At 40.5% G+C, this 144,179-nt stretch overlaps 2 protein-coding genes across 2 annotated transcripts; one reads left to right on the forward strand and one right to left on the reverse strand.

The window, feature by feature from the left end:
- Nucleotides 1-1,389: 1,389 nt before the first annotated feature.
- On the reverse strand, nt 1,390-32,250 carry SELENOF (selenoprotein F). Its single transcript, XM_075424858.1, has 5 exons — nt 32,142-32,250; nt 29,117-29,284; nt 16,473-16,536; nt 4,543-4,592; nt 1,390-2,362 (listed from the first exon to the last, which is right to left on the reverse strand). The coding sequence occupies exons 1-5, from the start codon at nt 32,208-32,210 to the stop codon at nt 2,231-2,233; spliced, it is 483 nt and encodes a 160-aa protein (XP_075280973.1). The 5' UTR covers nt 32,211-32,250; the 3' UTR covers nt 1,390-2,230.
- Nucleotides 32,251-32,940: 690 nt separating this feature from the next.
- Nucleotides 32,941-120,183, forward strand: HS2ST1 (heparan sulfate 2-O-sulfotransferase 1). Its single transcript, XM_075424859.1, has 7 exons — nt 32,941-33,235; nt 103,820-104,058; nt 110,482-110,567; nt 113,283-113,421; nt 116,908-117,005; nt 118,217-118,374; nt 119,337-120,183. Exons 1-7 carry the CDS (start codon nt 33,112-33,114, stop codon nt 119,561-119,563), a joined length of 1,071 nt encoding a protein of 356 aa, XP_075280974.1. The 5' UTR covers nt 32,941-33,111; the 3' UTR covers nt 119,564-120,183.
- The last annotated feature ends 23,996 nt before the right edge of the window (nt 120,184-144,179 follow it).

Raw genomic sequence — 144,179 nt, forward strand, 5'->3', positions numbered from 1 at the left:
AACCAGTCACGACCGACCCTGCTGTATGGATGGGAGCCAGAAGAGAACTGAGTTTGCACAGAAACAAAGGTCAATCAGTGGACACCGTGATAAAGAGGATGGGCCTTCATCGTGGGACCCCCAACGACCACCACTAGGAGGCACTGCGCAAGCGCAGCTGGGAGGAGTCTATGGAAATTACTTCTTGGAACTAATTATAATATGGAAATTATTTCTTGGAACTGATTTTGATATGCAATGAGGATAGATGCATATGTATAGGTGTATTGGGAAATCTAATGTATATGTAATACTTGATTGTATAAATTGAAGAGACATGTTGCTGCTCGGCGTGCACGACTTTGGTGGGACTACCCCCTGTGCTGCCCGGCACCAAATAAACTTACCTACTTTACAATCTTACAGACTGTGGAGTCTGCTTTCCACACGTCAGTGTGCTGGCTGCAGGAAGACATGAAAAGAAAAGGGAGTATGAAGGTCAAAAACCCACTGGCCATCATGTTAAGGAGGAGGAGGAAGGAAATACTGAGAGAGAAGCAGAGAGAAATATTTAGTAAACCCCAAATGAAGCAAACAATCTCTCTCAAGTGGTAAAGAGGACCTAAGGCTGGAGAGAAGGATGAGGTTAAAATATTCTGCTAAACCAGCACGATAAATCATCAACATCGAAACTGAAATCCCTTGCTGGCAAACACAGGAATGAGAAGTATGGGATACAGTCAGTATATTAAGAGACCAGTGGATAGCAGCATATTTTTTACTACCAAAATATTGGGTTGTCATGCCGTATGTTTTGGTTGTAGCTCATCTGCTGACGAATACATTGCTTGACCCAAGAACAAATCCATGTTCGGCTCTGGTAAGTCAGCACAAGCTGCAAAGATTTGTGCTTTTTGTGTAGAGTTCGTATTTCTCTAAGACGATGACCACTATTGTAGCTGTCCCACACCAAGACCATCTGGGAGATGACCAGCATGTTTTATAAGGATAGGAGTGAAAGGCATAGAATAAGAGTGAGAAAGAGAACAAAGAGGACAACATCATATAAGCTAGCTATATGCACCTTCTACAAATTTGTAAGAATATTTCAAGAATAAAAACTCAGAAAGCTCTGCCTAAAGAATCACGTTAGTGTATTCCTTCTGATAGTTTAGTGTGGTCTCAGTCTCAATTTTACTATTCTGCTATGAAGCTGATGATTTCTTCTCAGAAGTTAGGAATAAAAGCTGCAAATTGTAGAGAAATTTCTTCAGATATAAAGTTATACATGAAGAGAAAAACTGAATACCAATTCAGGCCACGGCATAACACCTATCCAACCAAAAACTGGTGTGCATGTAGTATGTAAGGGGAAGGCTTATTTGCTAATTAGACCAGAAAAAACCCACATTATTCTTGCTTACCATATTTATTGACTCTAAGTGGAAAAAACCTGACAAGTCATAACAGATGACTCATTACCATACATACTGTCTGTATCCCCTGTTCATGTAAATTTCCACTGAGAAAGAAAAATACACATTTTGAAAGAAGTTTATAAATTCATTTGATAAACAGACTTCCAATAAACTTGTGAAAGTTTTTTCAAGACTTGCATCTCATGTTTTCTGAAGCAAAACACTTAAAGCACACCTGACATCTGACTTCCATATACCTCAGGGGTTTTCTATGTAGTCTTCACTAAAGTGTACTTACAAAATGTTTCACAGTACCAGAGCATGAGTTCCTCCGTCAGCGTCAACACCTGTGAACTAGATACTCACTGTGAACAAAGCTCCTATAAAAACAACCGTTCAAAAACGAAGAGGGCATTAGCAGTCAAGTTTCTTTGGGAGATAGTACGTTGCATTTGGTTCTGACTTTCTTATAAACAGCAGCAGACAAAAAGCATGGTAATCATTTAAATTATTTAAAGCTCTTCAGTTTTAAGAGCATTTGTAAAAACAGACCCAATTATAGCAAACTGATATTTGCATAATTAACTTTGAAACAAAGCATTTTGTTAGTGATAAATGCATTAAGAGCTGAAATGCATTAAGACAAGCTATTCTGTTTGTTAGCTTGTCAGATATGTGTGCTGAAGCTGCTGCTTCTACTTAGAAGATGTTTAGTACAGCACAACAGATATTTTAAAATACAGAAGCTGGAATGTTTTTTCAATTGTGGCATACTACATCTGAGAAGATTACCATGACAAACACAAAAAGGAAGGAGGACTGAAAGCCATGATTTATAGACGTTCTAATTTTTCACTTAGAAATTCTTCCACGCTATCTGTATTCCACTTGAGGATGCTCAGTTCTTCTGCAATGTTCCCACTGTCATCCAGCAGCTTTAGTACAGGGTCAGAACCACGCACATACTGCAGGGGGAAAGAGAGAGAAAAAAAAAAACCACCAACAAAAAACAAACAAAAAGTCAGTTACCTGATCTGGGAAATGCATTCTCTATATTAACACTCCTCCCTCCCTAATTGTTTTAAATCAGTTAAAAAGATGTCAATACAAGAAGAGTAAAAAGTCCAAAGAGTGACACACCATGGAGTGTGAATAGTTAAGAAGAGACCACTAAATTAAATCAGAGTGTTCTGGGCAAACTCTGGCAATACAATTTGTGCTAAGAAATCAACCTAAGCTTTGGCTTTTTAAAGCTTACAATTCTTAAAAAACAAATGAGCTTCGTTGTTTCTGACAATGCTCAATGCTGTAAATATTCCAGTGCCATGTATTTTATTCTGATTTTATGAATTTCATTACTAGAGTGTTTAACAACAATGTATTCTACTTTTCTTGAAGAAAACATCTATAAAAATCATATTAAGCTTATGAGATCAGTCTTTCAGCTTGTTCTCTCCTATGCTGCTACCCCCTCTCCAGTACCTGCTGTCCAGATTCAAAGAAGTAGGTTTTCAAAGCTACAGTTTTGTGCATGTGTGTATGCGAGGGAAGAACCAGTAAGAGGGGAGACACCACACTGAAACTTTAAAGACAGAGAGATGCCGCAGGTTGCACACTCCACCGCCAGCAGTTGGCCAGTGTCTGCAGCTCTGGATTAGATGCTTTCTCAGAGCTACTTGTCTTAAGTCAAGCAAGTAGGGAACAGCTTCAGTTCCGCCTTCTGACTTGCATTTAATGTCAAAGAGAGGAAAGTAAATCAAGCAGCTGAATGATTTTTCTCATATCATCAATAGCATTTTCACCATTTTAGAAACTTCCAGTCACTTTAACAGCTCGAAGTTCTACTATCAATTTCTAATGTAATCACATTCTTTCCCATTGTGTTGCATCTGTGCCTACGAAGCTTTGCTGGTAACATAATACTTTAATGCTTCTGAAGACTCACTAAGTCGCAAAATACGTAATGCAAATAAAAGCTTTTAACAGTATTAGAAGGCTCTAACCATTTAAGTTTATGGAAAGATTTACCCAGGAGTATTTTACTTTACCCTACTGAGCTAAGCTAGTTGGTTTTACTTAATGAAGCTAGTGGCATCTCTAATCTATTTTCTGAAAGTCTTGTAAAATAAATACAGATCCATTTACACTATTTTTTTTTTCTGATAGTGCTCTGTACCAATTGTATTCCAGACTGCTTTGATGTTCAATACAGCCACAGAGTTTAAAACAAAAATGAAACAGTCAGACATGTAGAAGGAGAGAAAGCTTTTGAAAGAAACTGGAGGACTGGGAGACATGAATGCACGAGACAGAGGAAATCTGTTTTAGATGGAATCTGCTGCTGAGAAGACAAATCACTTACTGCAGCCATGCATAGCTACGAAGTGATTCCAGATGGTGCCATTTGGTGAATGGAGATGGGAGCACAAGATATGAGAATCAAGATATATATCTGTGAAGTACGCTGGAAGCTCACACAGGATTTTAAGAGGAAGGTGAAGTCTTACACTGGATCTTGAAACCAAAGAATTGTTTGAGCTTAAGGCAGTGCAGCTTATGCAGCTTTGCATATATGCAAGTCACAAGAAACATCATTCAGCATGTGCATTTCTATAAAGCTGGATGTTTGACTATAAAGAAAAACAGAATTCTAGAACACAGCAAGGAAATTCTGAGAGGGAAGAGAAAAAAAAAAATCTGAGAATTACTTGATGTCTGGAAATGGCAGCTCCATCAGAAAATGAGAGGAGAAGAGAATAGGAGAAAAGGAAACCATGGCAGAATAAGCTTAAGTAAATCCAAGATATCCACAGAGCAAGGACAGAATGCAAGCATTCCTCACATTGTTGTTTTGCCATCTGCTATTACTTTTGGGTTCCAGTGTATTTTTTCATGGATTAAAAACAAACAACAACAAAACCCCAACCAACAACAACAAAGAATTGGTACCAAACAGTTACTGAGCAATAACCCAATTAATATTAGCAGCATGAACTTGTAAATGTTTATACTGGGACTGCAAATATATGTCCTCTGCTAAAGGATTACTTGATTAGCAAATAAGGAACAATCCACAGAAAGACTACCTCCACCAAACTTAATTCTTCCTAACATTCCAAATAAAAAAAGTTAGGTTACTACTCACCTTGATCTGCAGTCCCCTGAAGAGTTTTGGCTTATCGCTCCTGACAAAAGCTATGGTTTGGAGAAAAGAAAGACAATCAAACTCTTCTTCACTTGCATAAAGTAGATTACATTCAAGCTAGTATTCCCTGAATTATTTCTTTGGGAATGATGCTTTAGAAGGTATTTTAGTGTTAAAACTCTCAATATCCTCACAAAATTAGTAATACTAAACCTACTGTCCCTAAGGAACACCCTGTTTTTGCTAGTATTCCAAACAAGCTTCATATCTGCTTGGATTTTCCTCAAATACTAGTGCAACTGTCTAAATCAGTTTATGTGTGTGTACAACTGAGTCTTCAGCAGACTGGCCCATATGCTGCTGTGATACCCAAATGCGAGGAAAAGCGTTAGAGCGATCAAAATCTGGCTGAAGATAAGCTTTGTGAGGGAGGCTGAGCACGAGACGCCTCCCATCAGCACAGTCCACGCAAGCTGCGGCAGTGCGGCTGAAGGGGCACAGAGGAAACTGTGGGTAGAGGTGTTACGCTTGCAGACAAGCCGGACAATCTTGTCTTGCAGAGATCTCTGAGGTTACAAGTTGAAAACAAGAACAGAAAACAAGAAGAGAAGCTCGCATCTCCTTTTCTCTTGACACTCCTAAAGGCAATCAGCTTTAAGAGGGACTCTATGCCCTGTCATGTAGCTACGCAGAGAGGAGTTCAGGTCGGAGGTGGGCTGCTGCTGAACAATTCTTGGCTTGAAGCATCAGTCAGCAAACAGCAGGCATTAACAGCAGCAGAGTCCCTGTCTACCTACAGCACAACCCAGGTCTTGTGTTAACATTACCTTTAAAACAAAAAGATAGTATGAATTATTTCAGGACAAAGTGTGAGCATAATCCTCAACTTCCAAACACTTTAGCCTAATGAATGTCTGAGTTCTACAAGTATTTAAAATTTATTTAGAAAACAGCAGTCTTCATTCCTCCTTCGTACACTCAGGTTATGCTGAAGGCTGCATTTAATAGCTGTATGGCCATTACATGGATCCAGGACACTCCTGTAGTATGTCAGCAGAGTCTCCCCACGGATGGACCCTGTCAGTGCGGACTGACTGTCACGAAGGCACCAGCTGCATGTTAAAGCTGCTTCTTCAGGGTTAGACAACAATGAATCTCTCACAAATTGCAGTGCATCCCTGGTGCATGGAGATGAGCGCAGTCTCGGGACTAGGGTTTCACACTGCCTCACGAAGTGTAATGCTTTCCTCAGTAATTGTAGAGATGTCCCCTGGCATCTTTGTACCTATCTTAGTATTCCGGTAGACTTAACCTTAACTCTCTCAGCATGCATATACAGAGTGGCACTTATTTTCTTCCCTCTTCCACTGAGCTCCTGGAACAGATCAAAATCCCACACTCTGCCTGCTTCATCAACTCCTGCACAGGATACACAAGTTAAAAAAACACCAATGGCCCAATGAGCTGCCATGAAGAAAGCTACCCATGACCCCTGAAGAAGAAAATACAGCTTGTTTTCATTCTTTCTATAGAACTATACACTAATGTCATACTGTAAGCTATACTTGTGTAACAATTTAAAATAGCACTAAATAACCAGTACTTGCTCACATACTGCAGTTCAATTCTGATTTAAACTCAAAGACATAATTTTCAGCTGCAGTGTCTCCCACGTCCTTGTGACCTCTTAGTTATCTTGGCTGTCATCAACAGTAGCATGCAAAAAAAGTGCCAAAGATATTTCTTATTCTTTGTTAGGTCCACAGCACAATAAACTATTTCATGGGAAGTTTTTCCACATTTTTTTTCCATTTAAATCTAAACCTGAAATCAGTCTCTAGGGCTTTATATGAAAAGGAGGTTGTAAGAAGCAGTCAGTACAGTGAGTAACTTTTAATTGCAAAACTTAAAAACGGTAAGAGCACAGTAAAATGGATAAAGTTTCAGAAGCAAATCTGAGCTGTGGAACTCCATGGTGTTAAAGACTAGCCTTTGGGCATTAACTCAGGTTACAGCACTTCAAGCGTGTAACAGGTGTGAGGATTTGTTACTTGAGTGACAGATGAAAGCTCATTTGGACAGGAATGGCTGTTCTCTGGCTGCAGTGCCAGACTGAACAAGTTCACATAAAATGGGAACAGAATTAGGTGGAAGAAGAAAGTATTCTATAGGCAGTATTACATTTTGTCACTTTAAAAGTAGCTATTACAGACTTGTATCAATGTCAAATGTCTAAATCTTCTGAAAGCTGAAGCACTATAGAGTGTTTTTCCTGAAATTTTAGACAGCTGGAACAAAATCGATTTCTGTTAACGGCATATTTCTTTCTAATACTGATCATAGTGACTTTCTGCATTGGTCACTTGAATTTGCAATGCAAAGAAAAACACTCCCTGTACAAAAAACTCACTTTGTATATTCTCACTTTAGGAAGCTAAAGTGAGAAACTAATATACTGACAGGCACTAAAAACACAGATTATCCCATCAAAACTTTTTATTTTTTCTTTCCACAAAATCATGCCCTAAGTTGACAGCCTTGGAATGGAACTGAAGGGTTAAGAAGTCAGATGTAGCTACAGTGCACATTTCAGGACACGTGGCTGCTCGCTTGCTTACATGCGATGTGGTGCGCAGGCCCCCACCTTCAGCACTGCCCTAATAGTTTCCACCCTGTACCCTGACATCAACAGTGTTGCTTCCTATGATCCTATGTCCGAAGGCTACTTGCACATTGTAGAATCATAGAATAGGCTGGGTTGGAAGGACCTTTAAAGGCCATCTAGTCCAACCACCCTGCAATAAGCAGGGACATCTACCACTAGATCAGGTTGCTCAGAGCCCCGTCCAACCTGGCCTTCAATGTTTCCAGGAATGGAGCACAGACCACCTCTCTAGGCAACCTGTGCCAGTGTTCCAACACCCTCAATGTAAAAAACTTCTTCCTTATAGCCAGTCCAAACCTACCCTCTTTCAGTTTAAAGCCATTACCTCTTGCCCTATCCCTACATGCCCTTGTCAAAAGTCCCTCTCCAGCTTTCTTGTAGGCCCCCTTTAAGTACTAGAAGGCTGCACTAAGGTCTCTCCAGAGCCCTCTCTTCTCCAGGCTGAACAGCCCCAAATCTCTCAGCCTTCCCTCACGGAAGAGGTGTTCCATCTGCCGGATCATTTTTGGGGCCCTCCTCTGGCCCCACTCCAACAGCTCCATGTCATTCTTGTGCTGAGGGCTTCAGAGCTGGATGCAGGACTCCAGGTGGGGTCTCATTAGAGCCGAGAAGAGGGACAGAATCCCCTCCCTCGACCTGCTGGCCAAGCTGCTTTTGATGCAGCCCAGGATATGGTTGGCCTTCTGGACTGTGAGCGCACATTGTCGCCTCATGTCCAGCTTTTCATCCACCAGTACCCCCAAGTGCTTCTGGGCAGGGCTGCTCTCAATCCCTTCATTCTCCAGCCTGTATTGATATTGGAGGTTGCCCCAACCCAGGTGCAGGACCTTCCACTTTGCATTGTTGAACCTCATGAAGTTCACAAGGGCCCACTTCTTGAGCTTGTTCAGGTCCTTCTGGATGGCAGCCCGTCCCTCAGGCATGTCGACCACAGCACTCAGATTGATGTTGTCTGCAAACTTGCTGAGGGTGCACTCGATCCCACTGTCTAGGTCATAGATGAAGATATTAAACAGTACTGGTCCCAGTACAGATCCCTGAGGGACACCACTTATCACCGATCTCCATCTGGACACTGACCCATTGACCACTACCCTCTGGATGCAACCTTCCAACCAATTCCACATCCACCAAACAGTCCACTCATCAAATCCATCTCTCTCCGATTTAGAGAGAAGAATGTTGTGGGGGACCATGTCAAAGGCCTTACAGAAGTCCAGGAGATCACATCCATAGCTCTTCCCTTGTCCACTGATGTAGTCACGCCATCATAGAAGGCCACGAGGTTGGTCAGGTGGGACTTGCCCTTGGTGAAACCATGCTGGCTGTCTCAATTCATCTCCCTGTTCTCCACGTGTCTTAGCATAGCTTCTAGGAGGAAGTGTTTCATGATCTTCCCAGGCACAGAGGTGAGGCTGACAGGTCAGTAGTTCCCAAGGTCCTCCTTTCTATCCTTTTTAAAAATGGGTGCAATGTTTCCCTTCCTCCAGTCTTCAGGGACTTCACCTGACTGCCATGACTTTTCAAATATCATGGAAAGTGGCTTGACAACTACATCAGCCAATTCCCTCAGGACTCTTGGATGCATCTCATCGGGTCCCATAGACTTCTGTGTATTCAGGTTCCTCAGGTGGTCACAAACCTGATCTTCTCCTGCAGTGGGAGGGACTTTGCTCCCCCAATCCCTGTCTTGCAGTCCACCCACTCAAGAGGTGTGAGAAGAGAGGTTGCCAGTGAAGACGGAGGCAAAAGCCTTGTTGAGTACCCCAGCCTTCTCCTCGTCTGTTGTTATCAGTTTGCCAGTCTTGCTCATCGCAGGCGTTACGCTTTCTTTGACCTTCCTTTTCTGGATGGCATACCTGGAGAAGCCCTTGTTATTCTTAGCATCCCTTGCCAAGTTCAGCTCCATCCATGCCTTGGCTTTCCTGACCCCATCCTTGCACAACCAGGCAGCATCCGTGCACTCTTCCCAGGATACCTGTCCCTGCTTCCACTGCCTGTGCAGTTCCCTCTTGCCTCTTAGTTTGTCCAGCAGGTCTCAACTTAGCCATGCCAGTCTCTTGCCCTCCTTGCCTGACTTCTTACGCCTGGGGATCAACAGCTTTTGCACTCTATGGAAAGTGTCCCTAAAGACTGGCCAGCTCTGTCCTGCTCTCTTGTCCCCAAAGGCAGTTTCCCAGGAGGTTCTATTGACTAACTTCTTAAAGAGCTGGAATTTTTTTTTCCTAAAGTTGAGGGTCCTGACCTTACTCTTAGTCTGACCCACATCCCTCAGGACTGCAACCTCCACCAGTGCGTGCTCACTGCAGCCCAGGATGCCTCCAATCTTGACGTCACTTCTGAGCTCATTTGCGTTGGTGACCAAGGGGTTCAATATTGCATCCCCTGTGGTGGGGCTGTCCATTACCTGGCTTAAGAAGTTATCGTCAATGCACTCCTGGAGTCTCCTGGATTGCCTACAGCTCGCCGTGCTACTTTTCCAGCAGCTGTCAGGGTGGTTGAAGTCCCCCAGCAGGATGAGAGACTGTGAGCGTGATGCATCCTGTAGCTGGAGTAATAAGGCTTTGTCAGTAGGCTCCCCTTCATCAGGCAGCCTGTAGCAGACACCAACCACAAGGTTCCCTTTGTTGCCTCGGCCTCTAATTCTTATCCATAAGCTTTCAACCTGCTCATGGCTGTTCTTCAGAGACAGCTCTTCACACTCTTTCCACTTCTTGATGTAGACAGCAACACCTCCGCCCTGCTTCCTTGCCTGTCCCTTCTGCACAGCCTGTAGCCATTGATAGCTGCACTCCAATTATGGGATTCATCCCACCAAGTTTCAGTAAGGGCAACTAGGTCATAATTTTCTAGCAGTGTGGTGGCTTCCAACTCCTCCTGTTTGTTGCCCATGCTGCATGCATTGGACGCAACATCTTTATACCACTATTTAACAGCTGGATGTTGAATACTAAAATCTTAGCTACGTCCCCATTTTCCTCTTCCTGTGGCAGCTTTAGAAATTACACACTGCAGAGAAACAAGCATTTATATAATCCAACCATGGGTGAGCAGGGAAGGCATTTTCCACTTTGACTTCCACAAGATGAACTCTGAGCTTGGTGCCATGACACTATGTTCCGGTGAATTAAACACCAGACTAGAAGTCAGAGCTGTTCTACTGCCAGCTTTGCAACTGTCCTTTCACGTAATGTTACAAAAATCACCTCACCTTACGCTCTTATAAAACATGTGCAGTATGAAAGCATATGCCTTCCATTTGCAGGCAAGCCTGAGGTGAGTGTACAGAGCAGGCGTGATTGCCATGCAATCAACTACAACTGAAAGGTCAGAGAAAAGCCTCAGATGCGTACTGGCATTTTGAAGCCTGCCCAGCTCCAAACTGTTTTGCAAAGAGAAGTAATACTGAACAGTACTGTTACAGACCTAAGCGCAGTCTCTGCCTACAAACACAGCAGAATGAGGAAACTCACTGTTACTGTTACAATGTCACTTTGTTTTGATATATAATACCTCTGTTTTGAGGAAGCCTGTGAAAACTAGTCTGTTGGAACTAAAGCCTAGAGTCCTCAGTGGAGATTACTAAGCAATCTAAGAATCACTCAGGCCCAAACGGCAAGTCTATGTATATGCATGCACATACCTGTGCTATTCTCTGAGGTACAGCAGGATATACCATAAGAAATCTTCCTGATCCAAAATGGATGTGACACCACATCTCTCCATGTAGAGTTGCAGATCTATATGCTAAGCATAACTTCTTTTTAAATACAGTTGGCTACCTACTGTTATATATTAAAGGCATGATCCAGACTACCAAGGATATCTACATTCAGGAATATTCACATTATTTAGATTCCTGCTTTAGGAGCGAAGATCTCCCACTTGATCTGTAACTGAAAAAATACAAAATGATGTTGATAAAAAATTAAACTTACCTCTTAATACTTGAATGGGAGCCAATATACAATGGCAGTAAAATCTCACACTGGTTTTCAAACAACTATGCACACAGACAAACATTTTTAACCTTGTCTTTCTCTACACGCATTAAGATAATAATGGCCTCAAATCAGAAAGGCCTGGAGGAGATTGAAAACCTTACTGTCTCTATCAATTTCAGATTTTAATGGCAGAAAAGCACAAGTCAGAGCTAGTCAAATCTTCAGCACAAGGTCAGCAATAAATTTTTACTGCACAATTTTTCCTCCTAGTAAGCTTCAGCATGTCCTCTAGCAAGAATCTAATGTGATTAAGTATCTGCCAGTAATGGAAAAGTCCACTTGTTCAAACTTCTGATCCTTTTGTTATTTAAAAAGCTGTGCTTTTAGTTTAGATTTATGCCATTGCTTACTGCTGTAACACTTACGAGGACTATGTATGCCCACGGGGATTCATCCAACTTCTTAAACTGGACATACCCTTCTCAGTTTATGCTGTTTTTCTAGGACACATAACCCTGTAGCTTTTCCTAAACTCTTGATGCTGTGTACAGATACACAACTTCATGTTACAGGTAAGTCTCATCGGAAATGCTGATTGCACACTGAAAAGCAGCAGTATACTTTTTTGATGACTGTGACTATTCCTCCTGTCTCTCAGTCCTGCACCAAGAGAACCCATTATGTGATCAGGGCAAAGAATTGCTAGTGCTCCGAGAGCAACATCAGAAATTAACACTTCCATCATCATTCATGAGTAAGGAGGAATGTGTCAAAATTAGTATAAAGCATGATCTATTTTCAGAGAAATGTTTAAAGTCTTTTTGTGATACATTCAAATGTTTCACACTGAATTAGCAATAGGAAGCACATGAGTTATTACTATCTTTCAAAAGACTTAGATTTTATCGAACAGTAGCATGGTACCTCATGCAACTCAATGCAGCACATACAACTGATTTTTAACACTCAAAATAAGAAAGACTAAACGTATACAAAATGAGTTTTAGGAAAAAATGAAGTGATCTAACACTAATAGACAAGAGGATGAGTAAAGTACATCTAAGTTGTTCCAAGTTAATTTCCATAAACAGAAAGCAAATGTGGAATTACTTGGCATAAACCAACACAGTAAGGGTAGTTTGCTTACCTTGGCCCTGGATTATAAGACACAAACAGTTTGGAAGCAAAAAAATTTACTAGCAACACAAATTTGTGCAGAATGTCACAACTTGTACATAAAAAAGGCAAAAAGGACTTGACTATAGCACAGACTTGACATTCTGTACCTGAAACGAACTCAAATAAAACAATGGTTTTATTGAGGCATTGCTAATTATCAAGTGTTAAACCCATGGAAAAGAAAAGCAGCCAAAACAAACAAACAAAAGAGTAGCAGAGTGATATTTTATGAAGAGTGGAAAACCCAGCATTTAATTATGTCACAAATACCTAAGCATTGCTAAGACAACTGGCAATATTTGCTAAAAATGTGAATGTCTGAATCGCTGGGAATACAGGCAAACCAAAAGTATTAATTTCTTTCCTCAGACTCTTTAATAATTTGTTTTGGGGACAAATACATGCTCTGCAGTTCTGAAGATCACATGAGCCTGCTTCAAAAGATACCATGAGAGCCCAGCAAAAAGAAGGAATTACAGCAAATACGAAGCACTCATTTACATTTTAATGGCTATAGCTCTTTACCTTTTGGAGACCTCAGTTTGAGATAAGAATTTAAATTTAAGTATCCATATGGCACTCAGTAACTACTATTTGTAGTCTATTAATCAAGTTACAATGCAGCTGTTCATGATAATATACAAAGCACCCCATGCTTTCTAAAGGAAATCCAAGACAGAGCTACCATCAAGCCTGAATAAGGAACTTCAGCAAAAAGCAAAGACAGGGTACTTTGTAGAAGCAGTAGGGCAAGAGACATTTCTAAATCTGAAGTACTGTTTTAGTTTGCAAATCATCTGTTTACAAAAGATCATGACAAAACAATGCATGTCTCCCACTACAATATCCCACATTTCGTAGCAAGAGTTTTACTAATATTTCTACTAATGCAACATTTAAGGTTAATAGAACTTTCTAACACTTTTTCACCAGTACTTAAGAATTACAGATTAAAATAACTAGGAAATAAGTGATCTTACCTAAAAATAGAATCCCATAACAAATTACATTTTAGTAGCTACAAGAATCCCCCTCATACTTGCAGAACTTGGGCACTATAATAGAGTGCTTACTGACTCTGAAGTCAGAGGCTCTAACGTAGTTGCATACTGCACGAGTTCAAGGATTCAGGACCTTGTTTCTGCAACAGATTTACCGGGAGCACATCCATTTCTTAACTAAGAGAGTCACACTGGGAGAGGTGAGTTATTTTATAGAACAAAAAGAATGCAGAGAAATATGAAACAAATGCTCAATGAAAAAAACAGCCTAATTCAGTTTTTGTTAAACTGGAAAGAACGTATGAGTCTAGACACTGTGATGTCCTATCTCATCATGAACAGGACACGGCTGCCACTGAAAAGTCAACTTAAACCAAATATGATAGATTAATCACTGACCCAGCTAATTTATTTAGTTCTATGGATGTCAGCCAAAAACTGTCACATTTTCTGTATTAGCTGGTATAATAAGATACCGCTTCATCTACGAATCTTGTCACTTATGTTTTCAATGTTCTACTTTGATGGAGTGCTTTCAAATGATAAATATTTAAGAACAGTTTTATACAGAACAATTTCAAAATATATATAATACAGGAATTAATTTTACAGTACAGCACTTATAATGGAGCAATTTATTTTTAAGGGAAAGTTAGCAGGAAAAATATTTAAGTGCTGAACTTATTAAAGAGGCTTACAGAAATGTGGTCTGTTACCTGCCTTATCACAAGAAGCTGTATTTGAAAAACACAGTAAACATCCTTGGCTGAATTCACAAAAGCATTTAGTAGTTTGTTACGCTATTACAAAGAATAACATTCAGTTTAAGGTTGAGATAAATCTTGTTGAGGAATAGGTTTTTTTCATCCTCTTGCTGAGGACTAGATTTTTTCCATCACTTGTCACTTCCTTGCTTTCCCAGTATCTACAAATAGATTCCATACATAATGATTCGCCCATTTCAGGCACATAGGTGTACTGAGCAACTATTTGTAGCTAAAAATTATATAACTGGTAATTTTGATAGAAATTTTGATAGAGAAGGACCACACAACATTGCATTTAGTAACTATGAGCAACGCAGGTTTTTCCAACTGTGTAACTTTTACAAACCTTTATTAATTCAACAAATTTTAATCCTTAACTATTTTAAGATGTGAATCTCATTATGGAAAACCCCACTGTTCATCCTTTGGCCAAATAAAATATAACCCACAAGCAGTCCACGACAATCAAGTCTGTGGGAGTAAGCCAAGTAACAAAACAATTTACACAGTTAAGTGAAGACTTCATGGTCAGATACAGAAGTTACATATACTAATCCATGTAATTCTAATACATACACAGTTCTGCAATTAGTGGTGCTATTTTGTGTATATTTTGGAAAAAAACCCACAAAACAAAAAACCCCCCAAATCCCACACCACTAAAAAAGCACCCCAGTATCCTAGCAGAAGCTATGGGAAAGGAATCAGAGTTATCTGCAATGAGACACTGGCACTGACAGGCTACACAGTTCAATGATGCCCACAAACACAACACTTCAAAAGCAGCAGCATGACCTTCAGGCAACCTAACTTCCGCAGCATCCAATTGCAAAGTTGAAATAAAACCACTCCTTGAATGTTAATGTCTTAAGATGGAGACATTAAATACTGTTTCTAGTAGACATCAAAAATCAAGAGGAAAATCTAAGTATTCTGAGATTAATACTAATGTGAGTACAAACACCAGCTGGAAGAATATACTCTTCTGCTTTTTAAAGTTTCTAAATATGCTTTTAAAATTTATCCCATCTTCCAACGTGTTATAATACCCCTAGAAGTAAATTTGGTCAAGATAAATTTAGGTTGGGTAATTACAGAAATTGATGATGAAAAGTCAAAAGAGGTCTTTAAGTGCATTAGTCAGTCCTTTTTTTCTTCTTACTGTACCAAAGAAGAACTGGTAGTCAAAACAGAGAGCCTACTGAAAAAACACTGAAATTTATTCAGTCATTTTAAAAAGCAAGCTACATTATTAACAGAATGTAAATCTTTGAGCAGGTTTAGATAACCAAGGATTGAAAGGAAAAAATATTTAAGATTTTCAACATTTTCCTTTTGTACTGTAAGCTTTTGGAACATGTTTTGTACTGTGCGCAGCAAAAACTGATGGCCATTCCCTTTCAGGACCTACACATGATGACTACAGAGGACATAATGCAGGCTGGAGCGAGGCTAACAGGTTGACCTTTTCCTTCAAACCTATAGCTCAGAAGAGCACTTAACGGTTACAAATCCACAGCCATAAAGAAGTTGACTGAATAGCCAACAACAGTTGGGAATGTTTTCATGTTTGGTAAATTTGAATGGTCACGGAGATACTATGGACTCCTGTACTAAGAAAGTTAATCTCCTCATGCCCCTGAAGTAGGACAAGTCATTTAAAAAATTCTTGCTTTGGCATTTTAAACAGTGGAAAAGACAAAACAGCTTTGCTCTGGTCTTGCAGTCAATTAACTGAACTGTGTGTGGCTAGAGGTTGCAGGAGAGGGTCTAAAGCAGCATAACCTATGTTAATTGTAACCCGTTTTAAAATCCCTTTTTTTACTTGTTAGTCAGCCTTCAAACAGAGAAGTATTAATACTGGCATGGTAGATGGAGACATGATGTTTATGCAATTTTAAGTCTAAAGCTAGATTAGTCTTTCTTCTCTATGTCCAAAGTACAGTATTAGAATCTTCATTACAGCAGGAAAAAAAAAAAAGTACTGCTATCATCTAAACTCTTCCTCCATTTAAAAGAAAATTCCAGTTTGAAATTTCTCACGGATGTTTTTCCTGCACCTTCCTCCCACCACACACTGATGGTACTTATTTTCTTTTTACATTAGTGTATTCCATTCACTTTAGCTGACTCATTCTCCACTGACAAAACAATTGTACTGCAGGATCTGTGAAAAGAAAGTAGTTCCACAAGTGCACAATATAATTTCATCTATCAATTATTGGAGACCAGTTCCGTAAGTCTCAGGTGAACGCAACTTTCCTGATACAATATATGAAATTTATGACTACTTGTAGTAGTACTTAAAAGCACATTTTGTCATTCAGCTGTGACAGTATTTCCTATTTGAAAGAATGGTTGCAGCTTTACTTACCCTGGACTTGAGGGAACCTTCCCAATTTTCATCCACATACCTCTAGGACAGCTCCTGCATAAAGCTGTAATAATAAACAGAAGCTGTTAATGACAGTAAAAAAAAAAAAAAATCTAAATTACTAGTTTACTTATAGTGAACTGTTGAACTACTTGTCTTTGAGAAGACAATATGCTATTGTGTTGACGGTAACCACAGGCAAGTAAGATCCTAAATAGAATCACAATTCCAGACCTGTCTCTGACTTATACTACAACTGACTGTTCACTCAAGATACACAATAATTTCCATTCATTATATTAAAAATGTAAAAACAGGAAAGAGAAGATCATTTGAGATACACTGTTGCTGGAAGCAAAGCTTCACGTAAAAAAAAAAAAAAAAGGCAATCAGACCTGTTACAATGGGAATTATGGGCTAGTAATGGGAAAACTTTATTTCTTCCTCTCCAAAGATGCTAAGAAAACCTCATTAAGTGAAATTTTAGTTTCCATTTCAAACCTAATTTGGACAGTGAAATACTGTTTATTATAAAGATCAGGCAGTGATTTTAGACTTCTGATTCAGGCTAACTATTAGAAGTTTACTGTAGTTAACTGTGATTGCAGAACGAGGACATCACATAAATAGACCTTAGCTGAAGTAATATATACAGGCTGGGCTAACTTTGATCCTTGCACTTAGATGTCAATGATTTCTGTCAGCTATGCAAGGTACTCAATGTTCTTAAAGCAAAGTATAAGTTCATTTCAATTTTATGTAGTATCTAAATAAAAAAAATATTGATCTTGTATACTGTCGTGTTTTTAAACTTCTTGGGGTTTTTCTGGCAACACGCAATTGATTCTATAGTTTGCTGAATCTTAAATACAAATTAACAACAGATTTTTTTTGGTGACCAAAATAGAACTTCAAACCGTAAAGTTAGGCATTTTAATCTTACACATAGTTGTCAATACTTTATACCAAACTGCACCCTTCTAACCCTGAAACCCCAATGTTTATAGAGAATCTGACAGAATATGCTTCATTTAAAATTTTTTAATTCAATTCATTACCTTCTACAAGCTATTAAGACCTCTGGTTTCATTTTCTTTTAGACAGTGTTTTCATATCAAATGTGCAAGTCAGGACATGGAAAAACATCATTTATTGAAATGAAGTAAATTCACATTTCACTTAAAATATGAACTGTGAATACATGTAATTAAAAATAAGCTTTTAATATGAAATTTAATTAGTACTAATCTCTCTGAAAAAGGAGTGAGAGTCATAATAGCAAACCACATATGATACGACAGAAGTCTCAAAGACAATTTTATTAACACTTTGTCATCGATCTATGTAGGCATTATGGACAGCAAGCAATACATCTTCATTTCAGAATATCAATCATCTGAATTCACGTCCAACTCAATATTTGCCTATATATTCTGAATTAGAACATAAGAAATCTTCTAATCATTTGCCAAGAAATTACAACTTCTTTCCTGACCTGAACTAATCGGCAATCACTACTTCGACATGAATCAGAACTAAAAGCATTACATTGCATTATGTGTTCCGAACCGCACCTCAGATACTTGCTTAACTACATCTACATTCAGATTTTCAACTACACATTAGAATTACGATAAAAACTAAGATTTTACTATTAAAATCCAGAACTGCTATGAAATAATACTCTAGAGATTAAATATACCAAATTTTTAAAGCTTCTTTTTTTCAGCACCAAAATAAAAATTTTAATTAAAAAGACAATGATAAACAGCTCAGATAGTAGCTTGCATAATGAAAGTTCCTCTGGACTTAAAACATTAAATCATTACAAAGATGGAGGAAACCTGGAATAGTGAGATTATAAACTTCACTTACCTTGTCTTTATTCATTATTCTTTAAAAAATATTCAACAACAATTGTATGTAAGTCTAGGATTGCTGATATTAGTTTTCACGCTCACTAACACACTGAACTGGTTCTCTGACATGGACAGTTATCTGCATTTTTCTATCAACAAGTTAGTATAAAGAAGTAGACAGCCAAATAAATAGCCTTTTTCTATCCAGTTAACTAATTATTTTATATATGTGTATAAAGAACTAAGTATATCCAAATTTAGGACAAGGGTAAAGTGAGAATTTTTCAGTTCTCATTACTGCAAATAATTCCTACAGCTTATTTCTTCCTTTCAAACAAGTATTTCTATGGAAAGAGATTGTTGCAGGAATCTGAAATACATAAGACATGCTGTAATTACAAACTACTCTCAGTTTGTAACTCCTAGCCAGTATCTGACAGAAGTAAAGCTTAACAAAGAAAACAGCTCAATTGTGATGTCTACATTTTGAGCTTATAACTCTGCAGTAATTGAAGCCTAACTGTGCTGGTACAAAAAAGTTCAGATTCATGCTGGGACACACAGCTGCTCTCTAGATGGCTAGACAAGAAAAAAATTAAACTCAATTGGCTTCATTTATAACTCTAAACAAAGGTGTTTTTTGCAAGAAACACAGGTTTATTTGCATCACTTAGCCCACAACAAAAGCATACTTGATAATATCTACTGCTGCTACCATCTCATCATGTCCAGAGCAGATGTCCTCCAAACTTCCTTGTGAAGGCACTGACTGTTTTCCAGGCTAAGAACGACGTGTATGGCTTAGTGTGGAGGCATACAAACATGACGAGGCAGTTCACTGCACAATGCTTAACTCATAAGTTAGTCCATTTTAAAATAATGCTTCACTTGTTTTAGTGCTCATGAAAGTCAGTTTAGTACCACAAGCAACAAAAAAAAAGTCTAAACTATTACTAGTGTCCATTTTAACAGCCAAAATGAGTGCTGTTATGATTTCCAGGCTGATTCATGTCTGCATCTATAAAAATAACTTCGCTTTTTTAAAAACATTCGAATATTACGCTTTCCAAGGCTACTGTGACAAAACCTGAACTTTCCCCTCACCTTTTACAAAGCGCCAACCTGAGTTAAATTTCATTCAAAAGCTTTTTGTAAGCACCTGAATGTCTTGTAATAGTTCACACTGATGCCAGAACTGAGAGGAGGAAAACCACACTATCAGTCATGCCTGCTTTAATGATGAAGGAAAGTGGTAATTATAACAGAATAAACCACCATTTACATAACAACTGTGTTAGATAAAAATATGTATTGTAACCGTCATTGTTCCAGGAACCTTCACCTAAGCGAAAGAAAACATTTCACCTGTTATTAAGAAGGGAATTCAAGTAATTTCTGCATGACAAAATTCCAGTACTATTAATGTATAAATAGATATGGTATTGTTATCATAATGACTCATGGTGAAAACTCCAGAAGAAAAATTACATTCCTGCTATGAAGCTGCTATGTAACTGTTAATGTTTACAACCAAATAGGTGTTCAGATCAAAACAAACCGAAAGAATGATCTCTGAACAGAGATTTCTTCTTGATCATAATACAATGGTGTTAGACCAAAGGTAACAAAACATGTTTTGTAAAATGCAGTAAGTTATCCCTAATTTTACTTCTATAGCACCTATAAGAAACCAGTGTGGAAAGTATAACTACTGACTAAGCCTGACCCTGCACAGGTTATAAGTGTCACTCAAAACTGGATTTGTACAGCTGTTCGCAACCAGCTGGAAAAAAATTATAGCACCGTCATGCCTTAAAACATGCAACAAAATAGGCTGTTAAGATAAAGCCAACAATAGAAAACAGCTATCTTATGGTATCTGGATTCTCTCAGATACCTGCATATTTTCCTCTCCTAATATCAAACAGTTGAAAAATATAAAGTTAAGCTCTGAGAACAAGCAGTAAAACATGACTTATGACTACTGCTAAAACTCTGGAATTTTCACTTGCTTCAGGTACAACATGATCTTCCATTAAATATTTACCAACAACTAGTATCTTTCCAATGGAAACACTTTTTCTTTTTATGAAATTCACTGTAATTTTGATTTCATATTACCATATAAACAGGTCTGCCAAAGACACCGCCTCATCCCCTATCAATTCATACTATTGTTTTACTTCAAAGAAGTCAGGAAAAATACAGATACTATTCTGGTTATTGGCCAGAGTTGCTTGGTATGTGCAAACTTGGTATTGTTTTAAAATAGGATGCAGGATCTCTTTTTTTGAAAGGCTTGCAAATTAATTTAGTTGTTCCACCCACCCAGGAAGCAAAACAAGTTAATAATTGATACTTGCTCTTCTGAGAAACAAAGTCAAAGGAAAGAGATGTCGGTGCATGTTTCTTCTGCTCTTTCCTGAACTCTTGTAGCTACCAATTCATTTGTTACTTTTATCAGAAAACTAGGTTAGTTAAAATAAAGCAATATACACTGAGATATAAACGATAAAAATACTTCCTCTTCTATGGGGAACAGAATGCAGGGTATTTGTGTGGACAGTTAGAAGTTTCAAAAAATCACTCTAGTGTTCCTATTCCCTGGAGACAGAAAACAAGCAAGAATCTGTGGGTTAACAGAGAGCAGTCAGAAAGCCTCAGAATGCCAGAAACATTATGAATTACTGTTCTGTAATGCAGAAAGCCAATAAAGTCATTATTACACACAAATCATTCTGAACTGATGTCATCAGTAAATTTAGTAACAAAGAAACTGCTCCCATTCACAACTCATTATCCTGTGAAGGGAGATGCCTAACTCTTAAGAGTCTGGAAACAAAGAGTCAGTCAAAAAACACTTCATCTGAATCAGTGCTATTCCTGTGTTAAGTGCTATGTATTACAGGCAAATTCCTCCGAACAAAGCTGAAGCAGAACCCAAGCTCTCATTTATTTGCAGTGAAGAAATTCCAACCGAATATAAGAGTGAAAAAAAAGTCACAATGGGGGTGTTTAAGCAGTGAAATAATTTACTAAGAAAGGTTGTAGATCTTCAGAACGTTGAGTTCTGCTTTGAGTAGAAGATGCAACTTTTTTATTTTGTACGTACATAACATAGCTGTGTACATAGCATAGCTATTACAATCTTCAGTATACAGAAGAGGTGTCATCCATCCAAGTGGTTTATTTCTGGCGTTAAACAATCTCCTCCTTGCAGTATTATGTGAACATTCTTGCTCTTTAAATACAACAACCAGCAAAAAGCTCCAAAACAACTTCCCCTCCTAGTAGACTATTTTTTGTTAGCTTTGCTCTCTGAACTGGTTTGGCATAAGGTCATGTGAGCAAGCCATCTGCCACAAGGGTGAGAGAAAAATGCAGAATATGAGCAACCATCAATTTTAAACCTCTGGAGCTGTAGCATGGATTAGGTGGTATGAATGCCGAATTTATTCGAGCGGGAGGCAGAGTGGAATAGAGAAGAAGGGTGGCGGAAAATGGGCTCCTATGTACAGGCTCTCACTTGGACCTAGTGAACAGAATTACCCAAGTTAAAAAGCAGAGACAGAAGGTTAACAGTTTAAGTTCCAATTTTGGACTATACAGTCCAATTAAGTTGGCTACCTAACCGTCTACTTACCTCTAAAAGTAGAGCCCCTGAACATCTCTTACTCTACAGACTCTGTGCTTTTATTAAAAAAAAGCATCTTAGAAGAGTTGCAAAGAAAACATTGAGAATGGAACTCATTAACTATCTATTTGACTTTGCACACTGAAGTAATTTGGAGACTTTGTATTTTTTGAAGTTGTTTCAACAAATGTAGAGTTGAATGCTAGTATTTTATCCAGATTTGTATCCAGTGAAGGAGCTCAGACTTCATTAGCTAAACCTATTTAATTCACTCAGCAGAGACGCACATCAACAACTTGCACTCACATTTAGCAAATTCAAATTTATGATTTCCCTAACCTTTCATTTTTCACTGATAAGACTAGAAAGCTGTCTTCCATAGGTAAGGCCTACCCTACTGCAGACAGACAATGTATTTTATCTCAGTTTATCTGACAGAGACAAACCTTTGGCGAATCTGCCAAAAAGATGGTAAATTTCTGTCTTAGGCATTGACTAGCTAGCTGCACCTTCCTTATCTAGGACTACTGTTTGTCAACATCAATTTTTATTGCTGATAACATCGTGTACAGAAGGAAGGGAAAGAGTGCACAAGGTAAAGTTCTTGAGGACATCCACTTCAGCACATTTTTAGTACAAGGAATGGCTGTGCCTAATACTCTGAAGTGTCAGTGCTCTGATAAGAGACTTTCTCAATTAGAGAGAAAACAATCATCTCAATTCCACAACTTCCCTATCAATATTCCCCATAAAATTAATCCTCTGTGAACTGTATGGGATGCTTTTTAGTTAACGCAAACTTTGAAGGGAGATCATTTCACATGTTAGCCTTAATTAGAGGTGTAATTATTTATTCGAGTGTTAAGTAAAATGGGCTGCCATTGAATTATGCTATTTTTAAAAGCCACACTTGGTAAAAACAATGAACATGAACCATTTTGATGTGGCATGTCAGAAATAAGGAGTACAGCTATGTAAAAACACAATTTGATTTTTAAAAAGCAGACAAAGGATTTTACAAAACACATCAAAAGACAGAAAATGCTGGGGCTTTTGAGAAACAGCTACAAGTAAACTAGAATTCTAATTCATTTATACAAGTATTGATATGACTTACACTTATGTTACATCACTGAGATGTCAATGAAATCTATGTAGTTCTCTATTTGTAACTATCAAGTTAAAAACCAAGAGATGAGACTACATCATTGGAACAATTCATATTAAAAGCCTTTGGCAGAACAAGCAGGCAGCCAACAGTAATTTCTGAGTGTAGCACTTTAATTAGTGAAATGAATAGAAAAAAAACTCTGAAAAATTAAAATAAACTGGGTCACACAAGAGTAGCCTAAAGCATTAAAAGCATTTAAAGTTATTCTAGTTTAAGTAATTATTGTGAGTTTGGTAAACTATTTTGAGTTTTAAAAAGTAAGTCTGAACAAGAATGTCTCCTTATTCCTCCTTGTAATTCATTATAGGTCTGTACATGTAAAAAGCTGGAGTTTTAATAGAGCCTTAAATTTGATTTTTTTTTAATAAAAGTAGCACACAGACATAATTACAGTGGTGTGGTCATTAGTAACTTACACTAAATATTTATTTCATTTCCAGAAGGGGTCTAACACTAACTCTACCCAGAGAACTGCTTAAGTTATTGTCAAACTACATCATAAGGAGAATATGAGTACTATCCATTAGGATTACAATAGCCTGTTCTGAGGAACAGTTTCTGCATACATGCTCATCTCCTAGCCTATCATGTTTAAAGGCCTGAGTGACAATTTTGTTGTGAGTGACAAATAAGGTAGACTACAGAAAACTGAATTTCTATAGGTGTATTTTTTACCTTTCAGTGAAATTAAGAGTCATCTTTTTTTCAGAATAGATCAAGCTGAATGTTAGCAGCTACTCATTACATGGGCTTAACAGGTATAATTCAGTCTGCTTTTGTATACCATCCCTCGCTTCTGTATTTTTCACCCACAAAAACCTCTCATAAATTGTGTGATATTGTTCAGAAACAGGTGGCTGACGTGGAAGTAGGGCAGGCTTCGTTTTCAACAGACTAGAAGTTCATTTATGTCTTAAAAATGACTTTCCACAATTTCAAGTACTGAGGACTTTCAAGGAAAAGAATCTCAGCCTGATGCAGTGAAAACATGATATGATCTTCCTGCAGAAACGTCAAAGTACCTGGTCAAGTACAACACCAGTTACAATGCAACGACTAGGGGACAGGTCTGCAACATGCCTAGCTGTCACGTTTTGATCAATCTAACTGCAGTAAAGACATGCTTACCTGACTGATCAGTGGAAATCCATAATACAACTCTAGCAAAGGTTCTTCTGCTGTGCTTTGACCTTCTTCCCATTTCCCACAGTGTTTTAGTATGCATTCTTAGGATTTGCTCCCCAGTCGGTTCTCAGTTTTCAGCATTTTTCAATATGTTGAGAAAACACAATACTTACTAAAGGTCGCTAAATACCACTGTTTTCTAAATCTCATCCATTCTGTTTGTCTAGAGCTAATAGGGTTATGTCCATAGACCTGCATTAACTTTAGAACTGCAGTCATAAATACTGAAAATCATTTTAGGTTCAGATAGGATGTAGAATGGGGATCTCAATGTAAAGCAACCTTAAGATGGGATTAAAGACTTTTTTTTAAAAGTAATAGCCACAGTTTAAGCTTCCCACATTTGTTTCAGGTTGCTGTTTCACAACAGTGTCATGTCAAAATGAAAGGAAACTTATATTTACTGTTGCGGGAAGAATGCCAAGCTGGAAACCTCCTCTCTCACAGCACAATAATCCATTTCAAATTTCTGAAATATTTTAGTTATTTATGTTGTTACACTTAGTACAAGTTCAGTGAAAAATAATCCTAAACTTCTCATTATCTTAGCAATGCAGAGGCCAGATATTCCAATAAATTATTAAACCATGCTTTGACAGCTTATCATATTTTGACAATGCTGAACACAGGCACAAGAAAGTTGCTAAAAACCTCAGGATCTTAGATGTTTTTGCTTAAATTTGTAGAGCCGAGCAGTTACTACCCATCCACGTGCAACTTTAAAAGTATGCATATAGACTTCTGTATCATTTTGTTTGCCTTGTTTTACAGTAGAATCATAAACTATTTAGAAATAATGTATAATAGACATGTGTGATGTTACCCATGACAAGTTGCCATTTAAACCATCCATTTTCATGTCTCACGTTACCTGGCCAACTTTTGCTTACACCTGATGTTACGTTACATAATTCACCAAACACCATAACATTACAACATGACAAATACTTAACAATAGAAATCTAAAATGCTGAAGTTCAACACATCTTAGTGAGCTACATGTATTTCAAAGCTCTGTTTAGAAATGTTGATGACTCTTAAGTGTTGTAGCAATCCTTCACAGTGCAACTGTGAAATTTAATGTATTGCAAATTTCATCACAGAGTTGATTCTTAAAATCAATTTGGATTTTGACATGCATATATTGTTGCGATAAATCTAAGATTATAACATACAATTAATGGAATATGCTTATAGCTGTGTCTGAAAGGATCACACAGCATAAGTGAAGCTGCAGATGGAGTGCAGCTATTTTCAGCTACTGCAAAATATGGACAATCTCTCCTGCTACTACAATTTCATGCACAGTTAGCTTCACCTCCATTTCATCCTTTACGTTTTACACACCAGCACTACTCTGCATCTGACAGACTGAGGCTTAAAACTTGCAGCTGTCTAAAGCAATACTGTTTAAGCTAGCTTCTGAATTAGTCTGAAAGTGAATACAAAAATCTCTAGAACAGGAGAAAATAACCCAAATATTTTTGCATTTTACCCACAGCACAGTTATGAAATAATTAAAATATTTCACTGGACAAATGTCAGCAGAAGTTAAGAGCAAGACAAATACTGGGTAGCAAAAGTACCTCACAGCTATTTTCTGCAATGTCAATTCACAGAATACTGGACCAATAACAAGACCAGGATTAATAAATGTCTTTCAAGGATATGAAACAGTTTAAATCCGTAAATATCTCATTTGAGGTTGCCCTGATGCTATGCAGCACAAAGTATTTTTAAGACTGGGCATATTTCACAGGTCATTTGTGAAAAGTAGCAATGATACAGAACAATTCTCAGATACACATGCCACCATTTAAAACTCAGGCACAAGTCATGCAATAAACTAACTCTCGCTTTCTCTATTTCTAACACTTGCCACATAATCACAAGGAGAATTAACTTAAAATTCTGAAGTCTGTCCTGCAATTCTAACAGTTTGCAAGTCTGTTTGTAGCACAGACTACCAACATGATGTGCCACATGATGGGAACAAATATGTGCTCACATAATGAACAAGCTAGGTCATATACTGCAACCATGGTTCAGAAAAAAAAGAGTCACATACTTCAAGGATGTTCAAGCACGTAGTCACAGCATTAGCAAAACCCAGAGCACCACTGCTCTGGAACTCGGCAGCATACAAGGTGCTAATCAGTAAGTCAGACATCTTACATCTGGATGCAGGTTTTTAGGGTAAGATTAAAACATTCTTCAAGCAGAGGGTAGGAAAACAACTGTTTAAGACTTTCAACATCCATTCACTTTCAACTATCAAATTTTCATTAGAAAGATTTCTATGATAACCTGAAAAAAATAGGGAAAGGGGAAAAAAATATAGCAAAAGGCAGCATTCAGGTTTTTTATTCTGCACGCACATCATGAAAATACTACTTTAGCAAAAAGCTACTATAAATCACATTGTTAATTTTTACGTAAGAGTAAAATCTTTAGCTCAATTACAGACACCTGTTACAATCAGCACTATGTTAAAACACAAATCAATCCAAAATGTGATGATTCTGAATACAATATGTTAAGATAATATTCCTGGTCCTTTCTCCCAACACTGATTTTCCACTGGCTAGTCTTCAAGGGAAGTTACTCAGTACAAGTTTAAAAAAAGAAATGCAAAAAAAAAAAAAAAACAAAAACCACAAAACCCCCAAACAATCAGCAAATCCAAAACACACATTTCCAAGCAGTGGTGACAGTATAAAAAATTTCCAATTTCTGAAACAGCATTCAAAAGAATATTAGAAATGATGCTATAATTTCGCACTCAACCATATAACCATAGTGTTAGAACAATCCAGTATTTCTATTCACACACACAGTATGGAAAGCCTGCATTCAAACCCGGATATGAAAATGCATGAAATTAGTATCATAATCGCTTCTGTAATTCAAGCCAATACTTAACATGCTAGCTCCAAATCTTAAGTATCATTTGTATTAAATTTCTTCAAAAATGTCACAGGAGTAAGAAAGGATAAAATAACCATCAAGATGTACACTGAATTGTGCTATAGCAGCAAATTGTTCATATCTACTACAAAGCACGAGCAGAAAATGAAACTGAGTAAACCAACACAAATAGATTAAAACCCCAACAACTTATAATACACAATCTCTCGGTTCCTGTGAATATACAACAAATTCTGGTTCACTGTGAAGGGATCTGTCGAACAACCTGGAGACCCTGTCCAGCCCTATGCTATTTGTTCTACTACATTCAGCATGACTAAAATAAAAAAAAAAGTTTTGAGACTACAAATGTTTACAGTGTAAAGCCCTGACCACAAATCGGCATTTGTTTAGTCTTCGACAAAAAGGGTGATTATCCACCTGGTGAAATCTAGGTCTGATTCAGGATAATCAGAAAAATATCTATTATTTCAATTGTATTATTTGATCCAACTTTTATTAATGCATTGCTTACAATACAAATTAAGTTACATTCTTGAGTAAGTTACTGATAAAAGACAGATTTTTTTTTTTTTTCCCCCTCAGAAGTCACATTGACAAAAGTGCAATACAACTGCTCTGGCTTATTTTCCCAACAAATGACAACAGAAATTATCCTGCTCCACAAGTTCTTGTGCTGCACCTTATGCACACAGAGGCAAAACTGTAGGAATATTACCTGAACAAATAAAAGCATCCACTCCTTCCAGGAGGACAGGAAGCCTTGCTGCTGCCATCATAACTATTACTGGTTGTGGTACACACCCACAGCACAGCAGAAGACCCTTTCCTATTTTTCCACTCCCTTTCAGTACATCTCATCACATTTTATTCTAAAACTCTTCAGCGTTTTTGTGTGTGTATGTGTATGTATAGACATGTACATATATAAACAAAACAACTGGAACATTTTCTGGTGACAAACTTTCTTTTATAAGATTCATATATCTAGCAAAGAAGAAGTCTTAGATACCAAGTCCCATAAGGCTTATACTGAAATATTACTGCAAGCAGTCTTTTGTCAATATATGAAACAGCACAATTTACAGTCTTACCTCTTACCTTAATAGTCTCTCAATATCAAGGAACTACTAAGTATCGATTCTCTGCAAATCTCAAATGCTTGCTTCTTGATATTTAATATATTGTACCTAACACTGTAATCAGCAATTTTGTTAAAAATTATAGGCAGACTTCTTTTTAGTGTATGCTGAATTTAATTAACGGGAGCAACCTGCTAGATTTCCTCACTAATTTCACGTTGTCAGTTATTTAGCTGTCTATTCTTTAGCTATTCTTCCTTGCTGACGTACCGTAAGCAAGATAGATATTTACTCCAGATAAAGGAAAGGTTTTGCCTTAGCCTAACTGACTGAAGCACAGCATGGGCTCTGACCAAGATCATTCCCAAAATTTTTATTATCCCTACAGTCTGAGCTAAACTATCCTGGCCATCACACTATGGGTCAATGACCAAGCAACAACTGCAATCAAGAACATCAGGCTCCTTATCCTCCTTTTTTTTCTTCCCTCTTCAAATCCCAAACATCTTTCAATTTAAAGAAGCTGGATGCAGCTCCCATTAGTCATTTCACACTAGAGAAGTGCTGTCACAGAACCAAAGGTTCCTCTGCTCATACAGGGATGTTATTTTAGAGCAGTATGGCAAATCTGCAAATCTAGACCCTTTGTATATGGGGCTATCAAGAAACGTTGAATTTTCCTCTTGATATTACAATCCAGATTCTCATATATTTTTGAAATGAAGTTTCAAAAACATAATGTAACATATTAAATTATTCCACAAAGGATTTTGTCTAAAACGCACCTTTCTTGTTTCCAACTGAGCTTCTTCTTGGCAGCACTGTCTGCAGAACGGATCCAACTGATTCAGATTGAACTGTCCAAGAAGGCTGCAAGAACTGCACAGCAAGTTACTGGAGAAGCCCAGCTCTCTGCAAGCTTCTGATGACAACTGTGCTCCATATGCACTTATCTGAAAATCAATACAATGTTACACTTTAGTATTAAATTAGTTGTTTAAAAAAAGGAAGACTTAAAACGCGTTAATGATTACGAAGAACAATCAAGTCTATTGTGACAGTTCTACCGTAATGTCTAATGGTCTGCCCATCAGTGAAAAACACCTCCTTATTTTGAGGAACAATCTTAAACTAATAGCTAATTCTAGACCTTGAAATATATATATTGTGAGTGTATCAGACCTGCCAAAATTAATTTATATACACTTCTGACAACTCTGCTGTTTTCCTATTGCTAGCTCCAAGTTAAGAAAAAACCAAACAATGAATCAGCTCAGATGCATATGGCTACAGCTCTCTAAAGCCCGCTCTTCCAAAACAACTTCAGTAAATTTCGTATCACTGAAAACACACTAGGAAAATAAGTATAAGGGCTAAGCTTGGGAAAAGCACAGCCAAGTAGTGATGAAACAGATCAAACTGCTCAACAAGGCATACAGGCAGGATTTTAATTTCATGTTTGCATTAATGTCACAGGAAAATCACATACTAAAAATGAAAGTGTAGATAAAAACCTGCAATTCTGATTTACTAGTAATACATCAAAACAGGCAACTCAGTTACATGGCTTCTATGTAAAACACTAGTTGTGTTTTTAAGGAGCAGCCAAAACAATTTTAGCAACTATCCCAGCACTTAAATTATATTTGGTTTTTGTTTTCACATTCCCACTTCCCTACACAGGGATTTCTCACGTCCTAGTTTAAAACCTTTCGTTTCCTTTCTGCTGTATGCTGGTGGTGGGGAGCGAGAGACAAAATTAAGAAAAGCGAGAAAGGAGACAGTTTTCCCAGATGCTTCTCAGTCCGGGTGAAAGACCTTGAGCAAAACCCATGACACCTAACACACCAACAAAACAATCAGCAAGCATCTCTGTGTTCAGAGAAGAGTGAGTTGATACCAGCAAACTGGACTGGATGATAACAGATCAAAAGTCAGAAGAATGCTGGGCCAAACAGAAAAATACAGACAAAAAACTAAGTTTGCCCTTCAGTAAATCAGATTTCTCTTCACATTCACCTACCATTTAATATATACAGCATACCCAAGTAAGGTAGAGACAAAACTTGTTTCCTATCCTGACATGGCCAGCCTATAGCCAAAGACATGTCACTGATGTGACAGATAGGAAATGTGATGGATTAGGAATTGGTAAAAAATATATTACGTGCCTCATTATTCCATTTCTCTGTATTTGCAAAAAAAAGTTAGAGCGTGAACAGAAAAGTATAATTACAGACAATTATTTTGAAGTTACTATTCTGTCAGGTAGAAAGCTATTTTTCTTCTTCCTGCAGGACACTGCTAAAGTAATTCCTATATATGACAGCAGGCAAGCAAAAATGGGACCCTATTCTACTGGAATAATTTAGTACTTATCCCTTCTGAAAGATACAGGCAGTAAGAAACCTAACACCACCACAGTAGTACAGAAAATCCAAGGAGGATGCCAAACACTGCCAAAGCCACATTTTAGTTATTGTTTACTTATTAAATTAATATGATGACAGTAGCTAAAACAGTTTTCTTGCATTTTGCTGCTTGCCATCCACCCCTTCTATGCTTTACTGTTACCTTTCCTCACTTTTGAACCTGTTCACCTAGGAGCAAAATTGGTATTACTGGCATTGTCACTTTGCTTCCACCAGCAACATCCCTTACACCTTTCCCCAGCAGAGCTCTAGAGCATCTGCGTATATAAGGCAAATACTCTCCTGTTTCAGGAGGTACACCAATCAAAAAACAAACAAGAGTACGAAAGCAAGTAAAGTCTCCATTGCAAGAGAATTCCTCAGTGAAGAAGTCCTGGTTACACAGCAAGCTCAAAACACTGTGAGAATAAAACCATAGGGAGGTAAGGGGGAAGAAATTGGCTCTCCCTAGTATTTTTCCTCAACTTTTAGTATGGTAAGTATTGTATCATCCTGAAATAGTAAGTATACTAATTATAATAAATGACTCATTTAGAATTAGAAAAGAACCCTCACATTTCAGAAATTAATTTCCCATCAGAACATGATAATTTCAGCTACTTAGCTGGCGACGCGCCTCATTTCAGCAGCATCCTCTCCTTTCAAACTTTGACTACAAATACATGTTACGTGACTTTCACATTGCTTTCACATCAGCTGCTTCAATATATTAAAGAAAGTGCAGCATCGAGACAAACTGCTTTAGGAGGTACTTAATAGTTCTTAGGGTGAAACATCTGAACGGGTCTTTTGCATGACCTCATGATCCCGGAGCTCAGGGGGGTCAGAACTTTAAGGGCATCGGGTGCACTAACATAGAGAAAGCTGACCTGCCCGGCAAACCTCGAGGGACAGCCTTCCACAGGCCAACCTTCAGTTCGAAATCAAAAGCGACCTAGCTCCACTTTCCAAACCCATTCTTAACTTTGTTACTAAGGATAACACTCGTCAGGAGCTTTACAACACCACACAAACGCCATTAAAAAGGGGCGAGGAAACCTGTAAACTTTTTTGAAGAGTCACTGCAACACCCGCAGCGATCGCCACGTTTTCCGAGGTAACGGGGCAAGCCGGGGCCGAGGCGGAGGGGTGTTCAGGCTGCACAACGCGGCTCTCGCAGCCCGGAGGCGCAGAGGCAGCGACGGGAGGAGGGAAGAAGGCAGAGGCGAGCCTCCGACAAAGAGACGCCTCGGGGATGGGACGGGCAGGGCAAGGCCCGCTGCCTCCACCTCCCGCTACGGGACGCGCCTCACTCCCGCCCCCCCGCCCTCTCTCTTTTTCTCACGAAATCGCAGCCGCACTCAGCCCCGAGCGCGAATAAACCGGAGCGGCCTCTCACCGCCTGCAGCCCCACTAACAACCAGAACCAGCAGCGCCCCAGGGCCGTCAGCTCGGCAGCCAACGCCATCTTGGTGCCGGAACGCTCCTGCCAGCGTCGCCGGGAGGGTGCTGAAGGACCCCACCCGTCGCGGGTGCCCGACACACTGCCTGATGCACGACAGGGTAGACTCGCTCCCAACCCCCGGCACCACAAGCAGAAACAGCCAACGCAGAGCCCTGCGGGAAGTCGAGGGCAAGCCTCTTTTAGCCTGCTCAGAGTAACGCTTCACAGCGAGGCTAGAGGCAATGCCGTTCCCCAGCCTTAGTCAGGCACCGCAGAGCTAACCCTGACTAAGGTCCTCTCTCGTTCCGGAGAGTTGCTGCCAACCGGTAGATAGGCCCCTACCGCCGGCGATTGACAGCCGGTCTTATCAATACTGTTCTGCCTTTCTCAAGTGCCGCGGCGCCTATGCCCAATGAGGAAGGGAAAGTGGGAGGGACTTCAAGAAGGGCCTCCCAATCACGAAGGGTCGCATGTAGGCGGGGCGTCGCATCGGTTCGGCAGCTCAGCCCTGAGGGGGGAAGAGGAGGAGACAACGCTCTGCGGGCGGGGCGTTGCCTGAGCGGGGCCAATCCAGTTGCGAGAGAGGCGGTGTGGCGGTAGCACCGCCCAATGGCGGAGGGCGCGGGGGCGGGTCCCGCCGCCGGGAATCGGCGGTGGCGGTGGTGGCGGGGGCGGGTGCACGGTTGGGCGTTCGGTTGCTGAGCAGCGCAGGCAGGCGGGGGAGGGCCGCGCCGTGCTGCGCTGGTGGGGGCCGGGCGGGCTGCGGAGCGATGTGAGAGCGGCGGGCCCTGTCGCGCGCCCCTCAGCCCGCGCTCCCCTCGCCTCCCCTCTCTCGCGCCGTCCCGGCGGCGGCTCCCGCCGGCCTCGGCGGCCGGGCCCCGCGGTATGTCGTGATCCCGGGCGGGCGGCGCTGCTGCTGCTGCCGATGGGGCTGCTCAGGATTATGCTGCCGCCCAAGTTGCAGCTGCTGGCGGTGCTGGTCTTCGGGGTGGCCGTGGTCTTCCTGGAGAACCAGATCCAGAAGCTGGAGGAGTCCCGCGGCAAGCTGGGTGAGCGGCGGCGGGGCGCGGCCGGGGGCCGGCGGGGGAGAGGACGGCCGGGCTGGCGGCCGGGCTCGGCCCGCCTCGGGGCGCCGCCTGGCCGGGGGCGTTGGGGGGGACGCACCGCCGGGTGCCGTTGCCGCGCGGCCCCGTGTGCCGACATGGCCGAAGCGGCGAAGGATCCGGTGGATGCGGTCCGGGGGGGCTCCGCGGGGGGGGCCTCGGCCTCTGGGTTCGCCCGTCCGTGTGCTCGGCGGGACCGCGGGCCCTCGGCGGGACCGGTGCTGGAGGGACCGGCGTCGCTGCGGCGCGTCTGAAGGGGCTCCCCGAGCAGGGCGGCGGAGACGGGGGAGCGGCGGCGAGCTGACGGCTGCTTCGCGTCTCCTTTCTTCTTCGGGCGTTTTACTGGGGCTTGGCGTTGTGAAGGAAAGCGCAGTGTTAAAAAACCCCACACCACCAACCGAAAGTCGTTGTTCTTCGTGACAAATGGGCAGTTCGTTCCACTCTCGTGGAATGCGAGATGTTATTTTCTGCCGTTTGCTGAGCGCAGTTAGTGCCCTCCTGGTCTGTCGCTGAGCTGTAGTTAAACAGGATAATGATGAGTTCGAAACTCTCGTGTAAGATTTCTTTCACCTTTCCTGCCTTGAAAAGACCTTTTCAGAGTAATGTCTGCGTGATAGGTAACATCTTACTACTTTGTTATATGTAAGGCTGCAGAACTTGTATAGATTTTACATTACTTAAATAAAGGGTCTCAAGGATGTGAAAAAATACAATTCTGGAAGTAGTTTGTGGTGCCTAGGAGTCGTAAAAACAGAGCACCAAGACTTCTGGTGTATACAAGTGCGGGGGCTGGTTTACAAACGTTGCTTTGTTTTCCTGTATTATTTGACTGCACTTAGATATTTAGACCATGAACATGTCAAGACTGTAGAAAGAGAAGTGCACGTGTCATGTTCCTACTGGTGTTAAAACTAGAATTGCACTTTGAGTGACATGGGAACTTTAACAGTGAGCTTCTAGCAGAGCCAGAGTCAGCATAACTTAATGTTGAGCTGTATGAATGCCATTGGGATTTTACATGTCAGCATTTCTTTTCCACCTTCCTCTCTCTGAACTGGACATTAGAGGTTAGGGCTCTGGAAATGGCAGTGGTTGGCTGCTGGAGTTACAGGACGTGCTTACTCTGCATGCTTTTCAACTGAAAGTTCATACCAGTTATGATCAAGGCGTAATTTTTGCAGGGTCTCAATAATTGTAAGCAAACATTTGAAGAAGAAAATTATTACAGTTGGAAGATGATTCAAGCAGATGTTGAGACAGTGCTCAAGGTTTGATGGAATTTTGCATCTCTCTGCTTTAAACAGGTTGGTTGGTACCAGTGGCTTCAGTGCCTCTGCTGCTGACAGTGTATGCTACCTCAGGGAAATCTACCTCCTGGCATGAAAAGATTAACATAATGCATGTGAGAATGAAGAATTTTGCTGGTGAAACTTCCTCCTTAATATATATGCAATGGGCATGATTAAGTTACATATTTGGAGAAGTAAAATACACAGCTCATACCGCTTTGGGACAAGAATCTAATTACTATGTTTTGCTGATTTTATTTCTTAAGGAGAAGGGAAGACTATTGCAAAGTTTATTAAAACTATGATGGAAAGATTTGCTTTGTGAGCAACTTACTAGTGATTCTCTAAAACCTGGTATAAGGAGGGGAACAAGGTTTCTGCAACAGCTTTGAACTCAGGTTCTTTTTTTTTAATGTGAGAGCATGCTTTGTTAAAAAGCTTCTAGCTATCTGTATGTCTCCCTTGTTATGTGTTTGGTATGTATTTTACGACTAGCGAATGTTAAGGTTTCGTTACAGAAATTTTTTTTACCATCATGGTTGGTGATATTTCTACTGAGCTGTAATAAGGAAAATGTTTTTTTCCAACTCAAACTAATTAGCTGGCCTAATGCATTTGAATGCCAGTCTTTCTTCCTGGCCCCCCGAAAGAATGGAGTGTGTGTGGAGAGGCAGTGACACTATGGTTTGATGATAACGACAAAGTAGTCCCTTTGGTCTTTCAGTCGTGTTTCAGCGGGCGCTCTATGTTAGAAGTCAAATTGCATATTGTTTCGGTACTGGCTTTTGAACTGTGCTATGGTTTGCGTTGATGTGTCAGATGATAAACTGTCATCTTGGAAAGTAATTGTAAGAATTAAGCTATGACTAGGAAAACTGAATGACTTGAGATTCGGTAGCAAATAAAATAATTCCCCAATCTTACCAGCAGTTCTAATAATATTCAGTCATACTTTCTGATAGAAAATGTTTTATCCAATTTCTTCACATAGGAACAAGTCTTGTTTCTGTACTAAACAATTGGGAGGGGGTTAATTTCTGTTCAATGTCCTAAAATATCTTGCATATAACATGAAATTGGAGCATGTTTGTGTGTGAAAAAAGAGCGGGGACTTCTTTCTTCCTGTAAGCCTTTATATAGGTAAAACTCAGTCACCCTGGCAAACTTTTCTTTTTTAAGTTGAGAAGTAGAGATAGCATTTCTGATGGTCATTTGCTTCTAATGTTGCTTTTTTTCTCTGCGGTGAGATTATTATGATCCTAGTATCATTTTTTAAAGTACTTGTAAATCTGTGGGTTTCTTCATCATATGAAAGATAACTGTAATTGAAAAAAAAAAAAGAAAATCAAAATATTCCTTGTAACTTCTGTGCAGCTGTTGGACTTAAGCTCTTCACAAGTAGTTTGTAGTGGTGAGATCACAAGCAGAGCCCAGTCAGAACCCCAGTTTCAAGTACTTTTTTGGTTAAATTTGCACATAGAGCTATTAATCCTTCATACTGTTTTCAAATTTACATGTCAGGACAGCTAAATCCGTATTCTCTCCAGACTAAGGTGTACCTAGGTGCCAGTGAGAACTTTAATGTTTTTATTTAAGCCTGTAGTAGATACTTGCCCATTAGCTCTAGGAGTGCACAGCCATGGTAGAGAATATTGCATATGAAAGGCAAATGTTGAGGTTTCCACTGTTGTTCCTGGAATAGAAATAATGTCTGACCATCCCCTTTGGTTTTTGGAAGCCTGGTGGGTGCAGCTCTGCCTCTGGTGTAAACTGACCTGGCATTAAACAAGCACCATGCCATCTCCTGCATTGCCATTAGTGTTCATGAGGAATTGGATCAAAAACCTGATCCAGCTGGGAGTTAATTCAGCCATTTCTTCTTTTCCCTCCCCCAAATTTTGTAATACTTTCGTGGGGAGGAGGAAGAGAAGAAGGAAGTTTGTATGTGTTCTAGTTCTTCTGTTAATTTTATTCTGCAATAGCAAGTACTAGAAGCACTTGGAAGTTGGGCAGAGGGGTGGGGGAAGACAGTGCCTCATTCAAGGAAGAGTCTGCAGGATTGATCAGGGAAGGTGAGGGTAGCAGATGGGGAGGGATTACTCCTTGATGGGGTGGAAGTGAAGTAATACTGCTACTTTCTAGCTGTTTAGTGATACTTACATACTGGATTTTGAAAATAGTCTATGTCTGAGTAACATAATGTACCGTAATGGGGAGAGCAAGGTTTGAACAACTTCATTAACGTTTCAGATTATGGCTTCAGATCATTTTGAAACTCTGATTAGCTCTACTGTGGGAGTATTTCTTCTGCTAAGTGAGAAATAAACTTCTGTCTCGTATCTGTTAACTCAGCACCTTGAATTCAGCACATAGAACTGTCATTTGAAAGAAATTCTTAATATTTTACTTTTTTGTTTGTTTGTTTGAAAATACATGAATAATTTGAAAGGCTAAGGCTCTTTTCCTAGGTCTAGGGAAGAAAATTTAATTGATGATTAATTTACTGCCAGATTTTTAAGTTATTTTTTTAAGGTAGTTTCATAGCGCCTGTGGCCCTTGCTGGGGTGTCATCCTTCTAAGCACTGTGCGAGTACCTAACAAACTAGTGTTCCTTTGAAGTTAAATGATTTAACTTCCCAATGATTAATTCTTATGCTTTCTAGAGATGTGAGTTTCTACTTTTTTGGGGTGTTGAAATAATAGGCATCTTGTGTTTCCTCCATTTGGGAAGAAAAATCTCCCATCAGTAGGCTTGCCAGTGGCATGTGTTTGGAAAATCCCGCAGAAAACTTCTTAAATTGTACCTCATAATATAGCATGCATGTTTCCTTAGTATATTATTTATACTTGAACTTCATTTATAAAGAGTAGTTTGCAATTGTTGGCAGTTCTGGCTGCACACAGCTATGCAAATAATTTACTAGCATTTCTTTTATATATGGCTCTGTTGCCCAGTAGTTATTATTTTCCGCTGAGTAGCCCGAGGCATTCTTTCAGAAGCTGTGTTCTTGTGTGCTGGGTTTCCTGAAATAGGAGTTTTAATGCTGCTTCCTCAGTGTATCTCCAGATGGTGAAACTTTATTCCACTTTGCCTTATGGTTCTATCATACTTTTGCATTTAGTCCCCCCTTACCATTCCGCTTCACCGTGCCCCAAGTCGTTCCAGATACACTCGGAGTAAATTTTAAGCTACTCTCATACTGCGCTCGTATTTCCCATTGAAAAGTGTGGTACAGAGCAACTGCATGAATTATATTTATTTATTTAGTATGTTTGTTATTTGCTATTTATTTAAAACTTCTGGGGGAATAAGTGTTGCAGCTGCTGCTGTTGCGTATTTGATGAAATTGGTGATGTCTAAATTTTGACTAATACAGAACTGTGCACGTTACCAAGCACACACCAAGACAGTTCAGACTTGCAAATGGGCTCAGAGGGCTTGATCTCACCCCTTTTCGCTGCCACTCCAACATCTGTTTCTAACAGGGGAAATAAGAGGCACAGCTTTTTTAAATTTCTGCCCTCTTCTGGAACGCTGCACATGAGAAACTTTAATATTGTTGTACCTAGTTCACAGGCCTCCTGCTTTTAGTGAAATAGGTTGGAGAATTAGTGATGTGGTGAGAGCTGTGCCTTCGCTTCTGATAGCAGGTGCTGGTCTGAAGAGTTATCTGGCGAGGGGATACTTCTGTTAGAGGTATTTTGAGGGCGGTTCTGAGAGATGAAACGGACTTGAGAAGGCAGATGACGTGTACGCCTCCAGTCCCTCCAGCCGCGTACTGCAGGGAGTGAGGCAATTGCCAGGTAAGGCACGCATCTCTCTACATTCTCCATTGGAAAAGGTCAGGTTTGGGTCGGTATGTATCTATGTATGTTACTTTATAGCACAAAAATTGAAGTTGAAGAGCACAAAGACTTAAAATACCCTCCTCCAGGGAAATCCTGGCAGAGCGCCACGATTACAATCAGTTGTTTAGGATAGAAATGGCTTGCTGGACAGACAAAGAAATGTAAGTGCTATGATCATCATCTTTGTGAATTAATGCAGTATTACACATTTGGTAATGGTAGCTGTGAGGTAGGAATTACTTCAAGGCTGAGAAACTCAGGAGAAAGCCTTTAAAGAAGTTCTAGGTCCTGTTCTTCCATATGATTGTTTTTCTTCAAAGGAAGGGAGATTAGGTTATTTCAGTAATGAAATACCTACTAGGTTTCAGTAATGTGCTTGGTACTGTAAAAGGAGAAGTGGTAGCACTACTGGAAATCAGAAAAAAAGCTACTTCTAATGCCTTTGTTTACTCTGTGATAAAGCAACTAAAACAATGACATTACGATATAATTCCATGCCCATGCTCCCTTTCTCTTTCTTGTCCATTTCTGAGGTCTGATCATGGAGAAAGTAACTGAAATTTTAACATCTGCAATGTGCCTTTGAAATTGAATGATTGGAATTTACTTTGTCTTTTCTTGTAGTTCTGACCTGAGATTATTATCAAAGGAACTGGTTTAAAACACAGCAAAACCCTAACAAAAGCAGAGACTCCCAAATACTCCACTAAATTAAAATTGACTTGTTGTGCATTTTATATATATGTATGTGTGTATGTATATGTATGAACACATATAAAATGTATGTATATTGGGGGGAGGAAGGGAAGCTCCAAACAGCCTTTGCTAAACTACTTAAACTTTGCAGTTATTATAACAGATTAAACTATTGCTTTCCAGTTTATCACACATATCTGAAGTGAAATAAATCTTCGGAATATTTTTGCTTCCTTATTTCAGAAAACGGACGTATTTGCAGCTGGATTTTTTTTTTTTTTCCCACAGCTTTATATTGCCCCTGGCTGTTGAAGTTAGGGACAGTTTAACAGTTCACGAACAAGTCATTTCCATGTCTACTGACTGGCAACCGTGAATCACTCATTGTTAGGCTTATTCTGGCCAGACCTGTCTTGTCTTCTAATAATAAATGCCTTCCCTCAAATTCTTGCTCCTTTTTAGGAAATAGATGGCTTAATTGGGTCAAAACATAGCTTTATTTTTTTGTGTAATTGTGTGCAATCTGTAGTTCTTGTCACTTACTTATTTAAACCTTGTCAAAGCAGCATTAAAATAGTGGTAAGTGCTTTGCTTGAAATGTGGTGCTATTTATCTGTTTATATATCTGAAATAGTATCCCAGCAAGCATAATGAAAGTGCCATGCTGTAGAAAAATAGCTGAACTCTTACGTGCATTTGCATTATTTTTTGAACTAGAAATTAAAGATAAAAGACTGAGTGAACGGAGTTGAGAGAGGCATCTGAAATTTGACCAGCTGGCTGCAGCCTTTCATAAATATATACAGACTCTTAACTGCATTCTGTTCTACTCACTATCTAGACGGGGAGCAGGGAATATCTTACTCAAACCCTTAGCTTCATGTCATGCTCAAGCCCATTAATTCTGTTGGGTTTGCCCACCCCCCAGAAAACTTGCGGCCCCATAGATTTTAGAATCATAGGTTGGAAAAGACCTCTAAGGTCATCAAGTCAAGTATGCACCCAAAATCACCATGCCTACTCAATCATATCCCAAAGTGCCACGTCTACACGTTTTTTGAACACCTCCAGGGATGGGGACTCAGCCACCTCCCTGGGCAGCCTGTTCCAATGCCTGACCACTCTTTCAGTAAATAAATTTTTCCTAACATCCAATCTAAACCTCCCCTGATGGAGCTTGAGGCCATTGCCTCTTGTCCTATCGCTAGCCACTTGGGAGAAGAGACCAACATCTGCCTCACTACAACCTCCTTTCAGGTAGTTGTAGAGAGCAATAAGGTCCCCCCTCAGCCTCCTCTTCTCCAGACTAAACAGCCCCAGCTCCCTCAGCCGCTCCTCGTAAGACTTGTTCTCCAGACCGCTCACGAGCCTTGTTGCTCTTCTCTGGACATGCTCCAGCACCTCAGTGTCTTTCCTGTAGTGAGGGGCCCAAAACTGAACCCAGTACTCCAGGTGCGGCCTCACCAGGGCCAAGTACAGGGGCACGACCACCTCCCTACTCCTGCTGGCCACACTATTCCTGTCACAAGCCGGGATGCCGTTGGCCTTCTTGGCCACCTGGGCACACTGCTGGCTCGTGTTGTCTGTCAGCCAACACCCCCAGGTCCTATTCTGCCAGGCAGCTTTGCAGCCACTCCTCCCCAAGCCTGTAGTGTTCCATGGGGTTGTTGTGACCCAAGTGCAGGACCCAGCATTTGGCCTTGTTGAACCTCATAGAATTGCTCTCGGCCCATCGATCCAGTCTGTCCAGATCCCTCTGCAGAGTCTTCCTACCCTCAAGCAGATCGACACTCCCACCCAGCTTGGTGCTATCTGCAAAATTCCTGAGGGAGCACTCAATCCCTTCATCCAGATCATTGATAAAGATGTTAAGCAAGACCAGACCCAAAACTGAGACCTGGGGGAACACCGCTCCTGACCGGCCGCCAGCTGGGTTTAACTCCATTCACCACCACTCTCTGTGCTCTTCCACTCAGCCATAGAAGCTGTTGTGTTCAAAGCCCAGCACCTTGAGAAAGGCAGCATTCACAGAAGCCTTCAGTCACGTAGGAGAGAAAAGCCGACCTCTTTCCTTCCAGGAACTGGGTCAGTTGGTTCTTTATTCACCCCCCAACTCCTCTCTGTGAGACCATTTCAGTTTTGGAGAATTTAAGTCCCTCCATTTAGCATTCCTATCAGTAATTGCCCATATTAAGAATAATGCTGGTGCTGATTGTAGTTGATATGCCCAGGCACTTCACAAAAGATCTAAATTCTTAATACTTGTAGAAGCATTCATGTTGCACGTATATGTTTTTGTGCCAGGAAGATGCTGGCTGTCAGGACATCAGTGTTATTGGGGGATGTGCCCTGGAGTGTCAGGGTCTGGCTTCGTACTGAGTGTCTGTATGTTCCCAATAATTAATTCATTGCTGTAGTTTAGCTTTTTTATGGCTATAAATTAAGAGCATATTTTTACCATAGGGGTATTGTTTGCAAATGTGTCTGCGGGAAGCCCAGCTACATCTGCATGTCTTTTTATTGTCTCTAGTATTCAGTGTATTATTGTTGTCCTTACTTTGCAATATCCTTGCTTCATCATGGTTCCAATAACGTTACTGCTGTAATAATTATTATTCAAGCTTTCTGGTGGTGATAAAATTCATCATGAGACGCTAGGAGTCTAGGGCAGTCAGAGAATTAATAAGGTAATTAAATTACAAAAAGTATTTGGAAAGAAGCTATCTATCACTTTGGCCCAGTCTTTGTCTACCTTCCTTTACGTCCGTTCTCTCTCTATCCGATTAGAGTTTAAAATGACAGCTGACATACTTTTTTTTTATCAACTTGCTGTTTAATTCTGAATACTAATTTGTGTTGAAACATATGTAAAACTTAAGTGCTGTTTTGATAAAACAGCTTTTGATGATTTTGAAGTGTTTATGCAAACCTTGTGCATAATTGCTGTAAAACTGTAAAGAGTGTGGGGAAGGGATCTTAGGTTCCTTAAATTAAAATGCATATCTTCCCCATTTACTTCTGTAGTGCTTTTTCTCTCAGAAGGTCTTATTTTATTCTTCTATTTTTTAAATATATATTTAAAAACACACACACAAGGGGGAGTAAGGAATATACATTTAAAAGTATATAATTATAATGAATACGTTGTGTATATATATTTCTCACCCCATTGTATATATTCCAGCATGGGACTGATCTTTCTTGGACAACAGATTGAAAGGCAGTAGCATTTCATTGCACTTGGAAAAAGGTGCAGAAAGGATGTTAAGAGCATGAAGGAACTTGGAGATACGAGAGCAAGTGGACAGAGATTATACTTGTTCCTCTCACTTCCTGCAAAGTGGAGAGAGAAGTCCAGATAATTTAATTGTAATTATTTTTTTTGTTCTCCTGAGTCTTTTCCCTGTGTATCTCTCCATTTTCTGTGTTTCTGTTCTCTTGTTTTCTGGGTATGTTGTTGTCGAAAATATTCAGAAAGACTGCATAAATAGCTTGTCTGTGTTTTCTCTGAAATATTTCTGTTTCTTTACACAGATTCTGTGGGCGGCTTTGAAGGAGGTGTTGCAGTAGTAGAAGTCTCTTTTTGCAACATGTGGCATTTCCAATGGGTTTGAATATACAAAACATAAATCAGCAATTGATTGAATTGTATTGGAGTTGATTTTGATCATTCATTCTGAGCAAAGGATTTCTGTAATTCTGAGAAGGATTTACAAATGTAGAATAAAAGGGAATGAAGTCGAAATGTAGGACGTGAGAATGATAGAATCTTACTCCTACACATTAAACAGACCAAAAGTGTCTCCAAAACAAAACAGCCTACGATTTTGACCCCCTTAGCATTTGAATGGCAGATGTAAATTGAGGAGGAGAAAATAGCTTTTTGCAAGATCTAATTTCAAATTTTTTATTGCTTCAGAAAATGGGGATTAATTGTTACAAAAGCTGAGTCCAGCCATGTCCTTCCATTGTCTGTGGTAAAAGTAGTATCTCACAGGGTTTGATTCCCACGCGGAAGGATAAGTGCAGAAATACTACACCTTGTCTATTGACCAGAACACTCGTGAGCACAGGGTGCTTACAAACACACTTTGATCACTTTCTGAAGATGTGCTTTTGTACCTGGTACACAAAATATCTTGTATGAGAATCCATGTTTTTGGAAACAAAGTCATAATGTCAGATTTTTTGTATCCTTGTGTTGAATGAAGTGTTTCATAGGTAGAATCCTCTCAGTTGCACTCCCACTGACAACTTTGGAGCCAAGATTTTTCAGCATCGCATTTGTCAGTAAGCCTTCAGCAGTGTGTGCTCTTAGAAGTGAGAAAAAATATTTTCCTGCCAAAATAAGTATAATTGCAAACTATTCTTGATACATTATCCCATGAACTGTGCTGGCATGACCATAGCACTAAGCACTAAAATGCTTTCCCTTAATCAAGTTAGTGCCTTTGGGAATATTTAATGTCTTACAGTATGCCCCTCTTATTTTTTATTTATTTTTTTAAAAAGAAGCTTACAAAGCCCTCGCGCTAATATGAGAATATTATAGTCTGTTTTAGTATGGTTTTAGGCAAGTTAGCTGTTTTGTGTTAACTTTGGTGATGTTGCTAACAAGTCAAGCTTTTGAAGGTAAGTACCTAACAAATAGTTTGCTGTCTTATGATGGAGCAATTAGAGCTTGCTGTCCAATTTGATGATTTCAAAGTGTGTAAAGTGGAATTGCACTGAGTATGTTTTTGAACTCCATTTCACTTACCAAGATAGCATTTCAGTAGTAGATGTATATTTGCTTTTTGAGGAATCTTCTTGTCTACAAAATGACCTTTTGGAGTATGATAATTTAGTAGGAATTGGAATGTTTGATGTTTTTACTGTTGTCCTACTTTTATTAAAACAAATTTTATTTTTTAAATACTTCTGGGCTTCCCTCCCTTTACTCTCTAAATTGTTAATCCTAACACGCTACTTGCGCACCTGCTGTCGGTTTGAGTGAAGGCAAAACTTGCAGCAGCTCCACTGTTTTAGTAGGACCTGTTTAAGGTTTGAAGTTACCTCCAGCAGGAGTGTACGTCCTGTTTTTGTCTGGCACACTGCTTGATTTATACTTCTAAATTAGGGCTTATAGTCTGTGTGTTTAATGTGTATGCAGTTTTCTGCTATGAGAAGTACCAGAATGCCTTACTTTTTTAGTAGGCTACTAGTATTTATTCTAGTCCTTGAACTGCCTCACGAACATCCTTTCTGAGCCAACAGCAAAAGCTGAATGACCAGAAATACCTGTCTCAGATTACATTTAAACATAGCTGTGTTCATAACTTGTCATGTGTGGTACAAACTTGAATTTTATCTTTGAAACTATTCGATGGCCAAAGCAGTTACTGTTACTTAAAAACTTTTCCACATAATTCAGTTGGAGCAACTTTTTTTATTTCAAAATTTTGGATTTTGATGAGAGATTTTGGAGTGGTTAATGAAGTAAAATTGCTGTCAGCCATGGAGGTGCGTAAGAGGGCTTCAAAAATCACATGACCTGACAGATGAGCTGTCAAAATTAGCAGTGGGCACATAAAATGTTGTTCCTCCCGCAGTGTGCCCAGCACGCTGGTGGAAGAATATCACTCCATTGCTAGCGAGGGGGGTAACCAGAGGGGTGCCCAGCTCCTCCGCGAGCAGAGATGAGAGCATGGAGCACAACGTTGAAGCACTCTTGATTTCCGTTTATTTTAAATTTCAGTTTGCTTTGAGCTGCAAACATGGCATATGTTTGCTTCTGGACAGGAAAGGACAGCCACCGCTTCATCCAGCCCCGAAAATATTGGTAGAGGATATTTGTCAGGCTTCTTAGTTATTCATGAGGCATGTTAAATGTATTTGGCCTAAAGGCAAATTTATCTTGTAAGTGCGTGGTCAAGCTTAGAGGAGAATATTAAAGATGAACTTTTGAAGAGGGGAAATGAGGAGTAGAAAGGATGTGTATGCAAGCATCAGTGCAACACATTTGTGTCTGTGAGCTACCCACAGTCTGCCTGATCCCAACAAAAAGCCAGAGAGTGTTGGGGAATATGCTTATTTTGAAGGCTGGCTTTGCTCTACCTCTACCTTAACAGCCTGAATATGTGCTTACTTCTGATTTCTATTGCTTTGTCATTTACCCTCTACAATACTGTTAAACCCTCCTCTCTTTTCTGATGTGAAAAATCAACATAAAACTGAGGTGGTGGTTTAGCAGAAAGAAATGATAAATCAAATAGTAAAACATTTATATGTATCCTCTTCTGGTTTTCCTGCCTGTGCTTTCCAAACCATACTCTGAAAAACATGGTCTTGCTAACATGTTTGTGGGAGCATTTTTCTAAACATTTGTTGTTACTGGACCAACCCAAAGCATTGTTTCTAGTGATTTTTATCTGCCTACTCATGTGTGATTGCCTAGTGCAGATGGCAAGGCAGTCTTAGTATGAGAATTAGGAAAGAGAAATAGATGATAAATTATTCACATACCAAGTTGAAAGAAAAAAACACACGTGTGAAGGAGGAATGAAGATACTGAAATAGGTGTTTTTCTTGTTCTAAGTCATAGAAAAAAAGCTCTTAGAAACTGAATGACCGTTTTTGTATTTTCCAGGAGCATTAGTGATGATTATGTGTAAGTTTTAAATATGTGCACTCTTTGACTGGTGGAACCTTGTGTCAAGGTTGCAGTTAAAAGCAAAAGTACTGTTTTGTGATACGTAATGGGATGTAATAAACTTGAATTTCTTAGACTGGTGCTATAAAATTTACATACAAAATATGTGTTTTGCTGGAGATGATGAGAAAAGATTTTAAATGTTAACTGAGGCTGAAACACTAGTTTTCAGGAATGAATGTTGGAAAACAGGGTAAACTTTTTTAAACCTTGCTTCCTCACATTGTTATGCCATATTATAACAATATGGAAATAACAATAGCACTCGCATCATGTGCTTTTTGAGTATGAAAAAACTACTAAATGTCTGGCAGCGTGACACTTAAGCAATAAAATGTGTCGAGTATTCATATAGCAGCAGGAACGTGAAGTACAGTGATTGTTCCTACATCTCTTTTACTGTATTAAGTATGTATATGTAAATGTACACATGAGGTGGAACTCTAGAGATAACTAGTAAATAAGAGCAACCTAGATGAAAATCCTCTCGGATATCCAGGAATTGATTTGGAAGAGTTTTCTGCCCTTGGTGGAACTGCATATCTATAAACTCTCTGCAAATTCTGTTAGTCCTTCAACCTTTGCTGTGTCAGGTTCCACAATTAAGTAGTGACCGAAATTGGCAAGAATATTTGGCTTCCTTATAGAAGAATGTCTAGACCTCACAAATACATCTCAGCAGAACTACCAGGTAGTTTAAAGCTTTACCAACTCGTAAAGGTTAACCAAGTACAGACATAAAACTGTAAAAAGGGAATTTTCTTTTTTCATTTGTTCAAAACCTTTGTTACAATGATTTGAGGAGCTAAAAAACCTGTGATATTTAAGGATCAGCAATGCATTGATTTCGAACTTCGCTAAACTTGTTGTCTTGTGTAATTTCCGTAGCACCCTTCATAATTTTCCTGCGGTATTTAATATATGACTTTCTGTGGTGACAACATTTTAAACACTTGCATGCTATACAAGATGGAATATGGAAATGTAGTGTGCGCTAATGGATTGTGTGTGTGTCCCAGGGAGACCCTCATACAGGTTTTGAGTGTTTGATTTAGTTTCAGAGCAAAGAATCCTTGTTTCAGGCAGTCTGTAGACAGAAAGAGCTTCATGATTTGAGGATGATTATTTTCTTAAGTTTATCGCTGCTTCCTCTTTTGATCTAAATGCGAGGTCAAAGTTAGCTAAAAGTATCCCAACAGTCCTTGGAAAGTATGGCACTTCAATTATTACCAAATGCAAAGTTTTTAGGAGGTGTATCATTCAAAAACTGTTAGCGTATGTCAAAGAGCACAGGAATTAGTTGCCAAAAGTATTCTTGGATAATGGTGGCTGGTTTTCTCTAACAATTTCTTTAGAGAGTGAGTAACAGGTTGCACTTTTCCAAAGTATGACTGAGGTTACTGCAATAATTAGACATTTTAGTGCTGTTGTTTTATTGTAGTCTGCCTTGACAGCAGCACTGATTTTATAAAAGTAAATATTAGTTACCCTTTGATTCCTTTTTTTTTTTAATAAGATAGTCTGATCTAAAGCAAACTTCTAAATTTGCACTTTGGTACTTATTAATAATTCTGTGACTCTAACCTCCAGTAGGCACCACAGAATGCATGTTAAATGAAGTAGTTGTGTTTCCAAACTAGAGCCCTAGAGCCAGACACAGTTTTGTGTAGGGTAGTAGTTAAAGCATTCACTAGATGCTTTGCCTTCTAAATTTGATTTTTGAGTTGTTTGTTTTAACTGCAGGCTTGTGCCACGTGAATTTAGAGTGCTTTGGATTATTATTTTTTTTTTAATAAAGGGATTACTTAGACCCGAAAACTTTGGTGTAACTTGTAGTTGAGAATTTTGTCTGGTAGACTCACATATTAACAATTCTGGTGACAGTTTTGTGACTAGTATTTTTTATTTTAGAAAAATTGGAGTAAAACTATGCAGCGACGCTATCTTTCATGAGTGGTTGCTAAAGAGCTAAACTTTGTATTGGCATAGAAGTGACCATTGGGTATGGTGGGTTTTTTGTGGGGGAGGGGGATTGTTTGATTTTTTTTTGAAAGTGAACGTCTAAGAAGAACATTTACCAATGCCAGCTGATGGAGTGGTGTTTTCTAATAAAATTTTAAGATCTCTTGCCTTGAGTGGTCTAGCAACCAGTGGATCAACAAAGTGTGTGTGGCTTTCCTTGTTTGGGTGTTTTGTGGAAATTTTCCCTTTTATGCTCTGTGAGCTTTGGCTACGATGTTAGAATGAAGAACATTTTTTATTGAGCTTTTTGCCATTTTACAGGTTAATTTGTGAACCACTGACTGAACAGAACAACCTTTACAGACTATAAAGTGCAGCCTTGTAACATGGAGTAACAATCAAATAAAACAGAGTCTGTTGGGGAAAGTAATTTTCCCACATCTTTTAAAGAGTCCGTACTTGAAACAGTGGGAAGGTTGGGGCTGTGGAGTCTTGTCATGATTCACAGCAATACAAGAGATGATGGGATGGGAGCAGGTTAGTACTAATAGTGCGGACCAGTAATGGCCATCGAGCATGGAAACGTCCAGTAACACTTCTGCCTCTGCTCCCTGGGTCTGTGGAGTCCCAAGGATATAGCTGATTGGTTTATATGAGGCGGGGAAAATAAATGAGGAAGCCTTTGTATTTCAGATGGAAAGTTATTTTAAAAATATTCATAGGGATCACTCTAATACAGAAATGATAGAGTCTATCTGTTTGATCCATGTTCTTCACAGGTATATTGCAGGTATGTGACATTATAAACTTGTGTATGTGCAAAAAGCCACTGAATGTATTTATGCTAGAGTTTAAACTTGATATTTTTTCATACAAATTTTAGAAATACTGCTATGGATAGAAAACCATATTGATACCCTTGTGTAGCCTGACAGAGAACTGCTTAGTCTCCCTTACCCTGTTTAAAGCTACATGACTTAGATTTGAATGAGCCAGTACGTTTAGTCAGGCTACTGCAACCTCTCTTGAAGATACGAACGTAGCTTCTCTAAGCATGTTTCTGCTCAGGTATTGGTTCCACAGCTCGCTTGCATGTTTCTGGAGTGCTGCATTTATGATGTAGATTTAAGCGTCAGTTTGTTCATGCTGTGTGTTGCCCTGAAGTCACTACAAAATCAATGTTTACTGGTCTTCTTTCTGTGCCATTTGGTGTGTTGTACGTTACACAGAATACAGAGCAATTTCTTCCCTTGGAGTCCTGCACCCATCTTAGTGCTGAGTGCTATGTGTATAGATGGGGTTAAAGGATTTCCTTAAATATTTTTAGCTATTAGTCCATGTAGATTGTTAATTACTTAAGTAGCTGCATTCAGTAGGCATTGAAATAAAACCTTTGTAGTTACTTTCTAGATTAATTAGAATTAGGCTCATTAACATTTCAGAGGAGAGAGCGTATGTTTAGAAGACAGATGACTGTTTCAGGGACGGTATGTAATTTCTCCACAGTACCTCATAACAAAATCATGCTATCAAAGACTTTCCTATGTTTAACATGTATATGGATAAATGTGTTATGCTTATTATTCTGTTCCTTAAGTAAGCAGTAGTCTGTCAGCCTTGGGAGCCCACTGGCTATTTCAAGAATTTAACCTGCTTTGACGCTTCCATGGTTTCTTCCTGTGAGTAGCTTGAATACCACTTACTCAGCAGTAAGTTAAATAAAATCGGCTAAGGAGAACAGCATACTGTGAATGATGCTGGTAACAGAAGAGACATGTAAAATTGCTTGTAAGATGGTAGCATTTCGTAACATTCTGGAAAACAACCTCTCGTATTGATTTTTTTTTTTCTTATTTTTTTTATCCCCCTGCATCTGCAAAGATGAAATGTAGTCTTTCATGGAGTCTTATTCCTTCCTTGAAGACTTACTGTATTGATCTGAAACCACAGAGCTGAAATTGGTCATATTTTAAGTGTTCCTTGTCTAATGACACTATATGGCCCTACTGTTTAAGTGGAAAACTTGCTGCAGTATTTCTGTTACTGGAATTTGTAGAACAGTCAGTGAGGGACTTCTCTGAAAATCCCTTATGAGACACTGCAAATGGAATACTTCATTGACATCTGTCTGAATGGATAGCAGACCTCTGCAGACATGATTCCTTAGTCATGCTGCATGGAAGCATACCACCAACTTGCTCCAGAATAAAGTAATGGGAGAGAAGAGATGTTGAATAACCCCTGTATGAATACAGATTTTTGTGTGTTCGTTTTTGCCTTGATGCTCCGCTCATCACCGGCCAGCTAATCAACACAATTCTTGTTAGTGCAACTTTAGGTTTCTCAATTAGCGATAAATAAATGAAAACTTATCATCTCTCTCAGAACAAGGGACAAGACAATTTCTCCTCTCCTACCCCCTTTGCCAGATGATGAATTTAAAAGCTGCTACATATTAATTATTCCCAACAATATTAGCTGTTGTTAAAAGACCTTGCTGTTACTCTGAAAACGTGGTAAGTTTAAAAAAGTATTGGACTTACCAATTACTAGAGAGCTTTTTCCCTCTGTTGGAAAAAAAAAAGGGGAGGGGAGAATCATAAGAAAATGTACACAAAGGCTTGTGGTGATTTTTCTGAATTCTGGTTCTGGAAACAAAGCAGATACAGGAGGTTGGCATAACAGTGTAGAATTTTTTGTGCTTTCTAGCCTCATATGTTATTTTACCTCCACTGTCATAAGCCTGTTGCTCCAGAACATGACTATGTGTTTGTAATCTCTCGGTGGAACTAAAGATGAGTTACATGAGTCTGAGAGTAACAAATATCGTCTTAAGCTAATTTAGCCTGGCCATTCAAACTTACGGCATTGTATGTGCATTAACAGAGTTACTGTGTTTTTAGACATAACAGTCTGCAGGGTGAGGACAGACAACTGAAGCATGTCAAGAGTCTCTGCAAGCTTGGCTTTAGGGAAGAATAGGAACCCAGTGGGTCTACGTAATGTAAACTGAGCCTGTTAAATTTACAATCTCTGAACAGATTTTTCTGCTTTGCAAACCACACAATATAATTTTAACATTAAATCAACTAATAATTTAACTGTAGACATGTCTGCATGAACCGTGTTTTTATATCTTACTGTAGTGAGGAAAATGGGCCTCAAGTGAAACAAACAAACAGACAAACAAAACCATTATAAAACACACAGTTTGAAGTTTCGAAAACTTTAATGTCCAAAACGTTTGTTCTTGTCCAATGCACAGGAAAACCAGTTGGTTAATAATGTCACAAATGGTTGGGAACAAAATTAATTCAGGATGATGCTCTCTGGTGTAATATAAACTCTTGCAGAAAGTGGTGTTATCTAGAGAACATAAAACACTAAGCAGATGTATTGTTGCACAGAAATTATAAAGGCATGTTAGGCACAGATTTACCGAAATGAGATAGGAGCTAGACAGTGAATTTGATATTCCTTCCCTATTGCCATTGTGCTGTTCTCATGTTCATCCCATGAGAAATTTTTATTGTGTGGTTTCACAGCACTTTTACTTAGGGAGGACAGTGTTACCTCGATGCGAACTGAAATTGTATGGTCTCAATATTGTAAAATTACTTTGCATATTAAATAGTAAAACTTTTTGAAGCTAAAGTTGCAACAGTAAAAAAAAAAGTTTGTCCTGGCAGTCTTAATAAAGCCACATGGTACAGTTGGTTTAAATCTGTGGGTTTTGGTGTCTTTTGAGGAGTAGGCAGTTGTTAATAGTGTAATTGATTAATCTGTAGTGTCCTGCAATTAGATTTCTTAAGTTTCTAATATAGTCACACTGGATACAATAACACCAAGAGAATGCTTTTGCATTTTATTTAAGTGTATATGCATGTGTATCTTCAAATATAAATTCTGAAGAAGTCTGTTTAAAACAACAAAAATTAAAAAAAACCACAAACCTCTATTGCTTGGAAACTGCTTTAGTGTATTTTGGAATAGTGGAGTTTAAGTCATTGAGAGTTGGGACCTGTGTGGGCTTTTTAAAAATGACCATATGGTGTGACCTCTGCAGGTATCTCCTCCTTTACATCTGATTCCTGTTCCTTTTAACACTTTGGAGAGAGGACTGAACGGTAGCTGAGTGAGATTTGTAATGTTTTTTAAGAGCCTTTCTGTCCTGTTAATTAGCTGAAAAAAAACCTGAATTGTTTAGGATTGTGATTAGAATTGTTGTATTTTTTACTGAGCATTAATTCATAGTTTGATCTTGCGATATGTGCTTTTCTGTTTGTTTTAGAAATTATTGTGCATTATGGCAGGGTAGTTTGGTGATAATGAGCTACTCGGGAAGAATCGCTCAATACTTGGACTCTTAACTGCTCAAGTCTCTACCTGGATTTGAGCAAAGCAGTTGACACTGTCTGGCATTACATCCTTATCTCTAAATTGGAGGACATGGATTTGATGGATGGGCCATACGGTGAACAAGGAATTGTCTCAGTGGTCGCACTGAAGAGTTGCGGTCAGTTGCTCAATGTCCAAGTGGAGACCAGTGACGAGTGACGTTCCTCAGGGGTCGGTGTTGGGACAGCACAACATCTTTGTGGGCAACGTGGACAGTGGGATTGAGTGCACCTTAAGCAAGTTTGCCAATGACACCCAAGTTGTGTGGTGTGGTCAGCAGGCTGGAGGGAAGGGATGCCATCCAGTGGGACTTTGACAGGCTTGAGAGGTGGGCCCATGTGAACTTCATGAGGTTCAACAAGGCCAAGTGCAAGGTCCTGCACATGGGTCAGGGCAATCCCAAGCACAAACGTAGGCTGGGTGGAGAATGGATTGAGAGCAGTCCTCAGGAGAAGTACTGGTAGATGAAAAGCTGGCAAAGTGTGCTCACAGCACAGGAGACAAACCGTATCCTGCGCTGCATCAAAAGCAGCGTGGCCAGCAGGTCAAGAGAGGGGATTCTGCCCCTCTACTCCGCTCTGGTGAGACCCCACCTGGAGTCATGTGTCCCTCAGCACAGGAAAGACATGGACCTGCTGGAGTGGGTCCAGAGGAAGCAACCTCTCCTATAAGGAAAGGCTGAGAGAGTTGGGTCTGTTCAGCCTGGAGAAGAGAAGGCTCCAGGAACACCTTATAGCAGCCTGCCAGTACCTGAGTGGGGCCTACAAGAAAGGTGGAGAGGGACTTTTTGCAAGGGCATGTTGTGATAGGACAAAGGGTAATGGCTTTAAACTAAAAATGAGTAGATTTAGATTAGATGAAGAAAGAAATTTTTTTACAGTGAGGGTGCTAAGGCATGATGCCGAGAGGAGTTGTGGCTGCCTCCTCACTGGAAGTTTTCACGGCTTGGTTGTATGGGGCTTTGAGTAACCTGGTCTAGTGGAAGGTGTCCCTGCCCATGTCAGCGGGGTTGGAACTAGATGATGTTTAAGGTCCCTTCCAACCCTTACCATTCTATAATTCTATGATTCTCTGCCAGGTGACTGGGTAATGGCAGGTGAAACTCAATTTTGTTACATCTAAATGCATTTGGAGAAAAACAATCCCAAATTTACACAGATTAGATTCTGAATTGGCTGCCCTTACTGAGAAAGCAGATCCTGGAGTTACAGAAGTTAGCTCTATGAAAACATCAGACCAATTCTCAGCAATGGCCACAAATGCATGTAGCATGCTGGAAGCCATTAAAAACAAATGAAGAACCACATGAGAAGTTTTTTTTTTCCATTGGATACAGCAATTCTGCTGTGTTGACCTCTCTTGCCCTTTGTATTGGAAAAGGTTATAGCAGAGCTGGAAAAGATACATGGCTGGTGAGGATAATCAAAGGAACAAAGCATCTCCCGCACAGGGAATGATTAAGTAGACCAAGACTCATCAGACTTGGGAAAACATGTTAGGAAATTAAAGGTAGGAGCCTGTGAAACAATGAGTAGTATGGAAAATGAGGGTGAGGAATGCTTATTACACAAGTGTAGGAAACAATCAAAAATAAAGTATTGGTTGATAGCTTCAAAAATATTGAAACAAAGTGATGAACTGTAGAAAACAGTGCCACAGCATACAATGATTATTAAAACGCTTAGATGAACGAGGAGTGGAAAAATCATTCATCTAAAAATTCATTAATCTACAAAGTTGCAAGTAGGTGGACAATGATAAATACATCAGGAAGATATGACCATGTGCTTGAGTTGATTTTATGTCTTCTCCAGATATAATCACAGAATCACAGAATGGTAGGGGTTGGAAGGGACCTCTGTGGGTCATCTAGTCCAACCCTCCTGCTGAAGCAGGGTCACCTACAGTAGGCTGTAGAGAACCTTCTCCAGGCGGGTCTTGAATATCTCCAGAGAAGGAGACTCCACAACCTTCCTGGGCAGCCTGTTCCAGTGCTCCGTCACCCTCAGAGGGAAGAAGTTCTTCCTCATGTTCAGATGGAACTTCTTATGTTTCAGTTTGTGCCCATTGCCCCTTGTCCTGTCGCTGGGCACCACTGAAAAGAGCTTGGCCCCATCCTCCTGACACCCACCCTTCAGATATTTGTAAGTATATATTAGGTCCCCTCTCAGCCTTCTCTTCTTCAGGCTGAACAAGCCCAGCTCCCTCAGCCTCTCCTCGTAGGAGAGATGCTCCAGTCCCCTCACCATCCTTGTAGCTCTCCGCTGGACACTCTCCAGCAGCTCCTCATCTTTCTTGAACTGGGGAGCCCAGAAGTGGACAGAGTACTCCAGATGGGGCCTCATTAGGGCAGTGTAGAGGAGAAGGAGAACCTCCCTCGACCTACTGGCCACACTCCTCCTAATGCATCCCAGGATGCCATTGGCCTTCTTGGCAGCCAGGGCACACTGCTGGCTCATGGTCAACCTGTCGTCCACTAGGACACCCAGGTCCCTCTCCGCAGAGCTGCTCTCCAGCAGGTCCACCCCAAGCCTGTACTGATGCATGGGGTTGTTCCTCCCCAGGTGCAGGACCCTGCATTTGCCCTTGCTGAACCTCATCAGGTTCCTCTCTGCCCAACTTTCCAGCCTGTCCAGGTCAAGTTAAGTGGCAGCACAGCCTTCTGGTGTATCTACCACACCCCCTAGTTTGGTGTCATCAGCAAACTTGCTGAGGGTGCACTGTAACTCTTCATCCAGGTCATTGATGAAGAAGTTGAACAAGACTGGGCCCAGTACTGACCCCTGGGGGACACCACTAGTTACAGGCCTCCAACTAGACTCAGCGCTGGTGATGACAACCCTCTGAGTTCTGCCATTCAGCCAGTTCTCAATCCACCTCACCGACCACTCATCCAGCCCACACTTCCTGAGCTTCCCTAGGAGAATGTTATGGGAGACAGTGTCGAAAGCCTTGCTGAAGTCGAGGTAGACAACATCCACTGCTCTCCCCTCATCTACCCAGCCAGTCATGCCATCGTAGAAAGCTATCAGATTGGTTAGGCATGATTTCCCCTTGGTGAATCCATGCTGACTACTCCTGATAACCTTCTTTTCCTCCACTTGTTTGTTGATGACCTCCAGGATAAGCTGCTCCATCACCTTTCCCGGGATGGAGGTGAGGCTGACCGGCCTGTAGTTCCCTGGATCCTCCTTCTTGCCCTTTTTGAAGATTGGAGTGACATCTATTGGCCTTTGTCAGAAACAGGACACTGGAGCTTTGGTCTGAACCAATGAAGCCTGTTAGGTAATGTGTGCACCAGGCCACTTTCCTGACGTACTGCATGTACCTTGATGCATCCTATTCATCCTTTTCACGCAAGGAGGTGCCTGATGCTTCTTCAGCATTGCGTAGGTTCATAGCTTTTGCCTCTTCAGAAGGCAATTAAAGACTTGGACTGACCTTTCATTTGTCATTAGTCACTTAAATTTCAAGTGATACCTAGCAAAAGTTTTGCTAATCTGTTTCTTCCAGGAAGGGGTCCAATCTTGCTTTGAAAATATCATCAGGAAATGGAACATTTCCTTTCCTTATTTATGAATAATGTTTCGAGCCTTTCCGTGTTTTGAAATAAGGCCTCAATTTCTCAAAATCCAGACATGGCTGGTCTCGCATTACAGCTACTGGATCTTGTTATTATGTTCTCGGTACTCCCCTCCCCTCCCCCGTGTGGTATTTTTCCCCGTGAAAGTACTTATATCCCGTAATCATCTCACTTCTCAATCTCTCTGAAAAACTAAACACATTGAATTCGCTAAGCCTGTCATTGTAAGGTAGCTTTCTGATCCTTGAATCGTTTTTATGGCACTTCTGCACCCTCTCTAGTTTTCCACCAACCACTTCAAAATGTGGACAAAAATACTGTGCAGCGTTTCAGTAGCAGCCTCCTCCCTGCCATGCACTCTGTTGTTTTTCCTCTGTTCTGCCCTCCTGACCCATCTGTAGCTGTCGTTTGGGGGGGGGATTAGTGGCAGCATTACGCAGCTGCATGTATGGCCGAAGTGGCTGCTTGTGTTAACCTGATACCTCTCAAATTTTACTGAAATCAAAGAGTAGATAGAACACTGATTAACAGCAGCATTATACGAGGATGAAGGCAGAGAATTTATCATACTATCTCCAAACTAAAAATGCCAATAAATATTCAGTTTCAGTTTATTTGCTAGATACTAGCAACTTCATTTGTAAATCAAAATACAGAGCTTTTACAGTGTGGAGATGAAAGTATAGGTAAAACTTCCTCAAACTCCTTTGAAGGGTTGATACTTGCAGTATTTACTGGTTTGGTTTACTGATAGGAAAATCTATCATCTACCATCTATCAAATACTGTGAATATATGTACGGTGGAGTTTCTAGTTCCAGTCCAAAACCACTATAGTTGAGCTTGCATGGAGCCATATTTGTGCAACTGTGCTGCTTTTATTTTTGAGCTGGTTTCAGGTTTGTCCGTATGATACTCAGGAATTCAGCAGGATTTCTTTATAAAAAGCAAATCAGGGAAAAAAAACCCAGATCTTAATTTTAAAGGTCTAAGTAGCATTTAGAGAGTGTTTAAATGTGTGTGAGTTTAGTATTTATTTGAAACACTGCATAATTTTCAGTGTTATAACAGTATGAAACATGATAGAACATGTTAAAGGATGAGTGATGTATTACATTCTGAGTGTGTTGGTGGAATAAGTAACAGATCTTAAGATAATGTGTTTCTTCTTTATTACTTGTAACAGTATGGTGAAGGAAAAAGCAGCTCACACTTTTATCTCTCGGGTATATTTCCTTAAGGAAAATACCTGTTTTTTTTCTTGAGAAAGTAGTTAGGCTTTTTGGATTTCATAATGAAGTGGTACTTCTGTTGTTTAACCACCTTAAATATTTGAAAGTTAATTTCTTCTGCGTTACTTTCCTGCCTGAGTGTTCTGATTTCTGTTTGTGGTGTGCTTAATCCAGAGCTGAAGTGGTTTGAAGCTTGTATTTCTGTTCCGTAGCTGATATTGTCACACATTAGAGGTTGGATACCCTTGTGGTAGTAGCTCTATATTGAGAACACGTCATTCATTGTAGCAGCTGCTTTACACTGCATTTATATTTAAATAGGAGAAAGTGATTTGTTTTGAATTTTAGGAGTTGTTCCGATGGCAAAGTAACTTGCTGTCTTGTCTTTTTCTTCAGCATTGATTGATCCATTTGCTTACTTATCCCCAGGAGTGGAGAGGAAGAAATTTAGAGTGAAAAAGCCTTTGTTTAGGAGTGTGTCGAGTGCTTCCTGATAGCATTTGAGTTCAAAAGACCAGAGTCCTCTGGGTCTGGTTTATTTATGTAGTTTTAATTAGAACTGAGCCTCATTAATGAAAATGTGCAAAATAAAACAAGAACATCTCTTTAAAGTTCAAATATATACATTGCAAGAGTAGGATTAGTATTTAATCTAGCAAGCTGTGAGTGATGCAGTACAATGTTCAAGTCAACTGTTGCAAAGGATTTCACCCATACTGACCATTAGTATTCACCTGGTTCTCACTAGTCCTAAATTAATTAGTGTTTCTTTTGGAATCACTGGTCAGATATCTACATTCCTGGCTTCTGAAGTGAAGAGTTTTAATGTAGCTGAGAAAATGATTGCCAATTTGTTATAAGTGACCTCTGTTTAGTAAAGAAATGCTTTTAAGAGTGCCCTTTGCTTGGACTGAGGCTGGGGCTCTGTGCTGGGCACTCTGAGTGACAGAGGAGTGGGCACTCTCTGTCTCTCTGGACGCCTATCCAGATTTTTTGGATGATGAAGGAATACAGCAGCTATAATAGTTCTGTTCATTTTTTTAAAGCTGAAAATATGGAAGCACAGGCAATCGTGATTTTAATGCCAAGTGTGTGAGCAGTTGCACTGTTTTATTTATTTAATTGTTTTGTAAAAGCTAAGCAATATTTTGCTACCTTTGGTTTTCGTTGGGTTTTTTTGTTTTTTCCTGGAATCAAGACCGTAGCTCAGTCTTGTATGTCACTGGATATTGCAGATATTTTTTGGATGAGTATGTGTACATGATGCTTACTATAGCATAAGCATGGTGTCAGGCCAAGACTATATTTACTGTGCCTCCTAAGGTGCTGTGAAGTACCATGCTGGTCCCAGTTTGGAGAGAGACAGACAAACCGATCGGGATACTGGTGAGCTTGTTTTCTGCCCAGCAGCCCCCCTTATGTGATTGGTATTGGAACCTCTCTCAGACATAGTTAGCACAGGAGTAATGGATAACAGGTGGTTTGCTGTGGTGAGAAGCAAGCTTAAGCCCATCTCATGGCTTTATCAGAAAAAACAGACTTAATTTTTCAAGTGCAGACTTGTCACAAAAACCATTTGGGAGAGAGGAAAAAACACAGAACTGACGATCAAGTATGCTCGTAGTAGCTTAAATTTGTGATTATTCTGGATTGCAAGCATGTTTCTCCACGTTGAGAAGTGTGTACATTTTCTTGCGTGTTGGAATCATTGTTTCCCTAACTTCTCTCAGTTTTAAAGAGGAGGAATATGTAGAGAACTTAAATGCATGCAACATATGGCTGAAATATCACGTATACCAAAGATGTAAAAATCAAAGTTGCTGTTTCCATGACAACTGTAGCCGAGCCAAAGAGTTCTTTTCATAAAGACAGCAGCCGTGCACAGCTAAAGTTCAGAGTCTGGGAACCTGATTCCTAGGATGCTTTAGGGTCCACATATAGATCTCCAGGGAGGTGCTATTTATGTTTGTATCCATTTGTAACTTCGAGTGTCACTTGTTCCCAGCTACTGCCTACAAAACACACTGATGGGAGTAGAGTGGTTTCATATCTAATTGATATGTCTGACATGTCGCAGATGGGAATAGCAAACTAAGAAGTAATACCACCTTAGCAAAGAGGAGTATTAAATGGAAAATAGGAACATTTCTATCTTTAATTTTAGGGGTGGAGGATGATGAGGGCTTTGATCTGCAGCTTTTGCTAGTCTGAATTGTTTATATGAATACTCATAATCAGATTCTGTGCAAAGACTGTCTGATCTTTATTACAGGAAAAATTAGGCTACTCAACTTTTCTGCTGTAGTGCCCCTATATTTCAGTCATGTCAGGTGGAGATTTACTTTTTCCTTCCCTCTGATGCTAGTTGTTCATGACTTCACAAAATAGAAGTGAGTCTTGGCCATAGTTGGTCAAGACAGTGAAGCGAATGCACCAATAATCCGGAGTATGGCCAGTTCTGTGTAACCGTAGGTTGCGTTAGTGTATTTATTGTGCTTAACTCCAGTTAATTTGGACTTTAGATTGATACTGGAACAGAAATTTTATGAGATTGGTTACTATGTACCCTTTTTTGAGTATCCAGACATAGAGATAAATCAAGGGTGGATTAACCAAATGTGTCTGCAAATCATTTTCCTTCATCCAGGCAACCCAGCAGAGGAGCTTTATTTTACTCAACTGAAGCAAATATTTCATTTATTTGGCTAGTCACCAGTTTCATCTAAACATCTTTAGTTTGAATTGGGTAATCTGGACGTTTTAATTTTGGTGAACAAAAGCCCTGTTACTTCAAAAGGGAGGAAATAAAAATAATAATATATTGTAATTGTTTCCCAATTAAGAACTAACACTTTCAATTCATGAAAACTCTTAAAAATGTAATTGAACTTTCAATAACCCCATTACTGTAACTGGATGACTTTACTTTGATTTGAAGAGTTCAAACCTTTTCTACTGGGACAGCCTGTATAATAATTGAATTGTTCATTTTTTTCTGCTCTGACTCCTGTATATTAACGTATCTCAGTGGCAGTAATCAAATTTGATCCTCATGTTTCTGGAATAGTAATTCGAGAAAATTTAATCCCCTGGTGATATGAGTTAGCCTTTCCAAATGTATTGTTACAAATCCATGTGAGAACTGAGCTGGTGGGGGTTGGGCAATCAATGTTACCACAGTAGATGGCAGCTAAGTGTTTTGAAATCTGCTGCCCCTCCGTCATACAAGAGCTCTGATTTGTATTCTCAGATGGATTTTTGCCGTCTTGGTTTAAGTGAGTCTCTGCCCCATGGGCCTGATCCTCCCATCTGCCAACAGTAGCGCTCCTTGGCAGAGAGGGTAGAAGCGGCTTTGCAGAAGCTCATGGACCCATTTACACCGATATCCCTCAAGGTTAGATGTGAACTCTAGGCTAGACCACAAGCAGAGTCACTTGGCTGAAGGAACAGCATCGTACACGTGCATTGGGCTTTGGACTGGGTGCGCGTGGGAAAGCTCGAATAGGTTTGAGTGATTTTATCACTAATTACTTGTTTGGGTGATTAGGGGTGACAGTAAAAAAAGGCTTCACAGTCAGGGCATGGGCATGTGAAGTGTATGACTAGATTCACTGGTCAGAAATTTCCAAATACAGTATGAATGCATTATTAAAGCCCTATTAATAAATAACTGGAAGAGCATTACAAATATTAACGAATGCCTAGCAACAGATTCTCTCCTGCTTTCCACAATTTGGAAAAGGTTTGTGGACAACGCCACCTACCCCTATTCTCCTTAAGTCAGTGCTTCGTGTTACCAGTGAGAGCACCCTCTTAATTTAATATGTTATAGATAAAGATTGCAATAGACTTTTTAAGTGGCATTGATTTTTGGGGACATATTTAGAAATGAAGCTGTATTTCTTGACAAATAGTTTTACAGTTAAATTTTCTTGTTATTACTTGAAATAACCAAATATTCTTTAACTTCTGTCGTTGAAGTCTTGGCTCATGCCTGAGGTTTTGAAATTGAATTTGTAGATTGCATTCTTGGAAAAAGTGCCACCCAAATGAAATATTTTTCTTCTGGTAAACACTACAGATGTATCACAGACTGAACATGGATGTCACTGAACCAGAATTCTTAAATACTATTTTCAGAAGCAGTACACTGGAAAATATGACCTTTCACTTCAATTTTTCTATACCTCCAAGCTCAGGTGATATTCCGCAATTTTTATAAAGTACATAAGACCACATCACAGCAAAGATGTAGATTTTCTGGGAAACATAGGGTTTTAGATTGTGCAAACTCTGTCATCTGTCATAATTCTGCAGATACTTGTATAGAAGTGCATAATTTTCTTTATTTTCATTTAACAGCAAAAAATCATTACGTTTTGCTAGATTTCAAAATGGACTTCTCAGGACTGGTTTCCCAGGCTCCATCATGTTGATGAAAAGTCTTTTGAGAATAGCTTATGATCTTTTGCTTTAGCAAAGTATATATAATTGATAAACGTCCTTTGAAATTAATCTTTAAACATAGAATTCAAGTGTCTCTGTTAAAATGGTTAAACATTGATTAGCAAGAGACAAGCCCTGTCTTACCCAGCCTAATTCACAATTGAGGAGGGTTATGAGAGAGAATTAATTGCCATTGACAAGACTGTTGGCATTATATTTGAGTACTGGAAGCATAGATGGGCTTCAGTTACTGTATTGGGTTGAACCTTCTATCCCTGAAGTTTTGTACATGCAGCTTGTTTGCTTTTCTGAGGTCTTTCTTAACAAGCTGCTGCTCTGGCATATCAGATTTTCTGCCCTGAGAAAATTTTTCTTTATGTATCCCATGCCCCTTTGTACCTTTAAGGCTTCCATATCCTCCTGTTATTTTTATTTTGTTTTTCAATTATGGAAATAAAACTGTTTAACAACTCCAGTGTTCAATTACAGTTGCTTTCAGGCATTTCCTAAACAGTGATTTTTGCCTGGGGGAGAATGTAAATGAGAATGGCTCTTAAACCTTGCACGTCCTCGTTTGGGTGTTACTAAACACATGAGGAATCATTTTATCATTCAGAATCCATATCTTTCTAATTAGTATTAGTGAAGGCTGGCCAAAATATTTAAAATCAAGGTATATTTTTGCTTGATAGAGGTTTAAAAGTGCATGATTCCAAATTCAGTCTGGATTCCAAACATGTCTTCTACATTATAAACTGAAAGATAAGTAGAATATAAAAGTTTTCTTTTCTATAGTGTTAAATTGTAATATGAACTTACTTCTTGGTTAGCTAAGTAGTTGCAACTTAAAATTTTATTTAGAACTGATATTTATACAGCATGTTGCTGGTATTGACACAGTTCTGCCGACCAGCACGTTGTAGAGTGGGATCATGGTGCTTGGTAGATCAGTACTAGGAATAGAAATTTTTTTTATTTACAAGGGTTCTTTCTGTAAAGTCCATAAAGCTTCAGTCCTGAGCAGAGATCTGGAGATAATGTGGTTCATTACTTTTAAAGCAAGTCAAGGTTAGGTGACCCACTTGACCAACCTGATCTCCTTCTATGACCAGGTGACCCGCCTAGTGGATGAGGGAAAGGCTGTGGATGTCATCTTACCTGCACTTTAGTAAGGCCTTTGGCACTGTTCCCCACAGCATCCTCCTGAAGAAACTAGCTGCCCATGGTTTGGATGGGTGTACTCTCTGCTGGATAAAGAACTGGCGGAGTGACCGAGCGCAGAGAGTGGTGGTGAATGGAGTTAAATCAGCTGGTGGCCAGTCATGAGTGGTGTCCCCCAGGGCTCAGTTTTGGGTCCGGTCTTGTTTAACATCTTTATCAATGATCTGGATGGAGGCACTGAGTGGTCCCTCAGGAATTTTGCAGATGACACCAAACTGGGTGGGAGTGTCGATCTGCTTGAGGGTAGGAAGAGGGATCTGGACAGACTGGATCAATGGGCCGAGGCCAACTGTATGAGTTTCACCAAGGCCAAATGCTGGGGTCCTGCACTTGGGTCACAACAACCCCATGCAACACTACAGGCTTGGGGAGGAGTGGCTGGAAAGCTGCCTGGCAGAAAAGGACCTGGGGGTGTTGGTCAACAGCCAGCTGAACATCAGCCAGCAGTGTGCCCAGGTAGCCACAAAGGCCAACGGCATCCTGGCTTGTGTCAGGAATAGTGTGGCCAGCAGGAGTAGGGAGGTGGTCGTGCCCCTGTACTTGGCCCTGGTGAGGCTGCACCTGGAGTACTGGGTTCAGTTTTGGGCCCCTCACTACAGGAAAGACACTGAGGTGCTGGAGCATGTCCAGAGAAGAGCAACGAGGCTGGTGAGGGGTCTGGAGCACAAGTTTTATGAGGAGCGGCTGAGGGAGCTGGGGCTGTTTAGTCTGGAGAAGAAGAGGCTGAGGAGGGGGACCTTATTGCTCTCTACAACTACCTGAAAGGAGGTTGTAGTGAGGCAGGTGTTGGTCCCTTCTCCCAGGTGGCTAGCGATAGGACAAGAGGTAATGGCCTCAAGTTCCATCAGGGGAGGTGTAGTTTAGATATTGGGAGATTTTTCTTTACTGAAAGAGTGGTCAGGCATTGGAACAGGCTGCCCAGGGAGGTGGTTGAGTCACCATCCCTGGAGGTGTTCAAAAAACGTGTAGATATGGCACTTTGGGATATGGTTTAGTAGGCGTGGTGGTGTTGGGTGGAAGGTTGGACTTGATGACCTTAGAGGTCTTTTCCAACCTATGATTCCATGATTCTATCAATCATTGAAAAATAAATTACTAAAACACAAATCACAGAATGTTCAGGGTTGGAAGGGACCTCTGTGGGTCATCTAGTCCAACCCTCCTGCCGAAGCAGGGTTGCCTACAGCAGGCTGCACAGGACCTTGTCCAGGTGAGTCTTGAATATCTCCAGAGAAGGAGACTCCACAACCTCCCTGACTTATATAGTGAATGCTACATGTTGATGCAAGTTGGTGGAAAAAAATAAATTGATGTAGTCTTTGGCTTTTTGCTAAATAAAATTCTTTGTACAGATGTAGGTTAACTGCTTCGTTATTATCTGGTATAATCACTATAAGCTTGCCCTCTGTATTTTGGAATTTCAAAGTCTGCAAGGGACAGATACTTTGAAACATCTTAGAATACTTATATGATCTAATGCTGGTTTTAAATAGAAATTTGATCTTGGCAAGATTAGTGTGGGGCTTCCTCTGTCTGAGCCTGAATAATTAAATATTTAATGCAGTGACAAGTTAGGAGGTTTCTAATGACGGTCAGGGTCGATCAAGATCAACTTTATGCTTTGTGAGTTGTTTTTAATGGTGATCTAAATAATGCACTAACTTGACCGTACCCTTAGCCCATCTGAGCTTCTGTCCTGGGGAGGACACTGAATGAAGCTTCCCACTTTCTGGTCAGAAACTCAAACTACTAGTTAAACCATTACAACTAATTGTGCTATGTGTTATGTTAGGATCATGTAAGAACCCATCGTACTGTGACTTAGGATCTCCTTTATAAAAAGCTTAATGCTTCATAGCTCTGGTATTATGTTGTGTCAGTTTAAATAAGGGTTGTGCAAGGAAAGGAATGAAGTGAAAATGATCACAATTCAGCTGAAAACTGTTTAAGCATTCCCTGAGTAGTCTAGAAAGTGGTTTTAATTAGTACAGGAAAGAAAGACTTGTGAGCAAAGACCAAGTATTTATTAATGGTATTTGGAAAGGAGGATAGTGCAAAATAGTTATCCTGAAAACTCTCTGCCACATTATTTTCTCCTTTCTTTTAAGAGCAGAAATTGGAAATGTGAAGTGTGCTTTTCAGACCTTTGAAAATACTTTATTATGTTTCATACTATTCTATGGTGTCCAACTTTGTGTTATATAGCTCTTTTATTTCTGTTTTAGGACTTCACAAATCTGTGCTTTTAGAAGCAAATAGATGAGGAAAATAGGCAATTAAGCCTGCCTACAGACCAGACAGACTTACTAGCAAGAACAGTTTTGGGTATTTGTTACTAGTAAAAAAAAAACCGAAACCACTTCATCCCCTCACCTCCGCTGTTGTGGTCTTCCTTTGTTGTTATATTTCTGACTATAAAGTTTACAGCAGACTTCTGAATTTCAGCTTTTTTTGTGCCACACACATAAATTGAAACAAGCAGAAATTTACTAAGATGTAATAGTAATGATCTAGACAGTTTAGTCCTTCTCACAGTCATGTATATTTGAAATAATCTACTACAGTAAGGCATTAAATGTGCTCTTGTGACTCCTGGTTTTTTGGTGGTACTTCTACTAAAGATATAAAAATGTGTAACTTGCATTACCTGTAGAATATTGCTTAACATTTGCATAAACAGACATTTACGAAATTGTACCAAGAGGGAAAACGCAACATAATCATATCATAATTGCATAATCAATTCACTGTGATTATATTTTCTCCCTTGATGCAATTTAGTGAACGGGAGTTCGGGTGAATATGAAACAGTTTCTTGCCTACTGTGATTTGTTCAGTTAGTTTTGGGTGGCTTTTTTACTTTAGAAATAGTAAGAAATATCTTTTTAACTTAATTGAGTTCATAAATACATTCAGAATGTATTTCCCTAATGACCTTTTCAGATTGTGCAGGTGTTTCCATGGAGGTTAGATCTGTTTCTCATGGTTTAAATGTCTAGATTCTGTACAGTCTAGATTTAAAACAGAATAATATGGAAAACAATTCATTAATGTAACACTCTTCCATTAGTATTAGTTTGATTATTAAACATCTGTAACATTCCTTTACAGTGGCTGAGGATATAGAAAATCTTTGTGAGCGGAAAAGGTGACGGAAGAAAAGGAATTTGAGATCTGGAAGTTACTTTTAATATATGGAGGAGAAACTATTTAATAGGTAATACAGAATAATAGGTGCAGGAAAATAGCTTAAATATTGGGAGTGTTAGTATAACATAAAGGCACTTGTCAGGTAGATTTTTTTAAGTCTAGTTTAAAGCTTAGTGTAATTTTCTTAATTGTGTATGACGTGACACAGTGGTAAGCAACATGTGGAGTATCACTGACTGTAACATTGATTGATACCCATGGTACTGTATTTAAGACTCCATGGTGTGTTTGTATAGGGTAGAGCATACGTTCTAGCTGCAGTTACTGAAACAGGGATAGATGTCCTTATGTGGGCAACTAGTCAAAAGAACTAGAACCCTGCCATGAAAGTGGTTTTCCTATTTCAATGACACATAATGATGTGGAGGCGGAGGAGAGGAAGCAATAGGAGGTACGTAGGTATGTGGTCCTCACAAGTGCATTACGCATATAAATTAACCAGATGCTATTTACTTTGAACTGCATTGCTATTTCAAATTGTCAGTGTTTTCACACAGGGATAGAGTCTAGGGCTTTGTGTGTGTCAGTAGATGTCACTGAGAAGCTCTGCCATTAAAAGCAGAATACAAAGTCTGCTGGAATATGGAGTAAATCACAAGGCAGTCACAGCTTTATAGCGCTGATTTAGAAAAAAGGGGAATGTAAGCTCTGCCCTGAGAATGTTAGTAGCTGAATGCATACAATCAATAGCGATGCTCAGAAGGAATAGATGAGTACTGAAAAGATGCACTCTTCTTTAAGCAAGGACGCACATTGCTTTTCTTCATGGACTTTGACAACCTTTCAAACTTTTTTATCAGTACTGAGACTCCCAGCCAGGACTTTTTGCACTGTAAAACTTAAGTCTTGGGTGCTTATGTAGCTAATGGAGAAGACGTCTAAGGCCTGGGACAGAGGCCCTTATCTGGATCTAGCTGTGCTTATGGAAGATGTTGCTGCTGCCCAGCTGGAGGTTGCTGCCCTCACTGTTTTGCTGGGAAGAAACGGATTATGTACATGCTTCCTCCTCTGATTTAGGCTGGTAATTTAAACAGATTTTTTGAGAGAAAAGGAAGTGAGTAACAGCTGGTAGAGGTCAGCAGTCAAGAATGGTAAGGTAGAGGGTTTTTTAGGTCAGCGTCGGTCTATGACCTGAGGAAAACAACCCTAAGAAACTTCTGTAGAAATAGGTACTTTCATATTAGGATTGTGCAGCTATAACTTGATTATTTTCTTAATTAGATAGGAGTTAATTTACATGATTTCTCAAATCTATAATTGTTTTAACTTCAGTGAGTCAGTAGATGCTGCCCTGCATGTTTAATAGACACAGGCATAACACTTCTGGGTTTTATGATTGTGAATTTTGGCCTTGCTCTTTACATAAGCAATATTTATGAAAGCAGAATGATGGCTTTGTTTGTTTTGAACAAACACATCACAGATCAGTCTCTGCTTTGGTAGTGATGGACAAAATGATACTGATTTTAAAACCAAAGTGTTCAACTATTATACAGTGTATTCGTAGAGATATCCTAAAACATTTTTGGTGTTATTATGAACACTTCTTTGATGCACAGGATATGTGAATAACTCCATCATACAAGAATAAAAATTAAAAAAAAGATAGCATCCCCAAAAAGCAAATGAAAAACAAAGCCTCAGAAACCTAAGATTTCTAATAACAAATCATTTAAGATGTGACTAGTCCTGTACGATTGAGTGGAAATACTCATGTGCTTAATTATCTTGTTGAACTGGAAACTGAGCTATTAGCAGTATCTTCAACCAGTACAGGATTAGATGTTTATCTCACTTACATACAGAAGTCCAAGAATTAAACTCCTGGGGCACATTGTTGGTGAATGTGCTGTCTAACTGGGCTCTCCTCCCCTTCTGGAACACCAAGCAGAGCTTTTTTTCTACTAGGATAAGTAAGTGTAGCTTGCAAAATTGCTTTAGCTATATGTCACTGGCTTAGAATTTCTAATTTTAGGAAGTAATACAACAAACATCTTGAAATACACAACTTAAGATTTGCTTACTTTTCCATTAAAATGTTTGTCACATGTCATGAAGTAACTGTTAGTTTTTGGTTAGGTTTTTTCTGAAAGTTGAGTCATACTACACTGAAATGTAGACGATCTTGTTGGAAAATCGTGTGGGTTTGGTTTTTGTTTTGCTGTTTGGTGTTTTTTTTTTAAATTAGCTTTTTAAAGACAACTTTTGTTACATTCTGTTTTCAGGTATCCCGTAAGTTATATTTAATGTTACACTGAGGGCAAGGAGGCTTTGAGAAGAATGTTGCTTTTCTGAAAGGCAGTCTAAAATCCAGACAAATTATTTATTCATTCCTCAATGTTCTAGATGTCTTAGGGATGTACTTTGACATGCATTATTTCTGGCAGCAATGATAACTTAGGCATACCCCACTCCTCCTTCCCTTGCTGCATGTTCCAAATTCTGTATGATATTTGTGGGGCACAGAGGTAAACTAAAACAGCGACTTGGTTTACCATGTAGCAAAAGTGGTACTGGGAGGCATAAGAAAGACCAGCGGAGAATGTAGATATTGCTTAAATATCTGTATATTGTTGGGGTTTTTTTCTGTTTCTCTCCTTTATTTCTCTGAAAATAGGTACTTTGACATAGAGAGAAGCTAGCTGCCGAGGTACTGCTGCCAGACATTGGAACAGGAAATTACAAAGTTGATTTCAGAGCAGGAGTAACGAGAAGAAGATGAAAAAATACACCCTGAAAGTAACAGTTGAAGTATGTATGCTCTGTAAGAATAGATGCCCCCTCACCACTCTGTACATTTAAACTATTTATGAAAGCATGCTTGAAGGTGTGTTTTAGCCCATTGTATAGGAGCTTATGAACAGTAAAGAATGGTGGGTAAAGAGGACAGAAAAGTAACAAGGACTTATGTTTTTTTCTAGTTTTCCCATGTCTTAGGTTGGCATGTTGTAAGTTGCTGGAATCAAGACTTCATAAAAGATGGAAAATTGCAGTTCAGGACTCAGGAAAGAGTCTTAATTGTTCTACAACATTTTCACTTCAGCATTAGATATATGTTATTGCATAGTCCCTGTTTCAGCTGCATCTTCCATGGTAACGGTTCCTTGGGAAGTCAGTACTAATACTTTCTTCTCCATCTGTTCATTGAACATTGTCTTCCAAGTATCAGAAAAAGATAGGGAGCCAGAAAGCTAGCTGACATGCGCTTAAGTTTCATTAAAGGCAATGATGGTTTTGGGCAGAAGATGCAGTGGTTTTAGAAAGTAGCTGCACTGGTAAATGCAGTTTGATTTGAAGGCGTAAGGCCTTCAGTAGTGAAGGTGAACTGCAGTCTTGAGTTGTGAGAGATTTACTGCTTGTTCTTTGCATAGCCTGGATAACCAGGAAAATATATTTGTCTCCAGCTGGCCAAGTGACTGCAGCTTTTCTTTGAGGATTTGAACAAAACTGCAGGTATCCATCTGTGTCATCTTTAGACTTGATTACTGTAGCACACATTTTCTTTGCGTACTTTATACCTGACATTTTCCTCTAATCAGCATTTCCACATGAAACTGCTTATAATTGGGCTTGCTAGCCTAACATGCTCTATATTTTGCATTATTCACAGGTTTACTCTTGGAATTGCTTCGTATTTGATTATCTGACATTTCATATACCCAAAGACTGACTTTATGGGGCATATATTGATACATGTCTGGACAGACTAGCAGCCTGGTCAATTAAGGCCTTTCTGGTTTTCATGAGAGCCTGAATGTTACCATTTCCAAGTCGTGATGCATTGATCTGAGCTGTCTATGTGGATTAGTAATTTTTTTTAGCCTCCTTGCTTACTGAGATCCCTCCCATCTGACATTTTTCTAGCTTCAGCAGATTTTCTTTAGTTCTTGTTTTTTGCATCGTGCAACTGGTAGTGTCTCTTGCAGTTACTTATGATTAGAATTGTACTATTTTTAAGCCTCTGAAAATATTTGAAGTTCTGCACTTATTAATAAATAAGGCTTCAGTTATGACAGCAATAAAAATAGATGAGTATAAAGATTGTATCTGGAATTTGCAGCTGCTGAAAATGGTATTCATGGATTCTTTAAGCACACTTGATATCACACCATGCTGTCCCCCCCCCGACCCTCAAACCAAGCATCAGTCTTTTTTCAGGCTTTAAAACTTTGTAAGGTCTGTGAATACTGTGACTTCCATGAAATGAAGAAAACGGCCAGTTTAACTGTTGATACTTTGAGTAGTACTTCCTTACATACATAACCTGAAATACCTTTACAGATACAGCACTTTAAAAGGAAATGGAACAGTATAAACAGCATCTGAGGAAATAAATAAATAGCTTGCCAGATAGTCTGCTTTATTTATGGCCTGACAGCTTACTTGTGCAGTTGGACATACAGGTTTTGACAAGCGTATTTGAGAAGGTGCTTTAGAAATATTTCTCAGCACTAGCTCCTTAGAAAACCCATTGACCTGTAAAAGTATGCTGCTGAGTGCTGTATGTTCATCTGGATAGTAAATGTATTTTGTTATTCATTACTGCTGCTGGTGATCCTGAAGATGTTCTAATGCATACTTTACTTAACTCAGGTTTTCCTCTGTACTTGCAATCAACTGTAACTCTGTTTTCATCCGATTTAGTGTAACAATAGCAAAGAATGGCCCTCGACATCTGGTTACAAGAATAAAGATACAAAAAGTCTGGAAATAGCCCGATGCAAATAGTGTCTGCGCTTGTAGGACAATGCTTTTGTTTTCATCTTCACCTTTAATATATTAGTAATGGGAATGTCGCTGACCTCAGGATGCTTTACCTCCCTTGGAGGAAGCTTGCTGAATCTTTTAAAATATTTTTCTGCATTTCCTTTAGGTATGACATTAATATTACTATTGGTTTTAATATCATGTGAACTGATTCCCTTGATCTCCAGGGAAGGTATTTTGAAAAGAGTCCCCATCCCATCTGTAACACAGGAACACCTCTGATGCATCTGTTGGTGAAAACAGTATTACACAAGGGAAACAAAACAACTCTTGAAAGAATCATTGAAGTTATCTCTGGAAAAATAAAAAACGTAACGGAAAATAAGGAAGAGAGAACTCCAGTTTATAGCTATAAATACCGTTTTATTGCAGCGGTGGACAGGAAATTCCTGGTAGGGAACTGCTTGGTCAGTGACGAAGTGCTTGGGTTTGAACATATTTATGAAACAATTACTCTGAATATTTGCTGCAAATAGATGAGTATTACCCCGACTCCTGTTGCAACTTTATCTCTTTTTTTTCTGTGACATATAAAATCTAGAATTCCTTTCAATTTAAGAGGTAGAATATCAGTGTTTCCTGCTGACACATTAACAATTGATTTGCCCAGGAAAAGTGAAAAAAAATTAAGTTCTTTTAAAAATGTATTGTAGAAGACAAATGGAAACATTTACCCTTGTTTCCATTCATGTGAGGGAGGAAGAGATGAATAAGAACATTCAGATCATGTTTGGTGCGTAGTAATACTTAAATTCTTAATAGAGTTTTGGATTATAAAGTTAAATTAGGTGGCTATCCTTCTTGCACAAAATGAGATGAGAAGAGAGACCTTTTGTTTTAGCATAAATTTTAATGAAATTCCAGAGTACATTGACAGGCTCTTTGGTGCGTCAATAGGGCTGCACTAAAATGCTTGCTGTTTTCTGTGGGGTGTTTTCTGTTGCTTTAAAATGTACAGCAAGCTAGTCATAACAATATGTTCTCCTGAGAATAGTGGTGAATTAAGGCTGGGTTTTTACATTGACATTACCAGCTCAGCTGCATTTTGCTGCCAGAAAAATTTAGTACAGTTTATAGCGGTATTTCCAACTATATTAGTTGTGCTGGTTTGTTGGTATAGTGCATTATAAATACCATTAAATCCTTAATAAAAATTATTGTAAATAATGTGTCTATAATATGTAGAAGTCAGCTGGGGCTGATTTGCATAGGCAGAGGTTGTATGCTGATTGATGACATCCATTACAGTAAGGCTGTATTTGTTTCAAACAACAAGTGGGTAATTATGTGCAGGCTGCCAGGTATAGAAGGTAATTTGCAGGTAGATAAATTATAGTTCTTGATCTCATTGATTGTGTCTGCAGCAGGACTATTGATTCCTATTTGTAAATGTTTCTTACCAGGATAGTAGAAAAACCTGAAAAGAGGGAAACCTGTTCCTCTAAATATTAGGAGATTAGGGGAAAAACCCACTTTTGGGGCATGTGGTTTCAAAACAGTAATTTAGATTACCAAGCAGTAATTGTTCTAGGGAGCTATGAGAGTTATACAGTTCTTCAGGCATTGAAGTGAATGTGGAAGCTGGAAACAGGTGGAGCGGGTTATCTTCCTGAGTTCTGTCACTAGACTTTGGAGTATCTTGAATGATGAAATACATAGTTTGAGAGAAAGCATGTATTTCCAGAACCTTAAACTTCTGTGATTTCATTTCCTGAAACTGTGATCAGTTAATATTGTATAATTCATTGGGTAGATTAGATTATGGATTGATGGTTTCTTATTCTAGCCAGCAAGTGAAACCTTACTGATTAATGATTAATTGTGGTCAGTATTAGATACATTTTAAAATTTTTATTAAAGCTCTTAATTCAGTTTTTAATTCTGTGAAGGGTGAACATACAATGGTATGTAACAGGGTTTTTTTAATGAATCTAATGCTTAACGCTTAGAATATGAGTTTACCCAATGCCTCCAAGAAAAAAAAAATCACATGTATGCGATAGAAAGGACAGATAATATGTTGGTTGTGGAAACTGCAAGATGCAAAAAATTATTTTCATCTCCAGAAGCACAAAGAAGTGATTGAAGTATTTTCAAGATCAATTTTAATATTGAGTATCAAAGTGGCAAAACAAAGCAGTAATGAGCTCAGTCTAACAAGCGGGATGCTTACAAAGGCCAGCAAACCTACCTCTGCAAAACTAGCTGCCATCCACGAAGCAAGCTGGGGAATATAGCCAGGTTCTTATGTAGCACTGCATCTATTTTCGAGGCTAACGCTGCTGACATTCTCCTTGACAATTTTGGCGTAACTGTCACTTAACAAGGACCTTTTTTAGGGAAATAAAGCTCCCTTTTTTAACAAGCTAAATAAATATTGTGTACAAATTTACTGTCAAAGAAAAAGATGCCCTTTTCCCAAATATTCATCTCTAATAGTCCCATACTCTCTGATTAATAATCCTTTCAAAAAATCATTACATGATTACTACTTGTATTCAGGGGGAGGGGGAACACGTATCTTGAATGAATCTGCCAGAACTTCTTTCGCCTAGCTTTCAAACAGCTCGACCATTCTACTAAATCATTACTGACAGAGAGCAAGAAACATCATATGGTAGCAGACCTTGCTAGAGCAGTAACTGTAAAGCTTGCAAGTCTCAAGGGACACTCAGAAAAATACATCAAAGTGCATGAATTTTGTGTGTGTATTGTCGCAACTGTGTATTTTATTTAGTCTGATACTCTCTTTGTCCAAGTGGAAACCATGTTGGTGGAACTAAAATACGATAACAAATTCTGAAATAATATATTGGTAAACATCTAATTGCAATGTAGTACCGTATCACTGATATCTTGGGCCGTATTCTCAGGGAGAACTACAAGATGTCTGGGTAAGATAAGTCTGATAATCAAATTCTAAATTTCAGTTCAATAAACCTTGTACTTGAAAGAGACTGATTTTTATCATACCTTTTTTCCCCCTTGCTAACCCTTCACTATTAGGTATGCAGCAATCTTTCTGTCTCTTTATACAGGTACTAGCAACTTGGTCCCATGCTAATAAACTCTTTGAAAGCCAGCTACCCTTTTTCTCTCATGGGGCCTAATTAGTATAGTTAAGTTTAACTACACACAATTCTCTAAAACTGTAATGAGTTTGGAAAGTGTCACTTCTTGTCAGACCTGACACTTCAGGGACTGAACACTTGCCCACCTGTTTTTTTCTTTTTCCTCAAGTATATAATTTTGTGTAATTTGAAGTGCACCAGAGAAATGAGTAGGGAAAGGTAAAATTTTGATGATAAAACTTTTTTTCTGATAGTTGTGTGATGTCTATTGTCATCCTCAAAGGACACTAGTGACTTAACTGATTTTGATAAGACATTGCATTTTGTGCAATAATCTAATTGAATTCTCTGCACTGAGTGTCAGCTTCATTGCTATCTTGACTCTCTGCAGTATGCAAGATTCAAACCTAGCACAGTATGTCCCTTTAATCCAGCTACTTCAGTGTCAAGTGCCCAAACAGGTAATTTTATGCATATTAGAGAACTGCATTAGTAGCAAAATAGGGCGTAAGGTGATATTGCAGCAAAATAAATCCTGTCTAACTACTTGACAAAACATTCTGGTGAAGAATTAGAAAACAAAATGTGCATTGTATTATGCAGCTGAAGTTTTTCTTCTGAGAAACAAACTTGAATAAGATCTCAAGACGCCTTTCTTGAAATATCAGCTGCTCTTTTGGATGTCAGGGCTGCAGAGAGCTATGACAAGTCGAAACTGATACTATGCTTAAGGTCTGAGCCCAGGATTTATGCAGTCTAGCTTTACATTCTCGTGTGTGCACAAATGGCTTCTTTGTGCTGCACCTCCTTGTTTATAAAACGGAAAGATACATCTTCCAATCTCAAAGGAGTTTTGGTAGATTAAATCCATAAATTCTGGAGGCATGCAGATTTCATGGCAGATGTGGCCATCATGGTCCTTCCAGAAACTCCAAAGATACAAGAAAGCACCGCCCTGCACTAAAACACTCTAGATGCAGTGGTGGAGTTAAGGACCATTGTATACTAGTTAGGCTCTTTTTAGAAAGATTCCCTTTTTTCTCTACTTTTAAAAATCTTCTCTACAAAAGGTCCTTCATCTTAGGAGTACCAGCTTGGAATCAAATAGGTATAGATAAATGCAATGAAATTTTCTTGGCATCAGCTGTGTTATCCTTTCTCACTGCTTCTATGAAACAGTCTCTGTTCAACATTGGGAGCACTCTCTTTGCTAGGAATTTAAGCTTTGAGGCCAATATTAATTTAGTAAATAGCTGCACTTATTTCTCAATTTGGTAATTACACTGTGGTGGATTATTTCCCTCTCACTAGAAGTGAAATTGAAGAAACTAGAGCAGATTCCAGGGAGGAGAGAGCAGGCCGGTTGCAACATTCCAGCCCTTTGTGGTACTCCAAAGCGGGGGAAAAAAAATCACTGTAGATCTGTAGAGACATTTTTAAGAACAGAGTTGGGCAATCAAGCACTGTGAGCTATCAGAAACTCAGATGGGAATTCGTTTTGCAAGGAGTAAAGTTCTTGCCAGGTGCATTCCCTCTGACTGCTCTCCCAGTCATGGAATCTGGGAGTGTGGCTGGAGGAAGCAGCAGGGAAGGAATCAGTTCTGCACGTTGAGTCGATACGAGGCTTGGCCAAACATGAAAACTTAGTGCCATCCTTGCAGAGCTGCTTTTAAAAGCATATCTGTAGATTCCTTTGACAAATGGCTTCTCTGATCACACCTGTGAAGATTTTTACAAGAAAAAACTTCAAACCAGAAACTGTGTTAATTGTTCTGTTACTGTGAAATACCTGTTCCATGACTGGCACAGGAAAACACTTTATTCTCTTTTAATATTCACTTAAAGCTATGAAAAAGCACATTGTCTATTTAATCTTTATAAGCTTATTCACTAGTTTTGATTTCTGTTTTCCAATGCAGTGTAAATATCAGACTAAAACTCTGTGTAGCAGTAATAGTTTTATTGTTTATTGTATAAAAAATGTAAATATGCAGCAGTTTTTATCAAAATATATTTTACAAGATTTGACTAAATTAATAGCACTCCTGGGGAAGTCTATCACAGAATATCACAGAATAGTAGGGGTTGGAAGGGACCTCTGTGGGTCATCTAGTCCAACCCCCGTGCCGAAGCAGGGTCACCTACAGCAGGCTGCACAGGACCTTGTCCAGGCGGGTCTTGAATATCTCCAGAGAAGGAGACTCCACCACCTCCCTGGGCAGCCTGTTCCAGTGCTCCGTCACCCTCAGAGGGAAGAAGTTCTTCCTCATGTTCAGGTGGAACTTCCTATGCTTCAGTTTGTGCCCATTGCCCCTTGTCCTGTCGCTGGGCACCACTGAAAAGAGCTTGGCCCCATCCTCCTGACACCCACTCTTCAGATGTTTGTAGGCATTTATAAGGTCCCCTCACAGCCTTCTCTTCTTCAGGCTGAACAAGCCCAGTTCCCTCAACCACTCCTCGTAGGGGAGATGCTCCAGTCCGCTAACCATCCTTGTAGCCCTCCGCTGGACTCTCTCCAGTAGCTCTTCATCTTTCTTGAAGTGGGGAGCCCAGAACTGGACACAGTACTCCAGATGAGGCCTCACCAGGGCAGTGTAGAGGGGAAGGAGAACCTCCCTCTAATATGCTGTTTCACAAAATGTAAATCAGACCATCGCTAGTCATGAAAGTTTATGTAGCAGTAAATTAAAGTTGGTCTCAAAATGTGAATGTTCCCATCATTTCATCCCACGTTAAGCTTCAGATCTATGTGTGTTTATTGTCGTAGAAGTTTAATTGTGTTAATGTAGTGCCTGACTTCTAATGAATAATTTGCAAAAGAAGTGGACTGACACTTTCTCAGCATATTTGGTTTGCATCTTAATGAACATTTTCTGCTTGGTCATGATCAAAGTAGGAATATATTTACATAGTGTTAACCTGGCACTTGTTCTTAGCATTTGGAAAAGGGCAGGACTTTAATTTTTAGTGTGTGTATCTCTAACACAGATTTAACAACTAGTTTAAACTACAAGTTGCTGTCACAGTGAAAACTGATATTAATTATCCCTTCTACAAGCTCTATATTAAATGTTCTTTTAAGGTGTTTTATAGGTTGATATTTTATAACTCATTCCTATTGCTTACTCTCTAGACATAAATCTTATCTGAACTTATCTGAACTTTCCCTAATCTTTCTCAGCCTTTTTAATTTAGATGATCACTTTCCATTTTTAGCTATTCATAGAGTGATAATTTTTTTCTGCTAGTTTGGTACCACTTCATCTTTGGAATCAGAGAATAACAAGTGCTTAAAAACACCTTTAAAGATCTTTGTCTCAGAGCCTAAAGGAAGCAGACTTTTTTTCCTTTTGGCTTTTTTTTTCTTCCTTTCTCCAATTTTAAAACAAAAATCTGATCAGCTTAAAGTTCAGAAAAACAGAGAACTAGAGAGTTATTTTTAGTCAAGGTATTGCCTGTTCTCATTTGTTTGCTTCTTCTGTTCCTGGTAATAGTATTTTGTATAAAAAAATGGTGAAAGGAAGCATAAGAAAATAATTTGTGACATTTTAATTGAAAAAGAAAATGGCAGTCATAGGCAACCTGTTTTGACTATGTAATTTTGGTTTTTTGCCTCTTTCTGGGTTTTGTAGTGGGGTTGGTGTTCTTTTTTTCTTTTGGTTCCAAGAGTGTCATGTATTTCATTTTTTTATTAATTGGCAACCCAAAAGTTAGCATTCATCTTTCTGGAATTGGGGGGAAAAGAAGCTTCTGCCAGGGGGAGGTTTTGAGGTGGGAGAAATGTGTGTTGGCTCCCATTATGAGGATAGAATCTTTTAGCAAAAAAGATGATGCGGCGGTGCAGAGGGAAGTGGAATGGAAAGGTGAATAAAGTGAGAGATGAGAATATAGGAAAAAGAAGTGAGACTTAAAAAAAACCAAACAAGACTACTTTGCTGCTTTGCTTTCTTCAGTACTGTTTGTCTAAAAAAGAGCAAAGCATACGATGCATCCCCCTCTCTCTTTCTTCTCTGCACTGCACCCCCACCCCCCCCACCCCCCCCAAGAAACAATTAAAATGTGTTTTTCTCATTTTTCAGTGGCAAACAGAGCAAGACTGCCGGGACTTGTATACTTTCAGGCATATTGTAAGAATGGGATTATGAGGGAAATGATCAGCAGTGCAAATGCACTGTGTAATCTGCTGGGTTCCTGGGTGGTGTTTATAGCAAGTCATTTGAAGCACAGGCTTGTGTTGGTAGTGCTTCTGTGACAGCAGCTTTCATCCCTTAGCACTAATTGCTTCCCTAATGGTTCTTTTGGGCCTACTTTGAAATTTCAGTGCAGTTCCAATACGACTAGAATCAGGTATCAGTTAATGTAGTAATCCAACTCTCTCCCAGTGTTTATTTGTCATAAAAATCATATGCAGACTCTATGAAGCAATTCTGTCCCTGATATTGGTTCTCACAGGTAGAAACCACTGTTTTCTATCAGTTTCTCACTGAGATAAATAATCCATTATCAGTATTAAAGCATAGAGCTTCAGGCTGCACCTTTTACTCTGCGGTAAGCTCACACAACTTGTTTTCTTTTGGAAAAATAGCATGTCTGTGTGTACAGGTGTAGGACAATAGCAGGAAAGAAGAGGAACTAGTGCTGGTAATGGCAAAACAAAGACTATTTACTTTCTCTTGGTAGCATTCATCTATATATGGTGAGTTTATTCTTGTGAATTGTTTGATTAGAGCCCGTGGATTTACTGAGCAAACTTCAAATTTTCTCTTGATGGCCTTTATGCAAAACAAATAGTGATCTGGCTTTTGCCGTCCCAAACTTGTGTTTCGATTTCCTTAGCTCCAGGCGGTTGTGACAAAACACCTTTCTCTCAGAACTCCGTCTTCACCTCTATCATTGCTTCCCAGATGAAGCAAAAAGCGTAAGATGATCAAATTGAGAATCATTCTATGGTCCTGGGAGATTAATTTTGCTGTATTTTGATGCGGCTGTTGAAAAAGTGCATCTGTCCTCAGTCTCCTTCAGCTCTCTGCTGCTTCTTCATTGAAAGGTACATCACCTGTTTATGCTTTACCGCCCTGATTTAAGCCACCGATGGAGATCGGTTTGTGGTAAGAGGCTAAGACGGGAGGTGGAGCTCAGGAGGAGCAGGCACATGGCCCATTCCTCATTCTTGGTATGGAACGGTACTTCCCAGCCTCTGCTCTGTCTGTCTGAGCTCTTCTGTACAATAACTGAGAGTCCGAAGGAGCTAACAAATATTGGAATTTTAGGAAAGCCAAACAAAAGCACATGATGTCTGCCATCACCTTTACTACAAATACTTTGATTGAACCAGACACTCTGGCAGTAAAGCACAAGTTTAATGACCAGCCTTGCAAAGACAATTACTGGTTTTGATTTTACAGGGAGTTTGACTGGTTTACGAAGTGCATGTAATAGCTGATGTTGTATAATGAGAATAAGATGGTGCGTAATGTGAAGATTTTGTTTCAAGGAGGAACCGCAATGTTTTGATAGTCCAGGTTCCTTCTGAAAGGAAATGAATTAGCAATTCACTGTTGTGAACCTTTGAAGGGTCTGAGTAATCTTTAAATTCATTCAGTGCTGGGAAGAGCATTGCAAGCTGACGTGTAATAGCTGCTTCCAAAACAGGTATTGACAATGGACTCTCCTTGTGACAGAGGGAAGAGTGTTTGAGTATTTTCACTTTAAAATCAGAGGTCAAGTGTCTTTTACTCATTCTTTCAAATATACATGAGCACTATTTAGTTTTTTTACTGGCAAAATGTTTTCCACTCAGAGGAAGTTCTGATTTTGCTGTCATTAGATATTCCACCGGGTCCCTGCACTTCAAGGATGGAGAAATTGATCCCTCAGCATAAGTTTCATTTGCATAAGCATGGTATATCTGTGCTGCATAATTACAGACCACCAGTACCACCAGCAGAGTATTACATGTCTGGAACTTGAAAAATTCTTCTAATTTGACGTTTTTCTATTTTTTTGTCAGTCGGGTTGGTTTCGTTTTACAGAATAGTTGAATAGGGAAGCTATGATTGAAGTACCATTTTCAAGCATCTAGTCTATACATTAGTCATCAGCATGCTTGCTAAATCAATGTTTTATTCTGTATAAGAATTTTGCATTCTCTCTTTTCTTGAGCAAAATATGGGCATAAAAATGCATATGGTTAACTTGGATTGAGAGATAAATCTCTAAAAATATAACATGGAGCAGAAAACAAAAACAACTGAAAAAACCCCAAATAGGTTCCATTTGTCACCGTGTAGTAATTATCCAGATCTTGACATATATAGGAGAGCATAAGAATAAACATTTCCAAGTGATTTTTGTTTGTCTAGTGCTCACAGCTTCTTCAAAGTAGAAGGTGAAATCTTTCCAGGAAGCATCTGTGTATTACCAAAGATAAATATCTAATGAAACATTTGAAAATTAAAGTTGAGGTAGCAAGTGTTGGCTATGGGACAGATTTGTGAAATGTGAAGCAGAACAAAACTCTTCTTTTAACTGCAAAGAAGCATATTTTTTGTTTATTTTCTGTAGGTGTGTTTGTCCTGGGGGAGCTATCTTGCAGCTGCCACTATCTTAATCTGGTGACTGCTTCTGCATCATAGATAAAGCGTGGATGTTTTTGGATAAGAACAACAATGTTTCTGTCCGTGTTTAGCTGCTTTATTCCTGTTGCTTTGGTTTTAATTGTAAATGGAAACTAGGCAACAGCAACTTGGATGTGGGTTTCTTAACGTTTGGGAGCATTTAAGACAGAGGAGTAGGAGCTTCAGTGTGCTCAATAAGAATCAGGAGAGTTTAGGTAATACTGGGGACATTTGGCACTAGAAGCCTGAAAGCTGGAGGCTTGGTGCTCAAAATGAAGCCAGTGAAGAGGGGAAAGGTGTATTTGGGAAGACACCGGTAGCTGTGAACAGAACACGGATAGGGACATCGTAACTGAAAACTCACAATTGTGGACTTTATTGCAAAGTACTTGGCATAGTTGTGTACTGGTAAGCAGTTTTTGATGTTGGTGGCAGAGAATTATTTTGGTTGTGGTTTTTGTTTTGTTTTGATTTGGGTTTTTTTTAGGAGGTACTGTAATTGAGTACTAGATCTTTTTTCCCCAAATAAAGTAAATGCTCTGTCTTCCCACTGGCAGAGCTTTGGGAAGAAAGGAGTTGGATGGTATGTTCCTCCTGTTTAGTTTACGGGTTTGCAATCAAAAAACTTCTTTACTTTGGTCTGCCAGCACAAATACCAAGTGTATTGAAAGGTCCTCTGGTTCGTCACTTTGCTGCATTGCTGAATACTGGTATACTTTTTCTGAACACATCAGTGGCTCTGTGTACTTGGTTCTTTTTTCGGTCTCTAATAAATGGGCAAAGAAATGTCTTGATTATTTTTATAGAAATAGGTACATTCTGTAGAGCAGAAGTTTGTGCTTGGAGGGAGTTTAAGGGGAGTTAAAGTGATGTGCCCAGTGCTTTCAGCCTGCTTCACGAGCCTCTTGTATGTCATGTTATATTACCTCTGAGTTGGAAGATACTAAAACAAAATCCATTAAGACCAGACCTAATGTTACCTCAACTGCCTTACATATAAAAAGATAGATGAAGACTATCATTCTTCTGTATAGAGAAAGCGAAATGTCCATTCCCCCTCAAATTCCCGAGGCTTTATAAACAAGCATTTGTGTTCATTCTTTGATAAAGCAACCACAGAAAAAAGGCTGAAGCAGTTGATTGCATAAGCCTGATGGTTGGAAGATGGGATCCTCGGGCCTCTCGCTGCTTCCCAGCCTCAGACTGTTCTCATTCAAGTCTATTAAAAGCTACCTAAAAAACTTTAAAAGCTTCTGAAATTGCTGGGGGTTTTGTATGGAACTAGCATAATTTCTTTACCTCCAGTGCACCTGGTTAGACCTCAGGGGCGTCTGGTGTTGTTCCGTTGTACCGTACAGGGGTATATTCTTCTGCTTTCTGAGATGATTGCCCACCTTTTTTAGTGGTGGTCTGGCTGTTTTTTTTTCAACTTCACGTGCTAGAACTACGGTTGTCTTTTAATGGTAATTTTCAATAAAGCCTAAGACATTTCCTCTCTGGTTTGGGTTAACAGGAGAGTTGCTATTCAGCTGCATAATATGAAAGAAAAGGAAAACATTGTTAATTATAAATGAGTAGCCTTATTAACTGTGTCCAGATGTATATTGCAGAATTCTGATGCCCTTCCCAAGGGTAAGCTTGAGATAGCTGTGAGCTGCTAGGTTTACTTTCCGTATAGACTCTATTTCTAGCTCTCACCAAAATAACCTAGACTTTTTGAACTTTATGCAACTGTATGTGTCTGAATGTACACGCAAGAAATTCTGGATGCCAAGTTTGCTTTTTAGTGGAGTGTGGAATAATACAGCATATTCTAACTGATAGCCAGCTTGTACATGATGTTGCCTTACCAATTGCCTTTCTTCTTCCCCATGTTTAATGTACTTTGACCTCCTGAATTCACCGTATTGGTCGGGGAATTAAGAATGTTGTCTTGGATGTGCTTGAAGCCCTAACTGTTGTTAACTTGGAGTAATGAATAGTAAGGCTCTCTGTTATTTAAATCCTTTTGGAAGTCATCAGTCATCTTGAAGGTTGGTTTGGCTTTAAGACCATCGAAACAGAAGGAAATCTGTATGTTCCTTTGCTTGAGTTGCATTTGTGCAGCAAGTGAAGTAAAATGAAAGAAGCTAAATATGTGAAAATATAATGGTAAAAACTTTCATTGGTGAGTCTAGGAAGAAAATAGCAAATACAGTCTATGTACAGACTAAAAATTTATGCTACTATTGACTTACATGCTGAAGGAAACATTTATGTAGTAATGTGTTCTGAAGTCTTGATGAAATAATATTTTGGCGATTTCTAGTTTTCAGGTAGCTTTATCAATTTATCAGTTGTGCAATACATCTCTGATTTACGTTGAAAATAAACTGAACACAATCTATTTGATAAGGTATGCTAAGTATTTCAAGGAGTGCCTTACCCTTCACATCTGTATCTTACCTCTCTCACCCCCACATTCCTTTTGGATGGCATGTTCAGCAGCTGTTACTCTGACATTGGATTTCTACTGTAACATTTCTATGATGACCTCTGTATTGTGCTTTAACAGCATTAATATTTACTTTTTTTTTTAAGTCCTGGCAATGAAGCAAAAAGTTCTGATTAAGTGTAATCCAAGATAAGACTGTATTTCAAAATAGTTGCATTGATTGCCACAGCTGATAATACTTTGCCCTTAAACTAAGCGAGCCGTTTATTTTCATACTAAGTTGATGTTATACACCTTGATCTTTGTAACTTGTGTAACTTTCATATCTCAATGAAATAATGTGTTTGCAATTCTAGCCAAGACAGTTCATTACAGCTTATAATGGGCAAGTTTAATATGTTTCTGGGCCGTGATCCTATAATGAGCTCTTCTGACAAAGCTATGAAGCTCTGTAAAGCTTCACTGACTTCCACTGATGTTCAGCCAAAAGTAAGAATTCAAACCTGAGAAGTCTTAATTTTTAACTGTAGCTGAAATGCATTTTCATGTGTGTTCTTTGGTGGGTAGTTTATTGGTTTTGATCCTATATTATGTTCTTAAAAGTGAAAACATAGTCTTATTTATGCCTGTCTTATATGCAAGGGACTGAAAAAATATGTATTCAAAATAGGTTGCTGTGTCATAGGCATTACATGGATTCCTCTGATTTTTTTCAGTGATTTGATGTTGGCTAATGGAAAATGTTGAGCATATTTCCCACACGTCTTTTTATATAAGTTTCTGACAGGAAATCTGTAGCTAAATATCATTTTATGATTTCCATCTGTTCATGTATAATAGTGTTTTATAATGCCGTCCAGATTGCTGCCCGATAGAAATGTCCTATAGCAGGAGATAGGCTTTCAAGTGATTGTTGTACATACTAATAATTTTTTTGAGTGCTTCATTTAATTTTGAAGAAAAGTAACTCATTTTAAAGACAGCTTCCTTGATGCAAAAATTTCCATTAATTAACTAAGATAGTGCCTCATTTTTCTAGTGCCAGAATTTTTTAAAAGAATGGTTTGAGTGGTTGTACTACCATGGTAAAATAAGAAAATAAAATGCATCTAACATAGATTCAGAGGGAAAGGAAGAAGCAGGCAACAGAAACAGAAAACTGTTGCTGAAATGTTTCTTAGTAGCTAACTTCTGTGATCTCTGTGGTGTGTTTCCCAGCTAGTGAGGAACAGATTAAAGAGCATTTATGGTAACAGATATCATTTTAATTTTGTCAGCTCAGGTGATTTCCACAAGTATTAAGAGTAATTGATAAAACTGTTAAAACACTAGCTCTTGAAAGATCTATGTCATCGTATGTTTTAAAATGAAAGTTTCCATCCTTCACAGCTGGGAAGAAAGGCTTGGTAATGGAAACCAGCTGTATCTGTATGGTGGGAAAACAAGAAGGCAAATAAAAAAACTATTACCTGTGTTATTCATGCTCTTCATCACATGTCAATCTTGATTTTTGTACAACTAACTGTAAATTGTTGCGGGGGTGTTGGACTAGATGACCTCTAAAGGCCCCTTTCAACCCAAACTACTCTTATGATTCTGTGACAAATGGTAAATTATTGCTTCTTTTCTTTATAAGCTTTGCAATCAAGTTACCTTTAAATATCTTCATTGCCTGGGAGTTTCCATCTTTCACGTTTAATGATAATTTGAATAATAAAATTAAGATGAAAATTGTTTTAACAGCTATCAGCTTTGGACTAACCCGCAATGGCTGTACTGTGTGTTGAAGGAGCTGGGGTGCTGGGTGAGGCTGCCAAACTGGGCTGGGGTGCCGCTGGGTGGGAGAGCTGGGCACCCCCTCATCGGGGTGGGCTTTGTAACGGACTGAACCCTTCCGTACAAAGAGCTCTCCCTTCCTGGAAGGGAGTGTGGTTTGTGTCCACGTTTGATTCCTTTTCACCAAGACAGCTTGTTGCAGACATTTTAATGGCACGAACGTGAATTTTTGTGGGGCTTGCAGCTCAGTTGTTGTCAATTCAAGAATGTTCTCTATAGGTAAGGTAATTTCCTATGGTTTGTATCCTGTGGCTGTATGCTTTGCACAGGGTGACCCTTTGCAGAGGAGGAGGTAGTAATCCATCTGAAGTTCAGACGTTGGAACTGTTGATGGATGTAGTCATGAGGGTCGTGGACCTATCATTTTATGAAATGAAAGCCGTTGGATTCAGCTGCTTTTTTGATGAATATATTGAATGAGTTAGTGTCTGGGCTGAAAGCGGGGATTGTTCTCAAATGCTTATATCCACAGCAGATGTGCAGAGACAGCGAGTCTGACTCCCACGGCTCTGTTGGGCCAGACAGCGCCATTAAACTTCTGTCAGTTACCCCATTGCCAGTCACATCACAGCGGCTTGCGACATCTTTCCTCTGATGTCAGGAGAGACGTCTGTTGTGTTCTGACGCAGAGTCATCTTTTGCTCTGCGGAGAGGAGCAGCATGAAACTCCTTAGCTTCAAAGATGTTGAGCGCCATGATTTAAAAACAAAAACAAAACCCCACAACACTTAGAACAACTTTTTCCCTTCTCTGAGCAGCTGGAAGACACAAGAGCAGAACAGAGCTGTGGCAGCTCAGCTTTTTTTGTTCAGCGGCAGCCTTCTGTTTGGAAACGTGTTACATTTTTAAATCAACTTTACTATGTACATTTGTAAGCATAATTTTAGAAGTTAATATACTGCATAAATTGTACCCCAGCTGAATAAGGTTAAAAACAGTTTATGGGACATATAGAAATTACTGAAGTTCCAGAGATTTTTTTTAAGTGGCACATGTAAAGTCAAGTGAAATTTCTGCTACCTGTTGAATTTGCAGGCTTGTAACATTGACTACAGAGGGGGACCTTTTCTATGGTCAGTGAAAAAAACAGCTACTGTTTTAACCAGATTGTCATTGGGATGATTTGTCCACATTGGGGAACATAAAGGGGAGGCCACTTGGACAGAATAACCTCTTTTAAATTTAAAATAATTTTGCTGAAAAAGAGAGATATACGTATGTACTGAAGTACATACAGCTGTGTATCTTGCTTGAGAGTTCTCTTATCTTCTCAGTTGGCCATAGGCTAGTAGCGTACAGAGATGTGAAGTCCTGATCTATAACAATTTTGATACAGAATTTTCTTTTGACGAAAAGTGACCCATTTTCTTATTGATACGGTGATGTTTGAAACATAGTGAGAATTTTTACCCTGAGTCTGTTTTAATCCTGCAAATTGATGTCAGCTGATGATATCCTCTGCTTCCTGAGAAGAAGATAACATGGTATGAACTAGGTGTCAGAACAGGCATGAAAATATTTTAAGGAGGCTGTTGAAAAACTGAGAGAAGTCACTTTTGTGTGGGAACATAAAAGTAATAAGACTTTATTTTAGTTTGAGCAAGAGAGGTATGTGTTTACAACTTGAATGCAGCCAAAGTATTTCTTCCTTTTGAAGCATAAATTGTGTATTGGGGGTGGGGGGGGAATCCTTGAATCAAAAGGCCAAGTGACATTGCATTTGAAAAATGTGCAGTAGCAATGTGGCTTTTGTGTATGTCTTTAAACAGTGTTCGTAGGTGTCAGGATTTGGGACACTAGCCTTCCAAGGAGGCAGTAGAAATGTGATCCTTGCTGTATCCTAACAGGTCATTATAAGTCTAAATGATTGATGGGAAACTGTGAACAGAGGCGTATGATTATTAGCAGGGTGCCAGGAGCGTGTGAGGAGAGGCTATAGCTATCTGAAAGGTTCCGAGGAAGAAGTGGCAAAAACCTGAACGGTTTAATAAGACATGAGATAATGCAATTGAAGGAGACTGCCATGCAGATGCTAATCTGTAACGGGCGTACTGTACTGCTAAATTATTTGTTGTCAAACAGTATAAGTTTATTATTTATTTCTAAGTACCAATTTACTGAACTCCTTGTGTGGGAGCTTTCATTCTTTTTCCCCTACACAGCTGCTTGGTTCCTTTGTATTAGCTTTTAGAAGGGACAGTGTTATTGCTTCCTTTAAGAAAAGTTTAGTGAAAAGAGCATGAAGAGATGAGGATAACCAGAAAACTTGACATGAATTTCCATCACAGGAAAGACATGGCAGGTCCAGAGGAGGGCCACAAAAATGGTCAGAGGACTCTCCTGTGAGGAAAGGCTGAGAGAGTTAGGGCTGTTCAGCCTAGAGAAGAGAAGGCTCTGGAGAGACCTTAGTGCACCCTTTCAGTGCTTAAAGGGGGCTTATAAGAAAGATGGAGAGGGACTTTTGACAAGGACATATAGGGACAGGACAAGGGGTAATGGCTTTAAAGTAAAAGAGGGTAGATTTAGAGTGGATATAAGGAAGAAGTTTTTTACAATGAGGGTGGTGGAACACTGGCACAGGTTGCCCAGAGAGGTGGTCGATGTCCTCTCCCTGGAAACATTCAAGGCCAGGCTGTACAGGGCTCTGAGCAACCTGATCTGGTTTAAGATGTCCCTGCTCCTTACAGGGGATTTGGACTAGGTGACCTTTAAAGGTCCCTTCCAACCCAAACTATTCTATGATTCTATGAATTGTTGATGGAGTGGATCTAGAACGGTGACTGAAGAGATGAAGGGTGGGACTATGCACATTCTCACTATTATTTATATATCCTGGAACTTCCCTTGAACCATGTGGTACTACAAAGGACTATTGCCGCTTAGCTTTTCCCTCTCTTTTCTGCCCAAACTTGTGTCTGAATTGTTCCTACCGTGATATGATGTCTTTAGAGCTCTGTTGGTACCTGGGTAGTTCCCTTTCAAACAACTGCAACTGAATCTGTTGAGGATCATGAGTCAAAGTTCCTTATTTTATTTGGTTTTATTTTATTTTATTCCTTATGTGACAGTGTTGCCAGAGAGTCTGTGTCGTGGCAAAGAAGTCCTTTTCATGTTTTCCTCTGCTCACTCAGTCTGAAGAATAACTTCAGTGTGGGATATTTGGAGAACCACGGCCATGTGGTGAGCCCTCCAGATACTCTGAGCCTGACTCTTGATAGCCTGTAAAGGAGCAGGCATCAAGGTCACAGTGAGGAACTAAAGGGCCTGCATTAACCGCCATTAGCAAGACAAACAAGATCTTGAGGAGGAGTTTGATGCGCGTGGCTGGTAATGTCACACGAATCAGAGACTGAGAAGTACGCGTGAACGGTGCGTGGACAGTGCATGCATGCAATCACATTAGAGTTACTGCGTGGCAAGGAACTATATAAACACGGGTTTGTAGCGCAATAAACTGGCTTTGTCTGATCATATTGGTCGTATGACGAGTCCTTAATCCCGCCGCGACACTTCAGTGTGTGACATGTTTCTGGAAGGTAATGTCATCTCCCTGGAAACAGAATTCACCAGTGGTATTTTTTTTGCTTTGAAGTATCCCAGATAAATAGTCTATTTCTTACAAAAACCTGTTTCAATTGGTGTATCCTCCCACAGAAGGTTATAATGGTCCTAACACCGCCCCCCCCCCACCCCGGACTAATGGCTTGGGTGAAAATAGCTTTCTGACTTAACATTCGGAAGAAGTAACTTCCACTTCATATAGCAAAAAGGAAGACTTGTGTGTTTTTCCATGCAGGCTTTATGTAAATTACCAATGGATATTAAAACGTGTATATATCCTTATATGGTTACAGCTTGTTAACATAAAAACAAACTTTTCAACCTTATTATTCGTAAACTCAAAAATAGTAATTGAGACTAATGCAATTTGAGGATGGCGACTTAATGCAACAACAAGGCAAAGTTAAATTATATATACGGAAACCATCAGTGGTCACTTAAACTTGGACTTAAACCAAAAACAACTTGGGAAATTTGGGGTTCACGTATGGAGAGGTGAAGAACAGAGAGTAAAAGCTTGTTTGAGATGACTTCAGTAGCTTTAATACTGGTGTCAAAAGGAAGCGTTATGGCTGTACAGCTCCTCTGGGGCAAGCTGAGCCAAGGCCAATACCCGCATCTCTGGCGAGAGTGCATAGTTCTCAACGTCACGTACCTTCTTTCTTTGGAAACATGGGCCATGAAGTTTCAACAAAACTTTGCTTCAAAATATAGTTTTAGCATTGCTACTCCTATCTGTGCTGATCATGTAATATATTCTTTAAAATCAAGTTAAAATATCTTAAGTGGCTTGGTATTGACAGTTCAAAACACTTTCTCTCTGAATGACAGCAAAAGGATTATTCCCTTACAGAGACTTACAGGTTTTGGCCATATTAGAAATGGGTTAATGCTAGATTTTAGGCTGTTGACTATTGTTGGAAGCAGATTACTTTGCTTGTATAAAATAAAATCTGACAATTTAAAGTCTTAATGTTTGAAAAACATAATCTGACCAAATATGTGAATGTGGTTGGTGTGGGGTTTTTTGGTTTGTTTTTTTCTTTTTTTCCCCAAGACCAGTCAGCTCTTTATAGACTGTGCAATTCTATATCAACCGCCAACAAAATAATATGGAAAGCTGAATTAACTTTTTCATTGTTCCAGGGGCCTTCATGAAATGGATGTTTCGATGAATTTGAAATACTAAAAAGAGAATCTTGATTCCTTTTTTCTCTGATCTTACTGGGGGGTTATCTGTAGGAATTCTTTTTGACTTTTATTTTAGTGGTATTGCATTATCCAGCATAACTTTCTGACTTTTAGTAAGTTCAGTGATGGTGTACCTTCTGATAATGAATAATTATGGTGTGTTTTAGTCAGGAAGAATTGTTAGAGATTGAATACAAATCTGTTGTATCTCTTACTACTGTGGGACCAAAGGTCTGAGCAAGGGGCTGCAGTTGTATTTACCTTTTGCAACAGCTACCTGAGATGAAATGAGGGAACTGCTTGCCTTTTGGTCTGGTCAAATATTCATCAAATAGTCCTCTGCATTCAAAAAAGCACTGATTTGGGGGAAGAACAAAATATTTCTCATGCATGTAGGAAAAGAATTCTTCTTAATTAAAAAGCTTAATCCAATCTAAAGCAGGATTAGCACCCGGAGGCTTTCAGTGAGCAGCTGGCTCTGCTACCACTGGGAAGTTTTTTGTACAAAACCACCTTACTGCACACTTTGCCAGTCCTGGACTGTTTCTGGTTTTACCAAGGACAGGGAGCTCTGTATCGCACCAACGTGAAACTGGATAAAGCTCTTGTTTGTCCAATTTTGATAAGCAATGTCTGCTGCAAAGAATTATTGTAGTAGTGTTGTTGGTATCCAAGTGTATTTGAACTGAATATGACTGCCACTGTTTCTTAGCATGGAGAGGGTGAATGTGGAATGTGTGCATTTGCTGGCTAGTCGTGCCACAAGTGTTCTCTGATGCATGACTTCAAACTACTCCCGGGATTTCACCTGAGCTTCTGTCATGAACACCCAGCTGAGCTTCCAGGGTGGGACCAGGCAGGGTACATGTTGCAAGGACTCGCAAGCTGTCCTTTGTCATAGTCCCTCTCCTGACTCCTGGAGTCCGCTGGGCCACTGCTCCTTTTAATCCCCTGAAAGTCAGAGAGGAAAGGCTACCTTTAAAGCAGGTCATGATTTTATACAGAAAGGAACCAGGTCAATGCTGCATGTAGTTGTTTCCCCATTTCTGTCTGAGTATAGCTTGGACCCCGAGGTATGAAGAAGTGTAGGGATATAGCAAGAGGAGTTTTCTAGAGGTAGTTGAAGAACTATTTCACAGAATCACAGAATGTTAAGGGTTGGAAGGGACCTCTGTGGGTCATCTAGTCCAACCCCCCTGCCGAAGCAGGGTCACCTACAGCAGGCTGCACAGGACCTTGTCCAGGCGGGTCTTGAATATCTCCAGAGAAGGAGACTCCACCACCTCCCTGGGCAGCCTGTTCCAGTGCTCCGTCACCCTCAGAGGGAAGAAGTTCTTCCTCATGTTCAGACGGAACTTCCTGTGCTTCAGTTTGTGCCCATTGCCCCTTGTCCTGTCGCTGGGCACCACTGAAAAGAGCTTGGCCCCGTCCTCTTGACACCCACCCTTAAGATATTTATAAGCATTTATAAGGTCCCCTCTCAGCCTTTTCTTTTTCAGGCTAAACAAGCCCAGCTCCCTCAGCCTCTCCTCATAGGAGAGATGCTCTAGTCCCCTCATCATCTTTGTAGCCTTCCGCTGGACTCTCTCCAGTAGCTCTTCATCTTTCTTGAACTGGGGAGCCCAGAAGTGGACAGAGTACTCCAGATGGAGCCTCACTAGGGCAGTGTAGAGGAGAAGGAGAACCTCCCTCGACCTACTGACCACACTCCTCCTAAAGCATCCCAGGATACCATTCGCTTTCTTGGCAGCCAGGGCACACTGCTGGCTCATGGTCAACCTGTCGTCCACCAGGACACCCAGGTCCCTCTCCGCAGAGCTGCTCTCCAGCAGGTCCGCCCCAAGCCTGTACTGATGCATGGGGTTGTTCCTCCCCAGGTGCAGGATCCTGTACTTGCCCTTGTTGAACCGCACCAGGTTCCTCTCTGCCCAACTCTCCAGCCTGTCCAGGTCACGCTGAATGGCAGCACAGCCTGCTGCTGTATCCACCACTCCTCCCAGTTTGGTGTCGTCAGCAAACTTGCTGAGCGTGCACTGTAACTCTTCATCCAGGTCATTGATGAAGAAGTTGAACAAGACTGGGCCCAGTACTGACCCCTGGGGTACACCACTAGTTACAGGCCTCCAACTAGACTCAGCGCCGCTGCTGACAACCCTCTGAGTTCTGCCATTCAGCCAGTTGTCAATCCACCTCACTGAGCACTCATCCAACCCACACTTCCTGAGCTTCCCTAGGAGGATGTTATGGGAAACCGTGTCGAAAGCCTTGCTGAAGTCGAGGTAGACAACATCCACTGCTCTCCCTTCATCTACCCAATCAGATAGGTAGACATTTAATTCAGTGTTCATCATAGTTCTAGCATTTAATTAAAAAAGAGATTTTCTTATATTGCTATTGACTTAAAATGGCTTTGAGGTTCCTGAAATATAATTTTTGAGGGTTCTGTGTGTTGTTAGAGCTTATTTTTATTCATGCTCGTCTTTTTCATCCTTATCTCGGATGAAGTTTTTAGGCTGCAAGCCTAAGATTGGGATAAAAGATAAGGCAGTATTTTTTTATATATGCTAGTAAATTGCTCGATTAACAATTTGCAGGTTTTTTGGGAAAAATAAGATACTTTTGATCTGCATGTAAAGCAACCAGGGTATAGAATGAAACTGAAAATGAAGCTAAGAGCAAGATAAGTGGTTTTCACAAAGAAAACAAAAAATATAATCAAGAGCTTATCTACTCAGTATCAAAAAAATGTAATTAGAATGAATTCTTTTATGACTTAACAGTGCGGCTCATTCAGCATGCAGAGTCATTTCTGTTTTTTCAAAGGACTTTACGCAAGCTCCTATAACTACATTAAGGTTACAAATCATGTTTGTCACTGTAAATCCTTAGTCTGCACACAACCAATATTAATTAAGCAAATATCATGCAGTATCTGGTGGTACTTCATAGTGTTATCATAAGCTTATTCTTGGTAGTCTATTTCCTAAGATTCCTAATAAAATATTTAGATCTTCTGCCTTAACCACGTCAGTTGCCGTGCTGACCAGAAGGCAATGCTGATGGCTGTTTTCCTTTTTTTGGCTGCTAGACCAACTGGCAATGGTTTGTTTTCCAGATTGGTCAGTTTAGCCAAGAAGTGTGAAGACAAGCTGGGGTGTAAGTGTAATATGTTGGAAATAACAGTATATTTTACCAAATAGTTTTATTAAATGTGGTGGTGGCTTACTGTAAGACAGCATTGTCAATAAATACAGGTCTTTCAATGATTTTTAACAGTTTAGTGATCCCTTTTGCTTCTATGCTAGCTAGTACCCTTTTAGAAAAAGTCAATGATTGTATGTCTGGAGAAAGCTCATATAAAGTAACAAAACAATCTCCAGGCTGCCTTATTAAATGGAGTCAGATGATCTATATTGATCTTGCTTTCTTTCATCATTTGAATTGGATTTTGCTTGAAGGAGTGACGTGCACATTTGTATAGTGAAACACTTGTGACAACTGTATCCGTGCACCAAACAGTTCCATTAACTCTTCTTGCTGACACTGAAGACCTGCATTACAATATTAAGGCACTGTAGATAAGAGCAAGCCCTGCTGTTACATACTTTGCTGCGGTTTATTATTTGGAGAACAAATCCCTGATTTGCAAGTATCTTTCATTGTTTACTGACAGTTTTGGGGTTCAGCAAAGCCACAAACCTTTTGCTTGTGTGATTACATCCTTCACTTTACAGCTATCTGATATTCAAGTTTCCTTGTCCTAAAGAAACCTGAAATTGCAAGTGACTGGGAGGAGAAAAAGGTGAATGGTGTCTATTGTGTTTGCTCTCATGCTGCTTCATTAACTTGAATTCAAGGATTGTGTCAAGCAAAAGAATTCAGTCTGAAGCTGGAGAGTTTATGGAGCTGTTTTACGTATGCTTATTTTTAAATCATACGACTACACCTTGTTGCCTAAAATGTTTATGTAAATTTTTGTGTAACTTTGTGATTAGTATTATTTGTAATATTTCAGGATTCATAGTAGTGATGCTATAGTGACAGCTGAAGATGTGTTTTTAGTATGCACCTTTTCTTCTCAAGCATTTAAATATTTCTCAGTTTCATGTTTGGTGGGATGAAACCTCCTTTTCTCTGTTTTATTGGATCTTATTTCACAAAAATGTCTGCCATAAGCCTTATTTTTTCCAGGAGTAACCATACTTGTTGGGGTACCTAAGCTTTGATCTATAAATGCAGTTCATCTGATCTGTGACTTTTCATGGGTTTTTGTTTAGTTTTGCCCTTCCTTAAACAGCTTGAGATGTAAGCCCTTACCTCTCCTACATATCATCGACTTTGTAGTACATGCATGGTATGTCTGGTCTCGTATCAAAAAAGGTCCACAACATAGTCTTTCATTAAAATATTCTGCCCAGAATTCCATTCTGGAAGAAAAATGTGTAAGGCTGTGTTGTTAACTGTAGTTTAAAGCAAAAGGTGGTGGGGGGGGGGTATATAAAAGGGAATAAGAAAGGAAATACTTGGTCAGAGCTTAATCTTTAAATACTCTATTCCTTACAAATGCAGTTGATCGACTAAAAAAATTTGCAGAAAGATGAGAAATGCAGGCTCTGCTGTTAAAACCAGCATGGATATATATGTGGGATAGTGATTTCAGTGTGGGGTAAACTTTTTTTTTAAGTTTAATATCACACCCTTTACAATATTACACACTAATCGATACGCTTCTACTTATGTATTCAAAATAAAGCCCTGGCAAAAATGCTCTCTTGAAATTAAATGACAAGTATCAAACACTAATGAATTGTAGCAGGTTTTTCAGCATCACTACTTCTAATTTCCAGGCAGCTGCTGCATTTGATTTTAGTTAACGATCTCGGTGCCTAGCTGGAGGTGCCTCCTTGCTGGTCCATGTTGGGTTTTTTGGGGGGCTATTTTTGCTTCTAACTAGTTCCAATGTGCATTTGTTGGAGTTTAAACTTTGGAGTGTGAAAGCAATTCTTTTTGGTCTGGACTGATCTTTTCCCTTGTGTTCTCAAAATGCATTAACCACTGTTAAAGAAAATGTTGTGGCAATTTTAGTGACTTTTAATTGTTCACTAAACTACTGGGTTTTATTACAGAAGATCTTTTATACCGGTTTCTGTTCATGGCTTACTGGAAAAAAAACAAGCTGGAATGAAATTTCTAAAATTAGTCATTAAAATCTCTTGACACTAAGGCAACTGAATTTTTAGAAGGGGAAGAAAAAGACGCGGTTTTTTTGACCTGACTGAAAAAACTAATAACTTTTCTGGTATTACTTTAAGTTTTGTGCTTTCTGTCCTTCTATGTGCTTTGCACATGACCTGCATTTGCTGTGGGTCAGAACTGGGCTCCTGTTGAGGACTTTTTAAAGACAAACATTAAATTAAAGGCTTTAGTAGGTATTTCATAGATTGATCAAAGATAGCTAGATTTGCAAATGAGACCAACAGTCTCTTTTGTCTAAAATATAAATAGCTAAAATATCTTAAGGATTAAGATGTTTTTAATCAGGTCAGTTGTTCTGAGCTGCACAGACACCTATCTAGGAAAAGAAGAAAGCAAAATGTCCAAGTTACTCTTTTTAACTGGAATAAATTATGGCTATTGCATATGGTATTAGCGGTGATTTCCACAAGTGTGGTTCCCTGAATAGTATCTTTCTGAACCAGAATTTCTGAAGCTATGAAGTGGTTGGCAGTAGTGTGTGTGGGGGGGGCTGGGAACGCGAGAGGACGGTTGCGCCATTGTCTCAGGGCAGTGGTCTGCTGCTTGAACACCAGTGTTCTCGCTAGTGCCACATTTCACTGGTGACTGAGAAAACTAAAATTGCAGTTTTGTTTCTTAGCAATCCTTTTATTATTTTTCTAAATGAAAATTTGGTACGAGGCGGGTAAGCGTGCCTGTGTTGTGTTGTTTCACACCCAAGTTGTATTTGCTTTACCAGTGGAAAGTCACTCAGCTCTGATAAAGAGAGATGTTGCAAGACTAGCAGTTTATACTTCTATCAAATAACCAGCATTTTCACAGAATCACAGAATGGTAGGGGCTGGAAGGGACCTCTGTGGATCATCTAGTCCAACACCACTGCTGAAGCAGGGTCACCTAGAGCAGGCTGCACAGGACCTTGCCTTTTGCTTTCCTTGTTTCTTAGTGTTGATTATAATTATATATATTTATATATGCTAATGGGGAATCAGAGCACTTAATTGCAATTTTAAGGATGGTCACTTAGAGATACTGGTAAGGAGTCATATTTGAGAGAATCCGAAGTCTCCTGGTCTGGTTTTAAGAGCACGGTGGTTGCCGGAGCAGGAAGGTAGTGTTTGCTGCTCTTTACTGACACCCATCCCTGCCCAAAGGCTCACCCAGAATTGCCTTTGAGAGCAGTAAACATTCATTAATCAGCCAGAAAGAGACAGCAGGCTTCACAGAATACTTTTACGGAGGAAAAGGAAGTAGGAGAAACCAAAGGCTTGCCCAAGATACACATTGGTCTTTAAGTCATGAAGTTGCTAAAGAACCAATGTAGTGGTTCTGATCTTAGACTTAAAATTAGAGCAGGATAGAGCTATTATTCTTAAAGGTCTTTGAGAGAGTTGTTATGTTAATACTGATACCTTGTATAAGTTTAACTTCAGGCATTTTTTTATTAATTAAGTCTATATTTTTCCTGCAGTTTTAATTGGGTATAGTGACACAAATCCTCCATGGCCATGAATTGTCATAGCACCATTGATTCTTTCTCTCCTCCTCTCCATCCCCAAAGTATTGATATCCACATACAGTAGCACTGCTCTGGTTCATAAGTAGTACGCTGCTAAACAGCTCCCAGAGGAGGCTGCATTTCAGTGAATGATGAAGGCTACGTGTATATGGTGGGTGTATATAATTTGAAAATGAATCAGGACATCAACTTTGCTACATAATTACGGTTCATTTTTAAGCTTCTGTGCAGTTTTCATTCTTCATCAGAGGAGGATGGAGTCAGTAGTGAGTAGGTTTTGGGTCCTGCTACGGTTCAGTATTTAGGCCATTCGTGTGTTTAATGCAGCTTTTGGGCAAGGAAGCAGCTTGAGAGGTGCTTAGTGCCTCAGGCTACCAGCTGCTTGCCTAATTGGCCTGGGAGCACAGAGGAAACAAAGCTGAGACACCAACTCACCTGCCTTCAGTATTCCCAACTGGAAGAAACCTGCTTATTGGCTTGAAGTGGCATCCAGCATCATCGATACACAGCAACTGTTTTCTCAGGGGTGGTGTTATAAATACTGGCTGTCCAGTTCCTTTGCATCAAGCCAGTGTCAGGGAAGTTTGAATCCACATCTTTTTCTTCTGTTGGGCAATGCTTGAAGGCTGCTGAGCTAAAATTTATTTGAAGACTGAGCCATCCCTCATCTGAGTGGGAGGTTTCACAAAAAAGCATGACAGCATAAGACACATTGAAGAGACAGCCTAAATAATGTCCATGGATATGTACAGATAGAATCATGGAATCATAGGTTGGAAAAGATCTCTAAGATCACAGAGTTCAACCGTCAACCCAACACCACCATGCCTACTAAACCATATCCTGCAGTGCCACATCTACACGTTTTTTTGAACACCTCCAGGGATGGGGACTCAACCCACCTCCCTGGGCAGCCTATTTCAATGCCTGACCACTCTTTCAGTAAATAAATTTTTCCTAACATCCAATCTAAACCTCCCCTGATGGAGCTTGAGGCCATTGCCTCTCATTCTATTGCTAGTTAGTTGGGAGAAGACACCAACATACACCTCACTACAACCTCCTTTCAGGTAGTTGTAGAGAGCAATAAGGTCCCCCCTCAACCTCCTCTTCTCCAGACTAAAGAGCCCCAGCTGCCTCAGCTGCTCCTCATAAGACTTGTTCTCTAGGCCGCTCACCAGCCTCGTTGCCCTTCTCTGGACACGCTTTAGCACCTCAATGTCCTTCTTGTAGTGAGGGGCCCAAAACTGAATACACTGCTGCAGGTGCGGCCTCACCAGGGCCAAGAACAGGGGCACGATCACCTCCCTACTGCTGCTGGCCACACTATTCCTGACACAAGCCAGGATGCTGTTGGCCTTTGTGGCTACCTGGGCACACTGCTAGCTTGTGTTCAGCTGGCTGTCAACCAATACCCCCAGGTCCTTTTCTGCCAGGCAGCTTTCCAGCCACTCCTCCCCAAGCCTGTAGTGTTGCATGGGGTTGTTGTGACCCAAGTGCAGGACCCAGCATTTGGCCTTGTTGAACCTCATACAGTTGACCTCAGCCCATTGATCCAGTCTGTCCAGGTCCCTCTTCCTACCCTCAAGCAGATCGACACTCCCACCCAGTTTGGTGTCATCTGCAAAATTCCTGAGGGACCACTCAGTGCCTCCATCCAGATCATTGATAAAGATGTTAAACAAGACCATTGATAAAGATGTTAAACAGACGCAAAACTGAGCCCTGGGGGACACCACTCGTGACTGGCCACCAGCTGGATTTAACTCCATTCACCACCACTCTCTGCGCTCGCCCATTCAGCCAGTTCTTTATCCAGCAGAGAGTACACCCATCCAAAGCACAGGCAGATAGTTTCTCCAGGAGGATGCTGTGGGGAACAGTGCCAAAGGCCTTACTAAAGTCCGGGTAGATGACATCCACAGCCTTTCCCTCATCCACTAGGTGGGTCACCTGGTCATAGAAGGAGATCAGGTTGGTCAAGCAGGACCTGCCTTTCATGAACCCATACTGGCTGGGCCTGATCCCCTGGTTGTTCTTGACATGCCCGGTGAGCGCACTCAGGATGAATCGCTCCATAATCTTCCCCAGCACTGAGGTCAGGCTGACAGGCCTGTAGTTCCCAGGATCCTCCTTCTGGCTCTTCCTGTAGATGGACGTCACGCTGGCGATCCTCCAGTCATCTGGGACCTCCCCTGTTAGCCAGGACTGCTGATAGATGACGGAGAGTGGTTTGGCCAGCTCTTCCACCAGCTCCCTCAGCACTCTTGGGTAGATCCCATCTGGCCCCACGGACTTGTAAGTGTCCAGGTGGCATAGCAGGTTATTAACTGCTTCCTCCTGGATTATGGGAGGTTTATTCTGCTCTCCTTCCCTATCTTCCAGCACTGGGGGCTGACTACCCTGGGAATAACCAGTCTGACTATTAAAGACAGGCGAAGAAGGCATGAAGTACCTCAGCCTTTTCCAAAGGCCAAAGTGTGCCCTCCGAAAGTCCAATCCTGCTAGCCCCCCTCTTTACTTCACCACAAACTGAGAACTCCATCATTTCATGGTTGCTAAGCCCAAGACAGCCTCTGACCACCACATCTCCCACCAGTCCTTCTCTGTTAGTAAACAGCAGGTCCAGCCAGGCACCTCCCGTGGTTGACTCACTTACCAACTGCGTCAGGAAGTTATCTTCCACTCACTCCAGGAACCTCCTAGACTGTTTCCTCTCTGCTGTGTTGTATTTCCGGCAAATGTCCAGTAAGCTAAAGTCCCCCCACAAGAACAAGGGCTAACGATTGTGAGACTTCTGCCAGCCTCTTGCAGAAAGCTTCATCTGCCTCTTCATCCTGGTTGGGTGGTCTATAACAGACCCCCAGCAGGAGGTCTGCCTTGTTGGCTTTCCCCCTCATCTTTACCCATAAGCATTCGACCTTGTCATCACAATCGTTGAGCCCTATACAGTCGAAGCAGTCCCTAACATACAGAGCAACCCAACCACCTCTCTTTCCTCGCCAATCCCTTCTGCAGAGCTTCTAGCCATCCATCGCAGCACTCCTGTCATGAGAGTCATCCCACCATGTTTCTGTGATGGCAACCAAGTCATAGCTGTCCTGCTTTACAACGGCTTCCAGCTCCTCCTGTTTATTGCCAATGCTGCGTGCATTGGTGTAGATGCACTTGAGCTGCGCTGTTGATCTCGCCCCCAACCCTGGCATGCCACGCCTGGGCTCATCTCTAGTGAGCCTGGTTATATCCCCTTCCTTCTTCAAACCTAGTTTAAAGGCCTCTTGATGTAGAGGACAAAGAGCATAGTTTGGGGAAGCAGAGCGGTGTTCTGCAAATTATTCTTCTATGCGCTCAGTTGACTTTGACAGCCTTTCAGGAGTCCTAAGTGCTAAGCTATAGGGGAAAGAAGAGTTTCTGGTTTTGATACATTTTCTTGTTAAGAAATCCCAGGAGGTTCTTGTGCTTTTGTGAAAAAGGTGAGGAATTTGAAATGTTTGGTTCTGTTAACCTTTAAGTTGTTAAAATCCATGCCACTCTGGTTTGTTTGGGAAAGTAATATTTTGTATGCAGTTAACACCTGGGTTTGAAGTAAATTCTAATAAACTTGTTTTATGCAAGACATTCATCTGTTTGAATGTGCAAAGAATGGAGACAAATAACTGCTTATGATCAGTGATTTGTTTCTGTAATTATTTAAATATTGTTCAGTTGGGTGATTTGTTTCTATAATTACATAGATGTTGTTCAGCTGGGTTTTCAAATATTTTTATAGGTATGCATGAGTCCGGTGCATTTTCACAGGTGATTTTTTTTTAGTTGAGATCCTAACAAAATAGGGCTAAGCAATCAAACTTGGTCTGTCCATTTCCCTCTGTTACTTTTCCTGTTAATAACTCTTAAACTTGTTGACAAACTGCTTTGACTTGAAAGGGCAGCGATCTTGAAGATAAATAATTTTGAGTTTTTACATAATCAGTGGTGACATACAGACTGAATGTTGTTATTAGTTCTTCTGCTGAAGGAGAAGACATAGCTTGCTCATTATATGTCGTTTTCTGGTAGCATCAAGCTGGCAAACCAACTTGTTGCTAGCCGTGGTATTTCCTGGTTTAGTGCTACGAGAGAGGATGACTCAAGAAATGTAAGTCACGGGAAGATGCTGGCAGTTACAGAAATGGGATCAAAGAGATTTCAAAGAACATGTAGACAAATAGGTGAGAAAATAATCTTGTTCTGTTGTTTACAGAACAGCAAAACTTCTGCCAGCTGAAGACTTTCTGCAAGTAGTTCATCTGCTGGTAAATAACCAATGTAGCAACCTTTATTACGCTGATCATGTATGGTACTGCCTGTGTGCAAGCTGTCCTTGCAGTTGATGAAAGTTTGCACATAAGATGACTGCAGATGACAGAACAGCATTTTTCCCAACTATGTAGTAATTATATAATTTATTACTGTGGAACCTAAACAGTAAAAAAAGAGTGAGACAGAATATTTCATGCCTTAAAATTATCCTGTGTTATATTGCTATGTAAATCTGTCTTGTATTCAGAGTACCACTTGCTTAAATGCTGCTTATCTCTTTAAATTGATGCAGTTAATTAGAGTCAAACTTAGCATGGACAGTCTTAACCCAGTTTAGACATTTGGCTCTTAATAATTTTCCCTAGACATTTTTCTTACAAAATCAAGTTTACCTAGAATGCAATGAAAGCAATGAGATTGTAGGACATCATTTTGTCCACAGGATCTCCGATAGGAACGACATTACCTAACCTGATTATTTTTTTTAATTGATTTCAGTGAAACCAATCCAACCTTATGTGGACAAGTCCTCAGAATCAAAGTTAAATTTGAATGCTGTCATCTAAGGAGATTTTTGGTAAAAAAGTACACTCAATAAATACCTAGCATCTTCTTCCCTATCTTCCACATGTAAAAAGTCATTAAAGCATACGTTGCATTTTCTATTGTACTTTTAAAATCATAAAAGCAATGTTCATTTTTCAACCATTACAGGACTTTTACTTCCACGATTATTTACATTTTATAGAAGTGCAAATGAAGTAGTTAATTAAATGCCCATTAAGTCCTCAAATTCTCTTACTCCTGATCAACTAGTAACCCAAAGACTATTCTCGGTTGCATGTTACCATTACTGGACCTCTTCCCACCTCCCCAAACAAATAAATAAATAAACAAATTTCATAGGAATCAAATCCCGTGCCATTTTAAGAGTTAAACTGACTTTTCAGAAAGTAACAAAAAAGCTGCCTGACTTGACAGGAAAAACTGCAAACTGTTTATGAATGGGAAGAGACATGCACTTTTCCAAAACTTGCAGTTTTCCATGTTGTGTTATTAATAGACTGCAGTGAAATAGGCCATGAGGATAGCTGACCAGGTCAGAGACTTTCAGGTGCTTCATCTGCTTCTCACTAGCTTTAGCTTCCCTTGCACTTCAGCAGTTTATATCCTGCACTTCATGTCAGCTTTTGGTTTTTAACTATTGCAGTTATTTCAAAAAGCTGATTTCAGTTCTTCCATCGTAAAGACTAATTTTCATTTTAATTTGAAATCTAAAGCCTCCTTATTCTTTGATAATGCAGCTGTCTGTGTGCTTCGCACTTGTGAAGGTTCTCCTCCTTGTGTGGGTTCTTGCTTTCCCCTCTCGCCCTACAAAGTTGAGGGTGATTGTGTGTGATAGCCTTTCTGCTAATTGCGTCTAATCGTACATCTTTTATCTCTTATGCATAGCCTTGAAAGTGCACTTACCACATTAATTCTTGAATCATCGTGGTCTCGAATACCTCATTGGAGGAGCACTTCTCATCACTCCTCTTGCAAATCATGACTGTTTCTGACAACTGTTTACTTCTGGCCTGCAGAAGGGGAAGCTTCCCTCTGCACCAGCCGGCCTCCTCAAGCAGGCCGGGAGCTCTGTGCGGTTGTGACGCCGCAAATCTAGCTGCGATCTACTACTCTGGTGTAGAAGACACAAATTAAATTTGTTTCATTTCAGCCTCTCTAGGTGGTATTCAGTATCCATGTAGCCTTGGGCAGCCGTGTGCTTAACTACATCCCTGACCAAATGCTGCCTCTAATCTGCTGCTGGCAGGAAGGGGCGAGGTGCCAGTGCCTCTTTGTTGTAGCCATCCTCCGATAGATGAAACCCCAGTCTGGCGCCTCAGCTCTTTCCAAAGTAGGATGTTTGCCAGCGGTGATGGGAGAGGTAGCAAATGAGAAAGGAAGGAGCAAAAACTGTGACTGATGTAGTGGGGAGCAACAGATGCCATGTGGAAAATTGAGATATACTCAATAAGCATTTTCTACAAACATTTTCATACTGATGTAACTTAGTTATGGGGTGTGAGGTACAAGCATATGAGAGAGTGAGTGAGTTTAAGCTTTGAAGCATTTCAGACAGATGGAAGCTTGTGGTTGAAGACAATTTATGTGGAATTACAGGCTAGTGGTGTTCACAGCTTAATGATTCTGCTTTAAAAGTGATTTTATGTTAGAATTAGAGATGTGATGAAAAAGAATAGAAGGAGCTGGGTTACAAGAAGTAAGGGAAGTAAAGACCAAGAGCTGCTGCTGTTAAAAGCGTGTAATCCAGAACAGCTATACCCTGTGTAAGGACATAAGACAATTACTGGTTACTCTTGTGGTACTGACTTCAACTTGCACTGTTGGCCAGCGCAGACTTCTTGGAGTACATTATTAAAGGCAATATCACAATAAATGAATCAGAAAAGATGCTTTGACATCTGTGTTACAAATCGTATTAAAGTGTATACTTATCTAGAACAGAACAAAGCTGTATCTGAATCAGCATAAAGTATTTGATGTTCAGCAGCAAAAAAAAAAAAAAAGGCGGTCATACTGTGGGTTTTATTTTCCAAATGGGCTTTTAGCACTTGAAGCAGAGTTCAATTACTCAGAGTATTGCCCTTTGTATAAAAGAAAAATGGTTTATTTGCAATGTAGTCACCTTGCCAAAATGTCTTGTTCATAGCTTGCGTTTCCATGTTTCTTTCTTTTTGATGTATTTGTTGTATTTCAGTACTCAGAGATTACTCTTCACCTTAATGTTAACTGTTTCATAAGCACCTCTTTTTTCTGTTCTTGTCAAACCTGAAATGAATAAATCTCATTGAATTTTTGCAAACCCCTTTATTGTAATACTTTACACTTGGGGCTTGTATCAATTGAAATAATAAAATAATGGTTTTATCTGAATTCCAGTGCCACTGCACAGTTAATTGACTAAATCTCTAGTGTTGTATTTCCACAGTTTTCAGAAAATTCCTATGCTCCAAATTGCTTGAGTTATTCCTTCTACTGTACTTTTTAAAAAGTTTTATAGAAATTATTTGGGATATTTTGGGAATGTCACCATTTTGATAGCACACTATAAACATTTCTCTTTAGAGATGATGGCTTTCAGTAACATCAGTAACATCAGTGTGAGTCACAGAATATGGTGTGTGTTCCCTAAGCATATTGTTTTCTAGTCTTCGTGTTCTGTGTCAGACTAACTCACCTTTGTCGTTCTTCATTTTATAGATTAAGTTTTGCTCCAGATGTGTCAGAAATACATATGACAGTGTTTCCTTTATTGCTGAGGCGGTATTGCTTTTCACCAGGTTATTAGCATTCTATAGTTTTAACTTAAAAATTGGTGATATTTACATCAAGATTTTATATCTGTCATCCTTAACAGAAAGGGCTATTGCAAGACATGAAGTCAGAGAAATAGAACAACGTCATACAGTAGATGGCCCCCGACAAGATGTGACACTGGATGAAGAAGATGATGTGGTGATTATTTACAACAGAGTACCTAAGACTGCCAGCACATCCTTCACAAATATTGCCTATGATCTTTGTGCAAAGAACAAATATCATGTTCTACATATCAATACAACCAAAAATAATCCTGTTATGTCTCTGCAAGATCAGGTAAGCTGCTGCATTTGGGATGTCTTTATTAAACAAGGGGAAAGTATAGAAAACTTTTTTGCTATTGCACACTTACGTGGTCTGATGGAATTGGCTTTTATGTCACGTTTTCCAATATAAATGAATTTTAATGTGTTTATATTTTCTTTGTAGAGAATTAATATTATTTATTAAATAATAGGTTTAGGTTTTTCCTGGGCTACTGAAGCTGATAAGTGTCTGTTTATAGGACAAAAACAAAGCTAAAAAGAGACACAGCTAGGGCAGAAATGACCTTTGTTGCTGTAACTATAAAAGTTTATTGTATTGTCAACTGTCTGCCTTTTGGCCGTGTTAATAGAGTTTGCTTGTCATCTGCATCTGCAATGAAGGCAGTCTAATGTGATTTCTCTCTGAGTAGTGGAGGCACTGTACCATGCTGTCAGGGCTATACTTCTGTCTTTCGTACTAGCTCTGGTCAGGTCTCATGGGTGATAAAAAACAGGCAGAAAGAAGTGGTTGTAAATAGCTTGCACTCTAAAGGATGGGTCACTTTGCATCCACTTAAAGCTCTCACTAAAATCTGTGTAGTCTTGGACTAGATAGGATCATGGCTAGCACTGCATCAGATGATGAGTATTGAAAAAAGATGATGGAGAATCAATGCTCTGTTTTTCTTGGGATCGGGTGTGGTGAAGGAGTAGATTTATTGTTTTATTTTTTTAAAATAATATTTCTTTGCTCATCGTGAGAGCACATGCGGGGAACCCATGTCAGAGGTCTGAAACATGTTATCGTCCCTGTCTATAAAACAAATGTTTCCAAACTCTTGGGTACGTACTGCCGGTTGTATGCTGATCATCTTAAGTTGATACGCAGCAGAGGCAGGAGCTGTTCTGCATTGCAGCATGTCAGCACTGAGGCTTCCAGCTCTGCTAAGTGCGTGCCTGCAGGCAGAAGCAGCTCAGCACAGCTGCTGGCGTGGGGCAAGGGGAAGCAGATGGCAGCGGCCCCTCCGCTTTCCGTTCCGTATGTGGGAGAAAGGCTGAGGTAGGGATCTCAGTGCAGGGGACACAGAGTGTGCATGGCGTGGGACTGGGAGCCTGTTTTGTGCTAGTGGGGTTGTGTTACTGTTGAGTTCCTGCTGTTGTGAAATCTTTTCCTACATATGAAGGTGATGTTGTCATACGTGATTACCGAGGTTACTAAGAGTAAATGTGGTAGCCAGCCCTATAGTCCTGTCCACTACGTAAAAAGAGTACTGAAGTTGTGTGCACCAACAGCGGAGTGATTTTTCAAAAGATTTAACAAGCCTATATCTGTTAATTAAAAATCTGCTCAAGGCAGTCATACTTAGTGCTGCACTTCCAAACACACGTTCTGTTTCTGTCAAGGTGTCTCTTTGAACTATAGCTGTCTGTCCTGAAGGATAGGAGACGTAATCATCAATGGTGTAAATTAAACACAGCAACCTTGCCTTAAATTTCTACTTTTGTCTGAATTTCATTCAAATAAAATTTGTTCTTTACTTTGTAGTTTGGTGTAAGAGAACTTCTCCTCCTCACCTTCCCTCTAATAATTAGCTACTGAAAAATGAAAATCCATTAATACTGGGCATATATACAATACTAGCAGTCCTGTGTTGATACAATGCTATACTATTGCCCAAGGTAGTAAATTATGTTGTTTAATTAGACAATTCATATTCCTCTTCTTCAGTGGCCATTAAATGGGAGATGCTGACAATGAAAAACCTTATATATTGCATAGTTGTTCAAAGAAGAAGAAATAATTATTTACCTTTAGCGTAGCAAGACAGCAACTTGCCATTGTAAGTCATATAACACAATTCTGGAGGTGGTGAGGGTGCTGAGTAGTAGCTGATGTAGGTTTACTCTGTGTGGGCTTGGATGTGCATGAAATATTCACATGCTACCTTCATCACCATAGCTGACTTGAGTGCGTGTGTATGCACCAGTAGTAAAATACATAGATACATCGTAGAGGCAAAATTGTTTTATCAGTAATACTGTTTGCTAAAGTAAATCTCCCTAAGCAAGGTGAAGATTGTCTTGGGCCTGACATAAATTTGTAAGCCCTCTGTTGTGTGCTATTTCTGCTGTACTTTTTCCAAACTATTCCAATTCTGTAACAGATTTGAAGTTCTCTGCCTGTATGTGAAACCTTTACTTCTTGAATGCAATCTGAAAAAAAAAACCCTGTTTAAAATCCACTCCAAATATAATCAGTATCTGATTTGAGATGGTCCGATAAGAGTCCCTAACACATCCATTGTGCTTTTGGATGGAACTTGTCCCAGCAGCCCTCGTTCCTTTTGCAGCTGCTCTGACAGCAGGATCCTGGGAACTGCCCCTCTTTCCACAGGTTGGGCCTTTCTTTGCAGCAAGCTGAGTGCCCTGTTGCTCGTGTTGCATTTCTGACCTGTGTGGTCTGTAACAAAAACACTTGCTTTCATTAAATCAGAGTAGCTGTTCAGTTGAATTTTATTTGTTGCTTGCATGTTTCAGTCCTAGTACTTTTCGTCCCTATAAATAGGCCTTTGTTGTGGCCAGCTGGATGACATATCAGCCACACAAACTTTAGCTTTTTTGTTACATGGTGAAATTGTCATCTAAAACATTTTAAATGAAATTACTGTTCTATCTTGCGGCATGTATTCTTGATGTATTATTAGAAAAGGGGCTATGAGAACACGTTCTCTGTGCTGCTGTTGTGAACACAGAAACGCCATGGTACAATTATCCAGCATTTCACTACCTTGGCTTGCTGTTTTCTGTTCCTTGTTCTTTTTTCTCCTGCAGTTTCTTTCTCTACTTTTCTCAAAAGAGCAACCTGAAACTACATAATCTTGCTTCCGGATGTATTCTAGAACAGTGGTCTCTCAGAGGATAGCACACTCCATACTGACTTTAGTAGTACCTATTTCCTCTGCTGGTGAAGGTTTCAATGGCTGTCAGAAGTGGAACAAGTGAAAGGTTGCAGCGACTCTGTTAGAAGTGGAGGTACTGTCATGTGCTCCAGAACATTTAAGTATTTTCCTCTGGAGTTAGATGGCCGTGTACATGTGCCAATTGTGTTTTTCCTGCTGAGAAAGAACAGCTCATGCAAGGCGGGTATCCTGGCCATACCGTGGCTGAACTGGTGAACGCTGTCTTTTCACCATCTCACAAAATCACTTCTCAGCTGCCCTTGCCTTGAGCTTGCTTGTGGTTTCTCATGGCATGCTGCCAAAGGTGTGCTGCTAGCCTGTTTCCAGTGTTCCTGACCCTCTGGTTTAGAGCTAACTGTGGGTTGTTAGCTTCTGAATTTGGATAGCTAAGCTACAAGTGCTTTCCTACAGAGGGATTCCAATTCAGTCATCCCATTCATGCTTGGGCTTTAAATCTGAATCCGAGATGTCCTTTAATGCGGACACTGTGTTGGTCTTCAGTCTTACCTGAGAGCCGTTTTTTTGTAGTTCAGATGGAAAATCTTCATGTGTCCTAGCCAGGCTGGGCTTGTGAGATTCATCCCTCCAGTTATTTGTAATTTTAAGTCAGTTATTCAGCAACTGACAAACAAAACTAGAATATAATGACCTGAAAAGCTGGGGCTTTTTTGGTATCCAGAAGTCTGTGTGATACCAGGCCACAGGGTAATGACTGTACCACCTTTTAGGGGGGAGAGAGTGTGCTGAGACTGTAGAGAAGAGGGATTGATGGAAGCAGTTAGTGAACAGAAGGTGACAGCTTACAACATCACTTTGATTTGCCCGCACAGGTTTCCCAGGGCTTTTTGCTCAGACCAAGTATGCTGGTTTGGATTTTTTTTCCTTGTGGTTCACTGGGACTTGTTTTAAATTCTTACTGTCCTAGAAACTGAATGTATTTAACTTACCTTTTAGGACATCTTCCGCCCCCAGAGTACGTTTGATCTGGCTTCTTAATTCAGTGAAGCTCAGCTGATTTCGCACTTACTAAAGGCAGTGAAGCAACTTTGTAGCTGATTATATAAAAGCACCATGAAACAACTTCACAGGAATTCCATTCATGTGTGTCTGAACTTTAAAGTAACCTCAAATTTTATTCAGTTGGGTTCAGATGGAGACGCTTGCTCAGTCTCTTGAAAGCTCCAGTATCTGCTAAGCCCTAAAAAGAAAGGTAAAATTGATCATATTTAACAGTATAAAGCAGAAAGCAATATTCATCTCTGCCCTAAAATGTGTGAATTTAGACTCATTAGGCTGGCTGTGACCTGGAACAATTCTGATTTTTGGAATGCTGCAAACTGGGGGGGGGGGGGGGGAGGAAAAAAAAAATCTCTTGCTGCAGGCTAGTTATAGGTGTTAAAAACTTAAATTCTCAGGGGCACAGCGTGTTGCTGGTCCATCTTGAAGCAGACGTAAATGTCACAGCTGTGTTCTAAATCCTTCCTAGCCTTCTCTTAGCTTGCCTGGGGTTAAAGTTAATAAAAGGCTAGAACATCCATCCTATGCTCATAAAAATTAGTTCCTGAGCAGACAAACACATTGTAAGACAAAGACAATAAAGGGATTTTTTTAACTATTACTAAAACATCTAAGGTTTGATGCCAGGTGGTGGCATGGAGGTCTAAGACAGAACTGACACTTGGGATTTTGCACTTAGTGTTTCCCTGTCTCTAGTCCTATTCTATTAGAAACTGAAATCTAGCTGGTGCTAGACTTCAGAAAGCTTGTTCATGGAAATGTGACTGAAATGTACGCTTCATTATGCATGCTGTGCTACACACAATAGCTGGCGTAACTGGTTTACTTGCGGAGTTGTATCAACCAACCATAACATTTTGGGGTTTGGGGTTGAGGGTAGGGAAGATAATATATACTTTGCATTTAGGAAACATCTTTCCCAGGTATAGAAATATTCATAGCTGAGGCTTTCTACTGAAAATATCTTGTCATTAATCTTTGAAACGTACCGTCAATGAGAGTGTGGTTTGTTTCAGTTGCAGTAAAGGTAGTTAAACTGGATTCAGAGTCTCATAGATAATTATCAGTTTGTGCTGTGGACAAAACCAGACAGAAAGGCAGTGCGGTTTATGAAACACCATTGTATAACATTGTGCAGTGCTTTTCAGCTATATTTGCCACTTTTTTTCATGTGCAATATAGGGTTTAAATTGTAAAATGCCGCAGACTGTGAAACTTGTACACTGAAAAAATGAATGCTGCCTGTTATTAAAAAGTAATATCCATTTCTTTTACCTGAGAGTCCAAGAGCTACTGTTTGAAGACAAGTAAAGGTTATCAACCTCTTAAATCCTAGACTGCAAGTTTTACACATTTGAAGAAACAGCAGCAGGCCAGTCTTGCCTCTGAAAATCCTCAATTGGTTGGTAATAATAAATAATAAATACCATGTTTCAGGACACTCTCGATCCATTAGGCTTTACAGAGTGTTAGTGTGTTGTCTTGAGCTCTCAGACTTTCCTTTTTTGACTCTTCTCACCTCAGTATCTTTGTGGTTATCTGTGCTACTATGTAACAGAAGAGATACTGTAGATGTGCCGGGAACACTATCTTCTCATTCACAGCTTCAGAAATGGCATATCATTGTCAGACAGCTCAGGCAGTACAAATTTATCATCTTTTCTTTATTATCCAATTCACTGGTTTTGAAATAACGTTCAGAGTTAAATGCTTTGATGTTAAAACACTCTGTTCATCTAATAAAGCCAAGCTATATTGGATTTGCATGTCCCACTTAATTTGATCATACTTCCTGGTTTGGGGCATGTGTCTTATTTTGTTTTTATCATAGAAATGTAAAGCTATTCCTATTTTTGCAAAGTCTGTTGATAACTGCTTTATCAGCCCTTGTTTAAGGGCGACTTCATGCTTTAACACAGAAGTTTCACTGAAATGTTAGGCTCAAGGTAACTATTCAAAATGGTGAAGTATAGGTCTAATTTACACTGTACACATTTATAAAAGCTGTGTATTACTCATGCATTGCATTTTGGGGTGGGGGAGCAAATGAACCATCAGATTTTTTTCTTATGTCCCAGTAAAACAGGTCTAAGGCCACGCTGGTAAGTCTGGTACGCTTTTGCCTGAGGGACTGGGTATGGACCAGACAGTCCCAGCAAAGGGGTGCTTGTGTTTCTGCTGATGGCCGAGGGAGTTCTGCATTCCTTTCAAACTACAAATAAAATGGACTGACAGTGTTAAACGTTTGCCTTGTGAGTGCTTCTGTGGTAGCTTTCCTTGCACTGCCCTGCCGACTGCCGTGTTCCGCCTTGGTTTAGCTTCTGATGGTTAAGTTGCGGTAAGTTGTCTGGATGCTGGCAGAGAAGCCCGCTTGAGCCAGCACACATCCTGCGGTGATACTCAGCCGGGACGTGTGTGCTAACGCGCGTGAGCTCTCCCTTGGAACGCACCGACCGCGCTCCGCTGTCTGCCCGCAGGTCCGCTTCGTCCGGAACGTCACGGCCTGGAGGGAGATGAAGCCGGGCTTCTACCACGGCCACGTGGCCTACCTCGACTTCGCCAAGTACGTGCGCGCGGCGGCGGGGCTCGGGCGGGCTGCGGGCGCCCTCTGGTGGCCAAGCCGGGGACGCGGCGGCGGGCGGCGCGTGGGGCGGGTTGTCACGGTTTTCGCGCGTCTCTGCCCGGTGAGACGCAGCCCGGCCTCAGTTCGAAACTGTTTCTGTGCGAGGTGTGTTCCTTGTCTGCGTTACAGGCTCGTCTCGCTGCAAATCCTGGCTTTGCTCCGGCACCCTGGCCCTTCTGCCTTAGGGTTGGCTTCCCGTTCTGGGAAGTTACTGTACCTCGTAACAGCACCCACCTCGTGCATTACGTACTTCTCTAGCAGAGCATCCCTTCACACTTTGTCCAAATATTAAAAGTTATATTTGAGAGCAGTTTTCTGGCCTAGAAGAATTTGCCTTGCTGTAAAAAGCGTTGAAATAATTCTGTGGAGTTAAATCCTGCTACTTTTAAAATTAATTTAAAAGAACACGAGGTAAAAATCCTCCCAGTGACTTCAGAGGTTCAGGATCGTATCTGTGTTCCTGCTTCCCTGTGTTTCTTTTCTTGTCTTGTTTTTGCTTCCGGATCTAAAGCAGTGATCCCTGGTAGCTCAGCCGTGTGCAGCCTCCCCTGGAACTGGCAAGTTCGTCTTGCTTAAGGTGCTTCCCGGGCAGTGCTTCATCTGGCACTTGCAGCATGCAGAAAATGGTTTAAAACTGAAAGTTCGACTGCACAAACAATAATAACCACTACTTTTACCTCTTGCTGCTGGTCAGTCGTCAGTAGTGTTCTGTTTCTGTGTTATAAAACATTTTTTAATTAAATGAGTGTTTTGTGTGTAAAAAGTAAGTTTGTTTAGTCATTGCTTTTAATTATTCATTCTGTTATGTACACTGATTTTTAATTCTAGCTTTTTATTATAAAGAATGAGAAGGGGAAGTGAGAGCTTCGTAGACGCCCAGTATGGTATATTATATAATAGAAAATGCTAAAAGCTACATAGTAGCTGGAAACTACCAGTGGCACCAAGTAACAGCCTGGAGTTTACAAAAAGTAACAGGGAAGAAATCTTAATTGCAAATCAATCAGTAAAATAAAGTGTATCAAATTTTGGTAGCTTCCTTTCTGCCTTTTTAAAGTTAAAATGGTGCAACATTAATAAACCCTTGAACTGAATAACAGTTTTCTGTAACAGCAAAAGTGAGAAATCTAAGCAGTTTCACAGATTTCCGTCTGCATCTTCCCTCCAGGACTGTGTCATCCTTGTCTTTGGTTTTTTTGTTTGTTATCCTTTCACATAAGTGATTTATTCTTTTCCCACAACAACTTGCTTTCTCATACTTTGGGTTTTCAGTATTAAAATAATATAATGAATACTGTGGTTGTGCTTGGGAAGGCCCACACGTTGAAGGCTGTGAGGTATGTTCTTGTAGTGAACAAACTTGTAGTTGAGAAGTGTTAAATATTTCAGAAATGTCTATGCCTGCTTATACGGAGCCATCAGACTTAGGTCTAGTGTCAGTCATCAGAAGTACCTCTTAAATTATAGTGAAGCTTAAAATACTGGATTCAATCGATGACTTACAGTATTGAGGACAGGTTATCATAACACATCCATGTAGAAATTAGAGTAATAAGCATTTACATTTCCCCCCCCCCTTTTTTTTTAATCCTGATCCACACTTTTTCCCTATTTTCTCTGGCAAACAGTTGGGAAAAAAGTTCTTTGACAATGCAGTTGCCAAATTAAAGTTACAGTAGTAGGTTACTTAAGTTATCATAACTGAAGCTAGTTTTGCGAGGTCATGTGCAAATCCATATGAATGTACAATTCAGCACAAACATTTCCAAGGGCTTTGACACCATCATTTAACCCACAGAAAGCTATTATTGGTTGAGGCTGCTACTATAGCAAAAGGGTTTGTTACAGCCTTCTACAGCACTTATGGTAGAGTCTGTAGAAGGGGACACATGTGCATGTCTTGGGCACTTCAATAGACCTGAAGGAGGGTGCAGTTCAAAGTCTGAACTTTGAAGAAAATGATTGAAACATTCACACACTCCTATTTTGTGGACTTTGGGGAGTAGGAGCTGGCATACAGACAGATGTCAGCAATGCTGCCTTTAACTGCTGCAGTCTGACTCGGTGGTACTCTGCTGGTGACATCTGAAGAATCAATTGCTCTTTCTGTAGCCTTTAACAATTTCTGTATCTGTATTGCTGGTCTTTTGCCAAAGTAATGCCTTTTAATTGTTTTTTTTTCTAACTTTCTCTTTTCTGCCACTTACTCTATGTTTCTGTTCTTCAGCTTTTCAGCTTAAGAATCCTCATACGAGCAGTATCTGGTATTATAATTTACAGAGTACCACTTTAACGATAATGGTACTGCATCTTCAAACTGCAAACGCTCTCTGCTAGGCTAATTAAGGCATTTATAGAGCCAGGATGGTTGTATAAACATTTTTAGTGTCTATTGTGTGAGAGTATTTCAGTTTTCTTTGTTTCTCTAATAAAAAACCTAAAATCACAGTCCTAGGAAAACTGCAATTGAACTGACTTCCACATCCACGTAATGCACTGGATATGAGGATGAGAGGAAGCGCTCGTTAAACTTCCTCTCGCCATCGTCTTCTCTGTATATAGATTTCAGTTGTATCAATAGAGGCAGGCTTTTAAGTATTAGGTGAGAAGCTTTGATTTGGCCTTTAAAAGACGTGTTTTCCTCTTTTGCTTTAGGTTTGGTGTTAAAAAGAAACCAATTTATATAAATGTCATAAGGGATCCTATAGAACGACTAGTTTCTTATTATTACTTTCTGCGCTTTGGAGATGATTACAGACCAGGGCTACGGAGGCGAAAACAGGGGGATAAAAAGGTAAAGTACACTTTATTATGTGTGTTGTTCTTACTAAAGTTACTGTGGGAACAATTTTTTAAAATGTCCTGATGGAAGCTGAATAGTTCTTGTATCGGCCCTGGTGATGATGGTGGCTTTGTAAGTTATATTCTCCCCTTCATGCTTCCTAGACCAGAGTGTAATATTAAGTGTATCCTTTGTAACTGTATAAAATCACTTCACGTTGCAATTTGTTTAAATAAATAAATAAATAAATAAATGTTTTCTGGTATCCAGATTTGGAAGTATCAAGTTAAGCTTATCCTCCTACGTAAGAAATCTGCATCTCTTCTTGTTTTCGACTGAGATATACATTTTTCACCAAAAGCTGTAGAACTGCTTATGCTTTGGCTTTGATGTTTATTATAATTAGTAAACCTTTTTCTTTTTTCTAATGTAAATATTGCAATAGAAATGTATAAAGAGTCTGCCTGAAAACCATGGAGTCTGAATCATACATTTCTATACTTCCTCAATCTGTCTTAGGCGGCTGTAGAAGTAGTTCAGGTTAGCATTATTCAAACCTTGATTACTAATACAGTTTCAGAATGGCAACATCATTTAGGCTCCATAATATACTTATTTCAGAAAGAATTTATACATCCACTGTTACGGTTTGCAATAAGACATTTGTTGGAGCGTGTTGCTTTGTACTTGTCTTAAATCAGGAAGAAAAGTAGGGTGTTAAGTATATGAATGTAGTTTATGAAACTATAGTTAGAACCATGTGGAAGCTTTTATACAATGTAAGGGGGTTTTGTGCTTTACAGAGCCAAAGACCTTTTAAAATTTCAGTGGCAATATTTTCTTAAACTGATGAAATTTTTCTGTAATGTTGACAATTTAGTGTAGCACTGTGCAAATACCAAGAGACACTGAAAAAATCCCTTAGCAAAAATCACACTGAATACAGCTTAGTATATAAACACCATAACAAATAATAAATGTGACTAATTTTGTGTGCTCACCCCCATCCAAATAGTGTTTTTAAAATATTGGGAACAGACCATTCCTCTCTTCTTTCCAACTGATAACTAACTGCTCCTCTGTTATTTAGGTTTTGGCTCCATCTTCTGCTACTGCATTTCAGCTTATCCAGACATCCTACAGCATAGGTAGAGGAAAGCTTCAAGCAGAACAAATTGAAATTAAGCTTAAAAAATGTATCTTCATAGAACTGGCTGCAGAGATTATTTGGTGATATGGTATAAAGGCATTTTTAAAAAGAGAGATAGGATCTCATCTTTGGTAACCTTCTCTGTTCCTTTTCCTGAGGAGCATGATTTGGCCAGCAGAATTCTCTCCTGGTGGAGATCGTGGAGTTGGAAAGTTGAGCATGCTACCAAGTCCAAGCTGCTTATAGGACTTAATATTTATTAAAAAGATTGAAATTTAACAGTGTTATTTTAGTTTTGAATTATAACCCCAACAGCCTTGATCTAGGTAGTCACTGGGAAACATCAAGCCAAAATCCCTAATGCTACTGCTTGGTAGACTGTGCTGTAAGCGCCGATTTGCTGGAAGAAGTTGAAATGCATTCGTATTTATAATGTTTGTAATGCATTGCATTAGTAATTTTATGTTTTGCGATTAAAGATGCTATTTTTTCATTTTGTCATTACCATACCATTTTATTTAGGTCTGAGTTAGTTGTTGCCATACAGATTTAACTTGTCCTGTAAGCATCTCTAGTTCATTTGAAGTGAAATTGATTTACTATGCCAAGTTTTAAGGTTTCTTTCATTTAAATCAGGTAATACTATTTTTCCATACTGCTTCCAAAAAAACTGGACATATATAGATGGTGTCGGCTTTACATACGTAAAATATGAAATTCAGTAAGCTCAACAATGGATTGACCCAGTTGCAGTGTCTATAACACTGATGTCTGTTCTAGTCTGTGTTGTAGTAGATTCACTCAGAGCTCTTCAGATCAAAAGTAGGGGAGGTGAAAAACACAGTCTTTTCTAATGGAAGTCAATTGTTCCTTTATTAAGTGGAAAGGAATCTGAATGTGCTTTACACCCTTGCCCCCTCCCAGTCCATACCACAGCATTTATATGGAAGACTTTGTCCTTCATTTTCTTTTTATATCCCTGTGCTTCCAAAGTTATAGATAGCTTGGGTCCAAGAACAGAATCTGTAAAGACAAGTGTTTCTTACAATAAAATCTCTGGATGGAGTAGTCAAGGTAAGTATATAAGAGGGGGGAAGGAGGCCTGTCCTATTTCGTCTTACTTGGAAAATTACTTGCTTGCTTTTGTATATTAACTATGAAATAACCTGCAGATGTAAGTAAAGAAGACTTTCTTTTGACAGATGCCAGTTCATTTTTAGTATATACATTCATAAGTTAGGAGGTGCATTTAAACAATTTAGTTCTCAGGTAATGCTGATGTTATAAAGTACTCATGATAGATCAGTGTGGAATTTCTCTAGAGAACTATGCTAGAGAAAGCAAACCAATGTCTGGTTTTACTGGTTAAGCTGCATTTTTATCTGTGATATGTGACATGTACGACCTATTCTAAACTCAAAGTGCAATGTGGACCAAGACACCACAGGTTAATCCCTGCTTTGGCCTGGTATCAGTAAGTTTTTTTGGATTATCTCAGGAACTTCACGTCAGAATAGAAGCAAAGGACGTGGTCCTTGTTCTAACACCAAATAATTAAGCAAATGTATTTTTACACAGTTGTTTTGAAAAATTTGTAATTATACAGAAGAAACAGTCTAAAAAGTTGTCTGTCATCACTTATTCATTATTAAATAATTTTTTTGAAAAATCTCTCCTAGATACATGGCTTATATCTTGATTAGAAATATCATAAATACTTTATGGTGACTGGGTAGAATATTTACAGATTCTTTCCAATGCTAATAGAGTTCGTATTGAAACTGTGTTGCTACAGCTGTATATCCACCTAGAGCAATGTTGTATGGAATATTCTGTTATGCAGTGAACAGCTGGCTTTCACTTCTTCTGACTGCCAAAAACAAAATAACCTCTGAAATGGCAGTTATTTGTCATAATATTTAAAATGTAATAGAACATTGTTTAATCTAAAACACAAAATGCACAGTGTTCTACGGTATAAAGATCCAGCTGTTCCAGTGTCACACAAATCCTGATGGCATTTGATGCTGTATCTTTAGTGACCCCTTCTGTAACGGAAAAATACTGATACTAACACTTACTGTTTTTGCTTGTTTTGACATATAGCCTTGATCAAGGTTATATTAAAGGTATATCAAATGTATCAGGTAAGAACAAACTGTTGATTAGTTCTAATCATAGAAGACTGTGAAAGTACTGTTTTAATTGTGACAGACGTCCCTTCCTAATAACACTGTGAAAGCAAGGCTTGAAAATTTTTTTTTTTCTTTCACAGCATATCTTGTGTTTTTCAGTCCCCACTACATTTACAGGTTTTGAAGCTCGGCTCAATTTTGTCTTTGTTCCAGACCTTTGATGAATGTGTGGCAGCTGGAGGTTCAGACTGTGCTCCAGAGAAACTTTGGCTTCAAATTCCATTCTTCTGTGGCCACAGCTCCGAATGCTGGTAGGGAGATACATGTAGCTTAAGTTGGTAGTCAAGTATATCCGTGCTGAAATCTGAACTTAACAAATTTGAATATGTAGCACAGTTGGGAAAAGTGTGAGGGACTGGACAGAGTGAAGCAGCAGGTACTGTAGTAATGTATTTTTTTTTGAAGGTGCATTTTAGTGAAATAGTCTCGTAGTTCTTCAAACAAGCAATATGTTGTGATGATGTATCAGCAGTACTATGAGAGAAAACATGTTTTAAATTTTAAAAATAATTTTTGTAGATTTGGAGTCTTGACATTTTTCTCTTATGTCAGGCTACAATATCCGTCTTTCTGAATGGAGATATTTTGTTCAAGCTCCTAGAGTTTCTGGGGAGAATGCAATAATTGCGATCAGGATAAATTTATCTTCTTAAACCGTTACCAGATATCCAGTAGTCAAAGCTATCTAGTAGAAACTGAAACAAAAACAAATAGTGTCCATCTGTCAGTGCAGCATGTTTTATAACAATGGCACGGACTTTAGAAACTAAAAAAAAAAAGAAAATAAATAGGACATAGGTGGTTTGAAGGATTGTGAGTGAAATCAAGGACAATTATTTGTCAAAGGTACTGTTCATCCAAACATAAGCAAAGTAAATGGCCACCTGGGAGCTGGTCTTTCAGTGCGTTGGTCAGACCTATCCACACCTGGGCCAGGTGGAGAAGTGAAGAAAGAACAAATTCCAAACCTGTCTTTTCACCCTGTCTAGAGCTATAAAAAGGAGGAAAAAGTGTCAGTTTAATTTCTGTCTGTTATTCAGTAGGAAAGTCCTCCCATAAGTGCAATGACTTTCTAGTTCAGAATTATGCTTGTAGAATACAAAAGGGAAGGTGTGTTCTTACCAGAACCATTTCTGGTACCTACTGTGAAAGTGGAGACTGAGTATTGACATTCAGAAAATGTAAATCCTCCAAAAATTGCATTAATAGAGACAGTAGCCATATACACACATGGGGTTTTTTGTGGATGAGTTATTAATCAAAATAACTAGAGGAGTCAAATTTTTAGATGAGAACACAGAGGAGAGAAACTGGAAAGGGAAACAAAGTCAGGAATGGTTATAACTTGGGATGAGTCTTGCCTTTGCTATACAAATGTCCTGTTATGAAGTAATCTCCAGCCAGGGACCAAGGATTGTTGGCTGACATCAGAACTTGCTGTAATTGTTCTCTGTCATTTTAGGAATGTGGGAAGCAGATGGGCATTGGAACAAGCCAAATACAATCTGATTAATGAATACTTCCTAGTGGGAGTTACTGAAGAGCTTGAAGACTTTATCATGTTATTGGAGGCAGCTTTGCCCCGGTTCTTCAGGGGTGCCACGGAACTGTACCGGACAGGTATTTAAATGGTTGATATCAATGGATTCCATGGATTTTTCATCTTCTTATCACTTTTTTTAATGTGAGTTCTTTAGACATAGATGAATAGTTTTGAGTGTCTGCCAAGTTTGCCTCTCGGTTGGCTGGTGTTTCTACAGAAGAGACAAACTCTTTACAAGACTCTCAGTACAAATTTTTGAGGGCAGCCCAAGTACCTTCCCACCTTACTCAAACTGTAAGTATTTAAGGTTGGAGTAAAGGCCTTTCCATTTCCTTAGAAGCCCTGCTGAAATTAACTGTGCTTGATGCAACCTGGTTGGCTGTGCAAAAAGGCCCAAGTACGTGTTTGTCTTCCTGGGGTTGTAATAACAAGTTTGTTATATAGCTCGTAGCTCGGTTTCTGGGAGCTGGCCATGAAACTTATGATGAAGAAAAGGTCCATCTTAGCAGGGCTTCTGTCTGGAAATAGAGGGAGAAAAAGGTCTGATGTATAGAGCCTAGATGTGTAGTATCAACAAGTTTATCATAAAGCAACAGATAGCACTTCTCAGGGAAAATGCTGTCATCATTTTGGTCATCTTTGTCTCATGAAAGAAGTCTCTTGCTCTGCAGTTTGTAAAATCCTTAACATCTGATACCAGATTAACATCTAAATAATTAACTTTGAAAGACCAGTCTTGCTCCAAGTACATTATGTGGTGTAATCTTGTTCCTTAAATGAAGTGCTCATTCCCTGGGCTTATTAGAGCAAGGAGGACGAATTGAAAGAACTGATGCAAAATTCATTAACATTTAGTGAGAGAGACTGCAATTTTCCAACCCTGCATGTTACGTTAATAAATTCTGGATTAAATTCTGTCACTTCTAATGCAGTTTATCAACATGCGGAGAGTATAAAACTCTGCAAATAAAAGGACTGTAAACATTTTTTTAATCACATGAACTTTGAAGTGAAGTTACTGCTTTCATTTTGCATTTAGGAAAGAAGTCTCATCTTAGGAAAACAACTGAGAAAAAACTTCCCACAAAAGAAACTATTGCCAAGTTACAACAGTCTGAAATCTGGAAAATGGAGAACGAGTTCTATGAATTTGCACTGGAGCAATTTCAGTTTGTCAGAGCACATGCAGTTCGGGAAAAAGATGGAGAATTGTATATTCTGGCTCAAAACTTTTTCTATGAAAAGATTTACCCTAAATCAAACTAAGAACAGTATACTGTTAGATTTATGGACCTAAGTCTTTGGTCACATCGTCGTCTTAGTCCTCAGCCATGGAAACTAGATTGCTTGTAGACCTCCAAGACATTTCTTTATAGATCTGAGAAAAGTAGGCTGTGGATCACCTCCAGGGCGTTGGATACTGGCTTCATGTCTTTTATGTAACTAATACTTTCAGTGGGAGTTAATATCCTTTACCTGAAGAAATCTACACATTAATTTGGGGCAATTAATACACAGCAGCTCTAGTTGAAAATATAAGCAGACAAAAAAATGCTTCTGTTGATGCTCTTCTTGATTTTCAGAGCAATTTATTTTCATTTATACTTCTGTGAAGAGGAAGTCATTTTTCCCAGCTTTCAACATGGAAATTTTCGTTGTATACAATATGAGTAGTGTTAATAACTGGTTGACATCTGTGCTTTGTTTTTGTGAATCATGTCACGTGATATTAATTGGGATGGTTAATCATGTTCTGCTGAGAAATGCTGCTGCTGGAATTGCCCATATTTATATACGTGGTTTTATTATAAAAATTAAACTAATCATTAGTGTTAAAACATCATTTCCACATTAATATTGTAAAAAATTAAAGAATCAGAGCAGTGGGGGTTTTGTTTTGGTTTTTTATCCCCACCACCACTGACTTGAGGTTGGAAAACTATGAAGAAAGTTGGCTTTGTCTGCAGTTCTAGTTGATCCTTACACAGTGGTGTGAAAATCGTAAATTCAGTATTAAGTTTCTCCATGGGTTCTTTGTAATAATTGTAAACCGAGGTATTGGTGAATCCATATTATGACTCCATTAGTGAGCTGTGGTATGGTTAGGGTTTTCCTACTACTTCGATACTTTTACCTGTAGAATATTTTTACTAAGGTGCTTTATAATGTGTTTTAAAGCATTGCATTTACAAAAGAAGTAAAATGCTGTAAATACTGCTTATTTTATGTATTTGGACCAAAAGGTTTAAAGTAACTAGTTTAAAGTGGGGGTTTTGCACCAGTTCTGTTACGTGTGAAGTGAAAAACATCACATCTGCTTCCTGGTTGAGTTACCGGTTGGGCCTTGCTAAACTGCACTTCAGTGACCTCTCTGATTTCAATACCAGAATGTTGTCCAGGGGTTCTCTTTACAGAAATGTAGTCTTCATCCTTTTATTATGGTACGAGAAAAAGAAGAAAAATGTCATGTATAGTCTGGCTGAGAAAGATGCAGTGAACTTGACTGACATGACTGTATTTATGTAACTGCCTTATGTGACTATTGTAAATTTGTGAGTTGCCATTATTAACAATGTGAAACACCTGGTAGGTGAAGTAAATTGAAATTTAAGAACAGATGTTTGGGGCCACTGCATTGTAGCAAATGGCAGTGGAGAACTACAAGAATTTGTTCTCTATTGAACTTTCTTAAAGATCTGACTATTTACACATCTTACACCTGCCTTTTCTTACAGTGCTTTTCACAGGGTTTGATGGGGGAAGGTGCTGAGGAGACAAAGTAAGGAACGGTGGTGAAGGTTTAAATTCCTAAGGATGATGTTTAAAGGCTTAGTTTAAAATTACCAAGTGGGGTTTCTTTAACCAGCTTATTCTTCTAATAAAAACAAAGGAAATGGAAAATGGTCTGTGAACTGGATGTCTGCAGCCAAAAGCAACAGCCCAATTACAGAGAGGATAATGAGAGACTGTCAAGTACATCTTGCATTTTTCTTTGTTTTCTTGGATTTTTCCCTTTGAATTTTAAAAATAGATCTCTCTCTATTTTTCCCAAATAATCAGGGAAGTTCCTTCTGATAGCTTACTGTTTATATAACATGAACCATGCATAAGATTTCCTGTTCTAGTTCTTGTCTGTTGACGTCATTAATAGCGCCAACATGTTTGGGAATAGGATGTGTTAGTTCACACATGAAGATATGTGTCCTAGCTAAAGAAATGAACTGAGGAGTCATACACAAGAAGTAGCTAATGGAGATCTACAAATGTCCATAACAAAGCAGTAACTTTTTTGAAATAAAATGAAGAGTTATAGTCCAAGGAAAGATTATCCACTCAGTGACAGTTTTATGTTAGATATTATTTTGACTACAGAAACCTCTTCTATTCTGTAAGCAATTCTAAAAGTTGCGGGTTTTTTTTTTTCTTCCAGGATTTAGAATTTTTTAATTATGAGTTTTCAGTAACAAAAATAATGGAAAACGCAATTTTTTTATTTTTAAAAGAGCAATATATTTTTCATAGTTCATATAAGAAAACACATTTTATTTAATGAGATATCACTTCCTGTTCTTTACTGTGAACTGACAGGGTTAAGACAAACAAGAATTTTAGGAATATTTTTTAAAAATGCTAGCTAGAATTGGAGAGGTATTCATTCCAGATGTACTCTGAAAGTGTTATTGTCTGTGGAACACAGAAGGAATCAAGACTGTCTACTTTTATATCTAGTGCAACCATTAAGTCAACTGTGAACTTTTTAGAGTCCTTTGAATTCAGAACTATCAAACTTGGATTTCCTGAGACAGTTCAGGAAAAGGAGCTTTACAGATTTTTAATAACTTGCTCTATTAATCTTCTATTCAGAAATGGAAACAATCCAAATTGTTCGTATTAAAGATATTTTACAGTATATAAACAGAATGTATCTTGTGTATTTTCCCTTAATGACTTATAGTGAAAAGCAGCAATATGTGGATTTTTGTTGTTGCAGGTTGTATTATCAGTAAACTTACTATGCAGCCTCCTGAACATGGATCTTTTAACAGAAGTCACTGTAGCCTCTGCACAGGAGTGAGATTGGCTTTTTGCCAGGCTAAGTTCATTTGAAAGGTGCTGAAATGCTCATATATATATATATAGTTGAGAGTAGGTTTTGTTACACTCTTGTGTACTTTTTGTACAAAATTAATGCCCAGATTTTGTGCAAAACTGTAGCCCTGTTGAAACTCTTGGTGTCAGCATAATGGGGCTAGGTCCAGCTGCGCTGGTAACCACGTAGCCATAACCACAGCATGCCTAGAGCACTTGTGATACACTGGGCAGTGCTGACAGGAGAGCAACAGTGGGTTTAACTCCTTCCCGTAATAATTCTGAAGCCATGCAACAAGAATTTCACTCTTTATTTTGTTAGTGCATCTATAAGCAGACACAAGGCTAGGGTGCAGAGTGTCCTGTGTGTACGTTCCCGCTTGCTCTGGGTTGATTTTCGAGTAGTCTCTCTATTAATGGAACGCTGATCATGGCTTCATTTTGAAACAGGCATGAAAACTTGTAGCTGTGCAATACAGGAGAGGGGGAAGCAGCCCATCCTGGTTGTTTGAAATGCCTTTTCTGGCTACTTAGCTTTTCTGAAGATAATTATCTGTTTTTACTTTCCAGGAATAAACATTTGCTTATTTATGGTCTCAGAGCAGTTCTATTTAATATCGGGGAAAATTCAGTTATTTTCTGTTCTAATTCTGTTTAAATTTTCCATTAAGCTTACCTGGCTTTGCTAAATGTGCATGTGACAGCAAGGTGTACAGATGACGCTGACTGAACTGTGCTGTTTAAGCAGTCAGTGGAAAAGCCTGATTCAAGTGCACTGCCAATTTTGCTCTTCAAAATTAGAGCACATTTTATGAGTACTAGAGATTAAACTTAAGAAAACTGTAAGGCTGCTTAGTTGCATGGATGCTTCCTTTACTGTAAACCTATGCAACTATGTAACCTTTGCAGCAGTATTTATGGAAAGAGCCCTCTTCCTGAGACTTTTCTGGAGCTTAATTATAAATGTTCATACACTTGTACTGTCTGATACTGACATCAGCAGCTTTCTGTAGCTTCTGTAAAAAGAGACAGGTTTGTGAGCATTTCTAAGGCAGTACTGAATGTAATTTTGAAAAACATGGATTGTGCTTCATGACTTTTTTCTTTTTGAACACATACACACAGCTAAATAGTGCCTTTTTTCCTCACAATCCATGTTGAAGATGCTCGCTCCCACTCACCCTCCGTAAATTGATTTGTTTGTGCAATACTATTCCAACTTGAAACCATTTTGTCACAGCTGTTTGAGAAATAATCTCCATTTTTCCGTACTATGCTGCCAGCTTTCTGTTGTTGAAGTGTTTCAGTTGATTACCTAATGCAAATGCTACAAAATAAAACACCCAGTGGGAAGGGGAAAGAAAAGAAGTCTGGTGTCCTGTCTTAATATTTGCATGTTACATTCACATTCAGTGCTTTTTTTCCAAGAAGATGTTGCTATGCAGTATTGTGAACCTTGTTTGCAGCTATTGTGATTTTGCGCGGATGGGGGGAACTGGAGTGTAGCTCATCTGTAATAATTTCATATAACTATAACCAAATTTATTTATAAGCCTTTAGAATTTGCATTGGGCTTTCTGGCTGGAAATGTAATAAATTTGCAGAGGGCATACACTGTGCTGGCAGTGTCAATGAAAAGTTCTTAGTATTAAACCCAAGATGTGTAAGACTGGAAAACTGGCATTAAAACAGTGTGTTGATACATGTGTGCTTCCCTGCCCGAGGGAACGAATGCCCTGACCAGTTACTGTGGTACTGGAAGACGCTCATGCAGTGATGAGTACGGTATAAGAACTTGAGTAGAATAGAAATGTCCTTAGCATTTGTAAGCAAGCACTTAAAACAAGGAAATAGAGTGAGCGTGGCTGCGCTGCTCTGTTGAGGACGTCTAACGTGTACTGTATCCTGTGCCCTATAAACGTTCCTAGCTGCGCACACTGGGGAGCTGTGCGGCCGTCTGACCTGGCCGAGTTTCTTACGCGATAGTTCCTAAGTATTTTGTTGTCAGCCTTGATGGTGAAGACCCATCATGCAGTTACTCAGCAACTTCCACCTGAGCAGTCTGGTGGCGCTGAAGTCCCCGTTTCGTTGGAAGTACACCTTTCCTTACTGCCATCAGAGGAGCGATAGATAGGTGTACTTGTGCACAGGAAACAAAGTCTCTCTGCTTATATGAGCCAGGGGGAAGTGGAGGAAAAAATTGCCTATATAAAGGTACAGGACTTCCTAAGCTCATTGTACCTCTTTCTGAAATGATGTAGTGAACAAAATGACAGCTAAAAAAAAGTTAGAATACAAAAAAATGCCTTGTTTAAAATGACAGTAGCTTCTCCTGTGAAAGACAGAATGACTGTAGTGTTACAGATATGTGCTAAATACTGGTTGAACGTTTGTTTGTTGCCGTTTGCACAGGTCATTAGTCTCATCAGTTGGAGATCGTGGGAGGGGAGTGAAAGAAGGGAGAGGAGTTTTTTGTTCAAAGCTAGATTTTTTTTTCAGGTCCTGTATTTTTGTTTTACTTATTGTTTGAATCTTGCACTTGATTTGAGTATCATTTCCTTGCTTCTTAATAAAATACAAGAAGTTGCTAGTGAATGTCAAAGCAATGTCCAGATGTTTTCTTCAAGCACAAGTCCCCTGCTATGACCTCCCTCCGGCTTCATTACCACATAACGCAGATGTGGTAACTTTCAATAAGAGCTAATTTAAAGGACTAATAATACTCTTTATTAAAAAAAAACCTCTACAAAGAACACCTGTGGCCTAAAAATGAAGGCTTTGAGACCTTTCACCTTGTCATAATAACCAACTGCATCCTCATAAAAATGGAAAATAGTGTGATAAACATTCTCTGCCCATTTTCTGCACTTTTACAAGGCTGGTCCGGAATCCACTCTGAGATTTGCTGCATGCAGACATTAACTTCTCATAATAAACATGACTGTCAAAATAATTGCACAAAGAACAACTACCCATCTTCCTATTGGGGAAAAAAAAAAAGTATCTCAGAACAAAATAGATTAATGTGGTGATTCATGAGAATTCTGGTTACAGTTCGAGTATACAGGTATTACATTCCTCTGATGCTTTACAAAGTGCTTCATTACCTTGCTGTATACTCACCTGTTGTTTCACTCTGCTATTGACATGAACTTACTTGTGTTTTTCAACTGAAAAAAGCATTGTATTTCAAAAATAAATTCAGTATTAATAAGGAGAAGCACTGCTCTATTTTGAGAGAGAAACATACCTAATTTGGTATGATAATTTAAATGCTCTAACTCAACCAGAACTCTGGGTTTGATGCAACAGTTACTGGAAAATAGTATGAACTGTCTCTTTACCAAAAAAAGAAAGAAAAATTAGTCTAGAGAATAATGGTCTCCTGGCCCTAATGACATTTGTCGTAACAAATATTGATTGCCATTTTTAGCACAGAATAGAATTTGGCATCCTTAATCTCCTTTATTTAGAATTTAATAACTTTTAAAATGTTGTATGACTTGGAGAATTGGCAAGGGGAAAAGGAATGCTTAACTGCTGGAGACGTGCAGTTACGGGCTGGCTTTGTCAAGACTGCCTCAGCGCAGCGTGTAGCGGTGAATGAATGTAAGGGCAAATGTTGATACGGTAAAAAAAGGTATATATGCATCTGTGGAGACAATGTGTAAAGAACACAGAGGAAAGTGCAGGCAGAAACATAAGCCACTATATGAGATTGCAGTAATTCCTTAACAGCGATGATGGCTATCTTTGGCCTAATTATCTGCTTTGGATCTTCAGTGCCTTCCCTTGACTGAATTAATGAATTCAGGGTTGCAGCCATCAAGGCCGCTGCTGTTACGAGCAAGGCCTGTACGCCGACAAATGAAATCTCTCCTATTTACAACCCCAGACCAAATGCCTACTTCCAGCACTTTGCTCCAATACTACTTACAGCTAAGCTATAGATCTGGAAAAGCAGATTACATTGACTGGGAGGTTCGTCTGCGCTGCATTTGAGATCCTTGCTTCTTGAAAATAAAATAGGAATTTCATGATAGAAGTCAAATCCATGAAGTCTGGGAGAAAGCATCTTATGCTCAGACTATGTGGAGCAAAAATCATGCACTTTTTTTAGTGTCCATTCAGAATGAGTTCACTGACTCAGGCAGATTCCAGCCAGCCATCTGTTAATACTAAAGGCTACTTCAGAGAAATGGTTGGAAACCTGAGGTTACTTTTAGCAAAAATTGCCATAAACATTGGTTTTCCACAAAAACTTTTCAACAAAGATTTGGAGGGGTTTTTTCTTAAACAGGGATTTTTTTTTTCCCTTAAAACCAGATCAAAACAGGAGAACATCAGTGCCTCCTCCCACCCCAGCAAACATTCTTTGTCAGTGCCCTTTTCTTTTTCCCCCAAGTGTATGGAAAAATGTGTGAGAGTGTAGGACATTTGTGTTCAGCCTCTCCCTGCTGTCAGCTGGCTCTGTCAGAGAGCATAATAGGTTTCACTCCTTCACAAGCCTTCTGAAGGACAAGCATTGTCTTGCAGGTATTGTTGTAAGACATGAGATCACGCTCCGACCACGGAGTTTATCAAACTTGGTGTTTACTCAGGATCACCTTTGAGAGTCTGGTGGCAAGAGAGGTCCCTGTCCTGCGTGTCGGAGCTGGTGCTTGCATATTGTGCTGAATTAGCTTGTGCACGCTACTGGTTCTGTGTGCAGCAGTTTGGATACACTTACCCAACATACCTGACAGTCACTTTATCCAGCAAGGATATTTAACTTGTGCATCTTTTTTTTTTTTAAAAAAAAAAAAAACAACTTTGTGCAGGACAAGTGCCTGACAAGATGAGAATCAGACTGCAGCCAGCAGGTTTTATGAAGAAAAGCTTTGCAGCTGGCTCATGAGTAGCTTTGGTACCGTACCCCTCATCCCCAACTCACCCACCCAGCGACGTCCTCTTACATATGTGTATGTGTGTCTACACATATATAGTCATAGTTCTCATCACTTGATCATACTGAGATAAATGGAGAGTGAATTACAAAGCCAAAAAGTCAGACTCAAAGGCAGCTGTGGAAGCCAAGGCTGAAAACCTTGTCAGTAGTCGGAGGGAGCAGAGCACGCCCAGGCAGGCACTCAAATGCGCTCTCAAAACCCGGTTTCTTTGTGTATCTAAAATGGCCTCTCAGCATCTGTTGAGCAGTCCAGTTTGAGTTTTACTCGGTTTGAGTACCTAGGAAACAAATTTAAAAGTGCTTTGTGCAATGAAAGATCCTAATATTAAGGCTTACTGCTCCTTTAACAACAGCGTTTTTCAAGACAGTCATGTGCCTTGTGACTGTGTGAGGTGGAGAAACTCTGATGTCGTGGGCTTTTCTCTGTATGCTGGGTTGATAGACTCCCCCACGCCAATCTCATTTTGTTTATCCAAATTCAAATAATGATTGATAACTGGAAGTCTTACTGTCTAGTTCCAAAGATACAGCAGAAGACTAGGAAATGGGGACATGGGTATCACAGCCATACAGGAGATTCTAAAATTTCTTGGAGTCTGTGATATTCCATAGCTAAAAGCAATGTAAAATGAGTGTTATGATAACAGTATGTGTCAGTTTTTCAAATGTGGAGCCTGGATTTAGGCAGTTATGTTAATATGTAGTTATCTAGTAAGTTGTTCATGGGTTGTTTTTTTTCAGGTTGTGCAAGTATCAATAAATTTCTAGGAAAGGGGAATATCTAGTTTTGGTGCCAAGGTATTAACATCTGTCCACAGTTTGGCATCTGAGTTTGTAATTGTTGACTTTATTCTTTTAAAACCACTCAGAAAATTGTTTTCTGTTGTTTCTTGTTAAATGTTGAAAATACATTTCTAACAATTTTTTTTAAAAAATCGTTTCCTTTTCATATTCTCTTCTGTAATCACATCTGCAAGAAAAATGTGAGTTAGGAACATTAATCATTTGGGAGTCTTGTGTCTGAGTCTTTGAAGACAAAGTGCTGCATCTGCTGACTGTAGACTTTTTGCCCAGGGTGGTTTCCTCTTTCCATATAAATCAAAAAAACCCATAGTGCTGTTCTGCCCGAAACAGGTGGGGGGAGAGGGGAACCGTCAAGGAGTAAATAGCTGGTTTTCATGTGACGTCACAACCATAAAAAACAGGACAGGAATAAAAAAAGAGTTTAGAGAGACAATGTTTAAGCAACATAAATGAACAAAGCCAAATTCTCCACCTGCCCAAAGCTGGGGCAAAACCCCACCCACATCACTTCAAAACCGATAGGATTCCACTCCCTGAACGCCCCTTCGGGTTAGGAGTGTTTCTTAGGGTTCTGCAGATGGGTTTCTAGGCTTCAACTGCCAATACATCAGCTGTCTATAAATGCATCAGATAATAAAATCTATTAGTAACATGTGTTCATCTCTTCAGTTTCTGTGAGGAATATGCAGGTGATGGGCAAAACTGGCTGCTGGGTGCAGACTTGTCTATTGAAAGGCAGGAGGAAGGTTAGTTGTGGAATGTTGCTGTCCGGTTTTAGGAATGATGATTTTCCAGTCTGTCGGATGACATAGAGCATAACTGAAAAATTTAAGTAACGTCCCCCCAGTTACTCGTCAGAGACAGATGGTTCACCCTGTACATGCGAAGCGAGTAGACTAATGTTGGATGGAGAAGGAGAATTCCTGCATCTTGCACTTCTCGTCTTTCTAGCCATCTCTGGGCATCCGTCATTGTCATACCTATTCAGTAGAGAAAAGTGTCTCCATCAGGTAAGAGCTTTCTTTTTCTCCTTGGGAGCAGTATAGTTGCTTGTTCTTTGTAGGTAACTTGGTGTAAGAGCTGTGTTAGTGTTATTGCACATAAATATTTTTATTGGCACATAAACCAACAGTGCTGCAGATCAAAAGGAAGCCTGTGTTGGTAAGCAGCATTGGCATGTGGCTGCCGTAATATCTGATTATTACCAGGTAGTGTTGAATGCAATCCTCTTATCCTTTGCAATGTTTTTGTTAGAAAATCTGGTGCTGTTACCCTGTATCAGAGGTAAGGCACTGAAAAACAGGGGGGATTTCTCTGTCCTGAGAAACTGCATCTTCCGATCCATGCTGCCGCCCGTGTGCAGGCTCAGCCCTCGCCCAGCTGTGGCGTGGGCTCGCAGCGCTTCGGCAGGGCTGCCCTGGGCTGGGGAGGGAACGGCCCAGCTGGATTCCCATTTCTGCTGGCAGCAAGAATGCTGCTGCCAGCCCTCGGGTGCGGCAAACATGCACAATTTTGAGGAACGGGGCTTTGCCCCGGTGGGTATGCCTGCTGAGGTGTTTTCATATTGTTTCATGCTGAGATAACAGCAAGATTGGGCTTTTCATTGCACTCCTAAGCCAGGAGTGTGGTGCCTGCAAATACAGCAGGGGTATTGGTATAGGTGAATTGCCTACTGCCATGTGAGAATGGTGTGGAGGAGCCAGGAATTCAGCTGAGACCTCCTGAGCCCGGCAAGGGCTCCTCCTATGTCTCTCGACTGATCTTCTTCCCATATAACTTTCTACTTTGGCATGAGTAATGCTCCCAATTAATGTGTACTAACCTCTAGCGTTTTAATATAATGAAATAATAATTTATGTCTTAATACAGAATTTAGTTTTTGTACTTGCCTGTCACGTTTCAGGCACCAGGAAGGGTCAAAGAACAGGTGTGGGTGTTGGGAGCGCTAAGTTTGCAGCGCTGGTCAGGAGTTATGAATCCCTCGAACTTGCTGTTGTTGGCAGAAGCCATATCAGGGTACAAGATGTTGTTCTCTGAGACTCCAAAATGAATCCTAGCCGCTGAAGTGAGAAATAAAACAGCAAACAACAACTTTCTGAAAGTCGGAACTCACTCCTTTGGCTCATTTGGAAAAGGGTTGAACAGGAACAGCTGTCTGTGCTGGCAGCGTTAGGGGATTAGAGTGCAGCAATTACGCCTGCTTTTCTGAGGTTTTGTGTGACAGGAGAAAAGAAATGCTACGATTACCTTCTTTGTCTGTCTGCTATATTAACCACTTCAAAAACCAAGGAGAAAAAGATCAGAGAAGGTGGTCTGATCCTTTTAGACATTTGTAGCCATGGAGAACAGTGGTGTTTCGGAGTCTCGCTTAGTGAATGCTTCAGATAGCCTTGTGGTGAAGTATGCAGCCGGTGGGAAGAACTGGGGAGACGTAGAAGACATTGTATTATATAGAACTTTCCCACTGGTGTTCCCAGAACAACATCCCTCTTGCCCAAACTCCACTAATGTTTAACAGAGTAAAGACAGGTTATTTGTGCTTCATTTTGAAAAAGAAAGCAAGCATCTTCTCCTGCCCCAGCAAGGACTAGTCATACGAAATGAAAGCACAAGGATATTGGACTGAGATCATGACAAAAAAACCCTTAATATTTTGCTATACATTCCGGCTTGCGTTCAACTAAAAACATGACCAAGAGCACCTATGCCCTTGCCATGCCTTAATGCTGTCAAAAGGAGTGTTACCTTCCCCCGCCCTCTAACTGTTGTGCCATAGACGTGCGCCTGTGCAAGTTGAGCACTGTAGCATCACATCTGCTTTAGAGAGCGATGCCTCCAGGGCTTTCCATGCCCACAGGGTCGCTGCACGCTTTTTGGGGCTCTGGGCAAGCAAGAGATTGAAACTGCCCCACCACAGGCTGCACAGGCCGTGGTACTGTCCTCCCTGTCCCTGATCATCCACTCTGGTTTGGTTTTTGAAGCGGAGACTTGCTATCACGGCCTGTGAAAGCTCTCCCGTCTCCAGAGGAGCTGGGGGTAGGTGCCCTTTGCAGGGCATTAACAGCTTTAAAATTGACACGTGTCTCTTTGCACTTGCTGCAATTATTTAGAAACTCGCGTGTCAAATGACCCACGTTAAGCCGAAGAGCATATTACTAGGGGTGTGCTAACAGCACCAGTGCACTAAACCACAACTGACAGCCTGACCCAGCACTATGCTTTAAAATGGCAGGGCCGCAGCGTTGGAGTCGGAATTCTGCTTTAATTAGGCCATTACCTGACCTTCAAAGCTGTATTTTCTTCCTCCTCTGCATGCTGTGCTGGAGGAAAGGCTGCTGGAGACGACAGGAAGAGCCCTATCTGATCGTTATCGGGAGCGGACGAAAGCCATGCGTTGCCTTTTCCTTTTGACGTGTGCAATTAGTTTGGCTTGTGTGGAAGAAACATGTCAAGGTAAATGGCCGTCTCTGTCTTTCCCCTTGCTGATCCCTGGCAAGGTCCGTCATTTGCTCGTTATGTGGAAAGCTATTCAATCACCTGATGACAGTGGTATCCCTCTCATAAAACTCGCAGTGAATCCCCTTTATACGCCACCGTGAGATACCTTTGCCCAGGCAGCGCATCAGGCAGTGGCCTGCCACTACCGTTCAGCTGTTTTACAGGCTGAGTGCACTCCAACTCTCCTCATAAAACTTTGTGTGAACCCGGATGGTTCTACATCTCTTCGCCCCCTCCTTCAGAAGCTTTTCTGGTTTTATAGGGATACAGGGATCTTTCCATCCAGGGCCTGTGACACCCAAGGTGCTTGCCAGGAGCATGCCGCCGTTGCCCCCGCTTCCAATCAGTCCCCTCCTCACTGGCCCGGCAGCAACCAGCCGCTTGGCCGCCTTGTTGGAGATGTCGCGTGTCTCCTGCATTTGCTGACTCCTCGGTGCGCTCCGGCAGGGATCTGTGCCAGTGCACTTACCTTCGGTGAGATCAGCTCCTACTGGGAGTGCCACGGGCCACCGCCAGTGCTCGGCACGTGCAGGGGACGGACGGCTGCCTGTGGCAAGGGACTCGTGTGGCAGGCAGAAGACTTGTTTTGTGGTTTTATAACAAACAGATGTAACAATTTATTTTCTTTTTAAAGCTCAGTTCGCTAGATTTACATAATGCTCTGCTGATGAGAAACAAAGTAGGACGCAAATAAATCCAATGCGAATGCTGAGAGGGAGATCACTTCTAATTCACCTTTTAGGCCAATTGCAACCGCGTTGCTGACAGGTTATATTCATTAAGCTGAGGAAAGGCATTAAGCTTGCTCTGTACTTGCATCTCGGAAGCGTGTGCCCTTCCACCGCTGAGGGGGTGGCCCCTCGCCGCTCCCGCCATGAGCCATGGTGACCAGGCTCTGGTCATACTCCCGTCTTGCTGCAGGCTTCCTGTGGGGTCAGGCCAAAGCTGGTTCAAACCTGCGTGACCTCCTTTGCTTTGCCCAGAAGTGCTGCCAATCCTTTTCCTCCTTGTGAAGCTGAACGTGCATGACCACCGATGGTGCGGGGGGCCGTTGGCCGGAGCCCCAGCACTGTGCCCATGGTTTGCATCTGTCCCCGTTGGGGTGCTGGACCGCAGCGGACGGTGATGCCGGCGCTCCCCGGTGCCACTTAGGACGCGGCAGAGAATGTTCCAGGCTCAGGTTTGCGAAAAACTTCTTTGTTTGATCACAGACATTTGGGTTTTTTCTCCCTAAGCAGTATTTGAGGGTGATGGAGTAGCAGTTGAGGCCTCCAGGGGACAGAAACCAGGTAACGCGTCAGACAAGGGAAGATACTCGGAGATGAGGATAATGGAAAGAGCACTGGGGTGTGATGGCACTGCTGCACAGCCAGAGAAGTGCTTTGCTCCGTCTCACAGCACGGAAGGAGCATCTGAGCCCCCTGTCACTCACGCCACTGCCAGCGGGCCTGCGCCTTACCCGGGCGGGCCCGGCGCTCAGCCGGGGAACGGGTAAACCTCGGCCTGCGCCGCGAGCTCCCAGCGCCTCGCGGGAGCCCCGCGCGCTGCCCCGCCTCGCTGCCGGGAGCGGCCCGGGCCGCGGCGGAGCCTCCGCGCGGCGCCGGGGGCGGGGCCGGGGAGGCAATGCAGCCCCCGGGCCGGGGGCGCTGCCGCCGAGCCGCCACGAGATGGCGCTCACGGAGCGGCGCCGCGCGGCCACCCCGCCCCGCCGGGCCTCGCCGCGGACGCGGGTGGGTGCGGGGGTGGGGGCGTGGGTCCCCCCGCGCTGCGGCACCGAGCGGGCCTCGGGGGGGTGGGGTGGTTCTGACCGGCGCTTCGTCACGGCCGTGTGCCGGGGGGCTGCGTGCGGCCAGAGAGCGACCCTGGCGTGGTGTTCGCGGGGGTGAGGCCGCCCGTCCCAGGACATGGATTGCCCGCCCGCTTCGCCCCACTGATGAGCGCGGGAGTTCAACGTGCTGCGTTTGATCTCACCAGCCGCCCGGCACATTTGTCACGACGGTACTGACAGGAGCAAACTGACGTTGTTTATTTTCCCAAACCTTTCTGGCATATTTCTTGGCTTCTTCCTGCACCTTGGAGCCGTATCGCACTGAGCGAAAGAGCAGTGATGTCCCCTCTGCCTAAACGGGCATGGCGGTGTCACAGCCCTGTGCCGCTGAAACGCCGGGGCCGGGGCGCGGTGGCGTGGAAGGTGCGAGGTCAGCAGTCCTGAAGAGGTGTTCAGGAGGCCCTGAGCCATCCCGCGTTAAATGAATGATGGGGGTGGAGGGGTTTGTCAGAATTTCTGTTCGCTCCCAAAGCTGGAGTTCGTTTCTGCTCGGAGCTGCCAGATAGCGGGCGCCATCCTAATAATCGCAAAATACTTCAAGACTGGGCAGCAGCTGGAGTTCTGAATGCGATGTGTGCAACTAAGCAAAAAGAGCCAGGACACACGCGTGCATTTCGCTATTACAGACTTCTGAGAAAGTAATGGTACGATGTAAAGTTTTGAAGTTAAACATGAGCATCCAGGTTTTCTACTGAAGTTTCTAAACCTTTTTAAATTTTCCCCCAAACATATTGGGGAATGGGGGGAGTTTTGTGCCCCGATGCCAACATCAGGTGAGAGTCCCTCCGGCACGTGCCGCCGCAGCACGCAGCACCAGCCGGGGCTGTGCCTGGAGACGGGGTGTTTCCCCCCAGGCGCCCGGGGAGCAGCCCCGGCACCCCTTTCCCTGGCGCCCCGTTTCTGGGCTGTGGGTGAGGGCTGTGTGGTGGCTCTGTGTCCCCCGCAGGCTGACCCCTCCAGTGCCTCCCACGGGGGGCCCGGAGGGCGGCTGTGGGTGCAGGTGCCCCACGCGGGGGAGCGGGAGGTTTGCAGGCACCGGCATGGGTGAGTCACAGCAGCGTCCCCGCTCCCCGCATGGGGCTGGGGTCCAGGTCCGGGCCCGTGTCCAGCCAGCCCCACCAGGCCACACTGCCCAGCGCGCGAGGGGCAGCGAGCCGCGGCGGCTGTTCCCACAGCTGCCAGTCTCCAGCAGGCTCCTTCAGTCACCCGCTCTGGTTTCTCAGGTTTACAGATCTGCTTTTGGTCTGCCTGAGCGATTACCACCGCTTTCCTAACCCCATATCCTGGCCGGCGGTAGGAATAAGCACACTGCTTAAATTCCCCAAACAAAATGGGAATGGAAAGTCTTCGGTTTAGTTGAAAAGAACAGCGAATTCTGCTCACAATCTGTAATGCAATTAGCGTTATTTGACTTGGCAGCCTTCGGAGGGCCTGCGTGGGCTGCAGGCTGCGAGGGCCTGGAGTCAGCCTGCGTCTAGGAGCGGGACTTGGGAGGGACTCTCGGTGGTTTTTGCATCTGAAGTGTCTCAGCGGTTTTTCTCCCTCGTCTCCTCTTGCCTCCACCCTCGGCGTTCAGATGCTGCAGCCGGTCCTTTTCCCAGCTGGGAAGGGGCGAAGTCGGCCCTGTCCTCCAGCCCCAGCCCCTCGCCAGCCCCGCAGGTCGCTGCGTCCCCCCGCCTGGCCGAGGGAAAATAATTCTGGGTCAGAACTCGCTGAGCCGTCTGTGTTTCTGAGGCTAAATCATTTCTTGCAAGAGAAATGGCATTAGGTCGCTGTATCTGGCCTGCTAATTGCTTTAACTGACTGAAAAGTTCTCAGTCTGTTCTTGAACTGTTTGTGCAAACTTAACAGAACAGCGTTACCTTTAGATCCTCCCCGTCCGCAGCCAGAACTTATAAACAAGTCTTTTGGTAAGAAAAGCAGCACAAAATTTCCAGCTATGCTAACAGAGGTTATGAGAGACAGGAAGTTATGGGCAAATTGATTTCACCACTGGGAAACTAGTGATTCCCAACCCCCCCCAAGTAATGACTGTAAAGCATGCTAATGCTATTCAATATTAGTGCATTAAAGTGTGGCCTTATTAATTCAAGACATAAAGGCAACAAAATAAGCTGTTAAATTTAAAATATAATACATATATAATGAGAAAAAAATCTGTGAAAGCTTTATTCAAATGAAAATGCAGAATTGTTTGAGCTAGCGAAGTATCTTTTGTGCTGAGTTATGAGCATATGTAATAGATTTAATTATTAATTTCTCCATTGTTCTATGCACATAGACAGGGTTCAAGGCACAGTCATTCTCTGGCTTTCATGGATCTAATTTGTATAATTATTGCCTGAATAAAGAATTGCTCCGGTTCCTAGCTCACTTTTTTCCCCCTCCTAAGTACTACCTCACCGCTGCTTTCCGAAAGGAGAGCACCTGCCAGTTCTTCAGGAATCAGCTGATCACTTCCAGTGGTGAGGCACGCTCCCGGTGACATTCCTTTTCAAGCCTTTTTGTCTAAATGAATTATTGTGCATCCTTTTTAATTTTATTGAACAAATTACATTTGTCAAGGTCTAGCTTTGTAAATAAATAGCTAGAGACACATGGATGCATGTTGCTGCTGTTCAAGGTCTCTTGTTCTATTTATGGAAGCCAGATGAATGTGAAACAAAAGAGAAACTTTTCTCTAAAAGCAATTATCTTTCTGCATTCCCATCAGTATAATTATATTGCAGGGAATTTTAAGAAGTCATACAAGCAGAATTGAATACTTAAAATCATGGCTGAATCATTATGCAAAAGCTGAGCAGGGCGTCTTGCCTCATGCTAACAAAACAAGCCGTGGCTGACTGTCTCTTACACCTTTACACCTGAAATGTATGTGTGTACTCGTCATAAAATGAGGACCCGAGAGCCAGGAGTATGCTATACATATGAAAAGTATTTGTGGGAGTAACTACCGAATTCCTCTCAGTTTTGAAGTGATAATGTTAATGAGTTGAAATATCACTCAGGCATTTAAAAGCTATGGCCCTGCTCCCTGAGTATCTTTAATCATGAGTATTTTCTTTGACTTCAGAGACATATTGTGTTGTTAAATAGGGCATCTTCTTTGTTAATGGAAAGGCCTTCCTAGAAGGTAAAAGGAAAAAAGCCCAAGAACACATAGCAAGGTCCAGACTGTATTGGTAGAGGAGTCTGGTAAAATTCATTGTATTGACTGTGCTTAAGAGAAAAACTGTTACGACTTTTTAGGAAGCTGCAGTACTGACATGGTTTGTAAAAAGTCACATCACTCTGAGGGGGAGTAGAGAAAGCCTGCCTGGAGAGTAAATTCTTTTTGTCCATTGTCCCTTCAAATTTTGTGAGCTTTTGTTGAAAATACAGTCGTCTTTTCCCTTTAACTTGTTGGGAAGATGCTGTCAGATCACCAAAATAAAAGTTATGGCCATGTTCTATGGGCACTTTTATACTCCTGTCAGAGCAGAAAGCTCAGCAAAGCAGCTGCGGGGGTACTTCTTGAGGAGAAAAAAGACCAGACTTGGCTGAAAGCCTTCTTCAAAAGCAAACGAAACAGAGGTCCTGTAGCAGAGATCTGCTACACCATGGTTAATCTCTCAGCTACCACCTTCCTTTGTAGGGTGGTGCTATGGAAAGGTGCAAACATGATAGTGCAGTTACAAACTCTTAAACAATCCTTGTATGAGGAAGTGAAATAGGAGTGGCACAGGAGAAGTATATGTCGTTTCCAGATTTGGATTTGTAACTTGTATGTTTAAGTGTATATTTGCATTTAGTACTAGAAGTAGATGGATGTATTCTTTCCAGCTAGATTTTTCCTCTCACCTCCCTCTATTCCTGTTGTATCCAGGGCTGCTGTCTTTTTCCTTTGCTCTGATGCCCCTTTTTCCCTCTTCCAGCCTTTCTTATGTCAAACAGGACCATGTAAATCAAACATTTAAAACCCAGCTATGAAGAAATGAGGTATTTAGCCCAACCTTGGCAAACAGCTTTAGCAAGTCAGGAAATGTTCGTAACTCCCCGTGTCATGGCAGTCGCCTGCACAAAGCTGTGTGCTGGGAGGTGCCCGTCCCACACGGGACCGACTCCGTGCCGCACACCTACAGCAGCTCCAGCCCAATGTTTTCTTTTCTGTGAAAGCCATTTTGACTGCCATATGTTTGCATTTATTTCCTTTCTGGCTCCATACATGAGTCATCCGCAGCAGGACGGAGGAGCCAGGGCAGAGCTGGGCCGCCCGGGAGCTCCATTCCCCACTTCCCAGCCCTGTTTTGGGCAGGTTTCTGGAAGGCAGTCCCACAGCGAGGAGCCGTTTGCCAGGCTGCAGGGATTAACTTGCTGTGCTGGTGGCAGCTGGGCTCAGTGTCGCTTTGCAGGGCAGGCACGCGAGGGCTATCCTCTTCCGTGCCTTGATACAAGACACTGAGATGCTTCTCCCTCTGTAAAATGATAGAGGCAGCTTTTATCCACTTTGGCTTTGACCCTTGCCATTCCCTTTAGGTTACCCACAAAGCATACTGCCACAGGTCTGCCGTTCCTAGATTTTAGTTCAATACAAACTCAATCTCTCTTCTTTTTCCACAAGTCCCACTGGCACCAGCATTTGCTTGTGTTCAGCCACGGGCAGGGTTACAGTAAATGGTTTCCTCTGGCTTGCTTCTGGGATCCTGTGCCAGGGCAGGAGGTATGTTTCCATCTGAGGATCCTCCTTGGGAAAGGCTCTTATTTCTTATTTCATGGGGGGTCATACCTGAACCATAATGGTATTCTAACAGACTTATGATTTTTAGTAATTTCTCCTCCCCCCTCCAATAATCTCCAAATCTGTTACCAATCAGAATATGATACGTATCGTCAGCCAGTTTCAGTGGGGCTTATTTCTATTACATCTGGCAGCGTGTCCAGCAGGGGAGAAAAAAAACCTCAACCAGAATTAGCTGCACTGAAATCAGCTGAATTTTGGATGTGTTCAACCTTTTTGGCCAGACTCATTCCGGTTCATGAGAAGTAATTATCTCTTGAGCATCACATTAATATTAAAGATCCATAGGCATTAGTGTTTAGGCAATATACCTTCTTCCCAGCTCCAAAAAAAAGATGTGGGATAATTGATCTGAATGTGCTCCAAATGTGCATATGTCTTTATTTAGGAATTCCTGTGTGAATTGTTTGGGACGACTTGGCGGAATAAAGAAAAGCAGGCAAAAATGCTGAGACCTCTCATGTCCCTGGCCATTTCTGTTGGGAATAGTTATAATCCCCTGAAAACGAGTTGTGAAAGCTAACAGCATGTTAATAGTGTGTGTTACAAACACTAAATCCCTTCAACTGGTATTTCTGATTTACGCCTTTTCCTATTTCTTAGATTAGGGAATTTGTGGTAGCTGGCGCTTGTGGCCAAGCCAGTTGCTGGAGAGCCAGGTTTGGGCACTGGTGGTTCCTCTTCCTAAGGTTGGTGTGAAATTGCACCCCAGCTTCATCCTGCTGAAGGAGGAATTGCCCTTGGAGCACCCAGAATACTGTCTCCTGCAGGGTGTCCCTCAGCTGGTGCGCATCGACTGCACGGATGCTGGGGTGTCCCATCCAAGACATGGAGGTGACAATGGCCACGCTGTGTCCCAAGACACGGTGGCTGTATGCACAGGAAACTGTGGCCTCGGGTGTTCAGGTTCTGCTGGCAGCCAAAGTGGGGCAGGACGCCATGAAGACAGCAGCGCTGCTGGCTTAGGGCTGGGCTCGAGCCACTGGGCACCCCCACGATGACACATGCCCATACCTTCCATTGTGGCTGCGACACTTGCGTCTATGCTCAGGTATGCTCATGGGTATGTAGATTGTAGTGCATTGCACATCCTTCCACCGGCAGAAGAATCGATTACTCCACGCTAGCCAGCAATGTCATTACATTAAATAGAAGGGGAACTTCTTCCTTACTGAATGTTTTGTTGTGTTCAGCTTCATTCAGTAGGGGAAAACAAGTCTATAAAGGTGCCGCTAGCTTGTTTGAACTTCTGCACGTGCACCCACCTCATTTTCACGCCCTGGTGAGGGGTGTCAGACACAGCCTGGCCGCCCGAGCGGCCACGGACTGGCCCAATTTCCTGCAGAGCGCAGCAAAGGCCGTAGATATCAACTTCAAAGGTAAACAATTACCTTTTATTATCACACATGGCTTTAGCTCTACCAGTTTCAAATAGCACATAATCACAAGTCTGTGATAACATTTACTCCTGATGAGAGAAAATTTACCAAGTACTAAATTGCTGCTGAGATGACGGGAACATGAGCCAGGCAGGAATTAACTCCGATGATGAGTCAGCAGATGTTAATGTCTTGCACCATGCTGGAGACATCTGCCGAGCCGTCCACTGTTGAATCATCTTAAATATTTCTGTGTTATTACCCCTCCAGGAACATGCATCGGAGAACTTTTGTGTTTCTGTGTTATATATGCATAAGCTATTTTAAAATAAATATATGCAGGCACATAACAAGTGTATGCGCTTAGGTATGTAGGTAATTTTCAGCTACGGGAAGGATGAGCAACCAGCAACTATTTAAAGTAAAACATGCATGGAAATGCTAATAGCAATTGCCTACATTTGGTGCTTGGGAAGCTATAGCTTTGCTCAGTGGTGGCTCTGATGAGCCTGGGAGGGTGACCTCGCGTCCACGGTGTATGCCCTGAACTTTCGTGCAGACCAGCCTGGCCAAGCTCTTGGAGTAGGAGCTAAAAGCTCACTAAAGGCTCCCCATGTTTTGAAAATTAATCCGTCCAGAACAGCTGCACGGTGCTGTGTTCGTGTGTCTCGTCACTTTGGCTTTTTCCATTTTTTTCCCATATGCCCAGACTGCCAATATGTAGTTAGATAAATGTAGTATCTAGGCACAATCAAGAGCTTCAGATGAACTCAGTGGAGAGGGGCAAATGACTTCTTAAACGAGATCCTTTTTCACTAAAGGCCCTGCAACTGTGCCATCGTACGCTGTCCTCCTTCTGCAGCAGATCTTCCGCAGATGCAAAGACAGTGATGTATAACTGGGGCTGCCGAAGGACTTTACTCTGGACAATATCACTGTTGCACGAAGGAAGAAGCTGAGCTTTTATCTAGTAAATTCTTTGTTGTGTTCAGCTTAACTCACTGCAGCAAAACAACTCAGGTTGTTTTAAAGTTCATTGTCTGTTCTGGCCTTAATTGATTTAAACTTTTGCATACATGATTACCCAACTGTAGGCACATGAGAACTGCAGTAATTCAGTGCACATCGTGCAAAGCTGCATTGTTTGAAACTCTGAGTCTCTGAGGTCTGGGGGTCAAAAGTTAATTCTAGTGAGATATGTGAGAGTTGTCCATGTTTGCAAAAAAAAATTGTTGTTTCAGGCATTCTGCAGTCTGAGTGTCACTGCTCCAAGTCATGTTTTTAAGGTTTCCCCACCCCCTGAATTTTCAGATGCAACTTAAAAAAACCACCACCCAACCCACCCAATGTTTTGGAAAGCAGGATAAGAGCAGGCTTGGCTGTTGCAGAGGAGACGTGGGAAGCACAAGCTGACAGTGGAGCTGATGCCCCACAGATGCGGCTGTGGGGCGGTGGGACTGGACAGCCTCATGGGGCCCATCCTCCCTCTCCTTCTGTTCTCCTCCTCGCTGCTGCTGATCCAGATCTTAGCCTCCACTCAGGGCAAAGCCCATGGCTGCCTGCCATCTGATGGAGGTGCTCTGAGCCCATGTGCCCCTCTTCTCGGAGCCTGGGGTGGGCGCAGGTGCCCATCGGTCCCCAGTCATGGGCCTGAGGACCTCAGGTTCGATGCTAGATGCTTAAAATAGCTCGAAGCAAATGATGTGAACATGCCCTGCACGCTGGGTTTTGCACTCAAGCACTGCTTTTTCCAAAAATTAGGTCTAGCAACTCATCTTGAGGTGCCCTAAAATAACAACTTAGTATTTAATGAACATTAAGGGGGAAATAAATTAATCTAAACAGTAGCTTGGTTTCAGACTTCTGAGTAGTGGCTGCACAAAAGTAAAGCAGTGTTTTTAGACCAAATAAGAAATCCATCCTTTGAGGATTGGTTTACAATCCTCCAGAATTTTCCACGAGGTTAATAACCAAGTGAAATGTCCTGGCGGGAATGATCACATTCCCGCTACTGCCCAGTCATTAGAGTGGTGCGTCAGGAAGTTTTGAGCAAGTCGCAGTGTTTTTCTTCTACCGTGGAAGGTGATGCATCTCCATACTTACTTGAAAAGCTTTCTCCCATTTTCCTTTGCATGCTGAAGTTCTTGGGCACAGTGCACTAACTTGTCTTGAAGTACAAAATGGAGAATACAAGTGCCAGAGCATTTTTGTCAATGGTTTCCAAAAACTATGGAATTTCCTGCCTGGCTACATCAGATCAGCCAACAACTTTGTAATTGCTAAAAACAGCCTGTTGATTTTCCTCCCAAGTGTTTCAGCTGGCCTGGCTGAGCTTTCTCTTTTCCACTGTCTTGAGATGTTTCTCTCATTGTGCACCGTGCTGTATTTTTATGGTCAACATATCCTATAGCAAAAAATTTCAGGCTGATGGCGGAAGGGAGGTTCGATTCATGTTAGAGATTTGAGCCTGGGACAGGGAGCCAGGAATGCCTCAGTTCCTGGACCAGATCTGCCACTAAATCAGGAATCCACATAAAGCACAGCCACATGATGAGCAATTGTACAATGATTTGATTTTCTGTGCAGAGGAGGAAGCGAGTGTTTGAATGCGGTTCTCTCCTTGGCGTGCCCGCTGCAACCGAAGCTGTGGCTACAGGTGGGCCATGAGCGGGGGGCAGGGAGCAAGTTCCCTCCAAGGAGAGGCTGAGATTCAGGAGGCTACTGTCTAACTGGGGACCAGGAGTTTTCACCAGAGTGGTACTTGGACTGACATCTCAGTGGTAAATGCAAATAAATTAGTTAAGTACGCCTGTATGAAATTTTCCTGCTGAAAAATTCATTCTATAAAAACATTTATACTGTATTCTTTATTGTCAGCTAATCCTGCCCAAACTCATTAAATGGCAGTGTGTGGGTTACTCGCTGTCAGTGAAATTATCAAAGGCGTTTTTCAGCTGGTGCACTGGGAAAGCATGTGCTTCAATGCCAACTAAAACAATAACGAGGAAATGTTATGATCAGACTTGACCAAATGACCTTTCCCATTTTAGATTAGTTCTTAATTTCAGCGCAAGGGTCATCCTGTGAGAATACTTACAATAAGTCACTGCTCACCTCTCACATGAAAAAGAAGTGACTTATTAGAAATCTCACTGTACTCATTGCAGTTAATGAGATGTGGAAAGCTTTGTAATTTGATTTGCTGGACCATATGCTGTAAAGGGATACTGCTGATTTCATTCCTCCACATTTAATTTAAGCAGTATGCAATGGCTTCTTCGTATGGCTACTTATATAATAAAAATTAACTTGAAGTATAAAAAAAATACACCATTGTGGGGTTTATTACTCTATGTGGTTTAGTTTCAAGTGTTTTTCATTGAAACATCTGTAAGTAATGTGTAGGTCTAATTTTAAATCCTGGCAAATATTTTCCATTTAACATTTGGTTTTACTGACAGGCTTGGAGCAGTGGCTTTCAGAGCTTGTCAGTAACAGATACGTATTTTCAAAGATAAACTTTTTTTTAATTGAAGATAACTGTAATTCAGTACCTGCTTTTCCTATCCCTCTTGTGTTTTACCGGCTGCCAGCAGTGGCGCAGACACTGGTCCCCTCTCCCTGCAGACCCCGGCCATGGCAGCAGTGATGCAGTGGCGCAGGCTGTCCCTCGTGGGCAGCCACCCGCCTGTGGGTTCGTCGTCCCAAGGGAAGAGGGTGACAGCGTCGGGAGATCGTGCACTCCTCAAGGACGTCTCCTTCAGAGATGTCCCTCTGGACATTCTGCAGGGGACAGGTACCTCTGGAGGGTGGACTTGGGCCCCAGCCCCAGGCGGAGCTTGGCCGCCCGCCGCAGCTCAGCAGCACGCGCTCCCCTCTCCGGGCCAAGTGCGCTCGCTCGTACCACAGCGGCTCACCGTCAGGACTTCATTTCAGGTTATTTGGTTTTCGGCTGTAGACAAAATGAAACAGCTCAAGCAGGCAGGCTGGCCTGCAGAGCCCATAAAAGCGAAAAGCAAGCTGACTTGTCAGCGCATGTCGCGCTGCCTGGCGAGGGCTCGCATGCTCTTCTGGTTGTGGCACTTCATGTGAGAGCCTGAGCCAATGGCCGGGCTAACGGCGGCACTAGAAATACCTGGTGTGAGGCCATGAAAGGTCAGTTTGGAAGTCAAATATTAAGATTGTTTTCAAAAAGAAGTCCTGGAAGGCTAGAAATGCAGGAGACTCACTGGTTTCACCTGAAAGAAATGCCACAGCATTATTTGCAATTAATGCCACGGTGTCCACAAGTTCTAAATATGAGGCCTGTGTGTGTTTTAATCTAACCTGTTGGTTAAGCTTGAGATCAGGCCAAGAAACCTAGTTAAGTGAAGTTGCCACCCGTGGGGAAGCGTGGCGAGGGAGGCTGTGGCCCCATGCCGTGGCAGGACGGCAGCAGCTCCAGAAGCGCCATTTTGTGAAGGTTCATGGCCAGGGGACGGTGCTTGTTTGTGTCCCGCTCGCTCTGTCTCTCCCTCCCTCTATGCTTTACTGTTTCCTCACCACGATTTTAAAAACAA

Source organism: Opisthocomus hoazin, chromosome 6 (genome assembly GCF_030867145.1).
Source record: "Opisthocomus hoazin isolate bOpiHoa1 chromosome 6, bOpiHoa1.hap1, whole genome shotgun sequence".
NCBI lineage: Eukaryota > Metazoa > Chordata > Aves > Opisthocomiformes > Opisthocomidae > Opisthocomus > Opisthocomus hoazin.

What these genes read in the sequence shown, in the direction of transcription:
- HS2ST1 (XM_075424859.1), top strand. Translation starts at nt 33,112, where the DNA reads ATGGGGCTGCTCAGGATTATGCTGCCGCCCAAGTTGCAGCTGCTGGCG. An exon ending in GGAGTCCCGCGGCAAGCTGG is followed by an intron (nt 33,236 to 103,819) that starts GTGAGCGGCGGC and finishes CATCCTTAACAG; the next exon opens with AAAGGGCTATTGCAAGACAT. An exon ending in GGCCACAGCTCCGAATGCTG is followed by an intron (nt 117,006 to 118,216) that starts GTAGGGAGATAC and finishes CTGTCATTTTAG; the next exon opens with GAATGTGGGAAGCAGATGGG.